The sequence below is a fragment of the Schistocerca gregaria genome, chromosome 2, assembly GCF_023897955.1.
Source record: "Schistocerca gregaria isolate iqSchGreg1 chromosome 2, iqSchGreg1.2, whole genome shotgun sequence".
Lineage (NCBI taxonomy): Eukaryota > Metazoa > Arthropoda > Insecta > Orthoptera > Acrididae > Schistocerca > Schistocerca gregaria.
In genome coordinates this window covers 516,090,026-516,234,204 of record NC_064921.1, presented here as the reverse complement: position 1 = coordinate 516,234,204, position 144,179 = coordinate 516,090,026, and positions in this window count along the sequence as shown.

Here is a 144,179-nt window from a genome sequence, read left to right as displayed (position 1 = left end):
AGGTGCTGAAATCTTTATGACTAGAAAGAGACGTAGCATACTGTGTTACTATGAGCAGTACAGTGATTCTTCTGAATGTTGAAAACAAGACCAGGTCAATCACCAATGTATTGGTTTCCAAACCAATTTCACCAGGTGACCAAGAGTAATTTTAGAAAATATATTGGATAATTGATTAAATACGTGAAACTCTCACAATGTTAATCACTGAAACATTACAGCAGTGAAGAGAAAGGGTAGAAACACGTCAAAGAGGTTTCTAGAGTTTTTATATATGGCTCAAATGTTTGTATTGAGTTTCCTATACCAAAATCGAAAAAGAAGAATGTTTCCTTGTGAAAAATCAGGAGACATGTTAGTAAAATGGTACTTGCTTGACACACTGATGGTTTTCCCTTAATTGTTAACATCAGTGTGTAGTTAGATATTATACATATCCCACTTTTCGGAATTTTTTCCCATTGCGTGATTCCGTTTAATGTACTTTCGAGATCCACACGTGTAATTTCTTCGTCTGTTACACCCAAATTTCAGTCAGTTCTTCTCTTCAGCCAATTCCTCTGTAAAATAGAATTTTCCATTTAATTGAAAGTTGGGATGAAGACTACTTTATACTATACTGGTATGAGTTTGGTTCATCTTTCTCTTCTTCCAACGTGACAACCTATTCTATCCATAAGGGACCTACAATTCAACTCAGTAATTTTGAAAGCAACAATAACACCTTAGATAACAATGTAGAAAGAAAACCTGGAGTCGTCATACGAGCAAAGCAAAAGTTGCAGCTTACTACAGCTTGATTGTTACCAACGCTTTTGATGCTCTCCACATCACTGTAGTTCCTGTTTTGTTTGTAACTAAGACAAACTTGGCGTTTGGCAACATTACCCACGTATACGAATGTTTTTGCCAGTCTTCCTTACTTTTTACTACGGAAGCAATAGCAACGTAAAGTCTTGACGCTGACATGCGTTTACGTTACATTTTTCCCCATTCTGTTTTAGCTTTCCTTGATGAACTCTTCGAAGGAAGAATGCAGCACTAAGATTTAGATTTTTCTCCTGACTAGTTTGCGTTTTTTTGGGGACAGTAAAAATGGGATGGATCTCTCATAAAAACTGAAGAGTTTATACAATCTTATTACAATTTTCGATAATGTGAGAATTTATTATAAACAGTTGAAACTAATTACGGATATGGGTTGAACATTTTGAGAAATGTTTGACACGAAATAAAGAGCATTATTTAATAAACGAATACGTTGAAATTGCTTAAAACATAAAAAACCGGAAAATGAAACAAGCTTTTGTGGCTTTACTAGTAGTATAGAAACATAGGAGAATGTGTTCTTTACCCATATCTGAGAAAGAATCGATGACAGGTTCAGTATACCAGTTGTTAACATTCATCGTTTTCTATTTATTTCTTAATTTATTCAAATCACTATTACTGAGAAAAGGTTAAGGCCACCCTCCGTCTCTTCCTGTCATGAGTGGCCTCTTCGTTGTTTCATATTAAATAATTAACCCATTAAGCATTCCTTAGTCTCTCTGTTGCAAAGTTTAGTCTTTACCCCCCCCCCCCCCCCCCCCCCAACTTTCCTACTTTAATTTCAGCGCAAAGCTATTAATTGCTATATATCGCACGAAGTGTCGATTTGTGTCTTCTTCTTCTTATGGTTCTCTTCTCATTACACCTTCAGGTACTTGTTCATTTAGTATTTTACGTATCTGCTTCATTTTTACACATCCTTCTGTAACGAATGTCGAAGTTTCTAATACAAATTTCCCATGTTCATTTGAACCGGATGTAGATATTAAAAAAAAATTATTCTGTCCTACAACATTATTTTAAACAGTGGATCTTTTTCCTTGTAGGACCCTCTCTTACCCCTGCCAGACTATTTAGGGCATCTTGTGATGATATGAAATCTCGCTTCCTGGGGAGGAAATCATTTCCGATCTTAAACTTTTCCGTAAACAATTAAGATTTTTAACAGAAAGGAATTCTACTTTCTGCCTCAATTTATTGCACCTTTCTTGCCTTTATTTATCCTTGAACCATATCTGGTTCTTAGGAAGATCAACCACGTTACTGTCGGAGAACCACTTTCGGCCTAGCAAGTAAGAAAGAGATGGTGTTAATGTTTTAATTGTAAACAACAAGAGTACCCATGTTAAGTTCTTTTAGTTACTCTTTCTTGTTAAAGGTAACAGTGCCGACATCGTAATAAAAACAAAAAGCCGACTGAAACCGAAAAGGAATAGCAATGAAATTCTAAACGCAGTTTGGAACATACCCAGTGATGACTCATACCATTATGACCACTGCGAATTGAATGCTGCCTGGTGGCGTCAGGGCACGTGACGCTGCAAGGAAAGTACACGTAAGTATATAAACGGAACGGGGATGAGGGGGAAACATTCTAGCGAAGATAGGACCGCAGAGATAAGCTAGTTTGGCAAAGGACAGACTGTTATAGTCCGGCACATCCAAATAAACATCTTAGATATATCCAAGATCATCAGCTATTCGTATGTTACTGCCGTAAGCTTCTATGAAAAGTAGTTGAAGTACAGTGAAACCACGAGTAGACTACAAGGTGTTGGGCATGCACGTCTCGTCACAGAACATGGAAGTCGGGGCTTGACAACTCTGTAAAGCGGGATAGCGGTGATACGCTGGTGCAGACACAAGTGTTTCTGAGCGCAGCATTCAGCGCACATTTTTTAACATGGGCCCTGCAGCCCTGCTCCACTGTTGACCCAAGCACATTGTTGTTTGGTTTGTGTATGCCCATCCTTTTGACTGGAGGTCTTGGGGACCACGGCCGTTCACTATTGTAAAACAATGAACGTCTATAGCCGTAGTTGTGCTCTTGTTTACTGTGTAGCTACCAGTGCGCCATCTTCAGGCCTTAGCTGATGCTGAATGGGTTATCACGATCCATATGCCCGTTGCATCAGTGGCCAACACAACTGGTTTACGCAGACTATCAGTAACTGTGATGTCAGCACTCCACCAATAACTCCTTGAGCTTGAACTAAGGCCTGAAGACGGCACATTGAAACACGGGAACTGGTAGTATACAATAAATAAAATCATAAGGTCGGCTGTAGATATTTCATTTTCTTACAACATTGTTATTTACGACTGCAAAGGGGACAGGTTAATTGAGATTGGACAACGGATCAACGGAAACACGTCGCTTGGACGGGTGAATCAAGTTTCTTGTTACAGTGGATGGATGGTCGTTCCCAGTTACTCTCTCATCCAGGCTGAAGGCTGCTCAGAAAATGGACCTCACCACGGACAAAGGCCAATGGAGGCAGTAATATGTTATGGTCGACATTCACCTGGCCTTTCATGGGACTGGTGGCAGCAATAGAAGTACCATGACAGTTGTGGACTAACTGAACATTATTGCGTATTATCTGTATCACTCCATGTTTGATGTCTTTCCTGACGAAGATAGCACCCCTCAGCAGGATAACAGGTTGTGTTTCAAGGCTACAGCAGTTTCAGGTGCATGACAACGAACTCACCAAACTCCCCTCCTGACCTGAACTCAATGAAACATTACACAGGGTGGTCACAAATAGTCTGAGAAACTTGTAAGGGTGTTGTAGAATTGGTTGTGCTGAGAAACAATTGTTAAGAAAAAAATTCGATACATTGCATCATCCACCTCAGAGTTAATTAGCTATCAGGGTGTTGCGCGGGCAAAATGAAGCTGCCAGCTAGATACATTTAGTGTCAGTTGTTCTCATAGCGTAGATGATAGCGCGAGTGAACGCTCAACCTTTGGCTCGAGCTCGCTCGTTACTGCCGTCTCAAGTCCTATTTTTGTCTCGCTTCCTTCCTTTCTTTGTTCGGTTTTAGGAAATCGAATGAACACAACGGCCGTTTGAATCTGCGCGCGAATAGCCCTGATCGATAAACTTCAATGCTAATTAACTCGGAAACTGCACAACGTAAAGAATTTTTTTCTTGATATTTATTCCTCCGCATAACTGACCCTGCAACATCCGTGCGACATCGTGCGTTACCCCGGTCCTCACTATCCACCGTCCCCTAATTTACGGGAATTGCGTGAAATGTTTGAAGACATTTGGTGTCGAAGGTGAAGAAACATGCTGTCAAGCTGTTGATCACAGAGTTTCGGCTCGTCATTTTATATCGAAAGGATAAAGTAGACGCCAGTTGTGGCTGCGTACTTACTGCCGCAAAGAAATGAATAGTATCCAGTGCCGTTATTACAAACAATCAAGGTGAAGGTAAGCATCAATAGTGTATCAGACAGGTTAATTGGATGCTTTTATGGACACCTGCCTCAGGAACTTGGTAACAGAGCGCTTCAGACACAAATCGGGGAACATTGAGAGTATTTCTCCTGATCATGCTATTGTAATAGATGTGTCAATTTGCAGCTGCAGAATTGGAGAGTCATGCGGTTAAAACTAACGTCACAGATACGGATTTCTGTGAGATTATTCTGAATGAAATTCCTCGGACAGTTAGTGAACGGGCTCGTCAGAACGAAGTCTTAGACCTGCTGGTAGATAGCAGACCTGAACGTTTCGAATCAGTTAATGTAGAGGTGGAAGCCAGTGAACTATATGGGTGCCGTAGCGCCAGTGAGTACAGCTGTTACAGGTAATGTGAAGAAAGGTTGGAAAACATTTAAGTAGCAAGAATGAGAGGAAGCAAACCGCGTAATATCTTAGCAGTGCACTTAAAATATTGCGGTTTGAGGACGAGTTTCATAGAATCTTTGTTCCAGGATGCCACATTATTGAGAAGATCTTTGTTCTCCAAAAGGGTATAGTGCTTGGCCATAAAACATGCTTCGTAATTCTGCAATTGACTGTCGGCAACAATTTGTCTATAGTTACGTGCATCTATCCCACGACCATCTTTGAAAACGACGATTTACACTACTCAGATAACCCGTTAGCAATCATTACTTCCTCGACCTACGATAAACTGCTGATACAAGGAGAGAAAGGTCTCTCGAGTAATTTCTGTAGTCCCTCACAGGTTCCTCATCATCAGATCCAGAGAGATATCTTTCCACTGTCGTGCACGTTTGGCTGATTTTATGTTTGTTGGTCACTTATCTCAGAATCTGCCATTTCGGCCTTCGTGTGGTGATTGAAAGAAGCAACTGTATTACGGTCACACGCTATTCAACGATTTAGACAGACTGACGTCAGCATTTCATGTAGTTTTGGTGTCAGTAAAGTCACTGAGCGAGTTAATAGATGTTTTCTACCCGTTAGTGACCTAAGACCCAATATTCTTATGGATTTTGTCGAATCGATTGGTAAAATTTTACTTTCGAATTCAGTGTACTACTCCCCCATTACATCGGAAACTTCGTTTGCGGACTCGTCACCAGAACTTTTTTGCTTCTTTTATCGGACAGTTTCACGCATTTCAGTTTTTGCTGTTAATCATGAGACACCCCAAATTTTCAGTAACATACGCTGTGTGGATGAAAGTCTTATGACTGCCACCCCTAGTTAATACAAGGACGCCGGCGAAAAAGCGGTTTGGACTACCTGTGGCTGATATCACAGTGTTAAATCTTTGACGAAATAATTCTGCTGCCGTTGAGGCAGTGTCTTCGTAATCGCATAAACATGATTAGCTGTTGTCCACTTTTAAGGCAAAGGGGTCATTCATCAAGTGCTCTGCTTCGTACCAAAAATGTTGAAGACGGATCTGCTCGCAAACCCACCAGATTTTCATCGAATGATAATGGAGCTGTCCTCCTTTTGTGAAAACAAGCATAATCATACTGAAACAGAAAGGACGAGATTCCACATTTGAATTGCACTGCACGAAAGGGCTCGCATGCTTTGTCTGAAATATTTTCACGAATATCTGCACTCATTTCCTAATTAACAATCACATTACATTACACAAAGAGCATTCTGTAGTGTACCGGTTGATGCTGGATCACTTAGTCTATTCTGTTTCGACTCCCTGACACCCAAATTTTTCCCTTTCGACAGAAAAAATACTTGAAAACTCATACGAAGATTCTGGCACTTTAACGTACGAAATTCCAACGCAAACATCACTACATCCTTTCCTTATGGGCTATTACAGGTACAGGCGTAGGGTTAGGTATTTCACTAGAGAGGTAAGACTCAAAATTTGTGAATAGTGGGAAGGATAAAGGAATTCGGTCACGCAAAATTCACTGACGTCAATGGGAAGTGTTGCACCATGAGTACCTTGACCGAACGCTACCAAACTCATACACCAGTATTTCCATGCCTGCAGGACAAATTAATTAAGATTTCATACTTACATCACCTTATTTTCAGCATTTTCGGTACACAAAAATCCATTTCTACAAATGAAGAATAGTGTAAGTAAAAATGATGGATCTCGGGTGTGGCTTAAGTTGCTGCAAGTATTCGGATGGAGATTGCAACGCAGGACGCCCAGAGGAAGTGCAAGAGGAGGCTATCACCATCTTTTGGACATTGAGAAAAGTTTAGTCATTGCCATCAGTGACATGGGAGCATCATACCGACAGATCGCACAGACAGCTGACATTAGAGCGGTGAGTGCACAAAGAGTAGCGACGAGATGGGCTCAGGATAAGAATGTGGAGAGCAGAGTAGGCGCGGGTCTTTCCAGAAGGACTATACCACGAGCAGGTTTTAGGATTATTCTACTCTCTCTCTGAGGAATAGACAAATGACATTACCAGAGTATTAGCATAGACAGCTGGAAATATATTATTACTAGGAGTTGGCTTGATATTTCGAGTTACCTCGAGTTTTTTTTTTTTTTTTTTTAGTTATGAGTCTCGCTGCTTCTGCTCGTAGCGGTCAGTACGATGCTAACGTATTCGTAGACGAGTTGGAGTAAGGTCACAGACTGCAGCTACTCTCTAGGCCCACATTTACCCAATTGCCGGAATGAAAGTGTGGAGAGCTTTGTTTGTTGTTGTTGTGGTCTTCAGTACTGAGACTGGTTTGATGCAGCTCTCCATGCTACTCTATCCTGTGCAAGCTTCTTCATCTCCCAGTACTTACTGCAACCTACATCCTTCTGAATCTACTTACTGTATTCATTTCTTGGTCTCCCTCTACGATTTTTACCCTCCACGCTGCCCTCGAATGCTAAATTTGTGATCCCGTGATGCCTCAGAACATGTCCTACCAACCGGTCTCTTCTTCTTGTCAAGTTGTGCCACAAACTTCTCTTCTCCCCAAGTCTATTCAGTACCTCCTCATTAGTTATGTGATCTACCCATCTAATCTTTAGCATTCATCTGTAGCATCACATTTCGAAAGCTTCTATTCTCTTCTTGTCCAAACTATTTATCGTCCGTGTTTCACTTCCATACATGGCTACACTCCAGACAAATACTTTCAGAAACGATTTCCTGACAAATCTAGCTTTAGGAGATCACAATAGGAGTGTTGAAGGGTGGCTGAATGCTGTTACTATGTAGCATAGACAATAAATCCTTTTGTTATACACACACAGTTCAAATATAATATATCACTTTACCACTGTACCAGCTGACAAGACTTACGTGCTTTAGACACTTCTCGAAAGGAGCTTTGTTGGTAGATACACTATAAACGGTGACAACAACCGATACGGAATGACTGTAATGGTGGAGTCGTACCACATTTGCCGACATCTCCAAGTTGACTGCTAGGTGAAGGTGGTGACCCCCACCGAGCATCATTTCTGTGTTGTCGGCAAGGAAATAAATCATGTGATGGCAGTGTCGAGTGGCACCACTGGGCCATACAGAGGGCGCCGCGCCGCTGTCCCTGCACTGCCTGTGCTTTCCCTAAATCACTCCAGGCAAATGCCGGGATGGTTCCTCTGAAAGGGCACGGCCGACTTCCTTCCCCATCCTTCCCTAATCCGATGAGACCGACGACCACGCTGTCTGGTCTCCTTCCCCAAACCAATCAACCAACCAACCAACCTGTACTGCCTGAGGCGGAAGAACGAGCGCTGCAGTCGGAGTCTTCGGTCCGAGTCGGACGGCACAAATTAGGATTTCGGGTTCGACTCATGGTCTGCAATAATCTGTAACTGTCGCCACATATTCAGTATACTGCAGATTCAGCATATCTAAACAGTTTATACTGATATAATGGTCATTGCATCTGAATTGGTTTTATCCCCATCAGTCCATTCAATTTCTTTCAGTGCATTTCTGTCTCTCGATTGTTCATGCAACAGTCCTGATGATAAGTGGGCGTGCTGCATATTTCGCCAAAGCCGTCTCCACTTCTGAAAAAGCGGGAAAGACAGTGGAGTGTAAAACTTAAGGACGAAAGCAACTTTCGCATGATTTGTCATTGCCATGTAACATAGCTCGATGAAAATTGTACCACACATTGAAAGAACTGTTTAGTACAGCACAGTACAGTACAGAAGGTAACTGCAAGTAGCATGCACTCAGAAAACAGAAATGTCAGTGTTGTTAGAAGACAATAATTATACTCTAGTCACCGTGATTTATGATGGTCCATGAGACATTATAAAAGGTGGGACACGATTGTTAATAGGGTATGTGAACACAAAGGATAACAATGCGTGCTCTGCAATGTGCTTCCTTGATGGCCATAATGTTGATAAGGACCTCTTTTTGTAGGACGTTCCAATCCTCGAAATGTTCAAATGTGTGTAAATTGCTATGGGACCAAACAGCTGAGGTCATCGGTCCCTAGATTTTCCCACTACTTAAACTGACTTACGTTAAGAACAACACACACACTCATGCCCAAGGGAGGACTCGAACTTCCGGCGAGAGGGGCGCCGTGACATGGCGCCTCAAACCACGGGGCCACTCTGCGCGACTACCAGTCCCCAGCCACAGCTGCTGACAACTGGTCGATGTTCCTCGGTGCATAAGGCCCTGCCGTAGTGGATCTCCAAACGCATCCGAAACGTGCTCGATGGGATTTAAGTCCGAGGTAGGCCAGTCCATTAGCCGAATATCCTGTCGTTCCAATAGCTACTTCACCGTTGCAGTTCGAAGCGGTAACGCACTGTGACCCAAAAAACCCGAAGTCAGAGCTAAAAGCACCTCTGAAGAGTTGCAGCATGGGAGAGGAGTATAGCGTTAGTGTGTGCATTACGTTCACTCATCAGGTGACAGATGGGAACGCTTAATGCACCCAGGAACACTGCCGAAAATATTTTTTTTTTTTGTGGTCCAGTTGTCATGGTGCGGAAAGGCACAATGTTGGATGGGCGTACAGATCTCCAAATCCTTGAACACCGTGCTCTCACAGTTATTGTGAGATCGTACTCCTTCTGCATGTGGATCTCCTCAGTGGTTCATTCGGCCCTGGCTTCAACTTTATGGATGGGGGTGCGCTGCCGCATCCAACTCCGCATATGGAGGAGCTATTGGAACGAGAAGATTTTAGAGAAATACACAGGTCTGCTCGTTCGCTCCACTTGGAACCCATGGAGCACACATAGGATGCATTGGGGAAACGTACTGCAGCATGTCCTCATATGGGAAAGACCATCGAGCAGTTGTCAGTCGAGCTGATGGAGGGTGTAACTCCCTAGCCCAAGAACTCTTATCAGTGTTGTGGGCCGTATGGGAGCACGTTGTAGATAGAGCACGCATTGTTGTCGACTACAGTCGAACACCATATTCAAGAACCTCGTCCCACTTTAGTAACGCCCAGAGAACCATCATAAATCGCAGTTATCACATTATCTTTGAATAAAAGTGTTATTTACATTCCTCTCTTCACGTATTTCTTTCAGTTACGGTCTGTAGTATACTGCTGCAGTTCTTTGAAGCTTCATCGAGCTCTGTTACTAGATAGTGACATCTTGCTAAAGTTACTTTGGACCGTACGTTTTGCACACCAGTGCACCTGCCGGAGTTCGCTGCAGAGCGGTGGCAGAGTCCGGGCAGTCACAGACAGAGCGCGGTGCCTCGCCCGCCGCGGCCGCCCTCGATACGCCCACGCGCTTGTGCGTAGGCGTGGGTGTGTCGTGCGCGGTGCGTGGCGCACGCATGATGCAGGTCTACGCACCGGCTGCGGGCAGCCGCGATCCGCCGCGCACACCACCCTGCCTGCCCCACATCCGCGCCCCAGCCGCCCGAATCCATTAGCGTTATCGTGTTGGCGCGCTAATCAGGGCGACACTATTATTTTCGTCCTTTTTTTCCGCAGCGCTCCCATTCTGCCGTTAATTAAACAGTTGCCCGCGCTACGCCTAACTGTTCAGCGGTCGGCGCCCAAGAGGCGTTACGCTCGGCCTGCGAACTCTAAATGGATTTCCAGCGGCGTGCGGGAGTCTGTTACGTGAGCGAGGCGGGGCTCGTCCACCGGTCTGTCAGCTCAGAAGTAGTTATCGCGGGAAATCGCCTACAAAATCCATCCGAAAATTCGGCCGGATTTGTGCCCACTAACCTTACACTTCTCACTGGTTCTAGCTTCCCAGTTTGACACTGAAGGTATTTTACAGGTCCGAAGGGAACTTGGAGAAATTTTTCGACTAACAGTGTTATCATCAGATGTGTTCTCCAAACAATAATTAAACTACACCATGGGCATAAAATTTGTTCACTGACAATAGATCTGAAATCAGCTGGACTTTGATGACATCTAGCCTCGTTATCAAGATCGCTAGCCCCCCACTTTTGTCTCGGTATATGTTCCTCGCTTTCGCACTTTCAAGAATTACGTATTCCACATCGGAAAGGAACCATGTCGTCAGCTTCGAGAACAGGCTCCAGTCACAGTCAGGTAAATTAGCGCTAGTAAGTTATCCATTTTTATATTTGATCATAAACTTTCACGCAAGTAAAACAGGAAAACTGCACCGTGTGCCATTAATGCAATGACCTTTCCTATTTCATTTCCTTTTAACACTGGCACGTTAGACGACCACATGAGCACGATGTGTCTTACCGACGCGCAAGCGGAACAGTGGGTACCCTCCCTGCATAATCTAAATAACGTGTCTTACCGCCGCTACAGCACTGTGCATTATTGCGTAACAAACAGCACGAGAGTCAAATTTCTGACAGTCACCAAGTGAACTGACAGCGAATATTGACTGCATTTTTACGAAAGGCACTAATAACTTAAGAAAAATTTAGTCTTTCTGTGCATAATCACAGTCCAATGTGGTAGAACGATGGATGACTTGGTGGAGGCTCTCGTTGTACAAGTCTGCAATTTGGCTGTTTGGCTAACGTTCCCACCTCAAAATAAACTTGTCCGTTCTGGAAGTAACTGCTGCGCATCTGTTTCTTCATCCTAGGAAATAGGAAGAAATCACTGGGTCTCATGTCAGTAGAAAACGAGGGATGAGGTGAAATTTGGTAGTCCAGGGGAGCAGTATGTGCGATTGCGTCTTGTGTAGAATGAGATGGAGATCGTTATATGCTGGTGATAAAATTGTTTCTCTTAAAAGAAAGTGTTGAAGTCAGAAAATGGCTAAGTAAAGAATATTTGTACTTACAAGGGAAGTAGAGTGAAAGGATGCTACATACTGATACTTGGTGTCTGTGCTGTAGACTGTATGTTATGTTTATGCTGTTACTTCAGACATGTCGTACGTATCATGCATATGTTTTCTTGAACTGATTAGAAAGATAATTGATAGGTGCAATTGTTGGAGCTTCGCTATTTGTTTAAATTATTATATTATTGGTTATCTATACATAAAGGCGTCTTTGTTTTAAATTAAATTTTTTGTATGGGTTTCAATAGAATACGGAGCAGAGGATAACCAGGAAAGAAACTTATCAATGCTAAGAGCAAATTTAATTTAATTTAGTTGATTATGTCTGAATATTTCCCTAAGTACAAAAGTATTCTGGATTTAAAGAACCCAAAAGCCAAACAGCTAACAATTTTATGTTGCAGGATCAAGATTTTGTTGTTTAAATTATTGTGTTAACAACATTTTCATTGTCTATTACTTTTTATATTTCATAAGTTGATCCTTTTGTTAACAAGGATCGATTAAAGCAGATCAAACGAATATACTGAATTTGGATTAAAACAGATTGAAACGGAATATAGATACATACTGTCGGTGGAATTTATTCGGATATGAATGGAAGAGGTTGTGTATGCACTGTTACAACAATATAACCAATAAAAATCTGGCAAATGTTGTATTAAATTATCATTTTTTTACCTTTTGTGTTCTTTCAATGCGTAATACATTAATAATTAGCAATAAGTCTAACTTTAGCAAAAATTCAATATATTAAATTAATTATGCACTTATTATCTATAACTTTTTCTCTTGCTCATGCACAAGTCCTTATTCTGTTGCATTCTATCAACAAAATTAAAATTAAAGGGAAATATGTTTATTTACATATAATCATTTAACATAATAATTTGTAACAAATACCCAAGCTCCGGAAATTGCACTTTCCAGTTACCTTTGTACTCAATGTCAGCAAGTAAATCTCTAAAATGTGTAAAATCCTTGAAGTGAAAGCGTAAACATAATGTACCGCCAAGAGCACATGCAAGAAGTAGCAGTATGCAGCATCCTTTCGATTCTACTTCTCTCGTACGAACACTTTACTTTTATGATTTGAGATTTTCAACTTTAACAGTGCCTTATATGAAAAAATAGTCATTTGCTAGCAATAAAATTCGTTTTTCAGATAAGGCACTGTTAAGTGTGCATTTGGAGGGTCTCGTTGGTTACTTTTGGCGAACGGCTCATTTGGTGAAGGCAACTGGTATCACATGCTGGTTAAAGGCTGAGCTCACCATTTGTAGTACCATACTCAGAGTCGACTGCAATCCTCTGTTTCGGATGACAGTGGCAGGTCTAAACCAGAGTCTTGGACGACTCTGACGGTATTGGATGCGAAACTGTCGACTTCCGCTAGAGAACAGAGAATTGTAGGTTTCCTCTGAGTCGGTCAGGAGTGCACTACACGCAGGAAGCGACCACTGGGGTAGCGGAGTATGTGTGACGTGCATATGGGAGATTCGTAGGTTAGAGAAACCCCGCCCCCCCCTCCACCCTGTTGGAATTTAACACTAATTGCCTGCCAAAATCAGTCAAAATGTTCTCTGAGAGTGCTCTTCCTCGCAGACTGTATATAAAAAAGGCTGATATGATATTAATAAGCTTCAGAAGCGTCCAACAAAGGGCTCAGAATTCGTATCGCTCATTACTGTGCGCAGATATTATTAGGAATAGAAGGTTGGTTGAAACCGGAAGTGAATCGCAACGAAATTCTAAGTTCAGACTGGAATATTTATCGTATGACTAGGTCAGTCGCGTATGGTGCCGGCGTATGAACTTGAAAATCCTGTGTGTTTGTCACCGATTCCAAATGTGAATTAATCTGTATAAGTTAAACATCAAAGGTCGGTCAAAAAAGGCAATCGAATGCTTTTACAGACCTCCTAGGTCAGGAGATGTAGTGGCAGAGCGACCCAGACAGAACTTGGAGAATATCGTTAGAAATATTCCTGATCATGACGTTGTTCAAATGGTTCAAATGGCTCTGAGCACTATGGGACTTAAATTCTGAGGTCATCAGTCCCCTAGAACTTTGAACTACTTAAACCTAACTAACCTAAGGAGATCACACACATCCAGGATTCGAACCTGCGACCGGAGCGGTCGCTCGGTTCCAGACTGTAGCGTCTAAAACCGCTCGGCCACTTCGGCCGGCATGACGTCGTAAATAAGGATGACTTCATGTGACATCGTAGGCTTTCCCGGCGTAATAGGTCTTGAAAGTCTCTTCGGGTTTGCCATCGGATCCTAAAATCAACTCGGCTCGATATTTCGGCGATCCAACTGGATGTCATCTTCAGGAGGTTGCTGCTTCTGCTGATGAGTCCCGCTGAGAAATGACAGCAGGCTGCCAATCGACGTCCTACATAGGCCACCGTACCGTACACGACACATGCGCCGCCCATCACAGTTGCTGCCCTCCAAGACTGGGCAGGTGGCGCCGATTTAGTAGAACGCTGGCGTCAACGATATATTGCACTCAGGGACGATATTGGAATAGTCGGTCTGTCCAAACCGAAGAACGTTCTGTTTTGATGCGGGGTAATACAGGATTCAACGTCCTGCTAAGAGGAAACCCATAGTCTCTCTTAACTGAATTATCCGCCAACCTAATTTCAATTGCTTCTTTGTAGACACTGTTCCAAAAACCGGAAATGTTGGCAACTATCACAATTTTGTCAAATTTCACACCGTGTCCGTCATTTAAGCAGCGTTATGCTACTGCCGATTTTTCCGGCTATTGTAGCCTCGTATGACAGCGATGTTCCACACACCTTTCATGAAGTGTGCGAATCGAACGGTTGATGTAAGCCTTCCTACATTGGCACGGAATTATGTGTACACCGGGTTTCCTAAGCCCCAAATCATCTTTCACAGAGCCGAGTAGTGCCCTAATCATTGAAGGTGGACGGAACACACTCTTAAAATTCCTTAAAAGTCTTCCTATCTTAAGCAATATGCCCCCAGCATAAGGAATAAAGGCCACCAATCTATTTTCCTCTTCATGAATCACCAGTGATGGTCCAAACTCCATAGCCTGGCGAATCTGCTTCTCAGGGTAACCAGTTTCTTTAACACAAGAACTTGTGCATTTGAAGGCTGTTTTTAAGGAAAATGGTAAACTATGCCAAGATACTGCCTACAATGTTTCAAGAACGGGCTTTAGATGGTGACACGAGGTGTGCTCATATAGAGATCGTGAGGACGAGATTAGATTAATTACAGGACACACAGAGACATTTAAACAACCATTCCTCCGACGGTTCATATGTGAATGAAACGGGAAGAAACCATAACAACCACTGGAATTGGATGTACGCTCTGCCATGCGCTTCACAGTGGTTTGCAGAGTACAGATGTAGATGTAATTTCCGGAGTGCTCCGAGGAAATGTGAAACATCTGTTACTGCTTACATTGTATGTAAATGACCTAGTAGAAAGCGACGAAAGCTCTTTGAGACTGTTCGCAGATGATGTGGTTGTCTAAGAAAGTAGCAAATGGGAAATTTGTGGTAAGTTTTATACGACCAAAGTGATGATGTCGTCGGTCTCTAGTCTTGCACACTACTAAATTTAGCTTAAACTAATTTGTGTTAAGAACAACACTCACCACCATGCCCGACGGAGGACTCGAACCTCCGACGGGGGGAGCCGCGCGAACCATGGCAAGGCGCCCTAGACCGCACGGCTACTCCAGTAGACAGTACAGATTTGCAGAATGACCTGCAGAAGGTTGATGAATTGTGCAAGCTATGGCAGTTGACCCCGAGAGTAAATAAATGTAACATATTGCACATATACAGTAAAAGAAATCCACTACTGCCCACCTACGCTATGGCGACAAATTGCTAGAAACAGAATCTACCGTAAATTATCTAGGAGCAATTATCCACAACCTTAAGTGGAAAGATCATATAAAACAAACTGTAGGGAAGCAGACGTCGGACTGAGATTCAGAGGAAGAAACTTACGGTAATGTAACTCACTCACGAAGGAAGTCCGCTTATTCAAACGATTTTTCAGTACTGTTCATCAATCAGGGACACTTACCACATAGTACTGGTAGAAGAGTTAGAGAATATCCAACGAAGAACTGCACATTTCGTCACGGACTCGTTTAGCCAGCGAGAGAGCGTTACAGAAATGTTTTTTCTTAAAAAAAAAAAGCTCCATTCGCACACGTTACAAGAGTGAGCACTTTCCGGGAAACATTGGACAATGTATTACTTCCCTCCACATATACCCTAAGAAAATGCAGAGGCTTACCGGCAGTCATTCTCCTACGATCCATTCGCGAATGGAACAGGAAGGGCTTAAGATCAGTTAGTCGTACCAAAGTACCCTCCACCACACACAGTTAGATGGTATGTGCAGTATGATGGACGCTTAGATGGGTAACAAAATAACTTGGGTGGTGGTTGAGCACGGTCGTCGACAAACCACTAAATTCTGACTGGACTGAATAGTGTATTAGCCCACGATGCGCTGAAAGATTGTGACACGTACGTGCCTGGGGCGTCTAACACCACAAAGGAATATGATGTGTCCTACTGTCGTGGAAAGGCGATAGTAGACGTTATGGTGCAATGTTTTCGACGTAGCTCACAGGGGGATACCATAGTAAGTCAGAGTGACACACTTTGCAACTGTTGCACCAAGGTAGCCCAAGGAGCTACTTTCAGTATTGCTGGTGGGTAATAAGCCAAAATTATAGTCTACGCTAGCTTAGTAGCCCTGTGACGCATCGTACACTATTTTCTTCAATGTAACGTTGAGAAATGAGCGCAGCAGTACATAGTTTGCGTCAAGAGAACAACCAAGTATAAGACGCTTCCGTAGTCGCTTCATTGCATCTAGTTCACTTCTGATGCCTGGACGCTACCTTCTTCTTAGTCTCTGCAAATTGTCACGTGTGACACACTCTGTGTGATTAAATTCATTTCCACAGTTAATCAGCTTATTGCGAACGACTGGAGGCATTCTCGTTTCGCTGCACAGCTTTTATGAGGCGCAGCAACGTCAATTCCACAATCTGTCAAGGAAGGTGACGTAAAGCTGTCTTCAACGAGAAAAGTTGTTAGGATATTGCAGTATTCCAATAGACGTGTTGCTAATGACATACCCTATACTTCCTGCAACTGGTGAACTGACGTGTGCAAACCATGAGAAGTTACGACCCTGATAGAGATTTTTTTGTTTTATCAGTTGTGTTCAGTACTCAGTTCAGCTAGGTTTACGTTTCACATAACGTTATTAGTTTGTGATCGAGCAGTTAGAGCCATCACAGTTAAGTATCCTTGAGTGAAGCGCTTAGCAGCCTTTACCTTGAGTAGTGCAGTAAACGTAAACGATGAGCCATTACATTCTGTCCACCTATTAATAGCCTGTTGATCCACCTTCGGGACGCAATACAGAGGAGATTCTGCTTGCCATGGATTCTAACAAATCCTTAGTAAAAGGTCTCTGTCATCAGATGTCTACTCACCGGTCATGTAATTTTCGTAAATTACGGGCCGTTTGTGGACGCGGACCTGCCGTCCGATAGCGTGTCCGACGTTTTCTATCGTTTCTACAAGGTGTACAACTTTGCTTCTGCCGCTTTTGCAGAACATTTCAAGCTTTAATGAAACAAACTGGTTTCACACTGTATCATTCAAAGTATTTTTCATCGCTGGCCACTACTTACTCCCATCTTTCGGGCAGTGTACGAATCCCGCCTCGAAAAAATTATTCATCTTTTGAAGTTATCCACGAATCGATCCAATTTGTGACTTATTCATGAGATGAGAAGTGTTGGTCAGCCAGGCCATGCACCATTGATCTAAACAGGTGATAGAGGGAGAATGTCTGCAGAATACGGCGGGTGGAGTAGGACTTTCCATTTTAACGTTTCCAAGAACGTTTTGACATCTTTTGCAACGTGGGGTCGAGCATTGTTGTGCTGGAAAATCACTTTATCGTGCATCTCGCTCTATTGCGGCCGTTTGTCTTTTAATGCTCTGCTTAAACGCATTAATTGCGTTCGATAACGAGCACCTGTGATTGTTTCACTTCGTTTTAACACCTCATAGTACACGACGCCGAGTTGGTCCCACCAAACGCTGAGCATGATCTTGGAGACGTGAATATTCGGTTTGGCCGTCGATGTGGAAGCATGGCCGGGATATCCCCATGATTTTTTGCGTTTAGGGTTTTCGTAATGAACCCATTTTTCGTCCCCGGTCACAATGCGGTGCAGAAGTGCCTCCCGTCTTTGCCTCTGAAGCAACTGTTCACAAGCACACAAACACCGTTCAACTTCTCTTGGTTTCAGATCACTCGGGACCCAAGTTCCTTGTTTCTGAATTATGCCCATAACCTTGAGACGTTTTTAAATGGCTTGCTGTATCACTCCCACTAATCGTGCCAGTTCTTCTAGAGTCTGACGCATGTCTCCAATTCTCCATCTTCGAAAACATTCTCGCTTCCACCACTATGCCGGTCTACGACGTTAAAGACACCGTTCGTGAAGCGCCGAAACCACTCGCGACACGTTCTTTCACTACTAACGTCCTTACCATACATACTTGAAAGCATTCGATGAGACTCAGCCGCTGTTTTCTACATGTTGAAACAAAACAGTAACACCTCTCTCAAATGACGATAATGAAGCTCGTAAACTGACATTTTCAATCAAGAACAGGTTTATAGTTCAAATGGCTCTCAGCACGATGACATCTGAGGTCATCAGTCTCCTAGGCTTAGAACTACTTAAAAATAACTAACCTAAGCACATCACACACACACACACATCCATGCCCGAGGCAGGATTCGTACCTGCGACCGTAGCAGCAGCGCGGTTCCGGACTAAAGCGCCTAGAACCGTTCGACCACAGCTGCCGGCTAACAACTTTATGACGCAGACACAAATAGACTAATGTTTGAATGAGTTTATGTTGACCGAGGTCCAAGCTATCTGCCTGATGTCTGCGATCAGTTTCTTTCGACCACTACTTACCGTTGTCTCCACCTATCGGCAAACGTCGGAAGCAGAGCTGTAGTACACCTTGTAGGTGAATATGGTGAACAAGACATCGACGATATTTCTTTAATATGCTCCTCAAAGTATTGTATCAAGATTCAGTCCACGTGACTTGCAATAGTCCTGTTGGGAGCCGCCATCACAGCCGGGGAAGATTTCTAGCGAAGGTGATTCGCAATAGTGATCATGTAGTCCACATCTGCCATGGTGCTTTCAATAGCTGCCACTGGAGCTGTGGAAGCGTAAGTGAATTTAGCCCCTAGGCGTATTGCTGCCCCAACCGACCTGTGCCAGTGGCGTGGTGCTTGTTTCGAGCAGCCGTTCGCCTGGATAACGGTGTATCTGGACGTGATAATTGCGTCGTGTAACAGGAAATGTTGTTCGTCCGACAAGGAGACAGGTTCCATTGATGCACGACCCACTCTCTATGATCCCGTGCCCACTGCATCGGAAATCGGAACTGACGATGTCGTTGAGTATACACGGGCAATCTGCTGTGGAGCACGATGTACTGCGCTGAGCAGTGTTCTCTGTAACACATGTGCATGCGACAGCACTCTTCTCTGTCTCCACATCTGCCACGGTTGGCCGCCTGTCCTGGTTTACAGAGCAGGACAACCCTCAGAATTCCATGTTCTGCCATGAGGCGTGGACGTCCAACACCTTATTGCATACTCGTCGTTTCGCCATCCTTCAGCCTCTTTCCGTAGAGCCTCACGACAGTAGCGAGCAAACAGTCGACTGGTTTCACCGTTTCCAAGATGTTGTTTCCCAGTCCCTTGTCAAAGTTTAACTCTGTGTTACCATACATCGACACCACTCCCACAGGCGTCTCACTGGTGTAAACAGAAAAGCGTGTTTCCGAAAGACCCCGATAGCGTTCGCGCGGAACCCGATGGATCTAGTGTTGCGCGCCCGCTGAGCCACGCCTTCAGCGACTCCGAGTATGAGCGCCCTCTGCCACCGCGATACAGGATGGCCGGCGGCAATTGCACGGCCCAGTCTCAGTCAGAGCTCCCACAGTCTTCAGCCGTAGTCAGCCTTCGACAGTTAAGTCATGCATTATTAGTGAGCTCTTCACACTGCGTGACGCTTTTTAATTTCCTTCTTGCAATAGCTGGACTTACTTGCTATTTGCACTTACGTAAAGTTTCTTCAAACGCGCAGAGGAAGCTAGAAGTTAAGTAAAATTTCTGTTTACTGTAATTACGTGTTCGTTAATCATTTCCTGTCGTGTCTAACTTCCCTATGAAGACAGCTACTGCACCCACCTCCCCTTACCATTGTGTGCGAAGTATTACACAACACATTAGTCAGTGGACGTTCCATTTAGGACCCGTATCGTCGCTAGAAGCATTCCGCTTTTGTCTAATCCTCGCTTACAAACCTTCATTACGGCGTCATGTGGCCGCTACAACACAAGGTGGCATTTAATTTTCCGATAATGTTTTGGCACTTCAGTGCTAGCAAATGGTTCAAATCGCTCTGAGCGCTATGGGGCTTAACTTCTAAGGTCATCAGTCCCCTAGCACTTAGAACTACTTAAACCTAACTAATCTAAGTACATCACACACGTCCATGCCCGAAGCAGGATTCGAACCTGCGGCCGTAGAGGTCACGCAGTTCCAGACTCTAGCGCCTAGAACCACTCGGCCACCCCGGCCGGCTGAAACAAGGTTTCTTACAGATTGCTACGGATGTTAACTGGGATGCAAGGATGTGAACGGAACAGGGATGTCACCCTTCGTTGTAAAACATTTAAGACTTGCCATACGCATGAACTCCAAAGAGGAAGCTCATTCTAACGACCGTTTCTGGGAAAGACCAGAAATAAAAGTACAATTGTGCTACAAATAAAAACTTATGTCAGCATACTCACAAATAACAGTTGAATAAAGACTAGTTAGATGTGAGCCGACATTGGTACTTTGACTTCATTCGAAGTCAATAATCCAGGTCCTCTTTGTACGCTGTGAGTTAGTCGCGAGATAGCAAAACAGTCTCCGTGGGTCAGCATCATTTGTGCACGAGAAGCGTTAAGTTTCCTACCGGATTTATGTTTCAACTTGAAGCTTTTTCTGTCGCAATAAACACTCATATCTTTAAAGACTTTCATTCCAAAACAGTGAGCTGCTAATTGAAATCTCCTAAGGCCAGCATCTTCCTAATGCTGATGTACGGCTAAAAGAAAATGTGGTGTCGCTAAACGGTATCCGAATTGGAACGGTTGACCGTATGTGAAACTCTAGCAGGTCGTATAAAAGAATATTCCCAACTGGCAACAATTTGCCTCACTACCTTCTCACTGGAATTTAGGTCAAAGTTAGCGAACTATAGAATGGGCGGGATCACAAACACCTGACACAGCTATTTGGTCAAGGAATGAAAAGCTAAAAACAGGATTTATCGGTCAATTACAGTGACGAAATCTTCTCCGTCTACCTCTCGGCTCGAAAAACCATTTCATAAGCTTCTACTCATCATCTTAAGGTAACATTGACTTGAGAATAAGGTGGCGAATGGGACAAACGAAATGTTGTTACGAGACAATGGTGTCAGTTGTACGTAAACGCTTGAATGTTCTATGTCTTCGTACAGAGTGAATGTACAGTTAACGTTGTTGTCGAAGCACAAGGTGGCAGATTTGACACGATATGCGAGGAGTGTTACTGTTTAGAAGCATTTAGCATCGTCAGCCACATGATGATTTCCTGTGTGTGCATTCTAAAGTAAACCAATGAGATTCAAGATCGATCCCCATGACGCATGCAGGTTCCTTAGCCTTTTAGTACAGAGTAACCTGGATGGCACGTGAACGAAGAAACAAAGAAAGAAAGAAAGAAAGAAAGAAGGAGAGCTAGTATTTGGGAAAGATGGGAAAGGAAACGGACCGTGTTCGTGCTGCCTCGCGGAATTCTGGAAATTCAGTTAAGCAATTGAGGGAAACTACAGAACACGTGACTCTGTCCGGCCGAACGAAATCCCCCCGAAGGAGAGTCCAGCGTCTTACCACTGCACCATATTGCTCGCTTACTAAGAAAAAGAATGTTTGCCTTCACGGACATCGTATTAGAGGAGGAGGATTGCCTGCACAATTCAGCTAATTACGAGCACGCGGACGAACTCTTTTTTTTCTTTCTTTCTCCTTGAGTTTAAAGTGTGCTGTCACAACTATGCAGTACTAAGGAGTGTTCCGAGCTCCTTTCAATTTAATTATGTGATTGCCACTTTTTTTGGGCTACCTCAACCTATCTTCTACAGCTGCTAATGAAGTCTGAGCCTCGATGAATTTTGACATCATATATATAAATAATAGCCAAAGATGTCACTCTTCAGTTTTTACCCTCTACTGTCAAGGAAGTTATTGCCTGATGTCCTAACACATCTTCCATGATTCTGACCCTTCTTCTTGTCAATGTTTTCCATATATTCCTTTTTTCGCCGATTCTGCTGAGAACCTCCTCATTCCTCGTAGTTTTCAACATTTTTTTGTAGCACCACATCTCAAATGTGTCCGTTCTCTTCCGTTCTGTTTTCTCCACAGTCCATGTTTCACTACTATACAATGCTGTGCTCCAAACGTATATTTTCATAAAATTTTTCCTCAAGTTAAGGCCTATATTTGACACTACCGGACTTCTCTTAGCCAGTAATGTCCATTTTTTCAATGCTAGTCAGATTCTGATATCCTCCTTGCTCCGTACATCAAGGGTTATTTTGCTCCATAGGTAACAGAATCCCTAAACTTCGTGTATATAGTGATCCATAATTCTTAAGTTAAGTTGCTCGCTGTTCTCATTTATGCTACTTCTCACTACTTTCGTCTTTCTTCGATTTACTCTCAATCCATATTCTGTACTCATTAGACTGTTCATTCCATTCAACATATCATGTTACTCTTCTGCACTTGTACTAAGGACAGCAATGTCAACAGCGAACCTTATCATTGATATTCTTTCACTATGAATTTTAAACCCACTCTTGAATGTTCCTTTTTATTTCCGCCACTGATTCTGTGATGTGTAGATCGACAGTAGGGGCGAAAGAGCACATCACGGACTTACACCCTTCTTAAGCAGACCACTATGTTCTTGGTCTTCCACTCCTATTGTTCTCTCTTGGTTCTTGCACACATTGTATATTACCGATCTCACCCTATAGCTTACACTGAGCTACCACGCAACAAATTTCTAACGTATAACGCCGTACGTATACTGGTTTCCACAAAGCAGCCAAAACGTGTCAGCAGATTGGAGTCAACACCCGCGAAACCCATGAAATAGTCATTAACGTTTCTGATCGGCTCTAGGCGGTGATTATGAAAAGAAAATACAACATGAAGCGTTATTCTAGAAGAAAGTAATAAGAAAAACAAGTAAGAGATATATGGACAGGGAGGAAAAACATGTATTGAGATGTAAGGTACTAATTCACTAAAAACTCCGTCCAAACAGTCCTCGGAAGGCCCAACGTTACCAACCGACCGCCGTGTTATCCTCAGCCGACAGGCGTCAGTAGATGCTGGTATGAAGGTGCATGTTGTCAGTACTTCGCTCACCTGGCCGTTATCAGTTTGCGTGACCGGAGCCGCTACTTCTCAACCAAGAAGATCCTCAATTAGTCTCACAAGGACTGAGTGCATCCCGTTTGCCAACAGCTCTTGGCAAACCCAGACGGTCACCCATCAAAGTGATAGTCAAGCCCGACACCGCATAACTCTGGCGATCTGACGGGTGATAGTGTTACCACTGTGGCAAGGCCTTTGGAAATAAGCAACTTACTTAACGTAAAAAAATGAAAATACATTAACTATTTTTTAAAAGTTGAAATGCATATCATAATTACTAAGTGTAAACGTTTACTAGACTGTGATGACGTTGAGCCATTGCCAATACCTGTGGGTAGGATTGGAGGATAGAATCAAAGAATTACTAATTTGTACACTGACGAGCCAAAGAGGCTGGCACACCTGCCTAATACTGTGTAGGGTCCCCGCGAGCACTCAGAAGTGCCGCATCACGAAGTGGCATGGAGTAGTGCTGGAGGGAACTGACAACAAGAATCCTGCAGGGCAGTCCATAGATCCGTAAGAGGGGGTGGAGATCTCCTCTGAACAGCCCGCTGCAAGGCATCCGAGCTTTGCTCAATAATGTTTATGTCTGGGGAGTTTGGTGGATAGCGGAAGTGTTTAAACTTGGAAGAGTGTTCCTGGAGCCACTCTGTAGAGATTTTGGACCTGTGAGCTGTCGCATTGTCCTGCTGGAATTGCCCAAGTCCGTCGGAATGCACAGTGGACATGAACGAATGCAGGTGATCAGATGTGTCACCGGTCAGAGTCGTATCACTCCAACTGCGCACGCCCCACATCATTACAGAGCCTCCACCAGCTGGAACAGCCCCCTGCTGACATGCACGGTCCGTGGATTCATGAGCTTACCTCCATATCCGTACATGCCCATCCGCTCAATACAATCTGAAACGAGACCCGTCTGACCAGGCAACATGTTTCCAGTCACCAACAGTCCAATGTCTGTGTGGACTGGCCCAGGAGAGACGTAAAGATTGTGTCGCGCTGTCATCAGGTGTACACGAGTGGGCCTTCGGTTCAGAAAACCCATATCGACGATGTTTCGTTAAGTGGTTCGCAGGCTGACACCTGTTAATGGCCAAGCGTGATAATCTGCAGCAATTTACGGAAGGATTGCACTTCTGTCACGTTCAACGGTTCTCTTCAGTCGTCGTTGGTCACATTCTTGCATGATTTTCTTCCGGTCGCAGCAATGTCGGAGATTTGATCTTTAGCCGAATTCCTTATGTTCACCGTACACTCGTGAAATGATACTACGGGAAAATCCCCACTTCGTTGCCACCTCGAAGATGCTGAGTCCCATCGATGGTGCGCCGACTATAACACAACGTTCTAACTCACTTAAATCTTGATAACCTGCCATTGTAGCAACAGTAACCGATCTAACAACTGCGCCAGACAATTGTTGTCGACCGGACCGCCGTTTTCTGCCTGTGTACGCAACTCTGTGTTCGAATACGCAAGCATATACGAGTTTCTTTGGCGCTTCAATGTATAAGCTTTGTGGTGTTCCCAGGCGACCTAGATGACACACGTAGTTTCAGTGATCATAGTGTTTCTGCATTTTTTTCTGCCTCTTTGTTAACAGATTACAAAAGAAACTATGTACACGTAGAGATAGCATGGAACCTTGAATCGTTAGTTCAAAAATGCCGTGATACAACATCACTATTCTATTCTCGTGGTGCGCAGAAGGAATCGGATATGTCAAGAACAAAAGGAAAGAAACAATATTTTGACATTTACCTTGAAACATTATTTCACCCATTTCACCATCCAAGTGCCATTAAGCTACGAACGTTCTCCTAATCCAAAATGTCGAAAAACTACATAAGCAGACGTTGAGGAATTCGTGAACATCAACATTTTCAGAGTCGTCTAGCAGTAAGGAAATTTCTCGGAGAAAGGATCACGGTCCAGTATACAGCGCTGAAAGCTACCGATATAATTAATGTCGGTCAGGAAAGTATGTTTCTTACTTTAAAACACAAAACAGTTATCTTGTAACCTTTAGGAACTTCTAAACGATTCAGAGCACGTGCCTGACGACGGAACAAGTGACAAGAATACATTCGTAGGCAGCGTTTCGAGGGAGGGAAGCGACAGTTTGGACAACAAAGTTTGTTCTGCAAGTTATTACAACTCGAGCAACGTACACTGAAACTTCAAGAAACAGCAGCTACCACGTTACTCTCACATCGCGTGTTTTATGGGTGAACCGAAGTATAGTGGTTGTACAGCACTAGCACTTGAAAGACGCCAAGCGAGGGGGAATTAATCTTACAAGGAAGTCTGACGACGAATGACCCTGACAGGCGCTTGAGACAATCATGGATTTTGGAGAGTGGGGGTATTGATGGAACTGTTTCTCTGCGACGATTCCAATACTGCATATCCTTTCACAAGTATGAATGTGAATGTTATGATAACTGTATGATGCTGTATTTCGTTTAACCAAACGTAGGGTGGAAAACATTCACGATTCCGCTATTATCTATAACAACCGTGAGTCACGCCTTTGGACTGACGACAGGAGATAACACACTCACATTAAGCGCAACGAAAAATGGAAACGTTACCCTAAAATAAAGTAATATGATATTGTACATGAAACTGTTAACCACATGCCAGACAGTTCCTAAGCGTAGTAAATCGCACCCTGCAGGACATAAATGAGCAAAAGCAAATCTTTTTATAGCCTGTTACATAGTTTGCCTAATAACCTGTGGACATTGTGAATTGTGAAAGCTATGATCTGTAATTACGCAGTCTGAGCTGCAGAAAATCACGGAACAGCTGTACCAGCGGCAGCTTACCTTGTTTGCTGCAAATCTTGTACAGAACAAGAAATTCTAATAGTGGACACATGTGCAATTAACCCTGAATCAATTGCTGCACAATTGAAAGAAGTAAAAGGCCCCATGAAAGTACATAAGAATTCTAACGTGGATGCAAGTAGACGTGGATGAAATTGGTAATACCAGGCAAAGTTGTAAATTAATGAACTCAAAAATCTTAATGCAGTGGATAAACAGTGTAATTCAACAGTAGATTTGTTATTCAACTTCATCATGGTGGCGATGAGTAAACGTGAAATCGGAGCATGTCACACGTTTACCAAACACGTATTAGAATCACAAAATAAGGATTACATACTCCTTGATAACTTTGTCGTGAGTAGAAAAATCTGCTTGTAAGTCGGCTGAATTTACAGATGAGGGATGCAGATCATGACATATTCTCAAACGAAAGAAAATGTGACCAACGACCCGACCTTCTGCATGAGAAATCTGCACATCCAAAAAAAGATGACTTTACCTAATGCATCTTATATCATGGCTCCCAATTAGGTGAAACACATTGCAATGCTTATGGATTGCTACGGACTCATTCCCATACCGACGTTTGCTGGTCGAATACGTTCGTATTCACACTGGACAAATATCTGCAAAACCGCTTGCTGTAGCCTGCAGCCCCGAGCGACGGTCAAGAAAGAAGGATTTTTTTATCCCGCTGAGTGTGGCGGAACAGAACCTATTTGTGCAACTTAGCGTTCTCATTGTCTGAAGCGGTCAAAGCTCGCCATTCACCGTAAGAGAGGCTTGCAGTTTCTCTTTTTCGCTAGGCTACATCGCTCTAGCAAAAGAAGCATGGAGGTATACATACCTCCACAATGAAGAGACAGTCACCTTTATACCGTCTGGATGACGAACTCCAGTTGTTGGAAGGCGTTGGCCAGAGATGCTCGTACTTAGTTTCTTGCCTAACTACAATATCTCTGCCACATGAGAACGCAAATAATACTTTTTGATTCTGCTCCCACATCAGCCTGTTCATGGAATGTTGATATTCAGTTCAAAGCCAAAAATAAGTAAAGAGTCATTTATCATGTACGGACCAGTGGAAGCCTTTTTGCTTAACTACCTCCAAAACCTTCAGTAAACTAAATAATGACAATTTGGCTGTCATACTTTTAGTTACTGACGAATATACGTACGCTCCCTATTGTACAAATTATGTTACAGATAAATATAAACGATAATATTAAAACGTTATAGAACGTAATTTCGGTTCCAGATAGTATATTATGATGTCTGTAGGAAAGCAGATGATGTGTTAAGGTTGATCTTGTTCTCTCACATTCTGGTATCTTCAATGTTTTAGCATGCAACAGAGCTTATCCAAATGGCAGTACGTCCGTTCACTGTTTCATAACTATTTAAGTGAAGAAATAGGTGTACAAAATTATTGTCATATGGTACTTTTTATTATAGAGAAGGCGAAGAAGTTTAGCCATTCTTCGAGGCTGTAAGAGGAGATAATTGAGACAGTATTAATTCTGACCGGCGTGGACTCTGTCAAAATGACTGCTCGCGAGGTACGTAAAAACTAAGAGGGTAATTCTGATCCTTTTCAAGAGCCTGCAGTCTTTAATTTTCCGATTCCTAGGTCAAAACATAAAACGAATAATAGTTTTATCGAGATCAACTCATCGGAGAAACCCTCTGCCTCCTGCACACGATCAAAAGCGAGACAGTTTTTTTTATGTAGTAAAACTAACCATATAACCATGAAATATGACACTAGGAAATAACCTGTTCGTGTCTCTCTTGGTAATGTGAATCTCTTTTGTGACTGCGACTAACGATTCCACCGAGAATCGTTCTCAAACTTCGGGCATATATGATTTTCAAAATTATTAAATTATTTTTCTCTCACTAACTAGTCGACAATTTTTCTATCCCCGTGAGAAAACACAAGTCATACAGAAGAAAATTTTACACTGGTCACTGTTGACACGACATAAATATATACATATTTATCGCCGGCCGGAGTGGCCGTGCGGTTCTAGGCGCTACAGTCTGGAGCCAATCGACCGCTACGGTCGCAGGTTCGAATACTGCCTCGGGCATCGATGTGTGTGATGTCCTTAGGTTAATTAGGTTTAATTAGTTCTAAGTTCTAGGCGACTGATGGCCTCAGAAGTTAAGTCGCATAGTGCTCAGAGGCATTATACATATTTGTCATATTTATTATATATATATTTCAAAGCAAAATACTATTGTTGTTTGTTTGTTCCATCCTATATGCAACTAAGGGCATGACACCGAGCAGACTACAGTAATAAGGAAATATTTTCCAATATTCTGAGACACTGAAACCAGACCAGAATAATCTGGAAGAAAGACAATTCTGAAATATCTTCCCGATGGCAGCAAAACAGCGAGTCAGGTAAAGGACATCAATACTCATTCGTAGCGCTTGTTAAAGTTAAATGTGGGAGTAGAATTAATTTTTTACCAGACTCACTGTGCGCTGCGAGTAGAATTTCATTTCTTTTCTAGTAGTTTCAGAATTTATTATTTTTGTAGTAATGTTTCATTAGGTAAATGTTTCACAAGATGGCGGAAACAGTCTTACGGTAGCGCGCAAACACGCTTAGCGTGACGCAATTGTTTCGCCAAGAAATATTTTTCAATAGGTGAGATAAATAACAGCTGAGCGTCATCTGTGAACAGTTCACTTAGTGAACGTAAGACGAACAAGAGGGGGAAGGTTATGGTGAAAACTAAGTTTTAAATAACAACCATGGAAAGTTCAGAGGAAGAGATCACTTGAGATATACCTGTGATTAATGTTGAAAATGTTCATAGTAATGTTGTCGCGCCACCATGTGACGCAGCGTCAAAGCCGGTGAGCAATACTGGTTTCGAAGTAGCAGACTTTACACGTGACCCTTTTGTACAACCGTATCGAAGTATAAAAGCTTTCCTCAGTCAAGAACTTGTTGAAAACAATCCAAAACTTGATAAAAGATTTGACAATAACAATCAAAGACCTCACACAAAACATTTCAGCAATATTAGAGGCTTTGAGTAATGATGTTAGTAATCTTACTCAGATGCAGAACACTTTGAAAACAGACGTTACGCACGTCACTGAAGTGATACGAGGCGACTTATAAGAAATAACTAATGACATTTCAGTACTGAAAACTACAGTCAAAGACATGCCAGAACAAATTAAAAATTTAAGATAGGAGGCCAAAAATATATTCATTTTGTAGCGCACGTCTTTCTGAAGAGTTTTTTTGATATACATAACATGTATGTTCGAGGACATGTAAGGCATGATATTAAATCTTAAGTCTACCAAAGTGCAGTGCCACGCCTCTTCTCACAGCATTCTCCATCGCACATCACCGTATTTCGCTTTGTGGAATTCAAGTGTGTATACTATTCAGAGCAGTGGAAATTAAAATGTCCTGTGGTGCCTCGCCTGCTCCCAGTCAGCCGGTTTGACATCCTAGCCCCCCCCCCCCCCCCCTCTTTTTAAATGAGAAATCTCACATTTAATACTGGGTGGGCTAATTGTAACCAGGAGAATAAGAACTCTTCAGAACATTTGCACTCTTTATTATCTATAAGCTAATAACTTACTTTTTTTGCATGACTTAAATTAAATATAGGGAACATAAAAGTAGTAATGACAAGAAACAAGCAAGACGACACACATTTCTTCAGTCCTTAGAACCCAGCATTTTTCTCTCTCTGATCTTACTACAGCTTTAAACGGCATGCTCCCCTTTCTGCGAAAGCATCTGTGAACTCATCAGAGTTCCTACATCAATAATCAAAATGTCATTGTCTAATACTGAAAATCTGTTAATACGAATAATATGTAAGACATGTGGTTTCTCGATTTGATTATGTCTACTGTATCACTCTCTACTAGATGAAACAAAATAGGCCTTTCTAATATTGCAGCAGTTATAACACACGCCAAATAAGCGAGACTGGTTTTTGGCACAAGTGGTCATTTGTATGTACAATTTTTCATAAATAACACGACAAATAATAATTCACGAAGTACCAATATGAAATGCCTATTAGGCCTCTACATGAAAAAAGTTTTATGTTAGGAAATAGTTTCAAATTTCATTCATATGCCCAAACAGTTTCTCAAGCATGAAATCTAAAAGTAGTAGTAGCAGTACGAAACTTTTACATAAATTTAAATCGTCATATTCTTCTATATAATATGTGTGATTTCCCCGTTTCTTATCGCTTCTCATTCTAACAACCGAACTTGTCATCACTTCCTGACATCAACACTTAGTCCCCAGTTAAACTCACTAACTCTCTCAGAATCACTGGTTTAGTTATACCGCGTTTATTCTGTGATTAGGCATTATTACATGTTCGTACAACGCATTTTCCACTCTATCGAGAATAGAATTAAACGGCTGCTAACAGAAGACAGTATAACTGGGTTTTAGTAGTGTAGTGGTCCAACAAAACTTTTCTGTCAAAATTTCATTTTATTGGATGTACCGAGAAGATAATATGTAATCTTCGTTACCTTTTATTCCCGTTAGTCGTTTATTCCCACTCTGGTTGTCGATTTTGTTACAACCTTATGCATCTTGAGCAAGACTCTAGAAAGTTAATGGCCTGAGCAGACGTTGATGGAGCCTCGTAAGGCGCTAAAAGCATGGGGTATTTTTGTGGTTCTTAGTTCGTAGAACGGCATGTTGGGAGTTGAAAGCAACTGACGGCGAGCCCATCCCTTAGTAAATCTTGCCAGACAGGTCCACAGCCATAGAGGGCAGAGAAGGCAGCCCCCAGTCAAGACAGGTCTCTAGCAGAACAATGCTGAGATACTTGCTGCAGCGCCAGTGGAAGGATGGGCTAGAGGCAAGAGACTGAGTGGTTACATCTACACAGTGGAGTTGTAAACCAGGCATTGTGTGCAGAGACACGCTTAATAAAAATTCACAAGTTTTCGTGTTCGCTGATACTGCAAATAGGCCTGTGACCCACTTCCATTGGCTGCCTCAGTTGTATAAGAAACTCTGGCATCTGAAAAACGTTTAGAGATAGAATCTTTATTACACCTCATAGCTAGGACTAGCAAGCTCCAAGGCATAGGTGATTTAGAAACAGACCTTTAAGATTGTATCTGTTCGCTTGTTGTTGCGGGAAGTGACATGACTTCGGAGAAAATTACCTTCCCTCTCCATGAAAACTTTAAAAAGCCAGTAACTGGCAGTTTCTTTTTTTTCAGAGGCACAGGTTTCTTAAGTCTTGTTCTGGTTCAACATGAGCTTGTGCTACCATCTAGGAGGGGAGATTTAGCGCCTCTAAAAACCTGTGATCGGCTGAAGATGGAGTGATGGTGGTGTCATTCGTGCACTGTACGGGAAAACGGAAATTTCTTATCTGCAGAGGAGCGAAGCACTGGGGTTCTGGGCGGTGGTCTGGAAGCATCTTTTGGTCCAAGCTCTGACATGTGTGGTTGGTGCTTGGGACCTCTCTTGAGACTGACTTCACTTGCAAGTAGTTAGACTGGAGAACCTTACTGTACCGACAGTCTGACTTCAAATGTCCCGGATTACTCATTTGGCGAGGGCACACTTATTCGTTTTTGGTTTACCAGTCTCATCATTTGGTGCCCTTGTGCGCTCTATCGTATAAGTGAGCCAAATTGGTCCTTGGTATGACCAGCAAATGGGTGTGTCACACATTGAAATCTACTGTGATTTCAGGGCTCTGGTGGAGAGTGAATTGCGATCCGTCTGCCTCATCACTATACCGTGAGATTTTTGCATTTCTTTCCAGGCCGCGGTAGATTCACTGGTGCCGCCTCCACGTCTCGCCACCGCTGCGCACTTCTCGTCTTCTCGTCAGCTGCAATTTACATCGCCACACGAAGCAAACAGGATAACGTACTGCTGCTCCGGCCTTGTCAGGTAGTACAGATCTCAATCGCCACTTGCTCTCAGCTGCACCTATATTGAGAAACTTCTGTAGATTATCGATCAAAGTCTGCTCAGCCTCAAATCATTTCAGATTGCGTTATCCACATTTTTAGGGCCAGAGTTCTTGATTCACTTCTGCCACCCAGGATCCTTGTCCATGGTGGTCTTAAACCACCTGTTTGTTGTTTACGGTATTCAATCATAACTTGTTGAGAATAATTTATGTCTGTCTTTGTTTTGGGAAAATAAATGTTGTTAGTAAACTAAATTTTGCATACATTCTCAAACTTTTAGAAAGTCACCACACGGGTTAACTTTCATTGTGGCGTACCATGTCAAATAACTATCAGTACCTTTCAAAATCATGTGAACAATCGATAGGCCAACGTGCGCTGGATGCTAGCCGCTTCGTGAAGCAAGGTTTTTTTTCGTAAAGAATATGAATTTGAAGCCCGCTGAAATTGCCGCCCGGAACACATATCCAGGTTGCCCCCTCCCTAGATCCGAGTCGGCTGTACCGTAAAACTGAACACCGCAATGTGTCTTAAATCCAAAGTCGCCGCAAAGCAAGTCTACAGCCAGGACCAAAGCTACAGCGATTGATAAAAACATTCTCGCATCACACCCCGTGTCCTAATGCATGAAACAATTGAAAGAAGTTTCATTTTACGGTTTAGGTACCGACGCATCGAACGGCAAGGCTGCAAAGCTGTTTCCTTTTGTTGTTTAATGCATTACTGAAACTGTCAAAACCCAACAGAAGCTGTTAAAGTCTGATTCGCTGAATAAAGAATTATAGGAGACAACTGCAAAGTTTTGTCTAGATACAGATACTTAAAGACAATTGCAAATTCCATAAATAAATTAATTGCTTTTAGTGCAGACCGTGCCAATACCAACTACGGAGGGCATCATTGATGCGGCCAGTGGAGTGTGTTTCACCAGTTTAAAGAGAAATAGGAAGAAATGCAGAAGGAACTAGATGCCCTGCTCAAATTCTCCACGAATGTATGAACCACTGCTGGAGTTATAACTATGGACACTGACATAATCGTCATGAAAATATTTTATTATTTTTCAATATTCACGGTAACGACACAGATGCTAAAGAGTTCTGCTTATACCTTGCTGTCAATCATCACACTCTTCTATCTCACTCAAAAACAAGACGCCTGTCGTTAATGTTCGCAGTTGAGAGGATTCTTAAGCTTTGGATCCCATGAAACAATTTTTGACACCGAAGAGAGGCCTCCTAAAATAATTTCAGATTTTGTCAGGAATCCGATCTGTGAAATTTACTTCATGTTTGTTCTATCAAACTTGGCTTTGTTTGAGAAAAATATAACAAGCAGGGTTCAGAATAAAGTATCGCTAATTGAAACAAGAAATATATTAATCGACACTCAAAGATGTCTGACTGAAAGGAAGACTGCCAGTTTTATTGGTGTGCAAATCGAAATGAATCTGTACAAATTAAAGAATGAAAACCCTAACCAAGAAATCAATAATTTGATTTCCAAATCTGAGGATGAGACAATGGCTTTTTGTATAATAGCATTTGATTACTTAAAGAAATGGACTATTTATTTTAATGAATATAAAGTATTTTATTGGATGACGCTGACTGAAATCCCAGATTAGGTGATGATTGGAAGCGCTGCTATATACCTGACTAAAATTGGTGTGGAGATTACAGGCGACATTTGTTTTCAGGAATACATGTATCTGAAGATCTTTTTAGAAGCTAAGCGTGACTCATAAGAAAGGAAGTCTAAACACTCCGTGGAAGGAAGGTGGATTTACATTCGTAAGCGAACCGAAAATCCTGAACGCAAGTGACAACTGCAAAAATTATGCTAGTACTTATTTTCTATTCCCACACACAACACCACTGTGGAAAGAGTATTTTCGCCGGTATCTGCCAGTGGACTGATGAAATAATCGACTTCCGCCAGGGACTTGTCTGTTTAACTACAAGCTGGCTTGCATGGAGTTTTACTGATGAAATAATCGACTTCCGCCAGGGACTTGTCTGTTTAACTACAAGCTGGCTTGCATGGAGTTTTATAAACATCTAAAAGAGGAAAAAGACTTGCTGGAAAAGGTGAACTCTTCCGAAAAATATGGTGTACCAACTAAATCTACCGCAACAAGTTGCATGTAATTGTGTTCTGAATAAAAAGTAATTATGTTAAATAAATTTTTAGTTCATTTCTGCACCCCCATCTCAGTGTTCCGACTATGTGTCAGTTTGACACGGAAACCCTATACAGAAGGCGTACCTTCCGGACAATCTGCGTGTACATACGATTCGCGTTTCGGTATGCTGGAAGCACGAGTCAGTCTCATGCAATCCGTTTTGCTTACGGCCTGAACAGTAGTGAGAAGGAGCAACATCTCAAACAATTGTACTGTGTATAAAAAATTGTAATTTTTTTAAAATAAATGTGTATGCGGCTGGTGTGATTATCTTAAACAAGTAAAGATTCAAATGGCTCTGAGCACTATGGGACTTAACATCGCAGGTCAGCAGTCCCCTAGAACTTAGAACTACTTAAACCTAACTAACCTAAGGACATCACACACATCCATGCCCGAGGCAGGATTCGAACCTGCGACCGTAGTAGTCGTGCGATTTCGGAGTGAAATGCCTAGAACCGCTCGGCCATCACGGCAGGCTTAAACAAGTAAGGATAGTGCGCAAGATCGAGGGCAGTGTAAAGGGAGATCGTTATAAAGCTAAAATAAAAAGTGTCTATACACTGACTACATTCGAGTAGTGCAAGTACATTGAAGAGGAATCTGTGATTGATAAAGTTTTGTTACCGTTGTGGAGAAAATGCTGATCTGCATTCCTACAGTGGACAGTAAAAGTATCTAAAGGCAGCATGGCGCATGCAGAGAAACATTAATCTCTATTTCTTACCGGGATCTAGTTGTTAGGAAAGGACTCTCGAATTCTTGAAGAACTTTGCTTCTCTTCTCTGGGTGTAGTGGAGCCGGAGCACGTAAAAGAAATCAGTTGTCAACCCGCACTCGTAGGGCACGTACTGTAGTAGTAATAAAGTATCCCGCACCGCTTAACTGTGGTGGATAAGAAAAGTTGGAGGGCTGTGGTGCCGCGCTGATAGTTGTGCGTATGCACTCATGCACGCGCCATCATTCTTTCCGCCCAACGGACGTAGGGACAGCGTGAATTTAAAAATAGGATGCGAACTTCACAAAGACGCTTATGCAAGTGCACAGTGAGGGAATTTGTATGTTGTTGTTGTCTTCAGTCCTGAGACTGGTTTGATGCAGCTCTCCATGCTACTCTATCCTGTGCAAGCTGCTTCATCTCCCAGTACCTACTGCAACCTACATCCTTCTGAATCTGCTTAGTGTACTGATCTCTCGGTCTCCCTCTACGATTTTTACCCTCCACGGTGCCCTCCAATGCTAAATTTGTGATCCCTTGATGCCTCAGAACATGTCCTACCAACCGATCCCTTCTTCTAGCCAAGTTGTGCCACAAACTTCTCTTCTCCCCAATCCTATTCAATACCTCCTCATTAGTTACGTGATCTATCCACCTTATCTTCAGTATTCTTCTGTAGCACCACATTTCGAAAGCTTCTATTCTCTTCTTGTCCAAACTAGTTATCGTCCATGTTTCACTTCCATACATGGCTACACTCCAAACAAATACTTTCAGAAACGACTTCCTGATACATAAATCTATATTCGATGTTAACAAATTTCTCTTCTTCAGAAACGCTTTCCTTGCCATTGCCAGTCTACATTTTATATCCTCTCTACTTCGACCATCATCAGTTATTTTACTCCCCAAATAGCAAAACTCCTTTACTACTTTAAGTGTCTCATTTCCTAATCTAATTCCCTCAGCATCACCCGATTTAATTTGACTACATTCCATTATCCTCGTTTTGCTTTTGTTAATGTTCATCTTATATCCTCCTTTCAAGACACTGTCCATTCCGTTCAACTGCTCTTCCAAGTCCTTTGCCGTCTCTGACAGAATTACAATGTCATCGGCGAACCTCAAAGTTTTTACTTTGTCTCCATGAATTTTAATACCTACTCCAAATTTTTCTTTTGTTTCCTTTACTGCTTGCTCAATATACAGATTGAATAACATCGGGGAGAGGCTACAACCCTGTCTCACTCCTTTCCCAACCACTACTTCCCTTTCATGCCCCTCGACTCTTATTACTGCCATCTGGTTTCTGTACAAATTATAAATAGCCTTTCGCTCCCTGTATTTTACCCCTGCCACCTTTAGAATTTGAAAAAGAGTATTCCAGTCAACATTGTCAAAAGCTTTCTCTAAGTCTACAAATGCTAGAAACGTAGGTTTGCCTTTTCTTAATCTTTCTTCTAAGATAAGTCGTAAGGTCAGTATTGCCTCACGTGTTCCAACATTTCGACGGAATCCAAACTGATCCTCCCCGAGGTCTGCATCTACCAGTTTTTCCATTCGTCTGTAAAGAATTCGCGTTAGTATTTTGCAGCCGTGGCTTATTAAACTGATAGTTCGGTAATTTTCACATCTGTCAGCACCTGCTTTCTTTGGGATTGGAATTATTATATTCTTCTTGAAGTCTGAGGGTATTTCGCCTGTCTCATACATCTTGCTCACCAGCTGGTAGAGTTTTGTCAGGACTGGTTCTCCCAAGGCCGTCAGTAGTTCTAATGGAATGTTGTCTACTCCGGGGGCCTTGTTTCGACTCAGGTCTTTCAGTGCTCTGTCAAACTCTTCACGCAGTATCGTATCTCCCATTTCGTCTTCATCTACATCCTCTTCCATTTCCATAATATTGTCCTCAAGTACATCGCCCTTGTATAAACCTTCTATATACTCCTTCCACCTTTCTGCCTTCCCTTCTTTGCTTAGAACTGGGTTGCCATCTGAGCTCTTGATATTCATACACATGGTTCTCTTCTCTCCAAAGGTCTCTTTAATTTTCCTGTAGGCAGTATCTATCTTACCCCTAGTGAGATAAGCTTCTACATCCTTACATTTGTCCTCTAGCCATCCCTGTTTAGCCATTTTGCACTTCCTGTCGATCTCATTTTTGAGACGTTTGTATTCCTTTTTGCCTGCTTCATTTACTGCATTTTTATATTTTCTCCTTTCATCAATTAAATTCAATATTTCTTCTGTTACCCAAGGATTTCTAGCAGCCCTCGTCTTTGTACCTACTTTATCCTCTGCTGCCTTCACTACTTCATCCCTCAGAGCTACCCATTCTTCTTCTACTGTATTTCTTTCCCCTATTCCTGTCAATTGTTCCCTTATCCTCTCCCTGAAACTCTGTACAACCTCTGGTTCTTTCAGTTTATCCAGGTCCCATCTCCTTAATTTCCCACATTTTTGCAGTTTCTTCAGTTTTAATCTACAGGTCATAACCAATAGATTGTGGTCAGAGTCCACATCTGCCCCTGGAAATGTCTTACAACTTAAAACCTGGTTCCTAAATCTCTGTCTTACCATTATATAATCTATCTGATACCTTTTAGTATAGAAAGGAATAAATTTATCCTCACTATCACCCCAGACCTCAGATTACCGAGACTGAAATGAAGATGTAATAAAGGAGAGCATAGTGTTTTTCTGTATATCTGTACGTAGTATAAGGTTTTATCTAATTTCTGTTAAAATATTTCTCATTTGAGAAAGAGGTGGCGATTCCTCAAAAGCTTGGGGCACCATGGGCAAAAAAAAAAAAAAAAAAAAAAAAAAAAAAAAAAAAAAAAAAAAAAAAAAAAAACCTACGCTTCGAAGGCCTTTCACGGCTGGATCAAAGGGCAGTCCAATTAGCAACGCATTCCTAATTCGTCCTACGAGCTTAACATCCAATAAGTCACCGGAAGAATATATATACAGGGCGACGATTATTGAACTGTATGAAATAAAATCTCATAACTTTTGAACGGTTTGTGTTAGAACGTTCAAACTGCACGGTTTCCCGCAGGGCATGATGGGAATTTTGAAGTGTATATGGTTTGGTTTAGTGACGAAGCCCACTTTCATTTATATAGGTTCGTTAATAGGCAAAACTGGCGCATCTGGGGGACTGAGAACCCACATTTTGCGATACAGAGGTCTCTTGACCCTCAACAGATGACTGTGTGGTGCGCTGTGTCCAGCACAATATCGATGTGGTATTCCTTGATGGTACGCCGACTACCCAGTGGTACGTGAAGGTTTTGAAGGACGATTTCAGCGCCATTGTCCCAAGTGACCCTGATTTAGACATAATGTTGCTCATGAAAGGCGGAGCTCGACCCCATCGAAGCAGGAGAATGATTGATGTCCCGGATGAGGACTTTGGGGACCGCATTTTGGCTCTGGGGGACACAGAGTCCACTGGCAGGGGCTTCGATTGGGCGCCACATTCTCCAGATAAGAAGACATGCGACTCCTTTTTGTGGTTCTGTATTAAAGACAATGTATGCAGCAACAGTTCCAGAACCATTTCTGAGCTGAAAACAGCTATTGAGGAGGTCACCGACAGCACAGTTGTCACGACACTTCAGCGTGTTACGCAGACTTTCGCTGTTCGTCTGCGCCGCAGCATCACTAATGATGGTAGGCTTATCGAACATGTCATAACCTAATTCCGAATATCTGTAGTGACGTTTACATGTTGAATAAACTGTGTGCACGCTGTAGTTTGTAACTAATTCACGTTTTTTTTAATTTCATGTAGTCCAACAACTGTCACCCTGTACCTATGTAAAAATCCTGAATTTATTTCTTGTTTCTTTATCAAATAAGAGAAAACGTAACTCTTTCACTGAAAAAAGTTTGTTTTATTGCATTATTAGAATATCAATACACAAAATATGTACAAAGAGAGAAATCACCTTGTATGGAGCTAATGTGATAAGAGATACACTATGTGATCAAAAGTATCCGGACAAACCTAAAACATACGGTTTTAATAATGGATGCATTGTGCTGTCACCTACTGCCAGATACCTCGGTAGTCATCAGACATCGTGAGAGAGCAGACTGGGGCGCCCCACGGAACTCACGGACTTCGAATGCGATCATGTATCTGAGTGTCACTTGGGTCACACGTCTGTAAGCGAGATTTTCAAGCTACTAAACATCCCTAGGTACACTGTTTCCAATGTGATAGTGAAGTGGAAACATGAAGGAACACTTACAGCACAAAAACGTACGGGCCAACCTCGTCTGTGGACTTACAGACACCGCCGACAGTTGAATAGAGTCGTAATGCGTAATAGGCAGACATCTAGTCAGACCATCACACAGAAATTCCAAACTGCATCAGGATCCAGTGCAAGTATTATGACAGTTAGGCGGCAGGTGCGAAAACTTGGATTTCATGGTCGAGCGGCCGCTCATAAACCCCACATTACGCCGTTAAATGACAAATGACGCCTCGCTTGATGTAAGGAGCGTAAACATTGGACGATTGAACAGTGGGAAAACGTTGTGTTGAGTGACGAATCACAGTACACAATGTGGCGATCTGATGGCAGGGAATGGCTATGGCGAATGTCCGGTGAACGTTATCTGCCAGCGTGTGTAATGCCATCAGTAAAATTCGGATGCAGCAGTGTAATGGCGTGGTCGTGTTTTTTAAAAAAAAGGTTCAAATGGCTCTGAGCACTATGGGACTCAACTGCTGTGGTCATCAGTCCCCTAGAACTTAGAACTACTTAAACCTAACTACCCTAAGGACATCACACACATCCATGCCCGAGGCAGGATTCGAACCTGCGACCGTAGCAGTCGCACGGTTCCGGACTGCGCGCCTAGAACCGCGAGACCACCGCCACCGACCGTGTTTTTCATAGTGGTGGCTTGCACGCCGTGTTGTTTTGGGTGGCACTATCACAGAACAGGCCTACATTGATGTTTTAAGAACCTTCTTGCTTCCCACTGTTGAAGAGCAATTCGGGGATGTCGATTCCATCTTTCAACACGATCGAGCACCTGTTCATAATGCACGGCTTGTGGCGGAGCGGTTACACGACAAATACAGCCCTGTAATGGACTGGCCTGCACTGATTCCTGACCTGATTCCTATAGAACACCTTTTAGATGTTTTTGAAAGACGACCTTTTTCCTGCCAGGCCTCACCGACCGACATCGATACGTCTCCTCAGTGCAGCACTCCGTGAAGAATGGACTGCCATTCCACAAGAAACCTTCCAGCACCTGGTTGAACGTATGCGTGCGAGAGTGGAAGCTGCCATCAAAGCTAAGGGTGGGCCAACACTATGCAAATTTCCACTCCATTCCAGCATTGGAGGACACCACGAAGATTTAAGTCATTTTCAGCCAGGTGTCCGGATACTTTTGATCGCATAACGTAGGTTATGCGATGTAATTAGATAAGTTAGAATGATTTTTTGTATGCAAAGACGATATTGTGTGTGTCACTATAGCTGAAAGAGATAAAAGAAAGACCATTTCATAATACTGTAAGAACTGATATGTTAAAGAGCCACGTACGAGGTCATCGAACATCAAAGCAGCATGGAGAATACCGTTACGAATACTAAGATTTTAAAATACCTGAGAGCACTCTCGCACAAGTGAAAGACAGTATGTAACAAGCATTTTGTGAAGTGAACCATTGGGTACAATCGTCTGAGTGTGAAGTGCACAGACTTCGCTCAAGTGGGCGGTAAAACGTTACAATAAATAATTTCGGTGCCATATACAATATTATGATTTCTGTAGAAAAACAGTGGATATGTGAAGTTTTATCTTGTTGTGTCACATTCTGATATCTTTAATTTTTTGGTGTTCAATAGAGTTTGTGCAGATGGGAGTGTCCCCGTTCATTAATTGATAAAAACTATTCAAGTGAAGAAATCAATGTACAAAATTATTATTGTCCTATGGTACATTTTATTGCGCAGAAGGTGAAGGAGTTTAGCCGTTCTTAGAGGCTGTAAAAGGAGATAACTGAAAACGAATTAATTCGTGACCGGCTTGGATTTTGTTGAAATGTTTGCTTGCGCGCTATGTAAAAATTAAGACTGTAAAAATTGTCATCCTTTTCAAAAACCGGCAGTCTTTAAGTTTCCAATTTCAAGGTCAAAATATGAAAGATATAATAGTTTTCTCCAGGTCAGCTAACCAGAGAAGCCCTCTGCCGCCTGGACATCGATCTAAAGCAGGACAGTTTTTTCCTGGATAGTAAAACTAACTATAATAATGAAATATAGGAAATAACCTGTTCGTACCTCTCTTGCAAATGTAAATCCCTTTTGTGTCCTACGACTAACGATTCCATCGAGAATCATACCCATATTGCAGGCATATCTGATTTTCGAAATTATTACATTATTTTCCTCTCACTAGGCAGTCAACATTTTCTATCCCCACTGATAAACGCAAGTCACGGAGAAGGAGATTTTACAATATTCGCACGCTGCGATACCACCTTCAAGAGTGTCGTTGGCTAGCCTCTTGGAGCGCTGCTGTCGCAGTGGTAGTAGAGAGCCGGTATACAGAGAGAGTGGCCATAGGGGAAGTCGCCCGTGATTGGTCGATTAGCTTTGGCGCCATTTTTCTGCCAAACGTCTCTCGCGCTTCCTATGTTCGCCGTGCTTTTGAGTTGAATTGAGGTTCAGAGGACTTTTGGAAACTATTAAAAGGTATTTGAATTACTGAGAGACTTGTTATGCGTTATGCACCCATGTTCGATTTAGTTGTATATAGTTGTATTTAGTTGTATATAGTTTTTAGTACATAATCAGCGTTTGCGATCTTAAATAATGAAGCGAATTGTGATGAAGTCGGTAGGCCTACATGTTTGAAGTAAACACGTTAGTAATTGTACAGTATTGTTCTGCTGCATTTGGTTGTTCCAACAGAGGAGAAGGTGGATTTCGCATGTTAGCATTTCCACGCAATGAAGAAAGACGAAAGCAATGGGCAGTCGCAGTCACCAGGGTTGACATAAATCCGATACAAAACAAATGCTATACACTATTTTTTTTTTAATTTACGTTACTTTCATTGCAATATGTCTAGTAAACGAGTTTTAAAGGAGAAAAATGCAAGTAACGAATAATTTTTACAGCCACTGTATCAAATTTTCCTGTGCTGTGTGTAGTAGGCTACTATGAGTATATTATAGCTGTAAAGAAAGGCATTTAACGAATGATTTCACCATATTGTCTCGTGCTTTTGATTCGGTGAGTGAGTATTCCACTAGTCCACTACTGGCCACTCAAAAGTCCCGCCCGCAGTTTGGCAGTAAAATGGCCGCCGTATCGTCCGTTTGGCCACTCTCTCCCTATACAGGCTTTCTAAGTGGTAGGATCGAGATCACTGGGAAGAGGTAACGCGTGACTGAGTGTCTGTGATCAAACAAATGATTTACGCCGGTCGCGGGGCACTTCAGCGATACATGAAAGGCACCCGTTCCAAAATGATCGTCTTCCATATGATTAATCACCGGTCACACACACAACCTGTACCTACCAACACTGAAATCATTTCTTCGTAAGAAAAACCAACGCGCTACAAATTCAGAACTCCTTTCTTTAGGAATATGATGTTCTGGGAGAGAAACATTCAGAAGCGGCGACCAGAATACAATGAAATTACCAAATAGTAACAAATCCAAATATAAGGATCATAACGCCTTGCGTGTGAAAGCGAGATTTGGTATACAAGTGTCTTCAAATAGCCTATTCATTCAGCGTGAGTTCATTTGACGATCAGCCAAGCGACCTGTAAAGGAAGCGCTGGCAACGCGGACGAGAGGAGATTATGGTAATGAAGGAGAATTCACATTAAGCTAACGCCGGTGAACGATCGGGGCAGACCTGAGTGTCTGTCAATACCTGCGCTGATCGCTTCTGCCGGAAGCGGCGTTCGCAGGCGCCGCCTGTTGCTCGGGCTGTCACTTTTTATTAATCGCTGGGCTGGCCCACTTCAGGGCCCTCATCCACTTAGGCGATCAATACCTGCTTAGCGACCGGCGTATTCTCCAGCCACTATCCGTCCCATCTAAGCCCACAGTCTTTAAACGATAAAAGTGGAAATTTTCTTTCTCCTCTTTTATAAATATTAATGACTCAATGCAAACATAACTTAAAGACATCGATCGATCCACAAGAGGAGAACAATAATCTGTAAATGTGTATGTAGTGTCTGATAAAGGGTCAACTAGTGGTATTCCTATGTCTTGTCGTGCTTATAACATACACGTAATGTTAGGAAACACTCGCATTTCTGTTGAAAGCAGAGAACGTATGAAGGTTCATACGTGAAGGCAAATGCAGGTTGTAAAATGCGTCCCATACCACGTAAGTAGTCCAACATTTAAATATCAGTTCATCAGTGGCAAGGTGTTGTGACAAAATCATAGAAACTTCAGTTCAGTTGGTAATTATTTCGACTGAAACCATAATCATTGATAAGGGAAAGAAACCAATTGTGAGTACATGGAACAAGTGGTGTACTGGGCCACCAAGTAAGAAATAAATAAACACCAAAAGGTTCACGTTTCATTAGAAAATTCTGGAAACATATGTACAGGATGATTCAGCTTCCCCTACTGGTGGGTTTCATGCAACCTGCAAAGCCTTCAAAAACAAGGTGCATGATTTTCATATTCTCTCACTCACTAAGTGCAAACTACTAGTCCTACAGAAAAAAGGAACAGGACTTTTTGTGAAATTTAATGGAGTTAAATTTACTACTGGGATATGTTTTCGTTGGAGGCCACAATTTGCGAATTATTGAAGAAAAACACATTTGAAGGTAACTCCTGTACATTTTTTGAATAATTAAAAAACTACAGCCTCTAGCGAAAATGTATCCCAGTACAAAATTTAACTACAGGAGACTTCCTACAAAAAGGTGCTGTTAATTTTATTCTGCAGCGCTAATAGTTTGCTCATAGTGAATGAGAGAGTATGAAAATCTTCCACGCGATATTTGAATGTGTTGCAGTTGCATAAAACCCATCGGTAGGGGCAACTGAATCACCCTCTGTAAACGATAGTGTGATGTATTCAACAAACTTACTATTCGGATAGCTTAATGAAAACCTGATTCTGTACCTTCTGCATCGATAGCTAATCGCCTCTTTAACAACGAACGTTAAGTTTGAAAAAAAGTAAAGACGCAATAAGATCTGAAAATACTGAAGCAATGTTACGCGAAACTGCATGATATAGGCTGTAGCGTCACTACATATTTCGAAGTCGTTGCACGAGAACGGTCATCGGAAAGAAGTTTCGAATGAGCTTACTTCAACAGTCGTCCATAGCAAAACAATGTGGAAGCGATCTCCAGAACCGATAGCAGCTGAAGACCGCCCTCAAACGCAGACTAGAACAAACAATTTCTTAAGTTCTCCCGCCGGATCGAACATTCCACTTGTAAGTAGGATGTTTAGGTTTTTTTGGTAACGTAGCACTCTGTATGAAAATCACTGGCTGTGCTGTGTGCAGTCTGTGGCTGGTTTGCACTGTTGTCTGCCACTGTAGTGTTGGCTAGCGGCAGCTGGATGCTAACAGCGCGTAGCGTTGCGCAGTTGGAGGTGAGCCGCCAGCAGTGGTGGACGTGGGGAGAGAGATGGCGGAGTTTTGAAATTTGTAAGACTGGATGTCATGAACTGCTATATATATTATGACTATTCAGATAAATACATTGTTTGTTCTCTATCAAAATCTTTCATTTGCTAACTATGCCTATCAGTAGTTAGTGCCTTCAGTAGTTTGAATCTTTTATTTAGCTGCCAGTAGTGGCGCTCGCTGTATTGCAGTAGTTCGAGTAACATAGATTTTTGGTGAGGTAAGTGATATGTGAAAGGCATAGGTTAATGTTAGTCAGGGCCATTCTTTTGTAGGGATTATTGAAAGTTAGACTGCGTTGCGCTAAAAAATATTGTGTGTCAATTTAAGCACGGTCCTGTATAATTGTTCAAAGGGGACGTTTCATATGGCGACCCTTAGCCGAGGATACCTCACTGGAATCTTCTGAATTTTTTTTTGTAGTTTGTGTAGTTAGTGTAGCCTTTGTTTATTGCTAGTTCGTAATTGTAGAGAGAATTTCCTCTGTAGTTGTAGTTTTTCATTGTTGTACAGTAAAACAGTTGTGGCATGCATGTAGGTTTGCACCAAGTATTTCGCAGCTGCGCTTGCAATTAACTAGATATTTTTTTAGTGCTACGTTAATGTGTTCTCTTATTTTTGCTCATCAAATTGTGCTTTTCTGTGTTATCGTGTGAAATATTGTGAATATAATGGCGTGTGAAAAACGTAATACTAGGCTCCAAAGTAACCTGACAAATGACAGTGAAGACGAAAGCAGTGTGTTAGCGCCACCATGTAATGAATTAACTAATGTTCAAAGTAGTCATTTGGTAATTGTGCATAGGGAAATGGAGCGGGCTGCAAATAATGGTGTAGGCAGTGAAACAATTAGTGAACAGGGAAGCGTTATCGATCGATCGGTCGGCAACAGCTCGCCTCAGGATTCCGAAATGACAGGACACAATCTTGCAAATACTGTAGATTCAGGTTTTGCGTCCTCACCGTTTTCTCAAATAAGTCAAGACACATTTTCTATTTTTCAAACTGCGATTTTTGCCGGTTCAAATGCATTGCCGAATAGCACTCAGGAATATGTTTCAGACACCAGTGCATTGTTATTACAATTAATGCAACAAATGGGTCAAAAGCTTCATAGGTTAGACACAATGGAACAAAATCTTCAAAAGTTAGACACAATGCTTGAACAAAATCAGAAACAAATGGGGCAAAATCTTCCAAAGTCAGACACAATGGAACAAAATCTTCGGAAGTTAGACACCACGCTTGAACAAACACGTAAAGATTTAACTACTGAGCTACATAACATTGAATCGAAATGTCAAAAAGTCTGTAATGACGTAAAAACACAAATTTGTGAGCATTTTCAACCTATTTTTTCGCGGCATGAAAATGCATTACAGAATCACGAAGCAGCCATAAAAAAACTGCAAACTATTGCTCATGAAAATCATGAGACCTTGCAAGCTAAAATTGACTCACTTGCATCTACCGATTCGGTTACGCAACTTGCAAAAACTCAGGAAAACTTAAAGGACACAGTAGATACGATTTCAACACAAATGGACACTCTGAAACTTGGTTCAGAAAAACACACAGAGGAAATAATTTCACTATCGGATAAAATAGCCGAACTTTCAGATCAGTTCACTAACTTGTCTACAAAGGTAGATGATGATCTGAATGACACAAAACCTGTAGCCTTCACTGACACTAAAGAGTATGAACAAATTAGAAAATTCAAACGGAATGAAAATCAAATCAACACACAGTACAAAAGAGAAATGCGGGAAGTACAAGATCAGTTGGCTCAAGTAATACAAGAATTACATATTTCAGAGAGCACTCGCGCTCCAATATGGGAAGAGGGACATAGAAATACAGAACAACCACAAAATAATAACACAGGACACTTCGGACATTATGAAAGAAATTGGCAAGGAGCATTGAATTTTGAGATGGAACCGCCGAAACGATGTAACAATGACTGATATGCGACTCGCCGACACGATGATTTTGACTATAAGCTGTTCATTATTACACGTAAATTCAAAACATTTAAGAATTCTGGCAATGACATTCATCCACAAACATGGCTTCATCAATTCTCTCATTGTTTTCCTCCCAACTGGTCACTGCAGCACAGATTAAAATTTATGTGTGGCTACTGGGAGAATGAACCAGCTGTAAGAATGCGATCGGTCATTCACGATTGCCACAGTGAAGGAGAATTTCACCATGCCTTCCTCTCAGCATATTGGTCTCAAGCTACACAACACCGAGTAAAACATAGCATCATGATGATGAAACATTTCGAACAATCTGAATTTTCCAGTCTTGTGAAATATTTTGAAGACATGTTGCACAAGAATCAATATCTGTCAAACCCATACAGCCCTTCAGAACTCATCCGCATTTACTTAATAAAATTGCCAGAACATTTAAGGAATATTATTTTGGCAGGGCGTTTCAAAGATGACATTGAAGCTTTTCAGGGATTCTTACAAGAATTAGAAATTGACAGAGACAGTCGCGGGATGCGAAAACAGGCAAACAATCACTACAGGTCACATCCGTCGCAGTTCCGCGATGAAAGAACCAATAACTGGACACGACAAGGCTATTCTCACAACACAAATCGTGACCAAAACAGACAACACCCATATGACAACCACTGGCAGAGTAATAGTTACAGAGAAAGATCGCATTTCCGTAGTAATGAATATTACACTAACAATCATAGAAACAGACAATATGGCAACCAGAACTATTATTATCACGGGAGACAGAATAATTTCAGACGCAACAGTTCAGCGCGCAGTTACGATTCACGAAGAAATTCCCCACCACGTGACCGACAAGAAAGAAACTACAGGAACTACCGACATGACGACAGACGATATAATCATAACGACAGACCAGAATTTCATCAGAACTGGCGGGATTCAAACAGAGCTGGGCCCTCTCGGCAAGGTGAATTTGTAGAAGTTAGGTCTCCTAATCCCAATAACGGCGCGCGCCAACAAAGAGACGGACAATGACTCTCACCGCAGGCAGCCGCGTGCGTCGGCAGGCTCAGAGAAAAATATCATAGACGCTAACCTTGAGAAAAATGCCAGTATTATTTACCGACGTATACCACATGATAATTGCGTTGAAGTTGAAACTCTGCGTACTAGGAAGAGTAAAGTTTTACACCACATCTCACATGTAAAACCGTTTATTGGAAGATAATCTGCTTTTTAACTTTGTCTTTGCCATATAACTTTTCACTTTACATTACTAGTATGCTTTGTGAGACTTAAGAACTTGTTAACATGCAACAATGTTTGAAGTTAAATATCCAGTCTAGAACCTAGGGAACATTTTTAATCAGAAATTGTTTTGACAACTTCCATTTTTTTATTGCTTTATATTAGTTTTAATATTGCTGCTTGCTTTGACAACTTCCATTTTTTTTTCATTGCTGTTTGTATTAATTGTTTTGTGCTGCTGCATCGCCTCGTCCCTTAGTTTAGCATCTGACCGCAGTAGATATAAGTTAGCTTAAGATGGGGTAGGCTATAAAAGAGAACGAGTTGTGATGAATTGGAAGAAATGCGTTGAGAAGCTATAAGAAAATGATTTGGCCAAAAAAGTAGTGTGCAGTGGAGGAAAGCTATTTTTTAAAGAGGATGTGAACAAAATACAGAAAGCATGCTTGGATAGGATATTTTTGGTGGACACAAATGTTGACATAAGACAAAAGATCTACAGAATGACGTTTTGGGTTGGACTGCAGTACCAAATGTCACACTGAAAGCAAACCCTGTCCTGTATTTTGAGTTATTACGCTATGTGAATCTGTGTTTGTCCTGTCTTTATGCGCTTAGGTAATAAGATTTCTGTTGTAGAATTTTTCTGATAATATGTTATTTTCTTTGTAAAGATGTTTAGACATTATTTATTCTGTTCTGTTTTAATGCTCATGTGTGAAGTTGATGTTTCAATAATTATTCTGATCTTTTATGTCTTTACTTATGTCATAATTCCTGTAACACTGATGTATATGTTTATTTCTATTCTTTTGTAAAGCCCATTTTACTACAAATGTTATCTGTATTGTTATGTTCTTTAATGATGTATTTTGGCCCTTTGTAATTGTTTTCTTATGTTGTAAATTTATAATTGTATAGACACCAGTGTCATTTCACTGCACACGTTTCTGTTGGTCATAGTATATGGACAATATGTGAGAAGTAGGGAATGTTAGTGTTTGCACATGTGTTGATAATTCAGAAAGGGACTGGTTAACAGCACTGCTGGTTCTAATGTCAATTCCAAAAACTTTGTGCGTGCACAAGTGGTGGTTGATGGACTTGCTATATTCTCCACAAGACTCTTCGATGGTGATTCTGCACCTGCGCAGTCGCAACAGATGGCTGCTGGCTATCTCTACAAGGACTGAAGTGGGTCTACACCTTTGATGACTCACCAATACCATTATTTCTACAAGGACTGCAGTGGGTCTGCACCTCTGGTGGCCCACCGACACCGTAATCTCTACCAGGACTACAATGGATCTACTCTGTGTTGACCTACCTACCAATATTCTTCAAAACTTCGACTGACTCTACCTGTGGGTTTTCTCTGTTGTGGCCCATTACCTGTCTGCATGTCAAGAGTCAGCACTGTCTTTCCGTTGGAAGGACAACACTAATTCTTCAAGACTGCATGGAAGTCCACTACTTCCGTGTGCATTTTCTTTTACTACTCAGACTTAGAGAAAAACACTGCAATTTTACTTTGATGAACGATCAGAACTGTCTTTATGGACTGTGAGAAAATTTTAGCTTTTGACCAACATTGTACCGATAAGTGTGTGCATTTCATTTCTTTGTTATTGTAATTATGAAAAAAAATTACAAATTTGTACTGGCCAGTGCCCAAAACAATTTGTAATTTTTTTGTGGGGAGCATGGGGGCTATGTAAGTAGGCTGTTTAAGTTTTTTATTGGTAACGCCGCCGCCACGTAGCGCTCTGTATGAAAATCACTGGCTGTGCCGTGTGCAGTCTGTGGCTGGTTTGCACTGTTGTCTGCTATTGTAGTTTTGGGCAGCGGCAGCTGGATGCTAACAGCGCGTAGCGTTGCGCAGTTGGGGGTGAGCCGCCAGCAGTGGTGGACGTGGGGAGAGAGATGGCGGAGTTTTGAAATTTGTAAGACTGGATGTCATGAACTGCTATATATATTATGACTATTCAGATAAATACATTGTTTGTTCTCTATCAAAATCTTTCATTTGCTAACTATGCCTATCAGTAGTTAGTGCCTTCAGTAGTTTGAATCTTTTATTTAGCTGGCAGTATTGGAGATTCGCTGACTGTGCTCTAGCTTTATCTTACCATTTGAGGCTTAAGGTTTCATGTCTGATGCATGAGCGTTTACTCCTCAGAGTAAATCGTTTTGAAACTCTTGTAACCCACTCACCTCGAAAATGGCTGAAACGTCGTCACCCACGATATCGGCACAAGAGTTAATAATATCCCACTCCCGAGAAATGGTGGAATAAGGTACATATACACTCCTGGAAATTGAAATAAGAACACCGTGAATTCATTGTCCCAGGAAGGGGAAACTTTATTAACACATTCCTGGGGTCAGGTACATCACATGATCACACTGACAGAACCACAGGCACATAGACACAGGCAACAGAGCATGCACAATGTCGGCACTAGTACAGTGTATATCCACTTTTCGCAGCAATGCAGGCTGCTATTCTCCCATGGAGACGATCGTAGAGATGCTGGATGTAGTCCTGTGGAACGGCTTGCCATGCCTTTCCACCTGGCGCCTCAGTTGGACCAGCGTTCGTGCTGGACGTGCAGACCGCGTGAGACGACGCTTCATCCAGTCCCAAACATGCTCAATGGGGGACAGATCCGGAGATCTTGCTGGCCAGGGTAGTTGACTTACACCTTCTAGAGCACGTTGGGTGGCACAGGATACATGCGGACGTGCATTGTCCTGTTGGAACAGCAAGTTCCCTTGCCGGTCTAGGAATGGTAGAACGATGGGTTCGATGACGGTTTGGATGTACCGTGCACTATTCAGTGTCCCCTCGACGATCACCAGAGGTGTACGGCCAGTGTAGGAGATCGCTCCCCGCACCATGATGCCAAGTGTTGGCCCTGTGTGCCTCGGTCGTATGCAGTCCTGATTGTGGCGCTCACCTGCACGGCGCCAAACACGCATACGACCATCATTGGCACCAAGGCAGAAGCGACTCTCATCGCTGAAGACGACACGTCTCCATTCGTCCCTCCATTCACGCCTGTCGCGACACCACTGGAGGCGGGCTGCACAATGTTGGGGCGTGAGCGGAAGACGGCCTAACGGTGTGCGGGACCGTAGCCCAGCTTCATGGAGACGGTTGCGAATGGTCCTCGCCGATACCCCAGGAGCAACAGTGTCCCTAATTTGCTGGGAAGTGGCGGTGCGGTCCCCTACGGCACTGCGTAGGATCCTACGGTCTTGAGGTGCATCCGTGGGTCGCTGCGGTCCGGTCCCAGGTCGACAGGCACGTGCACCTTCCTCCGACCACTGGCGCCAACATCGATGTACTGTGGAGACCTCACGCCCCACGTGTTGAGCAATTCGGCGGTACGTCCACCCGGCCTCCCGCATGCCCACTATACGCCCTCGCTCAAATCCGTCAATTGCACATACGGTTCACGTCCACGCTGTCGCGGCATGCTACCAGTGTTAAAGACTGCGATGGAGCTCCGTATGCCACGGCAAACTGGCTGACACTGACGGCGGCGGTGCACAAATGCTGCGCAGCTATCGCCATTCGACGGCCAACACCGCGGTTCCTGGTGTGTCCGCTGTGCCGTGCGTGTGATCATTGCTTGTACAGCCCTCTCGCAGTGTCCGGAGCAAATATGGTGGGTCTGACACACCGGTGTCAATGTGGTCTTTTTTCCATTTCCAGGAGTGTACTTCACTAATCAGTTCATCACTACCACTGCTTATTACGTGATAAAGATAACTACAAAATTCATGTTCCAGGATTCACCATAAGGTACACATAGACTGATAAAGCTTTGTGTGGTTCTAGCCGTCACATCCTCCTAGAGCGCGCAGTCTAGCCTTTACTCACCAGATGTCCCTTCTCAGCTAATACAAGGTTGTGAATGTTGAGTAATCGATAACTTGGTAGAGAACACCTTTCTAATATCCTTGCGATTCAGAAGAGGGACTATGCGGAAGAATGAATATTTTTAAAGCTGATATTGTGACAAGCAACTTTCACTTTATTGGAATGCTGAGTACAGACATTAATTTCAAAGACAGATTACCGTTGCGTCAAGAGTCAAAATGATTCCGCCAATGTTGTCCTGTTGTGGTGTCCGAAAGCTGTCAATTTTTTATCTGTGAACTTAAGTGGTTGGTTTCGAATCTGTTATAACATGAGTTTGCTTACACATTTACACATCTTTCGAAATATTGCTGTTCAGAACCCCGGCCGGCCACTTCGTTAAGACTTCTGTTCTCGAAATCAATTTAGTGGTGAGATGATCCTTTGAAAAAAATCGTGAATTATTGTCTTTTGAGCTAATGCTCCGTGTCTACAGTCTGTGGTTAGTAATAACGGTATGAAGTGTGGCGGAGGCTATATAGAATTTCACTTTCACTTTTTCTCCACCCTGCTCCACTCACAGGTGGTGCGCCGAACAACATTCAGTGATCCTTCCTTCACTCATGTACCATTGTGCACCACTGAAATTCTGTAAACTGCCAAATATGTGACAAATACTGCAGCTCTTTCCGTAACCCTCTGTATCTGTTCCATAAATCGTATAACTGCTAAGCATTTCGGGCTGCCGGACCCCGTGTAACTCTTCATCTTCTGCTTTTCTTGTCAGCACATATACCTTAACTGTTGTTACTCGTGTTGTTGTGTTGTTAGTGGTCTTATCCTCCCAAGTTCTCAGAAATTTTGACTAGATAATTTAATCACTAAAATAACATAACATACCCTTTCAACCCGTGTTATTAATCCCACTTCCCTTCCCTTTTTGGGCACTTCCTCTTTTGTGTCAGGCAATGTACATATCTACACACGTACTCCTCAAGCGGAGAGCAACTTGTGTCACTACAAGGCATTCCCGTCCCTATTCCACTCCCAAACGGACCGAAGTAAAACGACTATCTACATGCTTCCATACGAGCCCTAATTCCTCTTCATTGTCTTCGCATACCTTAAGTGAAATGTACATTGGCTTCGGAAGAATCGTTCTGCTGTAAGACGCAAATGTCGGGTCGCGCATAAAACGTCATTTTACATTCAGGGATTCCCATTTCAGTTCACGAAACATTTCCGGAATTCTCACGTGTTCATCGGGCCTATGGTAACAAATCTAACAGCCCGCCTCGGCATAGCTTCAACATTTTCCCTTAATCCCACCTGGTGGGAATTGCAAAGACTCAGGTAGCACTGAAGAGTAGTTCGCATTACTGCTCTATACGTCTCCTTAATAGATGAGCTACACTTCCCTACAATTGTTCCAATAAACGTAAATCAACAAAATGCCTGTCTTACTACCGACCTGATGTGTTCTGTCCATTTCATTTCCCTTAGCAACTAGCACCTGTTTATATTACATCTATATCTATATCCATACTCCGCAAGTCAACTGACGGCCTGTGACGGAGGGTACCTTGAGTACCTCTATTCCAGTCTAGTATCGTTCGTGGAAAGAAAGATTGTCGACATGCCTCTGTGTGGGTCCTAATCTCTCTGAATTTTATACTCATGGTGTCTTCGCGAGATATACGTAGAAGGGAGCAATATACTGCTTGACTCCTCGGTGAAGGTATGTTTTCGAAACTTGAACAAAAGCCTGTACCGAGCTACTGAGCCTCTCTCTTGCAGAGTCTTCCACTGGAGTTTATCTATCATCTCCGTGACGCTTTCACAATTACAAAATGATCCTGCAACGAAGCGCGCTGCTCTCCGTTGGATCTTGTCTATCTCTTCTATCAACCCTATCTGGTACGGATCCCACACCGGTGAGCAATATCCAAGCAGTGGGCGAATAAGTGTACTGTAACCTACTTCCTTTGTTTTCGGACTGCGTTTCCTTAGGGTTCTTCCAATGAATCTGTCTGGCATCTTCTTTACCGACGATTAATTTTATATGGTCATTCCATTTTAAATCACTCCTAATGCTTACTCCCAGATAATTTATGGAATTAACTGCTTCCAGTTGCTGACCTGCTATATTGTACTATATGAAAAAGGATCTTTCTTTCTGTGTATTCGCAGCACATTACACTTGTCTACATTGAAATTCAGTTGCCATTCCCTGCACCATGCGTCAATTCATTGCAGATCCTCCTGCATTTCAGTACAATTTTTCATTGTTACAAACTCCCGATATACTACAGCATCATTCGCAAAAAGCCTCAGTGAACTTCCGATGTTATCGACAACATCATTTATATATATAGTGAATAACAACGGTCGTACGACACTCCCCTGCGGCACACCTGAAATCACTCTTACTTTGGATGACATCTTCCCAGTCAGAATGACATAATGACATGCTGCGTTCTGTTATCTAGGAACTATTCAATCCAATTTGACAATTGGTCTGATAGTCCATATGCTCTTACTTTGTTCATTAAACGACTGTGGGGAACTGTATCAAACGCCTTGCGGAAGTCAAAAACACGTGTCTATGGCCTTCTGAGTCCTGTGGACGAATAGTAGGAACTGAGATTCACACGATCGCCTTTTTCGAAACTCATTCTGATTCCTACAGAGTAGATTCCTAGTCTCCATAAAAGTCATTATACTCGAACTTAATACGTGTTCCTAAATTCTACAACTGATAGACATTAGGGATACAGGTCTACAGTTCTGCACATCTGTTCGACGATCCTTCTTGAAAACGGGGATGATCTGTGCCTTTTTCCAATCTTTTGGAACGCTACACTCTTCTAGAGACAAACGGTACACCGCTGCAAGAAGGGAGGGAAGTTCCTTCGCCTACTCTGTGTAAAATCGAACTAGTATCCCATCAGCTCCAGCGACCTTTCCTTTTTTGAGCGATTTTAATTGTTTCTCTATCCCTCTGTCATCTATTTTGATATCTACCATTTTCTAATCTGTGCGACAGTCTAGAGAACGAACTACAGTGCAGTCTTCCTCTGTGAAACAGCTTTGGAAAAATACACTTAGTATTTCGGCCTTTAGTCTGTCATCCTCTGTTTCAGTACCATTTTGGTCATAGAGTGTGTGGATATTTTGTTTTGATCCACCTACCGATTTGACATAAGGCCAAAATTTCTTAGGATTTTCTGCCAGTCATGGACGTGGCTGTCTCAAGCAGCATCCTGTTAATGCTGTCTTTTATCGTTAGATTTTTTTATATTTACAGCAGGGTGCCACTAATAACACCAACCAGAACCATAAGTTTTGTTTAAGCCATCTTGTATCTGCCTACAGTCGCTCAAGGTGATACCTTTCCGTATACCACAGCGCCACCAGCTAACAGTCGTTGTTTCCTGCTCACACTGTCCGTCAGGTCGTCTATGTTTATAGAGAACAAGAGCGCCCTGTCTCATTTCCCTGGGGCCCCCCTGACGGTGCCCTTGTCTCTGGTGAGCACTCGTCGTCGAGGACAATGTGCCGGGTTCCACTGGTCAAAAAGTCTGCGCGCTCTCAGATTTTTGAGAACCTGTTCGGTACACACACGCATTCGTTTACAATCTAGAGAGGGGCACTGTGTCAAACGTTTCCTTGTAATCTAGGAACGTGGACTCTGTCTGTGGCCCTTCATCTTTGTTTCGCAGGATATCGTTTGAGAAAAGGGCAAACTGCCTTCCGCACGAGAGATGCTTTCAAAATCCGGAGTGATCTCTGGACAAAAGATTTTCTATTTCCAGGAAATTTATAATGTTCGCACTTAGAATATTCTCAAAAAATCTGCAGCACATGAATGTTAAGGATTTGATCTGTCATTTTTCGGCCTGTTCTTTTACGTTCTTAAATCCTTGAGTCACTTCTGCTTTTTTCTAGTCATCTAAGACTTTTTGCTGGGCTAGAGACTCGCAATAAATTCAAACTTAGTGCGCGGTCAACACCAGAAAGTACTCTCTGTAGAACCGAATTGGGATCACATCCGGACCTGGCGCCAGCTGGCCGTGGTGGCCGAGCGGTTCTAGGCGCTACAGTCTGGAACCGGGAGACTACTACGGTCGCAGGTTCGAATCCTGCCTCGGGCATGGATGAGTTTGATGTCTTTAGGTTAGTTAGCTTTAAGTAGTTTAAAGTTCTAGGGGACTGATGATCTCAGAAGTTAAGTCCCATAGTGGAAGCAGTCGCGCGGTTCCGGACTGAAGCGCCTCGAACCGCTCGGTCATCGCCGCGGGCTGCCATCTACACGAAGAGGACATAAGCGCTGTATCGCCTGGCTGCGGCCCAGTTGCAGACGAGCCCTTTTACGAACGTCACAGCAGTGACTTATTTAATGCATTGTTTCACTGTCTTGGAATTATATATGCTGAAGAGACTTCTTATTTGCCTGTTGCCCATTGCTTGCGACACTTCTGTGTTTCACAAAGTTAGGTATTGTCAGTTATCACACTCAACCGTGAATTTACTTTCAAAACTTTTTCTTAAGAATTTACTTTATTTAAAAGCGATTCGCCAAGAACATTAACACATTTAATCACACTACGTGAGCGTGGAAGTAGTTGCCAATGGGTAACTGATGAAAACCAATCAAATTTCTTTCAACAAAGGGAAATTTTATTCCTAAAAAAACTTTTTTCTTTCTTTTTAGAAACAGATTTAAAAATATAATCAGAAAGCACCCTCTAAATATCAAGTTAAAATTTATTCAGAGGCAGAAAGAACAAATTTTTGACAGTGTGAGCTTTTGGGCTGAGAACCTTGCCGCTCCCTTTTGACACAGCAGTAGTCACGACCGCTCACAACAACCTCTGAAAGAGTACACTGGTGCAAATCTGCAACACACCAGATTACTTTAAACTAAAAATTTTAACAACTCACGCAAGTACATAACTATGCACCCTGTAGGAGGGATGGAAAAGGTACAGAACACTAACATTAAAAGATTAACTTGCCACCAAAGGTGCAAGTTGATGTAAAAAAAACAAAACAAAAAAAAAACAAAAAAACGGGTTGCAACTTTATATACTAAAATAATCATTTAAATAAAAACCCATGAAATGCAGTCTTACATAAAACATACAAGGTTAGTCAAACATGCTCTACATTACACATATACCTCCTCTCAAGATGATAGGCAAGATAAAAATATATTACAGGAATTCGGCCGTTACACTTCAAGCAATAAATTGGTTAACACCGAATCCGACAAACATGACAGAGGCAGCTATTAACGTATGGAAGATTGACAGGGAGATTACTGAACAACCCCTACTCCACAAGGGAAAAACGGACCATCCAATTCATAAATAACCACCTTCCCATGGGTGGACAAACGGAGAAGAATGGTGGGACGACACAAAAACAAAGCAGCTGGTGACCTCACCGAGAAAACAAGTAGAATTTAACAAGTAAATGAAACAACATATCTCCAATCCCTTAACTTCTAATAAACTGCGATTTCTGACGAAGACCTGGCGCAGCACCCCCAACGCTCTCCCGAACCGTCCGCTGCCAGCCGCTTCAACGGAAGTAGTATCTCCCGTCTAACGGCGTCGCAGCTCGCACTGGCCAGACCGATGTCGTGGGTTGACTCCTGTTGCTCTCGTGTCGGCCGCGAAGCAACTATCCCTCGCTATACGGCGCGGCCCATTGGACTCACGTGGCGATCTCACATGCGCCGACGCTCAAGGCGGGCAAATCATCTTGTGTCTCAGTGAGCGGCTGACCAACCGACCGATCCAACGGCCAATGACCGTTGCCCGAGCAACTCGAGCAGACTGGCGCAGACTCAGATGCAGGAACTCAGCCCCGATCGGACGACCGCTAGCTGAGTTCTGTTACTGGCGGAGTGGCAAGACTCTCATTTTGCCGGCTTTAAAGTTTGATCCAAACGACAATTATACCAGCACTCCGAACGACAGGCAGACCCTAACTGCCTCATAAATGCGAACGAGAGACAGGCCAGCAACTGGTGACGAGTGACTGACCCAGACTCACTCCGACTGACCAACTGCCACTGGCGAGCTTATAGCGCCCCTTAAATGCACGTAAACAGGCAACCTTTCCCCTTTTCCAACAGACTGAGACACCAAAGCCGCGACTGCCACAGCGGCACCACCGCCAGAAACGGAGGGCGACCGCTTCACACAACGCGCTGCGGCGCGTTCTTCAAAACAGCAATTTTTTCCTCGGCTCACATACTGTAATAAAACATCATTAATACTATTTCCTTGAATTGATGTCTACCGACCCGAAAAAGTAGGTTTTGTAGGCACCCCATATTAGACGAATTGGCAGAACACCTCTCTCTCTGTACATCATCTCCACCTACTCACTCTGTAATCTCTTCCTCATACTATTACAAAAGTATATAGCCTACGTCCATCCGAATGTTCATTACAGTGATGTCTAGAAATTTAAAGTAACCCAGTCAATAGATTTTTGAGATGTATGATTTCAACGTTTCCACTTACATATACATGTGTGTGTGTGTGTGTGTGTGTGTGTGCACGTGTAGCGGTATATACAGGGTGATTCAAAAAGAATACCACAACTTTAGGAATTTAAAACTCTGCAACGACAAAAGGCAGAGCTAAGCAGTATCTGTCGCCGAATTAAGGGAGCTATAAAGTTTCATTTAGTTGTACATTTGTTCGCTTGAGGCGCTGTTGACTAGGCGTCAGCGTCAGTTGATGCTATGATGGCGACCGCTCAACAGAAAGCTTTTTGTGTTATTGAGTACGGCAGAAGTGAATGGACCGAGGACATTGCCTACGCTTCGCCTGTCCGTCCTCTTCTGGAGTATTGTTGCGTGGTATGGGATCCGCCTAAGATAGAACTCTCAGAGAACGTCTAAAAGTGCAACACACCTTGGGATCTGCATCAGATAGGATTGACAGAGGACATCGAAAAGTTGAAAGAAGGTCACCTCGTTTTGTACCATAGCGAAGCAGGCGATGGAGTGCCACGAATACGATACGTGAAATCATTAAAACAAAGTTGTTTCCCGCAACGGCGAAAATTACTCGAAATTTTAGCTACCAGTCTCTCGTTTGAGTCCATACATATTACGAAAATGGATGTATTTATGATTGTATTTAAGTATGTGTTTATGTATTTAAGTGCCAAACCTCCTGCTGAATCACTGGACCGATTTCAACGAAATCTGGCACACGTATTACTTACTGTTTGGATAGAATCACTGTGGGGGGTACAAACCAGAAATCTGCTGTTGGAGTGGGAGCGATAACGAGGAGAGTGAAGGGGGAGGAAGAGCTGGACAGCGAGAACTGGAAGGAGGAGATGTGAGGGAGGAGGAGATGGAGAAAGAAAGTAGGAGGAGGAAGTAGACGGAGGAGAGTGGAGGAGATGGTCAGAGTAAAGAAAGAGGAAGAGGTTAGCTGAGACAGGTGAGGGAGGGATAGGCAGAGGTTGGGAGGAGGAGGAGATTGGCAGAAAGAAGGGAAAGAAATGTGTAAGGGAAGGGGAAAGGAGGAAATGGACAGACAGATGCAAAAAGAAAAGAAAGAGATGAACAGCGAGAGGGGGGAGGAGGAGACGTAGTTAGAGGGGGAGAGGAGGAGATTGACAAGGAGACGAAGGACAGAGGAAGGGAAGGAGGGGGAGGAAGACAAAACAGAGGTAGGAGGGGATGGACAGGAGGAGGTAGACAGAGAGGGGGAAGGAGGGGATGAAATGAGAGAGGGGGAGGGAAGACTGGAGTAACCATATATCCAGGCAACGCCCACTTACATAGGCATAAATGATCATCATAATAAAATAAGAGAAATCGGAGCTCCCAAAAAAATATGTAAGTGCTCATGTTTCTCACACGCCTTTCGAGAGCGGAATGGTAGAGAAGGAGCTTCAAGGTGGTACGATGAATCCTCTGCCAGACACTTAAATGTGAAATGCAGAATGGTTGTGTCGATGTATACAGGGTGATTCACCTAACGTTGCCGCTGGATGTATTTCTTGAACCACATCAAATACTGACGAACCGATTCCACAGACCGAACGTGAGGAGAGGGGCTAGCGTAATTGGTTAATACAAACCATACAAAAATGCACGGAAGTAAGTTTTTTAACACAAACCTACGCTTTTTTTAAATTGAACCACGTTAGTTTTGTTAGCACATCTGAACATATAAGCAAATACGTAATCAGTGCCATTTGTTGCATTGTAAAATGTTAATTACATCCGGAGATACTGTAACCTGAAGTTGACGCTTGAGTACCACTCCTCCGCTGTTCGATCGTGTGTATCGGAGAGCACCGAATAACGTAGGGATCCAAAGGGAACGGTGATGGACCTTAGGTACAGAAGAGACTGGAACAGCACATTACGTCCACATGTTAACACCTTTTCATTGGTCTTTTTCACTGACGCACATGTACATTACCATGAGGGGTGAAGTACACGTACACACATGGTTTCCGTTTTCAATTACTGAGTGGAATAGAGTGTGCCCCGACATGTCAGGCCAATAGATGTTCAATGTGGTGGCCATCATGTACCGTGTGTACCGTGATGTGCCAACAACCCCAGAGGATATGAAACAACGTATTGTGGCAGCCTGCGGCTACACTACACCAGATGTACTGCTTCGTGTACGACATTCTTTAAGCAAGAGATTGCAATCGTGTGCAGCAAATGATGGCGACCACATTGAACATCTATTGGCCTGACATGTTGGGACACACACTATTCCACTCAGTAATTGTACGGGTACCTCACCCCTCATGGTAATGAATATGTGCATCAGTGAAAAAGACCAATAAAAAGGTGTTAACATGTGGACGTAATGTGCTGTTCCAGTCTCTTCTGTACCTAAGGTCCATCACCGTTCTCTTTGGATCCCTACGTAATTCTGTACTCTCCGATACTCACGATCGAACAGCGGAGGTGTGGTAGTCAAGCGTCAACGTTAGGTTACAGTATCTCCGGATGTAACTAACATTTTACAATGCAACAAACGGCACTGATTACGTATTTGCTTATATGTTCAGATGTGCTAACAAAACTAACGTGGTTCCATTTAAAAAAAGCGTAGGTTTGTGTTAAAAAACTTACTTCCGTGCATTTTTGTATGGTTTGTATTAACCAATTACACTAGCCCCTCTCCTCACGTTCGGTCTGTGGAATCGATTCGTCAGTATCTGATGTGGTTTACGAAATATATCCAGCGGTAATGTTAGGTGATTCACCCTGTATACAGAAAAGCCTAGGAATTAGAAGAGGAAGAAGAACAAAGGCGTTTCGCATATTTGATTCTCTACTGCCTTAACTGTTTGATCTCTCAAAGGCTCCTGTTCGTCTTCTATTGTCTTTATTTCCCCTTCCTCGGTGAATCATTGATCAATGCTAAGCACGAAATTCTCAAGAACCCCTAATTCTTAGATTTCATTCAGGTCCCATCTCCTTAATTTCGAACCTTTCTGCAGTTTCATTAGTTATAATCTATAGTTCATAACTAATACATTATGGTCAGGTATCACATCTGCCTCTGGAAATGTCTTAAGATTACCTTTCAAAAATTTTGCATTTTAGTAGTTCCCTTGGGCGTCACTATAAGAGTGACGAGGTATGCTGTTTGAGACATTTCGGCGGTCCCGGGGAAGGGGATGGGAGCGGACCAGTAACTTAGGCGGCCGCGGGATGCGTTTCCGGAGGCGGCGTCCGGGCCAGGTGCAGCCAGCGCCGCACAGCCGCGGAGATCGATGCGGCCAGCCAGCAGCCAGCGAGGAGTGCGCCCCGCGCTCTACCCTGCCCTGCGCACGACGGAGCCGACCGCAGCCAGGCCGCCGTCGCCGCAACAGGTGCCGACGGCGCAGCAGTCGCACACGGTTTTTGTGTAGAGCATCTCGCGGTCTCGTAAATCACTCTACAGTGGGCAGATTCAAAGTGTGTGCCTGACTGGGATCTTCACCTTGCGCAGGCAAGTTCGCGGCCAGCTGAGCTACCCGAGCACGAATCACGAACCGCCCTCACAGCTTTACTTCCGCCAGAACCACATCTCCTACCTTCCAAAACTCGGGTTCCAGTCCGGCACACAGTTTTGATCCGGCAGGAGGTTGCATACTAACGCACATATCAATGCAGAGTGAACACTAATTTTGGAAGAACTGCATGGTCATTTTGAAGGAATGGTACCACAGAGCTCCCGAAAGCAGTTCTAATATACGAGGTGATTTAGCTGTCCATACATATTGGTTTCATGAAACCTGCAACGCCTTCAGTAACCAAATGCGTGATTTTGACACTCTTTCGCTCGTTATGTGCAACCCTTAGTCCTTAAAAGAAAAAAAAAAAAAAATTACCTTCAAAAGAGTTTTTCTTCAAAAACTCGAAAACCACTACCACCATTGTAAACGTATCCCAGTACAAAATTTAAGCACTCCGTCTTCAGGCCACGAGTGGCCCACCGGTACCATCCGACCGCCGTGTCATCCTCAGTGGAGGATGCGGATAGGAGGGGCTTGGGGTCAGCGCACCACTCTCCCGCTCGTTATGATGGTATTCTTGACCGAAGACGCTACTGTTCGGTCGAGTAGCTCCTGAATTGGCATCACGAGGGCTGAGTGCACCCCGAAAAATGGCAATGGCGCATGGCGGACTGGATGGTCACCCATCCAAGTGCCGGCCATGCCCGACAGCGCTTAACTTCCGTGATCTCACGGGGACCGGTGTAACCACTGCGGCAAGGCCGTTGCCTAGTACGAAATTTAACTACACTAAATTTCGTAGAAGAAATGTCCTGTTCATTTTTTCCGTAGGATTAACAGTTTACGCATAGCGAGCGAGATAATGTGAAAATCTCGCGCGTGGTGTTTGAAGACGTTGCAGGCTGCAGAAAAGCAGTTGAAGCAAAAAGTAGAAATTTAGTAGTGCCGAGTACTATGTACGCTGCTAATCCACTTGATTAGTGGTCCTGATGATGATCTTTATCTCCAATGGCGTTCAGCCGGCCGCTGAGGTCGAGCGATTCTAGGCGCTTTAGTCCGGAACCACGCAGCTGCTACGGTCGCAGGTTCGAGTCCTGCCTCTGGCTTGGATGTGTGTGATGTCCTAAGGTTAGTTAGGTTTAAGTAGTGCTAAGTCTGGGGGACTGATGACCTCAGATGTTAAGTCCCATAGTGCTGAGAGCCATTTGAACCATTTTGATATGTTAAACAACCTGTTTGCGTTCCTCCCTTACCTCGTGATACTGATGAACTAAAAATCATAATATCAGCTGCTGTAGCTACAGTGACAGAAGTCACCTTACGCTCAGTTTGGGATAAATTCGTCTATCGGCTAGATGTCGTCTGTGGAGGACATATTGAACATTTATGATTTATTTTTATAAACTTCAGTCTTTTCTGAGTAATTTAGTATGCAATTAGTCGGTGTTAAGCCCTTCTTCCTAATAAATAATTCTATTTAAAATCGGGTCATTCTTTTTGGGACACCCTGTAGATGCATGTCTGCAGGTTGATAGCTAAATTGATCCTTGTATAGTACCCATGGTTTCTCTTTTAGGTTTCATTCATTCCCGTAGCACAATAACAACACTTATTTCAACAGAGAATACGTTAGACCACGGCGTTTAGTTTGAGTTATTGTAAAATTTATTTTGTATTCATGTGTTCAGTTAATATAGTGCTTAAGGTCAAATTTCTCTGTGCACGTTATTTGTAGAAATAAATACTGATATGGTTTCACCTCCGGTATTTTGTTAAAACCTAGCTGATAACGTTCCCTTATTTAACAGATCATAGTGAATAAACTGAATGTACACAGAAATGGACCCGTTATTCTTGTACGACAGGAACTACAGCAAAGCAAATATTATTTCCACTGCGTACATGAGTAGCGATGAAGCGGATACATGTAAGCGTGGTTTCCTCTTTTGTTTTTCAGCGCCCGTTCCAATGTTGTGGCGCACCGATGCAGCCTCTCGTGATAGCACGTTGCATACGAGGAGCTGTCATCACGGCCGTGGCGGACTGGTGAGTTGGAACACGGTGTGAAAGGATCGCGATGCGGCGCCGCCGACAGCTACGTTGTACACATGGACGCTGCTGGGATACACAGGATATTGGAAACGCAGCCACAGATCGTCATATCACAGTTCCATAGTAATAAGTAGTCACGCTGCGCCACTGTTTTAATGTTGTTCTTTGTACCATACATTAGCTAATGTACAGAAATATGTTTTGCACATGTTTTTGAAGATATGTTTTAACTATGTACTGTGACTTTTTCATCGTAGGATATCCTTATGGTGCTACGTAGTACCGAAGCGGCTAGTCATTACCGAAAATGAAAGTGATATCAAATATTTTTTTGCAAAAAGCAACGGAAATGTTCAATTTGTTGTATTCGTCCGATCGGCACGATTTTTTCGTTAATGTGTTGGTAAACATGACCGATCTGTACAGTCTCTAGCAGCGTAGAGTATTTAGCTTTTGTGAGCTGTCAAAAACGTACAGTCTTAGCAGCGTAGAATATTTAGCTTTTGTTAGCTGTTGAAAACGTTTCGTGTGTTTTTGCAATATCGAGGATTATTTATTTTGTGTCAAATCAGATCAGACAAAATGAAATAAATTTTGTTATAAAAACAGAATTAAGTGCTTCAGACTATTAGAAATCTTAAACATTGCTTTTGATAAATCTGTCACGAGTAAAACAAGGATTTCGAATGGTGTACGCTTTTACGTGAATGCAACGATGACGTTGATAATGACGAGACTCAAATGGTTCAAATGGCTCTGAGCACTATGGGAAAGCATCTGAGGTCATCAGTCCCCTAGAACTTGAACTACTTAATCCTAACTTACCTAAAGACATCACACACATCCACGCCCGAGGCAGGAGTCGAACCTGTGACCGTAGCAGTCGCGCGGTTCCGGACTGAAGCGCCTAGAATCGCTCGGCCACGGCGGTCGGCGATGACGAGGCACCAGCACAGCGGCAACCCATGAAATCGTGAAAAAAGTGAAAGAAATTTTTATGTACGATCGCCGAATCACATTCAGCGGAGTTTTCGATGATGTTGCCATATCAACTGACTCATCTCATGAAATTTTTGGCACGTTTGGGACATTAAATGTGTGGCAGCAAAAAGTGTTTCAAAATTTCTGCATTTCGAGCAAACCAGCTGTTAATGTAGAAGTAGCTAGATGAAGTCAAAATTGATTCGTAACTACCGTAATGTGTCATAGCAAGTGATGAAAGATGAGTTTACGGATATTACGTCGAAAATAAGGCTGAATCATCCCAGCGTCAGCATTCTGGATCACCAAACCCAAAGAAAGCCGAGAAGTGGGGCCAAATGTGAAGCTCCTATTCATTGCGTTTTTGGATTTTAATACCGTAGTACACCACGTGGCAGAAGTGTATAATATATACGAGGGTCTATTTTGAGGGTGACAACATTAATAGGCACGAGTAAACAAAATTATGGCTAAATAAAAGTTTTTCTGTTACTATTCAAACATACGTCGTATTTAATCACAAATAACTAATTTCGGTCAATTAAACTCCTTGAAGTCACGGATCACCACCGTATCAACTGACAGAAAGCTTCTTTAACCCATAGTATTTGGGAAAAAGTGAAACATCAAGACCGAGAGCTGTGATCACAATGAAATTTATTCCTCCGATTAGGGACACGATACTACACAAATGATTAGCGTTGCCGCCTTGTAAATGAACTGAGACTATGAAAATTCAGTACGCAGTAGCGCCACTAAGTGCTGCAATCAGAGCTGCTAGACGTCGTGTTGTGGAATAAAAGAGCGCCTAAACATGCCGCAGGGGAATACTCTGCCACGCGGTTTGTAGGCGCGTCCACAAAGCATCAACTATGACTGCAGGAGGACCTGAACGAACAAGTTGCCAACAGACCATATCCCAGACGTCACGTTTGATGGGTGACATGTCAGACAACGGGTAGGCCTGGGACGCATTGGTGCCCGTCGTCCTTCGAAGAATTGTTGCACATTGATAGCCACTTGTGGCCGGGCTTTGTCCAGCAGAAATATGTCATGTGGGACAGCCCGCAGGAGGGGCAGCGCCTTCGGCTGTTCAGTTTGACCTCAAAACGTAGGAAGCGAGATCGTATGTTACAGGAAATTGCCCCCCCCCCCCCCCCCCCCAAACCATCACACTTGCCATTTGTCCACTATGTCGCTCATCAATACAATCTGCCAGATTGCGTTCACCAGGCGGCGTCGAACGCATATGCGGACAAGTTGAAGCGGGATTCGTCCGGAAACACGACATTTTGCCACTCGACACTCCAGTGTTGGTGTTCTCGTGTTCACTGCAGTCTGCGGCGTTGGTGTATTCTGCTCCGTGCAAGCCAAAGCAATTGAATGCGTGACACCAATGCAGCTCGCAGAAAACGGCGTCGAACCTTTGATGAAAACATGGTCAGACCCGTTTCAGTGCTTCAACGTCGCGCCAACACTGTAGACGAACCTGTTCAGTCAGTTACGGCCAATCAGACAAAATGGCTGTCATCTCGCACTGGGTGACATTGTGAAGTAATTTCGTTGGTGTCGTAAAGCCATTCTATCCTCTCCACAGGCACACTGTTGTTACCGCCGGGACTGATGACCATAGATGTTAAGTCGCATAGTGCTCAGAGCCACCTTGTTACTGTCTTTGATGACCTGCACACTGGCACTGGGACATAGTAGACGCCCGAAATGGACCCACACATATTCTATCAGGCATCTTGCTGGCAACGTAAGTATCTCAACATGACGCAGACATTTCTTAGAGACATATGTTATGCCTAGAGCTTCGTTCTGTTAAGAAATGGCGTCACGTTACTGTCGCCCGAGAAGTAACACACAAGAACGCACGATATTCGTGACATATCGTTGTGTCAACATACTTCCCTCTATCTGTATCAGTTATGACCTGAAAACAAACCAAATAACCCCCCGTTCCACAACCCCACTGCTGCCTCTCCAAAACATTCCAAGAATGAGACATTGCCCACGTTGAAGAAGGATGGAAGATTGGGTTTAACACCTCTTTTACATCGATGTTATTAGACACGGAGCGAAAGCTCGAATTGTGTCAAGCGTGGGGAAGGTAATCGACCGTGCCTGGAGCGATTTAAGGAAATCACGGAAAACCTAAATCTGGATGGCCGGACGTGGGTTGATCCGTCGCCCTCCACCATACTCGTCGACGATTGTCATCTGGGATAGTGCAGAATCGCGATTCATTGCTGTACGCAATGTGGCGCCATTGATCAATAGTCTGTATTTGTCGGTCACAGCGCCTCTTCAAACCACAGCCGTTTATATTATGGTGTAAGCAGCAGCATATGTGTGGGACAGTAGTTCCCCTAGTATGGCTGTTACTGACCTCCAACCAATGGCACGGAATGATATAGAATAATACAGAGAGTCTATTACTTGTCCTCGGATGGAAGGCACGACGTGAGAGATTACTATGTGCTTCGAGCCCAGCAAGACTATTCTCGCTTGTGGAGGTCATATGTGATCTACCGGAACCTTGACGACGAATATACCTGTCCTCATGTTTGCATGCAGTCCCAACTGGGCATTCGTCATATCTGAATTTCCCAAAATCCTGAATGGTGCACCCGGCTCAGCTTGAGACTCACAATGAGGCTCCTTTCAAAGTCTGTTAGCCGCTAATAACGCCGTCTCGAACGAGTACGTTTCAACTTAGTGTTGTTCAGTGATATCTCAACGTGAACGCACTACAAGTCCTGATAACGGAACTAAACACAAACAACACTAATGCACTCGGGTTCCGTTCTATTTGTCACAGACAGTTGCAACTCTGATCATTTGCATATTCAGTGATAGCGAGTACGTGTACGAAATTACATTGACATCTGACCATGTCATCAGCTAGCTTCAGTATTTTGTCAAGCAGTGTAATAGGCATGTATGTGCTTCTGGAATGTCTTTTGGATAACCTATTGTAGTTAGGCATTTTTTTTTATTATATGATGAAATTAACAAAATTTGCATTGTGATCCCACATCAGCCGGCCATACATTGATCAACCAGAACATTATGACCACCTACCTAATGGCCGGTATGTCCACCTTTGTCGTCGTGGAATGGAAGCATTGAGGCCTTGGTAAGTAGCTGGAGGGAGATTCCACCAAACGTGCAGACGCAGGTCACCTAAATCCCGTAAATTCTGGTGAAAAAGGGGGGGGGGGAGGGGCAGGCGATGAGTTCTGAAGCTTGAAGTTCTTCTGTCACGTTCAATCGTACCCCAGATGTGTATGATCGAATTTATGTCTGCCGAGTTCGGGTCCTAGCACATCAATTTGAACTCGCCACTGTGTTCTTCGAACCATACCATCGTGCTCCTGGCCTAGTGTGACGCAGGATTATCTTGTTGAAAAATTCCACTGCCGTCGGGTAGCATAATCGTCATTAAGGAGTGTACGTGGTCTGCAACCAGTCTAAACTACCCCTTGGCCGTCATGGTTCCTTGCACAGTTGCACAGGCTCAACTGGACCCATGGATACCCAAGTGAATGTTCCCCAGAGCATAACTGAACCTCCACCAGCTTGTCTCTGTCCCTCAGTGCATGTGTCAATGAGCTGTTCCCTTGGAAGACGGCGGATTCACCCCCTACGGTCGACATGATATAGAACGCATCGGGATTCGTAAGACCATAAAACGCTCTGCCACTGCGCCAACATTTAGGGCCTAAGATCAAGTGCGCATTTTAGTCGCAGTTGCCGATGTCGTGGTGTTAACATTGGTACATGGGTAGATCATCGGCTGCGGAGGCTCCTCATTACGAGTGTTCGGTACACTGTGCCTTCAGACACACTATACTCTGCCAGCATTAAAGTCTGATGTTAGTTCCGCCACAAACCACCACATTTCCTATTTTACCAGTCTGCCCAGCCTGTGACGTACGACATCTGTAATGAGGCGTGGCCACCACCTTGGTTTCGCCACATGTTGAAGACATTCACCACAGCACTCCTCGAACACCAAGCAAGTCGTGCAAAAAAAATGGCCCTGAGCGCTGTGGGACTTAACATCTCAGGTCAACAGTCCCCTAGAACTTAGAACTACTTAAACCTAACTAACCTAAGGACACCACACACATCCATGCCCGAGGCAGGATTCGAACGTGCGACCGTAGCCGTCGCGTGGTTCCAGACTGAAGCGCCTAGAACCGCTCGGCCACCAGCAAGTCGTGCAGTTTCCGAAATGCTCGTGCCGAGCCTCCGGGCCATCACAGCCTTCCCTCAGTCAAACAGATAAATTGCGCGTCTTCCCGATTATACACACGGGTAACACGATCACTGATACTTCAGGCACTGTGCATGTCTGACTAGCAGACATTCCTCGCCAGGTGCTATCGCCTGGACGGATTTATGTCGATAGTTGGACGGTGGTCATATCTTCTGGCTGAGCACTGTATGTTATGAAGCTCTTGAGTTGTATGCAAACCTATAGCACATGTACGCTTCGAGGGACTGTTTGACTGCTGACTATTATACTAATCGAGTCTACACCTTATCTTAAACATTTTAATGTTGGGAAAACCATGTGGTTCGGTCTATTTTACCAGTTATATACCAAGGATATAGATATGGTAAGATATGTGTCAATGTGCAAACTAGGATTTGTTAACTACACGTCTTCGGACACCTTAACTTGTAATGAGTTTCACTGTAATGTAAACAAACATCAGTTGAATCAGTCCATAGATTATGGTATTACACTGACCAGATAGAGTGCTCAATACCACTAGGCTCATGAAACTGCAGTCGAAAGTACATGGGTGTGTTTGTGCTGAATCGAAAATGGAAAGGTCGTCGGAACAAGAGATTCAGTGTGTAGAAATGCGGAATCAACCTTCTGTCAGATTAAAAGCAGAGGTGTCATCTTTGACAATGCACGAGGAAATTCACGGTCAAGTGCTAAGTGCGGAAGAGCACATTGAAGGCCACAATGAGAGGATGGAACTGTCTGATGACGTGATACAGGATGAGGTGGCAGTGAATTTGCAAGATATAGTAGTGCAGTAAAACTTAACTAAGCCTTGAAAGACTTACGGCCAAATAAGCCGGAAGGTATAGGTAACGGTTTTTCGGAATTTGTGGAATCATTGGGACCAGTGACAACCAAACGACTAGTCAAGTTTGTAAGTAGGCTGTTTACATTTTCTTATTGGTAACGCCACGTAGCGCTCTGTATAAAAAAATCACTGGCTGTGCTGTGCGCAGTCTTTGGCTAGTTTGCATTGTTGTCTGCCATTGTAGTGTCGGGCAGCGGCAGCTGGATACTAACAGCGCGTAGCGTTGCGCAGTTGGAGGTGAGTCGCCAGCAGTGGTGGACGTGGGGAGAGAGATGGCGGAGTTTTGAAATTTGTAAGAATTGGTGTCATGAACTGATACATATATTATGACTATTGAGGTAAATACATTGTTTGTTCTCCATCAAAATCTTTCATTTGCTAACTATGCCTATCAGTAGTTAGTGCCTTCAGTAGTTTGAATCTTTTATTTAGCTGCCAGTAGTGGCGCTCGCTGTATTGCAGTAGTTCGAGTAACGAAGATTTTTGGTGAGGTAAGTGATTTGTGAAAGGTATACGTTAATGTTAGTCAGGGCCATTCTTTCGTAGGGATTTTTGAAAGTCAGATTGCGTTGCGCTAAAAATATTGTGTGTCAGTTTAAGCACAGTCTTGTATAAATTTTTCTAAGGGGACGTTTCAAGTTGATTTGTAGAATTTATCAGACGGAAGATATACCATCTGATTCCCGGAAGAATATAGTCCACACAATCTTGAAGACAGCAAAGAGCAGATAAATGTACGGGAGACTGGAGAAGAAAGGATGAATCTGTTACATGACGATCAATTAGACTCTAGGATGGGTTAAGCAACCATAAAGGTAGCTGTGATGTGCATAAAGTCGGACCAGTTTAGTTGGTTTTATCGGTCTGAAAAAAGTGTTCAGTAACGTAAAATATTGCAAAATGCTTGAAAATACCAGAAAACCAAGTATACGCTTTAGGGAAATATCGGTAATGTACAGTACTTTCACGGACCAATGGCTAACAATAAGAGTGGAAGATTTAGGAAGAAGTACTATCATTAAGACGGATGTGCGAAAAGGGTGAAATCCTTCTCCCCTAGCGTTCAACGTATGTATTGAAGGAACAATGAAGCAAATAAAATACACAGGAGCGCAATTAAATTCGGTGTGAAAGGGTATCATGAAATGATATCATGATAAGATTCGGAAGTGACATTGTTATCCTAAGTGAAGAAGAATTACAACACTTGTTGAGTGGAATGAATAGGCTAGAGCACACAACATAGATTGAGAATAAACCGGAGAAAGACGAAGGTAATGGGCGTAGAATATTTGAAATCAGAGATGAATTTTACTTCAGATCTGCGTTCGAAGAAGGCAAAAAAAATGTAGTAATTCTGCTACCTTGGAAGGAACATTACGTTCGTTGGACCAGGCAAGGCGGATATAAGAAGCAGACAGTATACTTCACTTAAAGAAATCCACTAGTTTCGAATATCAGCCTTAATTTGAGGAAGAAACATCTGAGAATGCGCGCTTAGGTCACAATACTGTATGAAAGTGAATCATGGACTGTGATGACAACGTAAAAGAACAAAATTAGGTGAAGTGATAGGATAAGAAACCAGGAGAGTCTCCGCGGAATCGGCGATGGAAAGGATGTGTGTAACAATAAGAAGGGATACGATGATAACACATGTATTAATAAATAAGAAATAACTTCCTTGGTATTAGACGGATCTTCTTACTCTTATTTTCCCTTATCTTATTACCGCATCTTCAAGGCGTCGGTATGTTAATCAGAATTTGGCATGTTACTTGTAAAGGTGGCCGAATGCCCTTTTTGTAGCCACCCGTTCTACGCTAGGCGGGAAATTGTGTACTCCATCTGTTGTGCCTAGTGTTATCCAAATGAATGTGTGAAAAAAATTTCGAAATGTTTGCAAATCACATAACTCATGCAGGACATGGGTACCAGCCAAGTTTTCGCCTAGTCGGATGTGGAAAACCGCCTAAATAGAACATATTTGCTGGCTGGCACAATAGGTGTCGTAGTTAACCCTCCGTGAGTATTAGATCCGCGTCCGGCACGCTTGGGCGAATCCTAGAAATGGCGTGTTAAGGCAGGTGGCTATTCTGGGGGACAGGAACAAGTGGGATCTTTAGAGGGTAAAAACTGTAGCGAAGATAGCGATTGAAACACGTACAACAAATAACTGAAGACGTTGGCTGTAAGTATTATTCTGAAATGAAGACGAAGACGCAGAAGAGCAACTTTCTGCGGACCACATCATACCAGTCACAAGTATGGTGACACGAAATATAAATCACTAAAATGTTTCATGGTAGGAAGCAGAGCTCCATGGAGGCAAGGAGGTGATCCCCTGGTATTTAGTCTGATAATGTCAGTCTATATGATACGAAGAGTTCCCACAGAACGCACTTGTAAAAGTGACCCAGGTCTTCTGTAAGAAAGTCCGTTTACGGTAACAATAGTGCCAGTCATGACAGTTCGTTGTTTCACTGAAGGGACCGAGTCTTTAAATATTGGGTGGTTATAATTAAAGTGCAGCTGCTGGCGGAGGTACAGTGTCGGCTGTAATTGTGGTACGACAGCCGCACTTTGTAGATGTGCTGATTCGTTAATGCGGAAACGATTTACGCTGGAAAACAATTATTTCCAATTTTGCCATCAGTTGCAAATATTGCTCTTCACAGCATCTCGCAGACATCTCCTTTTTTCATATTGAACAATTTTGTAAGCGTTTGTTAACAATAACATCAAAATTATGCTTTTCTCACTTGTTTCGTCTTTTCTGTCCACATCCCATTCTTAATCCATTCTAAAAGGAAACATTTATAAGCGTGATTATTGTATTTACAGCATCAGACTTGCACCTGGTGTCCAAAATTTGAACTAGTTTTTTCCAAGGTAAATCCTTTCCATATTAATGAATGATGTTCAGGGCGATGTTCTTGAGGACAATATTATGGAAATAGAAGAGGATGTAGATGAAGATGAAAAAGGAGATATGATACTGCGTGAAGAGTTTGACAGAGCACTTAAGGACCTAAGTCGAAACAAGGCACCAGGAGTAGACAACATTCAACTAGAACTACTGACAGCCTTGGGAGAGCCAGTCCTGACAAAACTCTACCATCTGGTTAGCAAGATGTACTGGAGGGCAGCGTGGAGGGTAAAAATCGTAGAGGGAGACCAAGAAATGAATACACTAAGCAGATTCAGAAGAATGCAGGCTACAGTACGTACTGGGAGATGAAGAAGCTTGCACAGGATAGAGTAGCATGGAGAGCTGCGTCAAACCAGTCTCAGGACTGAAGACCACAGACTAGACCGGTGAAATTCCCTCAGACTTCAAGAAGAATATAATAATTCCAATCCCAAAGAAAGCAGGGGTTGACAGATGTGAAAATTACCGAACTATCAATTTAATAAATTACAGTTGCAAAATACTAACGCGAATTATTTACAGACGAATGGAAAAACTGGTAGAAGCCGTCCTCGCGGAAGATCAGTTTGGATTCCGTAGAAATATTGGAACACGTGAGGCAATACTGACCCTACGACTGATGTTAGAAGAAAGATTAAGGAAAGGCAAACCTACGTTTCTAGCATTTGTAGACCTAGAGAAAGCTTTTGACGATGTTGACTGGAATAATCTCTTTCAAATTCTGAAGGTGGCAGGAGTAAAATACAGGGAGCGAAAAGCTATTTACAATTTGTACAGAAACCAGATGGCAGTTATAAGAGGGACATGAAAGGGAAGCAGTCGTTGGGAAGGGAGTGAGACAGGGTTGTAGCCTCTCCCCGTTGCTATTCAATCTGTATATTGAGCAAGCAGTAAAGGAAACAAAAGAAAAGTTCGGAGTACATATTAAAATCCATGGAGAAGAAATAAAAACATTGTAATTCTGTCAGTGAGAGCAAAGGACTTGGAAGAGCAGTTGAACGGAATGGGCAGTGTCTTTAAAGGAGGGCATAAGATGAACATCAACAGAAGCAAAACAAGGATAATGGAATGTAGTCGAATTAAGTCGGGTGATGCTGAGGGAATTAGATTAGGAAATGAGACACTTAAAGTAGTAAAGGAGTTTGGTTATTTGGGGAGCAAAATAACTGATGATGGTCGACGCAGAGGATATAAAATGTAGACTGGCAATGGCAAGGAAAGCGTTTCTGAAGAAGGGAAATTTATTAACATCGAGTATAGATTTAAGTGTCAGGAAGTCGTTTCTGAAAGTATTTTTATGGAGTGTAGCCATGTATGGATGTGAAACATGGACGATCAATAGTTTAGACAGGAAGAGAATAGAAGCTTTCGAAATGTGGTGCTACAGAAGAATGCTAAAGATTAGATTGGTAGATCACATAACTAATGAGAAGGTATTGAATAGAATTGGGGAGTAGAGGGGTTTGTGGCACAACTTGACCAGAAGAAGGGATCGGTTGGTAGGACATGTTCTGAGGCATCAAGGGATCTCCAATATAGTACTGGAGGGCAGCGTGGAGGGTAAAAATCGTAGAGGGACAGCAAGAGATGAATACACTAAGCAGATTCAGAAGGATGTAGGCTGCAGTAGGTACTGGGAGATGAAGAAGCTTGCACAGGATGCAGTAGCATGGAGAGTTGCGTCAAACCAGTCTCAGGACTGAAGACCACAACAACAACAACAACGATAATTACAGCCCACACTAGACCTGTATGCGTAGCTGCATTTTAATTATTGCCACCCAATAGAAGCTCACTTAAACTGGTTTTGTGAAGCAGCCAACAAGTGATGTCCGCATCATGTAGTCAGTGCCCAACGCAGTCAATCTCTACTGAAACTTACACTCTCAAAGGATTAGCGAAAGCTTCTAATGTAGATGGTAAAGAACACTGATATTCTTCCTCTATTCATTTTGCTTTTGTCGCGTAGTGTCGGTGTGGTTATTTGCGGACTTTGCATGGTTTTCTTGAGGTGTGGCTGGATACCCTTCGTGTCGCCACCATGTTGCCATAGGGACGGAATATCTGTACACCCACTATCTGCTTGTAATGTTATTTATATGAAAATGAGCGAATTTTTTTTTAAAAGTTGAGAATCGTTAACCAAGGCAGGACTTGCGTAGCAGCCCGATATTCATGTTGTTGGATACGGATAACGGCTTAGAAAGCGCATCCATGCTCACTGGCACACCCACCATCTCCAGTAATCCGCCGCACCTTCCCTTCCCGGAAGCGGCGCTTTAACTCACACGGCTATCCTGTTAACGTCTGCCGTTTATGATGCTTAAAACAGTCGTAACTTCGATAGACACCCGCCAGCAGGTAGACCGCGGTTCTGCTTCTACCTAAGGGCCACAGCTAACAAGCTATATTCGTTTGTCGCTTCTTTCTTTGATAACATTTCTCCAGATCGTTACATTTTGTAATGTTCTTATTAATATCATAAAATACTCAATTTGTAATTTTTTTCTAAACTGAAGTTTTTGTTAACCGGTAGAGTGTCAGAACCGACCAGTCGAGTAGCTTAGGCCGTAGCGTGCGAGTTTGTGAAAGAGCTTGACCGGCGGCTTCATTTCTGCTGCTGTTGCACATTAGTGAGGCCAAGAGTGATTTTAGGTTGTTTTCCACGCATCTTTAAGAAAATTCTAGACTGGCCTACAGAAAATGATACACAGACAGTTAAGGTACGATTATACACAGAACAGCTAGCAACAGCAAACAGACTATTCATCAAAGACAATAGATGCATGTACGCTTTGAAAAGGCCTTGATACACGGGAAGATTCCACTGGATTAGGTCCTGGTGAGATTAGAAAAATAGATATTGGATTGTAAGATGTACCCACGAATATAGACTCGGATCACAACTTAGGATAAGGAGTAGGCTGAAGTTTAAGACTCCTCAGGAAGAATCGATTTGTGAAGAAGTGATGTGTTGAAGTACTAACGAATAATGAAATGATTCTGATGTTTACGTGTGTAGAGACCATGATGATCAATGCCATAGGAGGCAGTGCAGACGAACGAGAATGGACTTCTTTAGAAACGCCAATCACCGAGGTTGGACAAACAAACTAAGTACAAGGAAGGTAACTGAGAAGAAACCTTGGGTTATAAAATAAATACATCAATTGATCAACGAAAGAAGGAAGTTGAGAATGTTCAGGAAAGACAGGAGAACACTGGTATAAATCACTTAGGAATGAAAGAAATAGAAACCGCAGTGAAGCCTAGGCGAAATGGCTGCAGAAAAAATGCGAAGAAATAAAAAAAGGTATGGTTATCCGAAAGACTGATTCAGTACAGAGAAAAGTCAAAACAACCTTCTGTGGAATGAAAAGCAATGGCGTCAGTACTATGAATGCAGTGAAAACTCCTCTCTTAAACGCGGAGGGGAGATCATCTAGCTGGAAGGAGTAAACTGAAGACCTCTACAAGGGTAACTACTTGTCGGATGATGTTGTACAAGTCGATCTGGATGCCTTCGGCGATTCAGTAATAGACTCAAAGTTCAACAGAGCATTGGAAGACTTACGATCAAATAAGGCATAACGGATGGATAAAGATCCGTTGGCCACAAAACGACAATTCAGGTCGGTAACTAGAATGATTAGGTATATCATCAGACTTTCAGAAAAATGTCATCCATAAAATTACGAAGATGGCAATGGATGGTAAGTGCGAGAACGAAAACACACGGCTCAAGCACCAAAATTGCTGACAAGAACAACATACAGGAGAGTGGAAAAGAAAACTGCATCTGTGTTACATGACAATGAATATGGTTTTTGGATAGGTAAAGGAACTAGGCAGCTCTGACGTTGCGCTTGATAATCGAAGGAAGGTAATTGAAGAAAGACTTAAGAAAAATCAAGACACAATTTTAGTACTTTCCGTCATAAAACACGCCTTCGACAAAGTAAAATGGTACGAGATGTTAAAAATTCTGGAGAAACTAGAAGTAAGCTATGGGGATTGACGGGTAATATGCAGCGCTGAGTCACGTTAATGTGGTCATCTGTCAAAAGCCTAAATAACCACCTTTCGAAGCGTGGACCGCTGCGCGAGGTGCAGGAAGGGAGTCAGTGAGGTTGTGAAAGGTACTGACAGGGATGTGGGACTAGAGACGTTTCTCGGTTGAGGATCCATGGCACGAACAGCACGACTGGGGTGGTCCCACTCATTTTCGATTGGGTTTAAATACGAAGAGTTTGGTGGCCAGGAGAGTACGGTAAACTCCTCGAACCACGCACTTGCACCCTGAGTGTTTGACACATTGCATTGTCCTGCCGGTAGATACCATCGTGCCGAGGACAAACAGACTGCACCTAGGGGTGGACACGACCCCCAAAAATAGGTGCCTACTTGTGTTGATCCATGGTGCCTTCCGGGGTGACGAGGCCACCCAGGGAGTGCTCTCACACTTGGAGCCTTCCGGCGATTATTGCAGGTTCTGCTTTCAGACGTCTCACGCTGTACACGGCAAAGGCCATCTATCTTATGGAGCATAAAACGTGATTCATGTGAAAAGGTCACTTGTCGCCTCTCAGAGGACGACTAGTAACCGTACTGGCGTGCAACTTCCAGCCCTCATCGCTGATGAATAGCAGCCACCCCGGGTTCATGTACCAGTCGCCTGCTGTGGAGGCCCACACGCGCCAACATTCACTGAATCGTTGAGGAGACACTGTTGGTAGCCCCTTGGCTCATCTGGGCGGCCAGTTGCTCAACAGTTGAGCGTCGGTTCTCCGCTACACAGCCCAGCGGCCTTCGTCCAACCTTTCATCTACAGCCCACGGTGCGCCACAGTTGCCTCGGAGAGTATTTTGGATAGCGCCATTTTGCCATGAACAGTAGACTTCAATCACAGTGGCATGCGAACACTTCATGAACTTAGCCGTTTCAGAAATGCTTCCACCCTTGGCCTGTAAGCCAATGCTAATGCCCTTTTGTACGACAGATATATCACTTTATTTCTACGCTACAACGAGTGAACTGTTTTCTGTGTCCCACTGACACGCTTTCACTGCCGGTGCTTCCACCTGTCGCCTGTGAGTGGTTTTCGCACGTTGACGTAGAACATGGGCGGTAATGACATTAACATGACTGAACCGTGTACAGTATGCACAAGGAACAAGAAATATCAATAAGAATGGAAGGTTAAAACAGGTGTACTCCGATTTAAAAGTATGTACAACGAGGCTAAAAGCTTTTTCCCTAGTATTTGGCCTATATATCAAAGGAACAATGAAAGAAAGAAATAAATTCAGGAGTGCGATTAAAATTGAAACGGTATGTACGATACGATTCGTGGATGAGCAAGCGGCTTGTTCTGCAGAACGTTCAGAGGTGAATGAGCGAGAGAGTGATCTAAGCTACTGAACATGGAAGAAGTCAGGGAAGACTATAACATGAGAGATATGAACGAGAGTGTGGTAATGCCATAAAATTTTGATCCGATTCTGCAAGTGATGTTCAACTGAGCCATCTTATAATCGGAAAGCCACCTGGAGAGAAGTAAGAAATGGGTGATCAAAAAGTCAGTATAAATTTGAAAACTTTATAAACCACGGATTAATGTAGATAGAGAGGTAAAAATTGACGCACATGCTTGGAATGAAATGGGATTTTATCAGAAAAAAACACCCCACATTTCTAGACGCGTGAAAGATCTCTTGCGCGCGTCGTTTGGTGATGGTCGTGTGCTCAGCCGACACTTCTGTCATGCTTGGCCTCCCAGGTCCCCAGACCTCAGTCCGTGCGATTATTGGCTCTGGGGTTACCTGAAGTCGCAAGTGTATCGCGATCGACCGACATCTCTAGGGATGCTGAAAGACAACATCCGACGCCAATGCCTCACCCTAACTACCGACATGCTTTACAGTGCTGTTCACAATATTATTCCTCGACTACAGATATTGTTGAGGAATGATGGTTGACGTATTGAGAATTTCCTATAAAGAATATCATCTTTGCTTTGTCTTACTTTGTTATGCTAATTATTGCTATTCTGATCAGAAGAAGCGCCATCTGTCGGACATTTTTTGAACATTTGCATTTTTTTTGTAATAAAACCCCATGTCGTTCCAAGCATGTGTGTCAGTTTGTACCTCTCTATCTACATTATTCTGGGATTTATTCAGTTTTCAAATTTATACTGACTTTTTGATCATCCGGTATATATACTACTGGCCATTAAAATTTCTACACCACGAAGATGACGTCCTACAGACGCGAAATTTAACTGACAGGAATAAGATGCTGTGATATTTTAATGATTAGCTTTTCAGAGCATTCACACAAGGTTGGCGCCAGTGGTGACACCTACAACGTGAGGACACGAGGAAAGTTTCCAACCGATTTCTCATACACAAACAGCAGCTGACCGGCGTTGTCTGGTGAAAAGTTGTTGTGATGCCTCGTGTAAGGAGGAGAAATGCGTACCATTACGTTTCCGACTTTGATAAAGGTCGGATTGTAGCCTATCGCAATTGCGATTTATCGTATCGCGACATTGCTGCACGCCTTGGTCGAGATCCAATGACTGTTAGCAGAATATGGAATCGATGGGTTCAGGAACGCCGTGCTGTATCCCAACGGCCTCGTATCGCTAGCGGTCGAGATGATGACACGTCTCGGTCACCTCTTGTTCGCGAAGATGAATCCTTTAGTAGAAGCACTTCTTTTCGGTGTGTAAATTCCAAGTTTTTAGGGATAATGGAAGTGCATTACACCCAAAGCCTGAGCTGAAAAATTCGACCACTCATTGCTCACTCCATGGCCACTGAAAAACCGAATAATTCGCGTTTGGCCGCCCATAGGGAAATAGCGGAAAGGTCGGGGAAGAAGGCCAGTGTTCACTCTGTCTGCTTGCCGGGGGGTCTCATCCGAGATGTGGAGGAGGCCCTACCGGCGGCGATAGAGAGCACTGGGTGCACCCGACTGCAAATTGTTGCTCATGTCGGCACCAATGACTATTCCGTCTGGGTTCAGAGGCCATCCTCAGTTCGTACAGGCTGTTGGCGGAGTTGGTGAAGGCGGAAAGCCTCGCTCGCGGGGTGGAATCAGAGCTAACTATTTGTAGTATCGTTCCCAGAACCGATCGCGGTCCTCTGGTTTGGAGCCGAGTGAAAGGCTTAAACCAGAGGCTCAGACGATTCTGCGGAGAGCTGGGGTGCAAATTTCTCGACCTCCGCTATCAGGTGGAGAAATGTAGGGTCCCCCTGAATAGGTCAGGCGTGCACTACACGCCGGAAGCGGGTACGAGGGTAGCGGAGTACGTGTGGAGTGCACATGGGGTTTTTTTTAGGTTAGAGAATTCCCTCCCTAGGCCCTACAAGACGCCTCCTGAGACGCGGCAAGGCAGGCAAAATGCAACAGGGAATAACAATATTAATGTGCTAATAGTAAACTGCAGGAGCGTCTACAGAAAGGTCCCAGAACTGCTCTCACTAATAAACGGTCACAACGTCCATATAGTACTAGGGACAGAAAGTTGGCTGAAACCACATGTAAACAGTAATGAAATCCTAAACTCAGATTGGAATGTATACCGCAGAGACAGGCTGGACAGTGAAGGGGGAGGCGTGTTTATAGCGATAAGAAGTGCAATAGTATCGAAGGAAATTGACGGAGATTCGAATTGTGAAATGATTTGGGTGAAGGTCACGGTTAAAGCAGGCTCAGACATGGTAATTGGATGTATCTATAGGCCCCCGGGCTCAGCAGCTGTTGTGGCTCAGCACCTGAAGAATAATTTGGAAAATATTTCGAGTAGATTTCCCCACCATGTTATAGTTCTGGGTGGAGATTTTAATTTGTCGGATATAGACTGGGAGACTCAAACGTTCATAACGGGTGGCAGGGACAAAGAATCCAGAGAAATATTTTTAAGTGCTTTACCTGAAAACTACCTTGAGCCGTTAAACATAGAACCGACTCGTGGCGATAACATATTAGACCTTCTGGTGACAAACAGACCCGAACTATTTGAATTAGTTAATGCAGAACAAGGAATCAGCGATCATAAAGCGTTTACTGCATCGATGATTTCAGCCGTAAATAGAAATATTAAAAACGGTAGGAAGATTTTTCTGTTTAGCAAAAGTGACAAAAAGCAGATTACAGAGTACCTGACGGCTCAACACAAAAGTTTTGTCTCAAGTACAGATAGTGTTGAGGATCAGTGAACAAAGTTCAAAACCATCGTACAATATGCGTTAGATGAGTATGTGCCAAGCAAGATCGTAAGAGATGGGAAAGAGCCACCGTGGTACAACAACCGAGTTAGAAAACTGCTGTGGAAGCAAAGGGAACTTCACAGCAAACATAAACATAGTAAAAGCCTTGCCGACAAACAAAAATTACGCGAAGCGAAATGTAGTGCGAGGAGGGCTATGCGAGAGGCTTTCAATGAATTCGAAAGTAAAGTTCTATGTACTGACTTGGCAGAAAATCCTAAGAAATTTTGGTCCTATGTCAAAGCGGTAGGTGGATCAAAACAAAATGTCCAGACACTCTGTGACCAAAATGGTACTGAAACAGAGGATGACAGACTAAAGGCCGAAATACTAAATGTCTTCTTCCAAAGCTGTTTCACAGAGGAAGACTGCAGTGTGCTTCCTTCTCTAGATTGTCGCACAGTTGACAAAATGGTAGATATCGAAATAGACGACAGAGGGATAGAGAAACAATTAAAATCGCTCAAAAGAGGAAAGGCCGCTGGTCCTGATGGGATACCAGTTCGATTTTACACAGAGTACGCGAAGGAACTTGCTCCCCTTCTTGCAGCGGTGTACCGTAGGTCTCTAGAAGAGCGTAGCGTTCCAAAGGATTGGAAAAGGGCACAGGTCATCCCCGTTTCGAAGAAGGGACGTCGAACAGATGTGCAGAACTATAGACCTATATCTCTAACGTCGATCAGTTGTAGAATTTATGAACACGTATTATGTGGGAGTATAATGTCTTTTCTGGAGACCAGAAATCTACTCTGTAGGAATCAGCATGGGTTTCGAAAAAGACGGTCGTGTGAAACCCAGCTCGCGCTATTCGTCCACGAGACTCAGAGGGCCTTAGACACGGGTTCACAGGTAGATGCCGTGTTTCTTGACTTCCGCAAGGCGTTTGACACAGTTCCCCACAGTCGTTTAATGAACAAAGTAAGAGCATACGGACTATCAGATCAATTGTGTGATTGGATTGAAGAGTTCCTAGATAACAGAACGCAGCATGTCATTCTCAATGGAGAGAAGTCTTCCGAAGTAAGAGTGATTTCAGGCGTGCCGCAGGGGAGTGTCATAGGACCGTTGCTATTCACAATATACATAAATGACCTGGTGGATGAGACCGGAAGTTCACTGAGGCTTTTTGCAGATGATGCTGTGGTGTATCGAGAGGTTGCAACAATGGAAAATTGTACTGAAATGCAGGTAGATCTGCAGCGAATTGACGCATGGTGCACGGAATGGCAATTGAATCTCAATGTAGACAAGTGTAATGTGATGCGAATACATAGAAAGATAGGTCCCTTATCATTTAGCTACAAAATAGCAGGTCAGCAACTGGAAGCAGTTAATTCCATAAATTATCTGGGAGTATGCATTAGGAGTGATTTAAAATGGAATGAACATATAAAGTTGATCGTCGGTAAAGCAGATGCCAGACTGAGATTCATTGGAAGAATCCTAAGGAAATGCAATCCGACAACAGAGGAAGTAGGTTACACTACGCTTGTGCGCCCACTGCTTGAATACTGCTCAGCAGTGTGGGATCCGCACCAGATAGGATTGATAGAAGAGATAGAGAAGATCCAACGGAGAGCAGCGCGCTTCGTTACAGGATCATTTAGTAATCGCGAAAGCGTTACGGAGATGATAGATAAACTCCAGTGGAAGACTCTGCAGGAGAGACGCTCAGTAGCTCGGTACGGGCTTTTGTTAAAGTTTCGAGAACATACCTTCACCGAAGAATCAAGCAGTATATTGCTCCCTCCTACGTATATCTCGCGAAGAGACCATGAGGATAAAATCAGAGAGATTAGAGCCCACACATAAGCATACCGACAATCCTTCTTTCCACGTACAATACGAGACTGGAATAGAAGGGAGAACCGATAGAGGTACTCAGGGTACCCTCCGCCACACACTGTCAGGTGGCTTGCGCAGTATGGATGTAGATGTAGCATTACAGTGCATGGCATATGAGGAATTTCAGGACACATTCTTCGCTAGCTATAGATCTAATGCAGAGCGAGATCATACGGGATATTACGATTATTTGGAATCTGCAAGGGTCTAATTTTCGAAGTCAAGTGAAGCGATGGACTATTCCGTATGTGTCTACCTCCAGAGTCCATAGATGAATGGTCAGCGCCACTGATTGCCATTAGAGGACCCAGCTTCGATTCCCGGTGCTGTCAGGGATTTCACCTGGGTTCGGGGACTAGTACAGGGTACATTCGGCCTCGTGGGTCAAACTCAAGAACCTCTGAACCTATTAGTAGCGGTTCAAAAGTCAAGAAACCCAACGAAGACCGGGAGGGCGGTGTGCTGACCACATGCCCCTCCACACAGCACCCGACGACGCCATTGGCAGAGGAAGACACGGCAGTCGGTCTGCTCCGACTGACACGTCAAGGGGCAGACGGCGAAACTCTTAACTTATACCGTATCTACTAGAATAACTCTTATTTTCACTCATTATTTCTCGCAATGTTTGTGTTTGTAATAAAATCAAGTTGCGTAGCATTCGAATTCCACATCATGTTGTACATCTCCCTATAAACACTGTGTGAAGGGACTAAAACTACCTCTTTCGATAGAACTGTGTACAGACGGAAAAAATATGATCGGATTTAACATTCCGTTGACGATGAGGACTCTGGAGACTGGTTATAATCGCTGAAGCGCCAAAATACGAGTAGTAAATCAGACGTGTCCTTTCCAGTGGAAATATACTGGTATCGGACTCCTGAGATTCAAGTAAGTGATGGAAAAGCTACAGCTGGATAGTCAAATAGACATTCCTAAGGAGAGTCTAGTGTCTCATCCAGTCCCCCATTTCTCAGTGCACTATGCCTAGGCAATGCAATGATCTGTATATGGCCGTAAAGAAAGCGCCCCTGGGCGAAAATAGTCTACTGGCCTCAAATAGTAGCCTTAGTCTGAGAAGAAAATTTTTGAGAACCTATGTTGGGAACACGGAATAGCAAGGATTTGAATGGATTGTGCAAAAATCGGAAAAGGAGATAATCGAAGCGTTCGAGTTTGGTGCCATAGAAAGGCGTTGAAAACTGGGTAGAAAAGAAGAAATTTTCTGCAGGAGAGGAGTATATGGAAAACTGTGACAAGAAGAATTGGCAAGTTTATAGTGTATGTGTTAACACAACAGTGATTAAATGCCATGCTACTAGGAGCTGTAGAGGGTAAAAACTGTAGGGAAAGACATACCGAAATACACCCAACAACTAACTGAGAACGATGGTTGCAAGTGTTACTATGAAATAAAAGACATTGGTACAAGAGAGGAATTTGTGGCGGATTGGATCAGATCAGTCACGAAGCTGATGATGCAGAAAACAAATATAGATTGTATTTAAAACTGCGTTTAGCGTATACTCGACTATACTCGCCATGTATACCTTTTTCTGGTTGTCTGAATTGCCCAAATATTTTACTCCAGCTGTTGTTTAGTGCAATCGTGGTTAACGGTGACATCAAAAATTAATTCTCATTGTCACAATGTAGTAATATTTCATATTATACAAAGAGCTGCTTTATACCCGGAACCGTAGAGCGTGCCGGTAAGCGATACGCACGCAGTTAATAAGGGCTGTCGCTCAAATAAAACATGGTGTCATCGTCCAGTACAGCTCAACAACGTTACAACAGACGCTGATTCGCGTCGCATCGTCAGAGCTTCCGGCAGCAGACACCAGGAGCGCCACTTACTTGACGCAAGGAGCGAGGCTTGGTAGATAGCGTTTTGTTTGTGCTGTCGCCGATACGCTGTCGTGTGCCTGTCCCTTTCTAAACCCCCCTATTGTTTGTTACAGATAGAGCATAGGTAGAACTCAAAGCTTCCTTTATCTATATTATACGTCTGTAGCCATTGCTACTGGGTGGGTTAAGACTTCGAGCTCTTTTTAGTTTACAGATCGTACGTAACGCACGATATTTTCCGCCTCTTTATTGTTATAATCATTATTGAAATACCGGTAGAGTTTGACTTCCTCCAAGGTTCAACTAACTAGAGGTTTGGCTTCTGATATCGTTCAGGAATTTTTCTTGCTCGGACGACGATAGAGAAGGCACTTGAGGCGGAAATCTCTATTGCTCCCATTAACGGTCATTTTGACCATTATGCTCTTTGTAGTACTGTCGTCTATTGGCATCTTGCAAGGGCAGTCTCTCGGTTCGAACAGGCATCCGAGCTTCCAGTTCTATTCAAACTTTTGAATTATTACTGTAATTACGATGGTGAAGTTTGCCACCTATCGGATTTTAAAAATGTACGTAAGGTTTCACAAGAAAATGCATGAAACAGTATGCAGAAACACAATAGTCATATTTGGTGAGAGTAATGTCTGGAGCATCCTAAGAATCACATTCTTGAGCTGCAAAATCAAATGTCACTTGAATCACATTCTTGAATTCAGCAACATGTGCGAGAGTATTGCACCCAGCCTCTTGCTAGGAATATTGAAGCACCGCTTGATTTCTCAGTTTAGTGTGAAAGTCACTGCAGAGAGCCGCTATAGATTCTTTTATTCTTCTTCCATATATTTTGAACATTGTAGTAAGAAATAAACATCCAAAAGCTGTAAGTATTTTGTTGTTTTTGCAAGAAAGATCACGCATTCAGTGCCTTTCCCCGAAAATGAATCATTTACTACTGTTATCTCTTGGTGAGTACTTAGGAATCACAAAGCAGTACACATTTCTGGTTATTTACGACATCATCATTAACAACATTCACGAAAAATGATTTTAAATGATCTTTTGACGTTTTTCCACTTAGCCTCAGAATGTATGTTTGGTGGAAGACTGTCTTCAATAGTCTATTTAACTTTAGGGCCGAAAGTTTTTTCCTGAAGACAATTGTACATTTTTTTTTTTGTTAGGTGTTATTTCATTTACAATCCAGCATCTATTGTACAACACTGAGGTGTAGTGAGCGCAGACTGGACCAAGGCAACTGCTGATTTTCCCCTTTTCTAGACTGCGTCACACACGAAGTTTGTTCATAATTAAATCCACTTTGTTCACTTATCCAGATACAGTGTAGCTGTATCTGGAAACTTGCAGTGTTCTCCTTTACTTCGTCTACAAAACGGGCCCCAGACTGGCGAACATCTTGGTCTTCCTATGCATGTCTGGCTCTCATGAAAGCAGTGATGTGTCTACGGCATATTCTGTATTCTTCCTTGAGATGTGCTGTGAATGATGAAGAACATTTAAACTTATTGTGACCAATTTGCCTTGCTTTTTGCATTTCCCGAAATTTGAGGTGCCAGGAATGGACACATTTTCCATCATTTCTTGCTATATGAAGTTGGGATAGAATGTGTTGTTTTTTGTCCATTTCTATAACTGTCTTGTTTCTTCGAAATGGGTGCTAATTACGTCATTTTTCTCCACATAATGAAATATTACTAAGATTTTCGATGCGCTTTTTGTAATAGCATGTCTTTCCTGTAATGAGCTGTAGGTTACAGTTTTACGTGGAGGTATATGATAAACATCATAAATACGTTTAAAACGTTCTTCTTCGAATTTTATTTAGGTATTAACACTATTGAATCTTTTCTGGTAAAGGTTCGTAGTCACCACAACTGTTAGTTTCACTTAATGGAATACTGTTTGCGCCACTGCCAATAGCTCTACATCTTGAACACTACCAAGTGCGTTATCGTCTATAAAGTCATTTTTCATCCACTATCATATGCAATGTAACTTCAGTTGAGCAGTCAAATGAATAATCTTGTTTCCGAACAATCAGATCCACCAGAAACATTGCGAAAGAATCGTCATCCAGTCCTATGCCGTCTTCCATTAGATAACGCCTTCTTAAATTGGATACCACAATATTTAAAACATTCCACACCTTAATGTCTTCTTTCATTTTCGCTGTATAGGTGCGACAGCACTGACACACCTATACTAAACACATCAGCTACTTTCTGACGTAGGTGGTCGACTCGCTTGTTACCCCGCCCTCCACCCTCTCCTCTCAGCTGGCACGCGCTACTGTGTACAAACGAAGAGCAACACAAGCACACGCCGCCATAGGCGTGGTTAGAAATGTGAGATGGATCTGTGTATAAATGTTTAAATACTAATTCCTGTTCGACTCGAGAGACATCCCTTGTTAGGACCATAAGACGAAGTACTCCATACGTCTAAGGACGGGCGCGGGGGCAGCACTTGACCCCGTGCCGCATCTCCCGCTGCCCGCCGGTTAAATCTCTGCGGGCGCCCATGCTTAGGATTAGTTTATGTTGGAGCTGTAATCAACATTAAGAGCGTCGAAGTGAGGAGCGACTACAGTTACACGTGATTCTTAGCTTTTGTAAGACGTTCATGGCGGGGCTTCGCTAACAACGTCGAGTTGAGTGTCGGAGAAATGTACTTGTTTCGCCTGTGGAATTGAAAAGCAGTCATAAATTTGTCATGCAAGCTTGTCCGTTTGGTTGGTATTGCAGTTACCAATAAGCGAAATGACGGATGGTTGGTTCACAGTGCTTTACTGTTGAAAATCACACTGCATAACCATAAATACACAATAAACTAGACCTCTGTCCTCAGGTTAGTCTTTTATCGCCGGCCGCGGTGGTCTCGCGGTTCTAGGCGCGCAGTCCGGAACCGTGCAACTGCTACGGTCGCAGGTTCGAATCCTGCCTCGGGCATGGATGCGTGTGATGTCCTTAGGTTAGTTAGGTTTAAGTAGTTCTAAGTTCTAGGGGACTGATGACCACAGCAGTTGAGTCCCATAGTGCTCAGAGCCATTTTGAGTCTTTTATCGGTGTTTCCTTATAGGGGTTGTAATTACGACTGTTGCGATAATCGTAAGATAGATGATTAGTTAATTGAGGAGATTATCAGAAATGAAGTGTGCAGATGCTGAGATTTCAGAAAAATAGTGGATGACTACTACAACAATTGTATATTTCTAACTGCGTAAGAAGCGTAGATGCAAAACTTATTCTAACTACAAGGGCGTGCTGAAAAGTAGGCTAATACCTCCGAACTTTTATTGTGTTCCCAATATCGGTTGAGAAATTACATGTCTTCCATGTTACTCGAGCGACATTCCCGTTTCGATTACGCAAATTGCAAATTTTGCCGCTAAAGGGCTCCGAATGGTAACGTGTAACTTGGCGGTGTGTGAAGTATCTCGGTGCATGAGATACAGCATGATGTAACCGAGTTTTGAGCCGAAGAAGAAGTGCCTCCAATTGAAATCCGTAAGATAAGCAGTGTACGGTGATGACTGTACCGAGATGTGGCTTGTTCGTGCTCGTATCGAAGGAAACAGTGGTGATTTCTTTTAGTACTCATGTGGATGACTTCACAAAAATGGTTCAAATGAGTCTAAGCACTATGGGACTTAACATCTGAGGTCATCAGTCCCCTAGGCTTAGAACTACTTAAACCTAAGTAACATAAGGATATCACACACATGCGTGCCCGAGGCAGGATTCAAACCTGCGACCGTAGCAGCAGCGCGGTTCCGGACTGAAGCGCCTAGAACCGCTCGGCCAGATGACTTCACACTTTTCACTATTTAGTGCTAACCGACATTTTTCACACCACACAGATATCTGGCCTAAATTATTTTTCAGTTGGTTCTGATCATCTGATGACTTGACGATACAGTACATGCTAGCAAATTCCGCAAACTATCTAAGAAGGCTACTCACGTTGTGTACTAAATCATTTAGATGCCTTAGAAACAAGAGAGGGTCTATAAAACTTCTTTGGGAAATGCGAGATACCGCTTCCCTTTTAGTCGATGACTTTCCATGAATTACTACTGTAAGTAGGCTGTTTACGTTTTCTTGTTGGTAACGCCGCTTAGCGCTCGGTATGAAAAATCACTGGCTGTGCTGTGCGCAGTGTGTGTTTAGTTTGCATTGTTGTCTGCCATTGTAGTGTTGGGCAACGGCAGCTGGATGCTAACAGCGCGTAGCGTTGCGCATTGGTGGACGTGGGCAGAGTTTTGTAATTTGTAAGACTGGATGTCATGAACTACCATATATATTTTGACTATTAAGGTAAATACACTGTTTGTTCTCTATTAAAATCTTTCATTTGCTAACTATACCTATCAGTAGTTAGTGCCTTCCGCAGTTTGAATCTTTTATTTAGCTCGCAGTAGTGGCGTTAGCTGTATTGCAGTAGTTCGAGTAACGAAGATTTTTGTGAGGTCAGTTATTTGTGAAAGGTATAGGTTAATGTTAGTCAGGGCCATCCTTTTGTAGGGATTATTGAAAGTCAGATTGCGTTGCGCTAAAAACAATTGTCTGTCAGTTTAAGCGCAGTCGTGTACAATTTTTCTAAGGGGACGTACTACGAACTGCTATCTTTCTGAAAGGAAATCAGGAACCCAGTCCCACACCTGAGACAATAGTCAATAGGCTCGCTATTTGATTAGAAGTCGCTTGCGAGAAACAGTGTAAAAAGCCTTCTGGTAATCTAGGAATATGGAATCATTTTGAAATCGCCAGTCGATAACACTTATTACTTACTGTGAATAAACAATTAATTATGTTTTACAAGAAAGTTGTCTCTGAATCTGTGCTGTCAGTAAACAGTTTTCTTCGAGATAATTCATACTAGTCGAACACACTAAAGGGCGATTCAAAAGTTCCTTTACCTTTATTCACAAAATGGTAATTATAGCGTCATTACATACCACACGGGGTACATACATCAATACATTTCAGCTTGGCGACCCTGCAAATCTACGCATAGCTCTCGTCTCCCTTGTTTGACACGAAACACGGTCGCCTACACGTCTTGTGTTATTGCTCCTGTATCAGCTGTATAGGCTATTGATCTTTACTTGGTACCGCTTTGCCTTTCTGGAATCCCAGACAAAGAAGTCCAAGGACATCAGGTCAGGAGAACGGGCAGCCCGTAATCTAGATAATGCGCCGCTAATCCACCTACCAGAAAACGTTTTCTTCAAGTAATCCCGAACGATGATTGCAAAGTGCGCAGGTGTGACATCTTGTTGGAAAGCGACAGAATCTTTTATCCGATCCTGTTCCAGTTGTGGCTCAAGATTCTACCGAAGCATGTCTACATAAATTGTTCCTGTAATTGTCTTTTCGACAAAGAGGAAAGGTACGTATACCCTTGTCGCAGTCACTTCCACCCACAAATTCACTTCAGGTGTGTCGCGTTCCTGACCATGAACTGCATTTGGCTGTACTTTCACCCAAATACGACAGCTATGCCTATTCACCCAACCACGAGTGTGAAATGTGGATTCGTCACAGAATAGAGTGTTTTCCATTAGATTGCATGCAGCAGGGCTGCAGACATGGCAACAAGACCAGGAGTGTCTTCTTGGTCATGGTGGTGCAGAGTCTGGATGTGGTATGCACGAACAGTCAACGTGAATCTTAGTATCCACTACACAGTCGTTTTCGGGGCATTTAGCTCCCTTCTGAGCCGCCGTGTTGAGGTGGTTGGACAGCAGCTGATAGCTTTCTGCAAAGCGTATATGGTCTCTGGTGATGTTAGTGGCCTCCCAGAACGCACTCTATCAACAACACTTCCTGCTCTTTTGAACTTATTCACTAAATGGCTATATGGACCTGGCTTCCTAAACGTTCTCAGAAAGTTTTGTTGGCTTTTTTGGTGGGTCATCTCTCTCAGTAGAACCGAAACAATGGCTATTCTTTTTGCAGCTATGAGCATTCTTCAGGAGTATCAGCAAAAAATAAGAGACAAAGGTTAGCGATTTCAAGGCACTGTCAAGGGACTTTTGAATCATCCTGCATATCTACCAAACACCTACAGTAGATTTATGTTAGTGATATGGATCTGTAATTCAGCATATTACTCGTCTTTCCTTTCTTGCGGAATGGTGTAATTTGTGCAACTTTCCAGTCTTTAGGTAGGAATCTTTTGTCGAGCAAGAGGTTTTATACGATTGCTAAGTACGGAGCTATTGTGTCCGAATACTCTGAAAGGAACGTAATTGCTTTAAAGTGGGGACTGGAGGACTTGCCTTTGTTAAGTGATTTAAACTACACCGCGGATATCTAGTTCAAGATAGCTCATGTTGGTAGCTGTTCTTGTGTCTAGCTCTGCCCCACATGCTTCGTCTTCTTTGGTGAAGAAATTTCGGGAAACCGTGTTTAGTAACTTTGGTTTAGTGGCAGTCATTACTAACATTACCATTGTTATGGTGCAGTAGAGGTATTGATTGTTTCTTGTCACTAGTGTGCTTTACAAACGACCAGAATATCTTTGGATTTTCTGACATATTTCGTGACAGAGTTCAGCTATGGAAACTATTAAAAGTACCTTCACCGTAGTCGGCGCTAAGTTTCGAGCTCCAGTGTAATACCGCCGATGTCGAACACTTTGGGTTCTTTGCATGTTTTTTTCGTTGCTTGTGCAACGGTATTTTGACCTGATTTATGTACAATGGGGAATCAGTATCATCTCTTATTAATTGATTTTCTATACATCTCTTAACTGCCGTCAATACTATTTCTTTGAGTATATGTCACATGTCGTATCCGCTTACATAGTTAGCTTGAAAGGAATGGATACTGTCTCTTAGGAAGGCAACAAGCGAATTATTAACGAAAAGAATTTCATTTTCAGTGTAATACTGTTTAGTGGAAAGCATTCTCAGAGTGTTAACCACGATGCAGTAAAAAAATAATATGCTGCGTGTTCTCCGCGACCTGCATCAGTTTCGAGGAATATGTCAAAACTTTGGCAATACAAAGTAGAAGAGATTGAAGAAAATATTACGCAAAAGGTGAAGGAAATAGATGAAGATGAAATGGAAAATATGATACAGGTATGAAGAATTTGACAGCAAACGGAAATATCTAGGTTAAAGCAAACAATTTAATAAGTCGTAGTTGCAAAATACTAACATGAATTAGTTACAGAAGATAGGAGACTGACATAAATTCACCTTCGCAAAGGTCAGTTTAAGTTCCAGAGAAATGTAAGAACACACAAGGCAATATTGACCCTAAGATTTAGGTTAGCAGCTAAGTTATGCAAGGGGAACCTGCGTTTATAGCTTATGTTGATTTAGATATACTAGCTTTTGACTAAGTCGAGTGGAATACACTATTTGAAATTCTGAGGATAGCAGGGGTACAGAACGCTGAAAAAAGGTTATTTACAAGCTGTACAGAAGCTTAACTGCAGTTGCTAACAGGACATAAAAGGAAAAATAGTAGTTGAGAAGGTAGTGATGTTATTCAATAAAAGTAAACCATAGAGAAATTTGGAGGGGTAACTGAAATTCAGGGATAAGAAATAGAAACTTGGAGGGCCACCGATGACACTATAATTATGCGACAGAAGGCAAAGGACTTGGAAGATCCGTTGAACGGCGTAGCTACTGTCTTCAAAAGAAGCTATAAAATGAACCTACATGAAAATATAAAAAAAATCAAAGATAACGGACTGTAGTCGAATTAAATAAGGGACGTGAACTGGGAAATAAGACACTAAAGGAGTGGGTGAGTTATGAGATTTGAGCAGCAAAATTACTAATGGGTAAAGCAGTGGGAATATAAAATGCAGACTGGCCATAGCACGAATAGCATTTCTGAAAAAGAGAAATTTGTTAACATGGAATGTAAATTTAAGTTTTAGACATCTTTTCTGGTGGTAGTTATCTGTAGTGTAGCGTTGTAGGGAACTGGAAGGTGGCCGATAAGCATTTCAAGCAAGCAGACAGAAGAAGACTTTGAAATGTGGTGTTACAGAAGAGCGCAGAAGATTAAATAAGTGGTTCCGACACCTGCTGAACAGGCAGTGAGTCGAATCAGGGAGAAAAGAAATTTGTGGAACAACTTGACTGGAACACAGGCTCGGTTGACTGGGCACATCTTAAGCCATCAAGAAATAGTACGGTAATGGAGAGAGGTGTGGAGGAAATATTCCAGAAGGATACCGAGGCTTAACTGTAATAGGCAGGTTTAAGTGTATATAGGATGCAATAGTTACCCACAAACAAAGGGTTTTGCACAGGATAGACTGTCTCAGTGAGACACGAGGGTCATTAGGAAAGTAACGAACAATCGGTCACGAAATGGAAACGACAGCGAAAATCTGATGAAGTTTTGGTACAGGTGTGTTGGGCAGTGCCTCTAGTATGCCCGTCGATCACATTACATTGTTCTTTTTAGTTCTGAGCGCACAGGAAGCACGTGAAGATACCTAGAACAATAGTGTCTCCCATCAAGTACGAGGGCCTAGTGAGAAATTTAGCCTGAAGCTATGCAGCCAACATTACTTAACTGTCGTGCATTTTCTTATTCAAGACAATTCTCAGCCGCATTCTGCAGGAGCAATAAAGATGCTCCTGCATCGTTTTCAGTTGGAAATGTTTGATTACAGCCCGTAACTGTCTTCCTCTGCGTTTCATCTCTGCTCACATGAACCGCTGGATATGAAGACATTATTTTGGCAGAGACAACGAGCTGTAGGCCAGCATAGAGAATTGGCGGAAAGCACTGGTGGCTGCCTTCTATAGGGAGGGTACTGGAAAGCTGGTACAACGCTACGACAAACGTCTAAGTCGAATCGGCGACTAGGAAGTTGTAGCTAACTGTTGCCAATAAAACACTTTAGATTTTCACTGTGGTTTCCATTTTGCGATCTATCGCTCCTTACTTTCCGAATAGCCCTTGTGCATGAAATCAGACGTCAGACTGAAGACAACAAGAGCAACATTTTTGCAGCACCCTGCAGATGCAGGTGCGCACGTGTCGTTCTTATTCCTCAGGTGTCGGCTCCGCCAGGTGGCGAGTGAGGAAGTGCTGCCCATCTCGGGCGCTGCCCGTACGTTACCGCAGCCCGCTTAGCATGCGAGCGCAGGGGAAGTGCGGGTCAGAGCGGGTGCAGGACGCGGCGAGACTGCCTGAGGCCCGTGGCGGGGTCCGCGCCCTCACAGCCGCACCGAGTAACGGTGTAAAGGTCTGCGGCGCGGCGCGCAGTAGCTGCGAGTTCGCTAACCCCAAACAGCCAGACGGCCGGCCAGCCTCAATGGACGGAGTACCGGCCGCGCCTGCGCATGCGCACAGCGAGCAACGTCCAGTGACGTGGTCATGGTCCAAGGACAGCCCGCTGCTTGCTGCCCCGCCTGCCGGCTTAGCCCTTGTTTGCGCCGCTGTGGGCAATGCCACAAAAACAGCACCTGTAGCTGAGCTGTGCTCTGCGCCAGCTGTCTCCGAAGTAGGCCATATTAAGAAGAGGTAATATTTTAGCTAACATCACTTTCAACCTTAACTTCTTTACTCCTGAGATAAGAGGAAGTCGCAGGAAATTTTTCTTTTCATATTTTCCAGCAAACTAATTAAGAAGTATGACACAAATGCAAATGAAATATGATTTTGATGATTCACTGGAGATCCACGTATGTTGAACTCAAGTCTCAAGTATCGTAAAATAGTAATAGTCTTCGCTTTATACTGTCTTTCCCCTTACTATAAAAAATAAAAAATGATTCAGGAATGTATATATTTTATCTGAAACAGTAAACTGTTGCATACAGAAAATAGGACTCTTAATATTTTGTGATATATGATCTCTGCAATACAGCTTCATAAATGCAAGGAAATGATAATTACACAATAATTTCTGGCAGGCAATAGTTTGTTACTGCTAGTAAATAAATCTTTGCGGTACGCATTACAATAAGCTTCAAAAGAATTCTTTTTCGCAGAATGCAAACACATTCCACATCTTAAACATATTTCTTTTATCTTGAAATTCACCGGGCGGTGTGGCCGAGCGGTTTTGGGCGCTTCAGTCCCGCACCGCGTGGCTGCTAGGGTCGCAGGTTCGAATCCTGCCTCGGGCATGGATGTGTGTGATGTCCTTAGGTTGTTTAGGTTTAAATAGTACTAAGTTCTATGGGACTGATGACCTCAGTTGTTAAGTTCGATAGTGCTCAGAGCCATTTGATCTTGAAATTCCTGCATTTTGAGGCATTCCTTGCCTCAACACATTTTGGTAACTACCCAGCATTTTAAAACCTAACTTCCGAAACCAGTTGCAACACAGCTCTTCTTGGTTTTTTATTCAAACATACTACCTCATCTACGTCTCCACTGGCAAAGGAAGTCACTGTATAAGAACGTCCTCTTCTCCTGGCTGCTGGCATGATATTTAACGTTCTTACTGTTTACCAGTCAGTTTTATCAAGCTCATCAAAGCAGCCTTGGGTCAAAAACGAAAATTCGTCGTCTTCCCAACGACATAATTCAGCGTTTGTGTCATTTAAAAGGGTCTGTAATTGCTCGTCAGTTACTATTTTATAGCTTACTCCAGAGTGTTAAAATAAGTTATTTCAGTATAACGTTGTCAAAATCCAAACCGAAATTACCAAATGTGCATTATGACCTGAGGTACGAGAAAATGGATTGTTTCTTAGAAATGACCATAATTTAAGCAAATCTGAAGAAATTCTCACCATCTAGACTAGTTAGCGAACGTTAGGAAAATACACAGATTCTCTGTGTAATATTTTGGTAGAATAATTAGCTACAAACCTTCTAAATTTGAGGAATTAACCATTTTCTACGTAGTGCCAGCTGTAAACTAACACTCGTATCGTAGTGAAGGTGCTGCAACCTCGTTTTAAAACCAAGAACTAGAAGGTCTATAAACAGAAAATTAGGCACATTTAGGGACAAAGAAAAATAATAAATGTCCTGTAATGTGGACCGAGGGAACCAGTGTAAATGTTATTTATCTATGCCTTTTCTTTTAAAAAAACATGTAGTTTCATCTTAAGGTGTTTTTTGTGAATGTTACATGCTGTGGTTTAATTAGGTCAGAGCTTCTCCCTATTTTTCAACTCAGTGCCGCCTTGCTACCGTGAAATGGTGGGCAGCGATCCTTCGTTTCCCCATTTCCCCTCCTCCACTCGCTCATCCACCACCATTGCTCTGTCAAAAGCCATCTCGTCGATTCCTCCCGTAACTATGTCTTTGCTCAAAGGAACTGATTTAATCTTGGGACATGTGTCAGACATATGCTTTAAATGCGTGTAAATGTAGCTAAGAGTTTCATCATAAGTATCTGATTTTCCACATTTTTCTGTTAATATTAATGATCTATAATTAGCCACTAGCGTAGCTTTTCCCAAACTTTGGTTTCAAGACTTGAAAAATCGAATATTTGTTTATTACAATTTCCTGATGTGATCGCTTACAAGGGAGCGCCGGTTACTCGTCATCGTCGATTTCATGCAGATTTATGGCACATGCAGGACCTGACCAGAAATGAAAATGACAGAAGTAGTAGGACCAGATAATTAAGCGTTTAGAAAGAATGTGTAAATGGGCTGTTTAGGTTTTTTTTAAAAATTGGTAACGCCACATAGCGCTCTGTATGAAAAATCACTGGCTGTGCTGTGTGCAGTGAGTGGCTGGTTGGCATTGTAATAGTCGCCATTGTAGTGTTGGGCGGCTGGATGTTAACAGCGCGTAGCGTTGAGCAGTTGGAGGTGAGCCACCAGCAGTGGTGGATGTGGGGAGAGAGATGGCGGAGTTTTGAAATTTGTAAGACTGGATGTCATGAACTGCTATATACATAATGACTTTTGAACACTATTGAGGTAAATACATTGTTTGTTCTGTATTAAAATCTTTCATTTGCTAACTATGCCTATCAGTGGTTAGTGCCTTCCGTAGTTTGAGTCTTTTATTTAACTGGCAGTAGTTGCGCTCGCTGTATTGCAGTAGTTCGAGTAACCAAGATTTTTGTGAGGTAAGCGATTTGTGAAACGTATAGGTTAATGTTAGTCAGGGCCATCCTTTTGTAGGGATTTTTGAAAGTCAGATTGCGTTGCGCTAAAAAATTGTGTGTCAGTTTAAGCACAGTCTTGTATAATTTTTCTAAGGGGACGTTTCAAATGTCAGTTTTCCGCACGTCGGCTGACCCATGAGTCACATCATCACATTTCGCGAGTATCATCTGGCGCATTGGAACAGGTTCCACGTATGGGGTAGAGCCCACTATCCGAAGGTCGTGGGCTCGAGTCCATACGTGGAACCTTTTTTTTTATATTCTGGTCTTAAGTCACGTGCACTACAAACAAACGGAAACACCGTTCAATATGGTCTATTAATATTTTATTAAAAGACGTGAAAAGGAAGAGCAAAGAAACAATTGGGATTTCAAATTAATTTTCAGGAAAGAATGGGAACCTTGTTTATAAAACTAGAAACTTTTAAAATTTTGCTGTTGATAATTTACAAGTGCTGGGGTGAAGTTCACTATAAAAAAGAGGAAATATTAATTTTCTCGACAGCTTGCATATGTTACAGACGTCCTGTTTTTACAGTTGGATAGTTATTTTAAGACTTCCATAGAGAAACAAACTTGATTGATATTTGCCGACCGTTGTGGCTCAGCGGTTCAGAAGTTAAGTGTTATTTAAACCAACCAACCTGAGGACATCACACACATCCATGCCCGAGGCAGTATTCGAACCTGCGACCCTAGCAGCCACGCGGTGCGGTACTGAAGCGCCCAAAACCGCTCGGCCACACCGCCCGGTGAATTTCAAGATAAGAGAAATATGTTTAAGATGTGGAATGTGTTTGCATTCCGCTCAGACCCATTTTAACTATTTTTTCTCTCTTTCATCGTACAGTATGGCAGCAGCACACGCGCTATGCATAATGTTGCCAAATATTTGCTAGAATTATTGATGAAGTACAATGTAACGTATGCTTATGGAATTTCCTCGCGATGCGATTTACTTTTCTTTCGCGATAAGAGCAACTTTGAGGCTTTTTGAACCTGACGATAAGCATTCTTAAACATTTATTTGCAATACCAAAGTTTTCTTTGCCTTCCCCTTTCGTGCGTTTTACGAAAATGTTAATAAATACAATGTACTGAGCATTTTTTCGGTCTGTTTCTAGTGTAAATAGCGTAAAAATTGAAAATAAAAATGATGTTTCTGCATAGTGATTCGATCGCACGACCTTCGTATTACCGTTCTGTACTTTTTCTCCTGGTCAACCTCTGCCTCGAAACTACGCTAACATAATAGGCTCATGCCTCGCCCGACCCAAGCCACAAACGCTATTTTGTTCTGAAATCATGGCCACCTGGAGCTCCCCTTCTGTCATTTTTATTTCTGTTCAAGACGTGCACATACCATAAATTTGGGCGAAGTCGGTGATGACAAGTAGGACAACATGTTAGTCTGGAAGAGATTACAGCTTCCATGTCGTGTCTCAAATAACGCATTACAGTGGTCATTTGTAGTGGGGGTTTGGGTCCATATTACAAGTATTCATTCGAATATCGGCGACACTTCTTTTCATGAGCTATGATGAGACGATATAATTCGTAAAAGCAGTGTTTACAATACTGAGCAAATGGCATAAATTGTTTCTGTGTTAAACAGGATACAGGCACAATTTACCATAAAAACACATAGGTATAGCAAACGTTATTCTGGTTACATCTTTAGAATAACTGATAATAGTAATATCACTTTAATAAATTGTATTCTACTCAGCTGTCATGTACTACTGTATCAGTATTTAGATAATTGTAGCCAACTACATTTTAGTCTTCTAGTAGTTAAAAGAATGATCAACAAACCGATAATAGAACGTCTACCCACGTTGCTCCGCTGCCACTCCCCTTCATTCCACTGTCACTTCCAAAAGTGGAATTAACCCCTAAGGGGTATAATAACCAAACTAAGAACCACTGGTTTAAACAGTCTGTATGTTGAGATTGTAACAGAAATTGTTCTCAGTTACACTACGTGATCTAAAGTATCCGGACACCTCGAAAAACATACGTTTTTCATATTAGGTGCATTGTGCTGCCACCTACTGTCAGGTACTCCATATCAGCGACCTCAGTAGTCATTAGACATCGTGAGGGAGCTGAATGGGGCGCTCCGCGGAACTCAAGGACGTCGAACGTTGTCAGCTTATTGGGTGTCACTTGTATCATACGTCTGTACGCGGGATTTCCACACTCCTAAACATCCCTAGGTCCACTGTCTCCGATGTGATAGTGAAGTGGAAACGTGAAGGGATACGAACAGCACAAAAGTGAACAGGCCGACCTCGTCTGTTGACTAACAGAGACCGCCGACAGGTGAAGAGCGTCGTAATGTGTAATGGGCAGACATCTGTCCAGACCATCACACAGGAATTCCAAACTGCATCAGGATCCACTGCAAGGACGATGACAGTTAGACGGGAGGTGAGAAAACTTCGATATCATGGTAGAGCGGCTGCTCATAAGCCAAAAATCATGACGGTATATGCCAAATTTAGGCCTCGCTTGGTGTAAGGTGCGTAAACATTGGACGACTGAACTCTGGTAAAACTTTGTGTGGAGTGACGAATCACTTTATATATTGTGGCGATCCGATGGCAGGGTGTGGAGTAGCGAACGCCCGGTGAACGTCATCTGCCAGCGTGTGTAGTGCCAACAGTAAAATTCTGAGGCGGTGGTGTTACGGTGTGGTCGTGTTTTTCATGGTGGGGGCTTACACCCCATGTTGTTTTGCGTGTCACTATTACAGCACAGGCCAACATTGATGTTTTAAGCACCTTCTTGATTCCCACTGTTGAAGAGCAATTCGGGGATGGCGATTGCGTCTTCCAACACGATCGATCACCCTGTAATCGACTGGCCTGCACTGAGTCCTGACCTGAATCCTACAGAACACGTTTGGGATGTATTTGAACACCGACTTCGTGCCAGGCGTCACCGACCGACATCGATACCTCTCCTCAGTGCAGCACTCCGTGAAGAATAGGCTGCAATTCCCCAAGAAATCTTCCAGTACCTGTTTAAACGTATACCTGCGAGAATGGAGACTGTCATCAAGGATAAGGATGGGACAAAATCAAACTGAGTTCCAGCATTATCGATGGAGGGTGACACGAACTTGTAAGTCATTTTCACCCAGGTGTCCAGATACTTTTGATCCATTGTTTATTTGCATCCCATAACTCGATGAAGTAGAGTTGTTGTATAATACACGGCTGGCCATCAAAACTGGAGCACCTGGAAAACAGTACGCAACATATATGAAACTGGCAAGAAGTGTATTGAGTGCAAAGATATGCAAATGTGTAGCATGTCAGCTTAGCAGAACGAAGTAGGTAAGTCTATGACCATCTACACCGCGCAAAAAACTCTATAATTTCGAAACTCTCTAATTGGCTCCCATTTAGAAGTACAAGTTTGAAATTTGATTCAAAGTTGCCTGCAGCTTTCCTCTGTAATAGTTCAAAAGCATGACGCCCTGCGACGTCACTCTCGGGCTGGGTGACGCTTCAAACAGCAAGGCATCGACACATGCGAGTAAAAGGCCACCTATCTCCATATTTCTTCCTTCCGACGTCCATTCACTCTGTAGTAGTAGATACACGTTAGGCAGTGTAAAGCAGCGTTGATGAAACCACTACCTAATACCTACCACAAAAAGGCCGCGTAACTCAAGTTGCAAATAAGCTCCTGTAAGTTCATTTTCACAAATTTCGGGTGGTAGAAGCATGCAGTTTAGAAAGTGTGTTGAGAAAGTGTATTAACGTCTTTTTTATTAATAAGGAAGCACATCAAGTCCGTGTTTATCCAACATATTTCACACGTAAAATCTGCCAGAATTTCTGCAACTCAGTCCCGATTAAATTTGCGATCTAACAGTCACTGACCAGCCACTATTAGCGAGTTGAACATTCGATCGTTTCAGTGGTCTTCCATGTCAGAAGTGCTCGCCAAAGTATTCCATCAAGAACACGGAATATGCCATGCGGAACTGTCTCTATGACCAAAAGATCACACTCTTATAAAATTTCCACTAATTAGTTCCGAAACATCACACTTTCCTCAAAATGTTCGTAACTTAAACCGCTTTAGTCACGAGACTTTCTATCTGAAATGATCTCACTAGCTCTTCATTTTACGTACTATTTTCACGGAGACATCTAGCATGATGTCACTCGGAAGCAGGTTAGCGAGCGATCTATCTACGCTCCTCTCCTCTCTGCCTATCTATCTGCACGCGGGAACCGCTTAATTCTGAATGGCTATTGATCTGAATGACCAATCATGATGCTTTAGGATCATTCTCTCGACAAAACTTGCCTTAGCCAACCAATAATCAGACAGTCATTTACGTCATTACAATTTCAATTTCTAATATATTGTTTAATAAAATAGAACGAAATGCAAAATATTCTTTAAATTAATATAGAAACTTATTCCGCTTCAGACTTTTATTCCAGCTGTTCTCTTACAAAGGGCAAGCACACATCGGCATACGTTATCAGCATCGTGGTTGCAACACAATTTTCCCACAGTTCAATTTTATAAGGTTTTACACAAAATGACATTAAGTTTTGACGTATGCCCCGCATACACTCTCTCATTCATTCCCACGTATTCACACAAAAAAATAATAAGCTGATCATACAATGTAAGCTTTCACGGCCGGTATTGTCTTCACTTAAAACTTCCGCTTTACCTCCGAGGATGTCTCCCGCAGTCGAAGACGAAACGTCAGGAGAGAGTTTTATACTTCGACCACGGCCTATCAGCTCGGAAGTTTTAAGTGAAGAAAATAATAAGCTAATAATAATTTTGAATGGTTTTTATACTATGCAACATAGAATAAGTAAAGTTTTTAAAAGAAAATTCCAATTAAGTGAATTCATATACTGTGAGCTTTGTTATGACTTCAGATGATAATAAAAGACATTTGGTTATTTTGCCTAACTGAGTTTTGAAACATAAGTGTCGGTTTTAGGACCTTTAAGTAATTTTCTCAATCTCCGTAACTATAATAGAAAAAAATGTGCAATTTTAACAGGATCCTTTCCTTAATAACAAAAGATTGTGTACTAAGTTTGAAGAAAATCGGATGATAATACCATGGTTTATTTAGATTCGTAGGGGGTATGAATTTGCGTACCGACTGAATGTTGCTTGAGACACGGCCGGTAGTGTCGGCTACGCAGTAAGTCACAACGAAGGAAAAACGTAGCCATCCTGAAGCCACCGTGCGACACGGGTGCGTGGCTTACTGCAACGAATGTTATCTCGTAATAACTAGCTGCGTCACAGTCGCTCACGTACAACAGTTTCGTAACTATACCTGCAATTGTGTCTTGTCATCTAAACCTGTCACGCGGAGTCGGTCGCTTCTGTCGCTTACGCAGAACTCGGTCCCACCGCTTTGCACATCTCAACGACCTCGTCGGTTTAGCGTCAGTAAGGGCAGGCGTATTGTTGAGTCGGCCCTTCAAGGAACCTTGGTCAGGAAAAGGGCTTGTTTGCAGAAATATGAGCATCCATCCACACGGACGTCTGGAACACCACGGGCTGCCGGAACAGTGACCAATGTTGCCTCTTCTCTTGACTGGACAGTAGAAAGAGAAACGCTGCGACATTTGTGGCCCCTAAGATAACGGTGGGCACAGAAGCGCTACCCTGTCGCGTTTTCAGACGAGTCCCTGTTCTGCTTTCAAAATCACAGTGCGTGCAACTTTGTAGCAAATAGTTTGGGGGTAGGGGGTGACATTGGGTACACAGAAAGGTAACCTCTCATTTACGTAACCGGTAGTCTGGATTGTGGCCGCTACATTTGTAAGTAGTTGAAACCGGTGGTTGTGCCATATCTTCAGGATCTCCATGACATTTAAAAGTTTCCTTTCGAAGACTGCCAGTCAGTAATCGTAGGGCCAGTCAGAAAAAATCACCGTGAGAACTGATGCAGTCGTCCCACCTGTGCTCCAAGTTGTGGATACCCGTTTAGTATTTCCGTGTCCTGCTGCTTGAAGAAGTCCTTAACTGAATGAGGTTTTTCACTCTGCAGCGGAGTGTGCGCTAATATGAAACTTCCTGCCAGATTAAAACTGAGTGCCGGGCCGGGACTCGAACTCGGGACCCTTACCTTTCGCGGGCAAGTGCTCTACCATCTTTTTTATTTTTTTTATTTTTTTACATCTCTTTTTGTTCGTTATAGTTCGTTGCACTTGTTCGTGGCGGACGTCCCATGACGCCCGTTGAAGTTCGTTATTGATCCATTCACTCAGTTTTTTTTTATTACAGAGGGTAGCTAACCCTCTGACCGAACACGCTGAGCTGCCGTGCCGGTGCCATCTGAGCTACCGAAGCACGACTCACGCCCGGTTCGCAGGAGAGCTTCTGTGAAGTTGGAAGGTAGGAGACGAGATACTAGTAGAAGTAAAGCTGTGAGTATTGCGCGTGAGTCTTGCATCGGTAGCTCAGATGGTAGAGCACTTGCCCGCGAAAGGCAAAGGTCCCGAGTTCGAGTCTCGGTCGCGCACACAGTTTTAATCTGCCAGGAAGTTTCAAGTCCGTAACTGCTTGCGGCGCATCCTCGTCCGACACAAATCGTCAACCCTTCAAGGTCTTTTTTAAAGGATGGGAGGCGTAATAGTCTCATGAGGAAAGAGCAGGACTATCGGGCAGGTGCTAGAGTTTCTGTAATGGGACGAGGCCGGCCTTCCAGATCGACCGCTGTCTTGTCTTGTATTGCGACCAGCACGGACTTTCGAGCACCATTTTTGACAGGCATGCTTCCTCCTACACATTCTCCATTTTCCGATGGATGTCTACCAGTGTTTGTCCATCTATAGCAAAGAAAAGAATAACAACACTATGTGTGGGGTCTATTCTGCAGGACATGTCCAGTAGAACAGACACTACACATACAGGGTGTTTCAAAAATGGCAGGTATATTTGAAACGCAATAAAAACTAAACGAGCAGCGATAGAAATACACCGTTTGTTGCAATATGCTTGGGACAACAGTACATTTTCAGGCGGACAGACTTTCGAAATTACAGTAGTTACAATTTTCAACAACAGATGGCGCTGCAAGTGATGTGAAAGATATAGAAGACAACGCAGTCTGTGGGTGCACCATTCTGTACGTCGTCTTTCTGCTGTAAGCGTGTGCTGTTCACAACGTGCAAGTGTGCTGTGGACAACATGGTTTATTCCTTAGAACAGAGGATTTTTCTGGTGTTGGAATTCCACCGCCTAGAACACAATATTGTTGCAACAAGATGAAGTTTTCAACGGAGGTTTAATGTAACCAAAGGACCGAAAAGCGATACAATAAAGGATCAGTTTGAAAAATTTCAACGGACTGGGAACGTGATGGATGAACGTGCTGGAAAGGTAGAGCGACCGCGTACGGCAACCACAGAGGGCAACGCGCAGCTAGTGCAGCAGGTGATCCAACAGCGGCCTCGGGTTTCCGTTCGCCATGTTGCAGCTGCGGTCCAAATGACGCCAACGTCCACGTATCGTCTCATGCGCCAGAGTTTACACCTCTATCCATACAAAATTCAAACGCGGCAACCCCTCAGCGCCGCTACCATTGCTGCACGAGATACCTTCGCTAACGATATAGTGCACAGGATTGATGACGGCGATATGCATGTGGGCAGCACTTGGCTTACTGGCGAAGCTTATTTTTACCTGGACGGCTTCGTCAATAAACAGAACTGGCGCATATGGGGAACCGAAAAGCCCCATGTTGCAGTCCCATGGTCCCTGCATTCTCAAAAAGTACTGGTCTGGGCCGCCATTTCTTCCAAAGGAATCATTGGCCCATTTTTCAGATCCGAAACGATTACTGCATCACGCTATCTGGACATTCTTCGTGAATTTGTGGCGGTACAAACTGCCTTAGACGACACTGCGAACACCTCGTGGTTTATGCAAGATGGTGCCCGGCCACATCGCACGGCCGACGTCTTTAATTTCCTGAATGAATATTTCGATGATCGTTGATTGCTTTGGGCTATCCGAAACATACAGGAGTCGGCGTGGATTGGCCTCCCTACTCGCCAGACATGAACCCCTGTGACTTCTTTCTGTGGGGACACTTGAAAGACCAGGTGTACCGCCAGAATCCAGAAACAACTGAACAGCTGAAGCAGTACATCTCATCTGCATGTGAAGCCATTCGGCCAGACACGTTGTCAAAGGTTTCGGGTAATTTCATTCAGAGACTACGCCATATTATTGCTACGCATGGTGGATATGTGGAAAATATCGTACTATAGAGTTTCCCAGACCGCAGCGCCATCTGTTGTTGACAATTGTAACTACTGTAATTTCGAAAGTTTGTCTGCCTCAAAATGTACTGTTGTCCCAAGCATATTGCAACAAACGGTGTATTTCTATCGCTGCTCGTTTAGTTTGCATTTCCGTTTCAAATATACCGGTCATTTTTGAAACACCCTGTATGTAGTACATCTGTAAGCTTCACTGCTGTGATATCTTCAATGCAGATCCACAATAGGATCCGAACCTCTTGTAGGAATACAGGACAGGCTGCGAGTAAATGAAGTAAATGGACAGTGTGTGACATGTTGAGAATTTGCCTTAGATAGAAAGCATTGTCGGTTAGCCAAAGTGGGTAAGGCAGCTGCACGAGTAATGCGGGAAATCTGGGTTCGGATCCCAGTCCAGCACAAATATTCAATCTTCTCCACTGTATTATTTCACTGCCCAATGGCGTCTGACGTCGGTACCTCCTTGAAATATGATTAAGAGCACTTTGGTCCCCTCAAACTTTTTCTTCGCCCTTATATTCAATAGCATCACACCTGCTGTCCTGACCTACGCTGGATATTTGCGGATGACTCTGTAGTGTATCGAGAGGTTGTAACAATGGAAAATTGTACTGAAATGCATGAGGATCTGCAACAAATTGATGCATGGTGCAGGGAATAGCAATTGAATCTCAATGTAGATAAGTGAAATGTGCTGCGAATACATAGGAAGAACGATCCTTTATCATTTAGCTACATATAGCAGGTCAGCAACTGGAAGCAGTTAATTCCATAAATTATCCGGGAGTAGGCATTAGGAGTGATTTAAAATGGAATGACCATATAAAATTAATCGTCGGTGAAGTAGATGCCAGACTGAGATTCTTTGGAAGAATACTAAGGAAATGCAGACTGAAAACAAAGGAAGTAGGTTACAGTACACTTGTTCGCCCACTGCTTGAATACAGCTCACCGGTGTGGTATCCGTACCAGATAGGGTTGATAGAAGAGAAAGAGAAGATCCAACGGAGAGCAGCGCGCTCCTTTACAGGATCATTTAGTAATCGCGAAAGCGTTACGGAGATGGTAGATAAATCCAGTGGAAGACTCTGCAAGAGAGACACTCAGTAGCTCGGAACGGACTGTCGTTGAAGTTTCGAGAACATAACTTCAGCGAGGAGCCAAGCACTATATTGCTCCTCTCTACGTATATCTCGCGAAGACACCATGAGGATAAAAGTAGAGAGATTAGAGCCCAGACAGCGGCATACCGACAATCTTTCTTTCTACGAACAATACGAGACTGGAATAGAAGGGAGAAACGATAGACGTACTCAATGTACCCTCTGTCACACACCGTCAGGTGGCTTGCGGAGTGTGGATGTAGATGTAGATAGAGAGGCTGTTCAGCTCTTGTCTTGGCCACTAAGTTCTTTATATCTCTCATCAACTGAAAACATTATCGCACATTGAAACATGGGTTGCCGAGCGAATGTCGCGCCACCACTTGCTAACCAATATGACAAACTGTTGCATGGAAGTTAAGCAGAGTGGAATGAAGCACCCGCATCTGCCATTCAAGTTCGGTTCAACTCGATGTCCGTCGGTCTTATAGCCAGAGACGACAGCTCTGTGTACTGAATTTCGCACCCTGAGTCATCCAAAATCAACTACAAACGACAACGTCTATCCTTCCTAACGTACTGTGTACACACAATAACTAAACTTTCGTTATTTATTTCCTGTGCTGCAATTTTAATGGACAGCGGTGTACATGGTTCAGGATAATAGAGTACAAAGACCGGTAACAGCACCACGCGATATGGTACATGTGAGTTTCATTGGCACCGCGTTCAGATCACAAAACAGACACTCGGTGTACTCGGTCCATGCCTCGCGCTGCACAGCCTGCCCACCCCTCTACCGGCTGCGCGCGGTCGGGGCGTCGTCGCTCATTGCTTGCATTAGCGCAGCCCGCGCCGGCGTGACGTCACGCCAGCGCTCATCATGAGAGACCGGCCGTGGGAGAGACGCCGCCCTCAGCTGGCCGCCTCTGCAACTCCTACACCAGCAGAGCCACACTCGGCGTCTCGAGGGCCCGAGCCGGAGACTCCGCAAAAAGGCACTTGTTTAGCGCCGCTGCTAAAAATAACTGCCGCACTGACCTTGACAGCTATGTCTGCGCAGTTTTCTTTTGCTACGTCGGACGACTAGCCGGGACATTACGCTGCATCATGGTGTGATGGAACCGACACCAGCGGAAAGCTAGTTGATGCGCGATATGTATACTGTCACATAATGAAGTCAGCTGCACATAATGAACACTCCGATAACAGTGGATATCGAAAATTTCATTTCTACGTCAGTTTTGAGTAAATGGCATATTTTGTGCCTTACTGTTTACTCTCGATGTGAATATAAACAGTAAATTTTATAATGTTATTTGTTACATTTAAGCCGGCCGGAGTGGCCGAGCGGTTCTAGCCGCTACAGTCTGTAACCACGCGACCGCTACTGTCGCAGGTTCGAATTCTGCCTCGGGCATGGATGTGTGTGATGTCCTTAGGTTAGTTAGGTTTAAGTAGTTCTAAGTTCTAGGGGACTGATGACCTCAGATGTTAAGTCCCATAGTGCTCAGAGCCATTTGAACCATCTGAGGTCATCAGTCCCCTAGATTTAGAACTACTTAAACCTAACTAACCTAAGGACATCACACACATCCATGCCTGAGGCAGGATTCGAACTCGCGACGGTACCAGCAGCGCGGTTCCAGAGTGAAGAGCGTAGAGCCGCTCTGTCACAGCGGCCGGCCGGAATTTTAACAAACATTGAATGTTTCAGATTTCTTCGTACAGGAAAATCTAGAGACAACAGTCGTACTCCGAAGACAAAAAAGCTGTCATATAAAACAAGCTAAGTACCAGACACGAAAATAATTTAATGAGAGCATGTCCACTTCTAAAATCTGTTAATCAGATTTGTTAACGGTGATCTGACCTTTCATTCAAAGTGGAATGTTACAACATCCTACCAAAACCGCTTGTGTGGTCAGTAGGTTGGCATCACTGGCTACTGACATAGAGGTACCGCTATTGATTGCCTGTGACTGCAAATCAGTATGCGAACTCAGGGCTTATAATGGGAGTCCGCTAATCGACATGACAACATCGTTCTGGATGTTTCAAAAAGTACGCAACGAATTTGTTACTTCCACAGAAATTGTTGTCAGACTATCCACTTAAGTCTGCGGTGATCGTCTTGAGACCTTTTTAAAACATTTCCTGATAGTATAATAAAGCCCCAGTAGCACCGTCAAGAAATACAAACAAAATCACCGAGGCATTTTATATGTATCTCTCGGCGACTTAACTCTGGCTGTATAACATTAAGGAGTATTTTAAATACACATGAATATGATCAACACAGAGCTAAATCGATCATAAACAGCCGCGCGAAGTGGCCGCGCCGTTTAAGGCGGCCCCTCCCGCCGGGGGCTTGAGTCCTCCCTCTGGCATGGGGGTGTGTGTTGTTACTATGCTAATGTTACTTATGCTAATAACAAGTTATGTAAGTAGTGTGTAAGTCTAGGGACCGATGATGGCAGCAGTTTTGTCCCTTAGGAATTGACACACGTTTGAACATTTAAACATTTGATCATAAACTGGCATAAAAGAAACAAATTATACACTTTCTGGATCACTGCTTTTATTCTGCATTAAAACGCGAATTTCTCTGACTAAAACGGCATAAGGTTTTGAATATTATGAGGGCATTCTGAAAAGTAATTAATAATCGATGTTAACAAATTTCTCTTTTTTAGAAACGCTTTCCTTGTCGTTGCTTGTCTGCATTTATATCGTCTTTACTTCAGCCAAAGGCAGTTAGTTTACTATCCAAGTAGTAAGACTCATCTACCACTTTCAGTGTCCTATTTCCTAATCTAATTCCCTCAAACTACTTCTCATTTAGTTCCACTACATTCCAATACCCTTTCTTTGCGTTTGTGGATGCTCGTATTACAATCTATTTTCAAGATACAATCGATGCCTCTAACCTGTCTTCAGAATCCTTTCCCATCTCCGACAGAAATAAACTATCATCAGCAAATCTCCAAGTTTTCATTTCTTGTCGCTGAACTTTAATTCCCTAATGAAATTTCATCTTGGTTATATATATTTTATGGAGGCTCTATGGAGGAGCAGGGAATTGAAATGGTACATTGTTGCGATATTTTCATACAAGTCGTTTAAATGTCATACATTACTGCAGGAGGTAGTGTCGGTGAAACCTAGAGAAAACTTCCTGCAAACATACAGGGTGATTTAGTAGCCCCTACCTATGGGTTTTATGCAACCCACAATGCCTTCAGAAACCAAGTGCGAGATTATAATATCCTTTCATTCACTGCACAGTATTAATCCTACAGAAAAAAATGAACAGAAACTTTTTGTAGGATATTTAATGTATTAAGTTTTGTACTGGGTTATGTTTTCGCTGTAGGCCGCGGTTTACGAGTTACTCAAGGAAAACGCATTTGAAGGTAACTTCTGCACCTTTTTCTTGAATTGCAGCATATAGCGAAAATGTATGCAGGTACAAAATTCAACTACAAAATGGTAGTTCATTTTTTCTAGTCTGCACGCAGTGAGGGAGAGGATGTGAAAAACTCGCTCGTGGTATTCGAAGGTATTACGGCTTGCATAAAACTCGTAGTTAGGGGCAGCTGAATCACTCTGTGTATCAAGGTTTTAACCTCACGTTGGCAGAAAAAAAAAAGGAGGCCTGCGTGTCAGAAGCCCACGTCGAGATCGCGGCGTAACACAATATAACGGTAAAATGTGCCTTCGGCCACCGTTGTCGCTATAAACAGAAGGTAATGGATCAATGTGGCTTGAGCAGATGTGCAGGATGGCTCCCAGACGTATGCACGAACCGTACCATCAAATTAATGAGTTTGAAAGAGGGCATATTACTGGCATGAGGGAATGTGATGCACCAGCCTCCGAGAAGATCGACACCTCATCTGAAAGGCACTGCAGCATAGATCTGCGTCCTCCTTGCGTCTGGTGCAACAGTAATGAAATGTCGTGTGAAGGGGGCCTCCGGTCGGGTAGACCGTGACAACAATGAAACAGTATAACACGTCATATACTATCAGGGGCGACAGTCCGTCACCCTTTACTGCGGCATGGGTTACGTGTTCATCGTCCACATCTCCGCTTTACGTTTGATGAATGTGCAGAAACAAGCTCAACGGCAGTGGTGTATGTAACGACATCACTGGGGACAGACATGCCAACAGACAGTGTTTTCGGACGAATCCAGGTTCTGTTAGTTTGAAAGTGATCGCCGCATTTTGGTTCGCCACCGATAATGGGAGCGGTATCACAGTGACTGCATTCGAACAAGACATCCAGCGCCACGATGAGACCTTATGGTATGGGGTGATATTGGATACAACCACAAATCACAGTTGGTGCTCGTCCAGGGAACTGTGACCAGTGTGACCAACGGAAATGGTATTCTGTGACCCTTTCTGCACAACATCCCAGACGCCATTTTTCAGCAAGACGATGCATGACTACATGTTACTGCATAGCCGGCCGCTGGTGGCCGAGCGGTTCTGGCGTTACAGTGTGGAACCGCTTGACCGCTACGGTCGTAGGTTCGAATCCTGCCTCGGGCATGGATGTGTGTGTTGTCATTAGGTTACTTAGATTTAAGTAGTTCTAAGTTCTAGGGGACTAATGACCTCAGCAGTTGAGTCCCATAGTGCTCAGAGCCATTTGAACCATTTTCTTGTTGTTGCATAAATACATGCCTTCTTGGTGTCAGAGGATCTCAGCCTTTTGCTTTGGCCTGACAGATCACCTGATTAGTCGCCAATCGAAAATGTGTGGGATACGATGAAATGACGGGTGCAGTGCAGTGACGCAATGCCAACGACCACAGATGAGCTTTGGAACCAGGTGGATGCAGAATGGATTGCTGTACCACAGGACGCAATTCGTGCATTATACGCGTCGATGCCATCTCGCATGGAACAAGTTATCAACGCCCGTGGCAGCCGGCCCGTGTGACCGAACAGTTCCAGGCGCTTCAACGTGGAACCACGCGACCGCAACGGTCGCAGTTTCGAATCCTGCCTCAGACATGGATGTGTGCGATATCCTTAGGTTAGTTAGGTGTAAGTAGTTCTAAGTTCTAGGAGACTGATGACCTCAGATGTTAAGTCCCATCGTGCTCAGAGCCCTGCCCTGCTAGGCAACAGGAGACATGCTGAACCGAGGCGACTGAAATGCTAATCATTTCTGCAAAACTTACTAATGTGCATGCCCTGTGAATATGAACGCCCGATCTCTAGTTGTTCAAGGTGTTCAGTTTTTTCTGAAAGTGAGTGTACTTTATGAAATATGGGCCATTACGGACTTTTATCTATTGACTCTAGAGGAGCTTCTCAGTGAAATCACCACTAATTATTACACATCTTTCAGTCTCCATTGAAGAATTACTGCTTTGTACAGACACAACCGGATGCACTCGGATTTCATGACGCAGAGGGTTACACAATCCTGTAAAGTGTGCACTTTTTCAGTGTAATAAACTAATATAATAATGATATTATAATAGGTGAAAGAGGAAATACAAATATTAATACATATACGTGTAGTGCTGATTTGTTTTCGGGAACCTGTGTTGCAATCTATCTATCTAGGCACAGAGAAACCAGAAGACTGTCCTTGCAGGATTGTCATGTGTAAGCTCTCTATAAACATTTATGTATAAATGAAAAAGCTGTATATTCTGTTTTCAAAAAACTTTCTATTTGTGTGACATTTAGTGTAGATGTCATATTCAACTGATGAACAGTACTGACTATCGTAATTTTTCAGGCTTTCCCGGCGAGGCGTTGACATGTTGAATAATTTGGTTTCCGCCGGTTATTCCCGTCTTTCCTGCACGATATTTCAACTGCATGACTCGCAATATTCAAGTGCTGTCTGATACTGATACTGATTCCAGTGAGGAATGAGCCCAGCGTTTATGTCTGTGTTGTGCTAGGCGCTCCAACATTCTGGAAAGGTACCAGTTGGTTACAATTAAAGTGCCGCTACTCGCTTTAATCATCGTGGCCATTACGTGCAAATCTGGTGCTGTACACTGTTTTTATACCGTTGTGACATCCTCGTTGTCATCTGACAAGCCATAAGTTGAGTGAACAGTATTGCTATCGAGGAGACAGACCTTAAGCTGTTAGTGAAACACTTGTACGTGGACGGCAGCAGTTCGAAGGAACCCGTCATTTTCTAGTGGAAGCTGTTGCTGAGGTTGCTGTTACTCTAACTGACCACACAGGACGTAGTGTTAGTGCTCGTGCAGTGTCACCAGAATTGTCCATCCTATGGTCGACACTGGTATCCATTGAAGACCCAGAAAGTGTAGCAAGCGCCAGATCTGCACCTGGTGACTAAAATTGTAACTAGTTTTTTTCCACCGTTAATCGGTTGCGCATTAGAATATCTATCAAGTTTCGCTATCATACGGTAATTAAAGCCCACACTGGACTTCAGTGAGTAGCTGCATTTCGATTATAACCATCCGGTATGTAGCTAGGATCGGTTCACGAGGTAAACTAACTCTTTTTCCTTGTGGGATTCAAATGCAGCAGAGCCGCACGCAATTTCTCTAGTCGCTTTCGTCCAGTTCGCGGCCATACTGTGGCCCCTGTAAGGACTTTTGCCCCGGAAATGTGTTGCCGTGAACATTGTCACCCAACGATGGCCGGCAGCTTTTCCGAACAAGTGTGTGCAATTACGTGTGGTCTGCAACATGCAGTTTATGTGGCCTCTGTAATGTACGGCGAGAGTTGTGTTCGTACTCAACAGTGGGACAGCGCGGCCGGTGCTTTGTGCTTTCAGGCGACGGCCACTTGGAGAGAGCGAGACTGGTTCGCCCACCAGTCAGTGCTGCAGTGTCCGCAGGTCCCGCCCCTCAGAGGAGAACATCGTGGTCATTAAGCGCCGACAAAGAAACGCCACGGCGGCACGGGCGACTGCGTAAATTAAGCTCTCGTCTGACACCGTACGACGTGTGGAGCTACATAAACCTCCGAAATAGCGTCGCGCGCACGCTTTTACAGGCTTGTTTGGGCTGCTGCAGGGGATTACGACATGCCTGCTAGGACGGGAGTGGTTTCCGAACACCTTCTCCCACTCTCGTCAGAAGACTCTTCGCTGTAACTGCGTCTTCTGTTTGCTTTTTATGTCGAATGTCTAGTGCTGCAAAATAAGTATAGAGGCTTGCAAAAGTTTCTAAGCAAACTAGCCAAAAAATTTGCAGACAAGGAGACAGAAAGCTATACCGTGCAAGGAAGAGAGTCCACAAGTCTTTTTACGGTTATTATTATTATTTTACTTTGCTGTGTTGTTTTTAACATCTTACCACCTGACTTCCTAAGGTGGACCTTGAATTCGCCACTCAGCCACTATATCCGGTGAGGGGTTTGTGCAGCAATGAGTACAGGTCCCTCCAGCACCCACCTTAGCAAATAGCGTTGCCAACTTCTGCAATCTTTCCGTAGCATTTCTAAGACCAGCTAAATGAAAATAAAATTTGGAAATGGAAGTATAAATAACGCTTTCATATTAAATAAACTAAAAAAAACGGGAGATAGGACACAAGTTAGTTGAGTTAATGCCGCCATCGTTGTGACCTCGGAATTGTTGCGTTGAGCCACTGACCGCCAGTAACAAATCTTGAAATTATGTCAATTGTAGCAGAGTCACTGTGCAGTGTTTCTGTGGTTGATACTACATCAATGTATGGTTAGTTTGTTATTAGTAGCCTAGTTACCACTGATGGTTGTTATTCTCGGTCTCGCCGCAGTGGTCACAACAGTTCCTGCCAGATAACCGAAGTCAAACGCTTTCGTGTTTGGCTAGCGCTTGGATGGGGACCGTCCCGACATGCCGTGCACTGTTGCCAAGCCGGCAGTACTCAGCCGTAGAGAGGCCAATTGAGGAACTACTTGACTCAAAAACAGAGGCTATGGTTATGAAAACTGACAAAGGTTGGGAGAGCGGTGTGCTGACCACATGCCCCTCCATATCCTCATACAGTGACGCCTATCGGCAGAGATGGCGTGGCGGTCGGTCGATACCGTTCGACATTATGAGGTCAGTTCGGACGGGGCAGTTAATATTATTCCAGGTGTATTTACGAGAGAGTGCTCAAACACAATGCCTCTGTACTTGTTATGTGAAAACTTTTAAAGGTTTTTCGATAAAACAAATGTTATTAACATTCTACGTCTTTTTTTCCTGTCGACATATACCGGATTCTTTGAGAAGAGAGTAAGACCATAGAATTTCTCAATGAATCCGGCTTGCCAGACGAGGTTACTAAGAAGCTAAGACAGACAGCATGACTTCCACCAAGACTTTGTCTTGTTTCTTTCATACTGCCGTATGACGAAGGTGTTATCTACATACTGAAAGAAACATATAGGTCTCCATTGTGCCATTTCCAAGGCTTGCTCCTCGAAATATTCCACATGCATATTGGCGTCAACTGGTGAAAGCGGACTCCCCATGGCTACTCCTTTCGCCTGCTCGTAGTAGGTAATGTCGAAAAGAAAGTATATCGACGTCCAGACGTGCCTAGAAAAGTTGGTCGTCTCTGTGTAACAGCCCTCCCGTCACTTATCTGGTTTTGGCGTGTGTTCACCCCAAACAATTGGCTAACAGATCAACAGAGAGTGCAAAACTGCCGCAATATCGGATAACGCAAAAAAGTAATATGGCCCTGTGACTTCTGATTAAACTTCGGTGACAGTGTTGCCATTAATTTATTCAGAATTGATCCCTTTTAATTAAAAACGGGTGCACATTGATGTTATATTCAGCTATTGAACACCAGATGCAAACGTTGAACCTAGAATCAAATTGAGAAAGTCATTTGGGATTTCAACTACTTGATTGAAAACAGATGCAGTCGGTTAGCACAAATTTATTTGAACTCCTGACCTTCAATCATCACATTACAAGACTCTCCTATCAGGCAGTGGTAATAAATTGCGTTTGCGTGGAGTAAAGCACGATAACTCAAAAGTAATTCCTATCGACTGATTCAGGCGTAATGCAAAGGGCGAGAAGAATTCTACAATACACGGCCCATCAAACCCTCGTGGAAACTTTGCCAATATGATCCAACAAATTAATCAGTGGCCGGAGCGGGCGCAATATCACCGAATACAGCATGGCGGAGCCACATCGTTGTGTGCACGTTGGCCGGCCTCGTGGTGCTGCAAGGCTGCGCTCGTCTATTCACTCCTAGCTATCTTGCTCACTGCATAGCTGAACCAAAACTTCCTATCTCCAAGTTCAATCGTTCCTTTGCTTAGTCCTAAACTGCAGAGATGCTCACTCTTTCTCAGGCAAGCCGAGTCATGAATGCCACGTCCGCAATCTAGACAAACTGGGAATGGGTGACCTCTACGGAGACTTCTCCCAGTCCGCTCTTCGCCTCAGTTTCCCCTCCAGCAAAACCACTTACGCCAATTGCAGCACAACTTGTGTTAATTATGTGTTGCTTCCCAGTTCCAACCAATGCCTGCTATGGGAAGTGAACAAATTCCCAAAAAATTTCACTTCCTCTCAACTTCTGTTATTTAGCTGCTCCCAGGCCACCCATCAAGGTTAGAATCTGCACAACACCAAGTTTTCTGGAATTCTGACTCCCAGGAGAGTACTTCAAATTCCTTGGCCCTACATTCCCATCAGAGGCCAGCTTATTTCATTCTGTCGCTCTTCACCTCGTTTGCTTCAGACTCTGCGAACCGTCAGTTCAGCGTGAACTTGCTATAAACACGAACACGCATATTTTGACCTCTGTTGACTGCTCCACTGCAGCTTTGCGTGGCGTTCTCGCATGTTTCACAGAAAACGGGACGACGGACATTTATCAATAGGCATACAAGTTCCCTGTCTGTTTCCCAGTACACCAGCATGGAGTTGAGGTCAACCGCCCACTCACTGTCACGGCGGCTGGAGGCTGCGGCCCATTACTGCTTTCTCAGAGCTTGAGCCGCCCTAAGCTGCCTATTGTCGCTTCCCTTAGCCGCTCCCCCGGCGGCCACGGTCAATTCTGAGTACTTCCCTGGGGTAAACTAGCCTCCAGTAAATCGACGCGTTTCCACAAAGTTTTCATGTCGTGTGAATTACTTTAAAACCATCACCCGACATTAATTATTCCAATACGTCCATACTATACCCTCTACAAGATGCATTGTGCCTTGTCAGTCATTTTTGTTCAGCCCTACTGTTCGCTCAACGTGAGTTAGGTGATCTTTGAAGACTTCATGTAAGGAGCATAGTTCTTGCCATTTTACATCTGCACCGAATTTCTCACAAATACGTTCTAAGGATTCTTGTAAATGTACTCTGGTAAAAAGAGAAACAACATTGAAACTGATAAGGGTGTCGATATTTTTAGCTTGAACTTCCCTCATAACGGCTAGGTAAATCCTTTACGTACTTAGCAAGTGAGTATGTCAGAGCGCCATTGTTACTGACAATGGGACGTAAAGCAACTCTATCCTTGTGAAACTTCCACAAATGACTACCACTTTCACTGCCGCTGTGGTAGGACACCTCGCACCTGGGAAGAAGTAAATTCAAATCATCAGTCGCCCATCCAGATTGGGGTTTCCTTGATCTCCTTCAAACATCTTGAAACAAATGACGGGATGGTTCCCTTGAAAAGTATATGGCCGATTTCCTTACCCGTCTTCCCCCTGCCAGAGTTTGCGCTCAATATGTAACGGCCTCATTGTCGACAGAATGCTAAACTTTAATCTTCCCTCTCATTTCTGCGTTGTTCCTCAGAAGACATCCAGCTGCAACGTTCGCACTCTGAGACCGTAAAGCCTTAAGTGCTGTGTGAGTTTATTCAAGAGGTTTATACTGAATATGACAGCTGCAGGATTATGATTTTAGACTCGTGTCTACACTTAGTTCGTTATCTTTCTTAGTCTTACAAATTACATTTGCCGAAGCAATAAGAGCGTAAAGAATCTCTAAGTATGTAAATTTGATCGTAGCTTGTATGGAGTGTTGCTGCTTATCATTACGTGTGAATACTGCAAGGTTGTTAGCCGAATAAGATGGAACAAGACACAGCAAACTTATAAACCTAGGGGAAATCGACGCATCTCTTCCTACTCCCTAAACAGAAATATAATCAAACAAGAGGAGCTAGTGTAATGGTAGTTACCTTCACTAAATAATAAGAGAATGATTGTTGAGTTCGGCCATTGTGCACCATGAAAACGCCGCCATAGTGAGAATAACAAGCTTAGGTGCGCACGAGGTTATATTTATTGTTAGTGAGCCAACTAACAATGGAAAAGTTGTACATTTAAAGGTTCTCATCATACGAGTCAAGACTAAGGTCGACACGTATTTATTTGCTCTAATGACGGACGGAAATCAAAGTAAAATTATCAGAGAACGAAGTTCTCTTAAACTGAGATCAAATACGAAATGACGCTAACACTATGACGAGGTAGCAAAAAGTGTGGAAGATAGGGCATGAAACCTAAATTAATGATTCAACAAGAAGCCATGAGTTATCACTAAATTAAGCAACACGAGTTGTGTGGCAGAGTAAGCAAGTAACGAGCTGCTCACGATTTGGATCACGCTACTGCAATTCCGAGATTTACATTTCCTCAACAACAGCTAACACGTACTGATCTGCACCATACGCGGGGCCGGAGAAAACTCTCAGCCCAGTGACCTGGAGCACAAGAGTCCAGAATCTTAGTTCACCTCCCTCAACTGCCCAACTATCGAAAATACCATATAGTAGACAACCCATAGCCACAGCCAATGTGATGGACGAGAATACCACCAATTTTCCGAAAAAAAGCAACAATTCAGAGACTTGCCCCTCTTGGCATACAAAACACACGTTAAAAAGTCGAGTTTGGTACCAGAATGTAGCAATGTCTCCTCAATTGGTCGGCTTGTTAGCAGCAAGCAGTCCCACTGCGTGACCAAAATTTTTGAGCAAAAGCAATCGTTTTTCTCACGTTGACCAGGCAGCACTGGAACATATCGAACTTCAATGAGAAGAAGCAAAAATATCAATTTCAATTTTTCTCTGAGGGCGGCAGTGATGGCAAGGCGACCTCTACCCTCAGCTGGGTCAGGCGCCAGCTTTGCTCACAAAAACCTGAAAGCAGGCGGCAGCCTCACTTCCGGGAAGCTTGCTCGTCTCCCTGGAGAGCTTCGACTCTACTAACAAGATTCACGGACTGCTTTCTGCCAGCAACAGAATCCTGAGACGACTCCGGGTCTGCACCCTCCCAGCGCGAAAAATACTGGGCCTCCCACCACAGCCCACAGGTCCAGTGCTCTCAATAAAATAAACACCAAATAGTGGTGGGAAATAAAAAAGTATCGCTCAGTGCTATGTGGCAATACTGTACAAGTGTATCTGTATAGATGGTTTCTTATCTGCGAGCCCATCGCGCTGGATTTTGTGTCTATAGCGTTACCTTGGAAATATTCGCGGAACAATTTTTAAGTCGTACCATAGTAGCCGCCATAGCACGGCGATCAAATGATACTTTGCGCCATAGGCCTGCAGTATAGTCGTCATTGTTTCCTATTGTGTTTGACCTCTGATGCTACTGTATAGCCCCTTACCTGACTCAAAAAGTGCTAGTCGTTCACTCTGGCAATACTCTCGGAGCAATGGACAATGGGACTGAACGTTTCCATAGCAGTCAAAAGACGGCGTAGGAGTTTGCTCTAATACTCACTTGTTTGCAACATGCAAAGAATATCTTCATTTAACATATCAAGAAATTTAAGCCATTTCAAATTCAGTTGCAGATAACATATCTGTGAACTCTAACTCAGCATCTTACGTCTGCTTTCGATTCCGAGTGCATAGACGCACTGAACGTAGCATCGTCTACTAGCTTCAGTTTATTGTTCTCGGCAGATTATTAAAATAATACAAGTTGGTTTTGGAAAGAACTCTGACGTAAAGATACGCAAATCACTTAATCAGCCAGGGATGTGGGTATTTAATGCTGAGATATCCAGAGAAAACGCCACACGTAACTCCGACCAAATCACACGGAATGTTATAAGGATCTTGGACACCTACCTCGCTATTCTTCATAGGGAACAACACCACTTCTGATTTTCATAGGCGGTCAAAAAACGGTTTTAATCCCTCGTCTAATTAAGACTCGTTCTTTTAACTGTAAAATGTTCCACACACTGGAAGAAATACCATATCCTCATTATTTGTCTTTTAAGAGATCTCTGACCCAAGAGGGTGTTATACAAACTGTTAAATCACTTTAACACACAAAACATATACTATTCACAGGTAGTTTAAGCACACGAATCTTCTCCCCCCCCCCCTCCCTCGCCCCCCCCCCCTCTCCCGTTCCCTACCACTTACCTAGACGACTGTGGCGTTAAGCTTACAAGGTTAAACAATAAAATAATATTTGCCAAAACCTGGAAAAACGGAACATAACCGTTGTTGTGGTTAGAAGAAAATGAAGAACTCTAACCCGATGTCGTGGTGCGATACCCGTTTTGTCTGAACAAGGAGGTGGGGCGATTTATTTTCACATCGCTGTAATGTTTGTGTCATAGCACGCCTTTGGTATGGGCAGGATGTTGGGAACTGTGTTGTTAGGGTCGCAAAAGTCGGCGAAATTACATTAGATACGGTGCACTAGCTCTTTTGTTCAACACCAAGACAGGGCATCTACCACTGTCATACTGGACAAGAAAGTAGAGAATAAACTGAAAGCTCACAATGAGGATGACCGGATGGGGGGATAAAACCCACGCCTTCCTACTAGAAAATGAAGTTCATATGAGATAAGAATTCTATTAGCAATACAGGAAAACTTGGAGATTTTTTTTCAACATGTGTTGACTGTGATGGAATGATTGATATACCTCTTCTGTAAGTACACGAACGCTCCTAGCACCCTCACCGAGCGAGATGATGTCTACGTAAGATACTGAACGGCATCCAAGTTCGTAACCTCGTAACCTAGTGGTTAATTAAGCGGTGCAATGTGTTATAATCGGAAGCACTCTTAGGCTAAGTGCTCAATCATTTGTTCAATCACTTTGGCGAACAGTCGATTCATCACAAACGCCTCCCATATGTGAATTCTTTTCTGCTGGTGTCCCTTCATTACTTTTCGTATACAGTGCATGTAAATAATTCAAAAGTGAATATTGGGTGGTGATTGGCGATTCACTAGTGTGACCAGGAACCAATTGCGAATTCGCATCAACCTTGTTCATATATAGGATAATAAATTATAATAAATATAATATATGACTAGAGTGGTCCAATCAAGGCCATAAAATAAATAATAATAATAATAATAATAATAATAATAATAATAATAATAATAAACATGTGAAACGAAACACATTCAAACCATGAACTGCCATGCTAGGTAATGTGAGAATCAGGCAATTGGTAACTGGTTCTACTTCATCACAGGAGCATCTTTTTTATATGTTTTTTTTTTCAAAATACAAACTGTCCTCTGCCAGATGAAAGTATTATGTCACTTCTTACGTTATTTTGTGTTCACGAAGCTTCCGTCAGTTTCTAGACGTCCATGACGATAACGATTCATTTCAAATACATAAATATAATAATAGTAACAACTTCGAGCAGGCTTTAAGGAATGTAGTGTTACATCCCATCCCAGCATTATATAGTCCAGTGTCTCAAGTTTCCGTTTTTCAACTTGCATGGGCTGAACTAAAGGAAGCAGTACATTCTCCTCGATTCTTCAAGCACAACTGCGTGACGGCTGTAGAAACCCGGGCCGGCTGCGGTGGTCTCACGGTTCTAGGCGCGCAGTCCGGAACCGTGCGACTGCTACGGTCGCAGGTTCGAATCCTGCCTCGGGCGTGGATGTGTGTGATGTTCTTAGGTTAGTTAGGTTTAAGTAGTTCTAAGTTCTAGGGGACTAGTGACCACACCAGTTGAGTCCCATAGTGCTCAGAGCCATTTGAACCATTTTTTTTTTTGTGTAAAAGATGCAATGCTTTAACGCACTGAAGCACCCAAGAAACTGGTATAAGCATCCGTATTCAAAAACTGAGACATGTAAACAGTCAGAATACGGCGCTACCGTCGGCAACGCCTACGACAACAAATGTCTGGCGCAGTTGTTAGATCGGTTGTTGCTGCTACAATGGCAGGTCATCAAGATCTACGTGAGTTTGAACGTGGTGTTATAGTCGGCACACGAGCAATGAGACACAGCATCTCTGAGGTAGTGATGAAATGGGGATGGGGATCTTCCCATACGACAACGTCACGGATGCACCACGAATATCAGGAATCCGGGTAAAAATCAAATCTCCGACATCGCAACGGCCCGAAAAAAATCCCGCAAGAACGGGACCGACGACGAATGAAGAGAATTGTTCAACGTGACGGAAGTGCAACCCCTCCGCAAACTGTTGCACATTTCATTGCTGGGCCATCAATAAGTGTCAGCGTGTGAACCATTAAACGAGACGTCATAGATATGGGCTGAGGGCTTACTCGTGTACACTTCCTTGACGACTGAACAACACAAAGCTCTACGCCTTGTCTTGGCCCGTCAACACCGACATTGGACTGCTGATGACTGGAAACGTGTTGCCCTGCCGGACAAGTCTCGTTTCAGATTATATCGAGCGGATGGATGTATACGGGTATGGAGAAAATCTCATGAATCCATGGATCCAGGCCGCGTAGAGTGTCGCGAGGTCTAGGGCGCTATGACACGGACTACGCTGCCCCTTCCGCCGAAGGTTCGAGTCCTTTCTCGGGCATGGGTGTTTGTATTGTTCTAAGCATAAGTTAGTTTAAATACTGCGCAGGTCTAGGGACGCACGGATGTACGCCAAGACCGTAGGATCCTACGCAGTGCCGTAGGGGACCGCACCGCCACTTACCAGCAAATTAGGGACACTGTTGCTCCTGGGGTATCGGCGAGGACCATTCGCAACCGTCTCCATGAAGCTGGGCTACGGTCCCGCACACCGTTAGGCCGTCTTCCGCTCACGCCCCAACATCGTGCAGCCCGCCTCCAGTGGTGTCGCGACAGGCGTGAATGGAGGGACGAATGGAGACGTGTCGTCTTCAGCGATGAGAGTCGCTTCTGCCTTGGTGCCAATGATGGTCGTATGCGTGTTTGGTGCCGTGCAGGTGAGCGCCACAATCAGGACTGCATACGACCGAGGCACACAGGGCCAACACCCGGCATCATGATGTGGGGAGCGATCTCCTACACTGGCCGTACACCTCTGGTGATCGTCGAGGGGACACTGAATAGTGCACGGTACATCCAAACAGTCATCGAACCCATCGTTCTACCATTCCTAGACCGACAAGGAAACGTGCTGTTACAACAGGACAATGCACGTCCGCATGTATCCCGAGCCACCCAACGTGCTCTAGAAGGTGTAAGTCAACTACCCTGGCCAGCAAGATCTCCAGATCTGTCCCCCATTGAGCATGTTTGGGACTGGATGAAGCGTCGTCTCACGCGGTCTGCACGTCCAGCACGAACGCTGGTCCAACTGAGGCGCCAGGTGGAAATGTCATGGCAAGCCGTTCCACAGGACTACATCCAGCATCTCTACGATCGTCTCCATGGGAGAATAGCAGCCTGCATTGCTGCGAAAGGTGGATGTACACAGTACTAGTGCCGACATTGTGCATGCTCCTTTGCCTGTGTCTATGTGCCTGTGGTGCTGTCAGTGTGATCATGTGATGTATCTGACCCCAGGAATGTGTCAATAAAGTTTCCCCTTCCTGGGACAATGAATTCACGGTGTTCTTATTTCAATTTCCAGGAGTGTAGAATGCCTTGCAGCGTGCTGTTAAGAAGACATCTTCACCCCCTCGTACTGTTACGGATTTATGGACTGTGCCTTCAGCACTACTTCAGACTTAAGTCGAGCCCATGCCATGTCGTGTTGTGGCACTTCTGCATGTTCCTCCTAGTGTTGTGTTCTTGACGTTTTCTATTAACTACTGTAATTGTCTCTGCAATATATTTGTTCAACTGATACGTTCGACGTCATAATGTTTATGGTGAATGTGATCGACTGAACACGGAACTAACTAACTCACTAGCAGTAGTATACAAGTCCCATTATAACCATCCTGTTTCGAAACTTCCTGGCAGATTAAAACTGTGTGCCCGACCGAGACTCGAACTCAGGACCTTTGCCTTTCGCGGGCAAGTGCTCTACCAACTGAGCTACCGAAGCACGACTCACGACCGGTACTCACAGCTTTACTTCTGCCAGTATCCGTCTCCTACCTTCCAAACTTTACAGAAGCTCTTCTGCGAAACATGCAGAACTAGCACTCCTGAAAGAAAGGATACTGTGGAGACATGGCTTAGCTACAGCCTGGGGGATGTTTCCAGAATGAGATTTTTACTCTGCAGCGGAGTGTGCGCTGATATGAAACTTCCTGGCAGTTTTAATCTGCCAGGAAGTTTCATATCAGCGCACACTCCGCTGCAGAGTGAAAATCTCATTCTGGAAACATCCTGTTTCGAGTTTGTCGAAACCTTTTCAGGTAGATGTTAGAATATTTAATTCAAAAAGAGTGTGATCCTCTACCTTACCCTTGTAAAAAGTGAGTGTTCCCTCTGTAAGGCCAGCGTGCCCCGCGGAGTGGCCGCGTGGTTTGAGGCGCCATGTCACGGATTGCGCGGACCCTCCCGCCGGAGGTTCGAGTCCTCTCCATGGCATGTGTGTGTGAGCTGTTCTTAGCATAAGTTAGTGTAAGTTAATCTGTGTATTGTGTAAGTCTAGGGACCAATGACCTCAGCAGTTTGATCCCCTAGGAATCCACCCACATTTCAACACTTTAATGCCAGCGTCATTTGAAGGTGGTAGTAATACACTCCTGGAAATTGAAATAAGAAGACCGTGAATTCATTGTCCCAGGAAGGGGAAACTTTATTGACACAATCCTGGGGTCAGATACATCACATGATCACACTGACACAACCACAGGCACATAGACACAGGCAACAGAGCATGCACAATGTTGGCACTAGTACAGTGTATATCCACCTTTCACAGCAATGCAGGCTGCTATTCTCCCATGGAGACGATCGTAGAGATGCTGGATGTAGTCCTGTGGAACGGCTTGCCATGCCATTTCCACCTGGCGCCTCAGTTGGACCAGTGTTCGTGCTGGACGTGCACACCGCGTGAGACGACGCTTCATCCAGTCCCAAACATGCTCAATGGGGGACAGATCTGGAGATCTTGCTGGCGACTCTCATCGCTGAAGACGACACGTCTCCATTCGTCCCTCCATTCACGCCTGTCGCGACACCACTGGAGGCGGGCTGCACGATGTTGGGGCGTGAGCGGAAGACGGCCTAACGGTGTGCGGGACCGTAGCCCAGCTTCATGGAGACCGTTGCGAATGGTCCTCGCCGATACCCCAGGAGCAACAGTGTCCCTAATTTGCTGGTAAGTGGCGGTGCGGTCCCCTACGGCACTGCGTAGGATCCTACGGTCTTGGCGTGCATCCGTGCGTCGCTGCGGTCCGGTCCCAGGTCGACGGGCACGTGCACCTTCCGCCGACCACTGGCGACAACATCGATGTACTGTGGAGATCTCACGCCCCACGTGTTGAGCAATTTGGCGGTACGTCCACCCGGCCTCCCGCATGCCCACTATACGCCCTCGCTCAAAGTCCGTCAACTGCACATACGGTTCACGTCCACGCTGTCGCGGCATGCTACCAGTGTTAAAGACTGCGATGGAGCTCCGTATGCCACGGCAAACTGGCTGACACTGACGGCGGCGGTGCACAAATGCTGCGCAGCTAGCGCTATTCGACGGCCAACACCGCGGTTCCTGGTGTGTCCGCTGTGCCGTGCGTGTGATCATTGCTTGTACAGCACTCTCGCAGTGTCCGGAGCAAGTGCGGTGGGTCTGACACACCGATGTCAATGTGTTCTTTTTTCCATTTCCACGAGTGTATTTTGTGCATATCTGCTTAGCACACTTCCGTTAATATTTTAAGCAAACATACATTACGTTACTCTTACAGCATGAAGCTCTTCATCGTAGCATCGTTGCGAAAAGCTGTTTTACATCAATTTACATGAACAAGGAAGACGCACGCGCAGGTAGAAGATGACCGGGTCATAAACACTGCGACGTTTCACATCTTTCATGTCGCGATTTTTACGTCTTTCACATCTTACTCGTGCCGTAATACGCTCGTAAGCAGACGAGAGCTGAGGCGTGGGTGGGTGTCTCCGTCCGAGTGGCCCCCGTCTCCAGAGCCAAGCCCACACACGACTGCGAAACGAGAGTCCGCCGACGTTAACGGCCGTGTCCCCACCTGCACCGGACCCGCCTGAGCTCGCCTAGGCAGCTGCTTAGAGCTTCTTATTAACACAAATAAGGAGGTGCCGGGGTTTCCTGCCGGTCGTTACCTGCGTTCATTATTCTAGTCCTAGCGTCGTTACCGGGTCGAGAAATCTGTAAAGAGCCGAAGAATACGGCCGCTGTTGCGCAGGTTTGCTCTGACACGCAGAAAATACCGCTATCCATAAAAAACGATACAAACCTTGTAAATGCCAACTGTCTCTGTAAGCTGCGTACGCATAAAACGTTGGGCAGTGGTTTATGCAGGTAAAAATTCGTGTTTTAAAGAGCTGGTGGAAAACATCTTGTTATTTGTTTACTTATTTATTTCCCAAACTAATTTCGGCGACAAATATCACCATCATCAGAGTTTTTTTTAGATCTAAAACATGCAGGAAACAGCATAATTATACAAACACAGTAACATTTTATCACATTTTTACGGTTCGTTTTTTGAAATATAGTTTTATAAGGATACTTTAATACACCATATTTATTGTATGCTATGGCATGTTTTTAAGAAGTATTGCCGCTGTTTGTGGCATATTTTATGTGCTTTTTCCTGTTCCCGTGTGAGCGGCTGTTACTAAACAAATACTGAAAGGTGAACTTAGTATGTCAGCATAATACACTTGGGGTTGCGGCAGCATTGTGGAATATAGTTTCAGAGTGTACTGGGCTGTTAGTTATTGGTGTACTAATGTTTGTTGGACGGCATGTAGCTGATTCTCTACACAGAAAAACAAAATCAGTTTATGATCAAGAACATTACGCCATCTCGATGTTCGCGTGTGTCACGAGAGATGTATCGCATGTTGCGAGAAGGCTACGAAAACTGTAGCAGGAGCTACGACGACTTTGTTCCTTATTTATGTCTCTGTGTGTGATGGGGAGGTGGTTCTTTCTCTTGTGTACGCTTTCTGTTCTGTGTCCTTGGGCAGTTCTCTCACAGCGGTAAAGAGTCTCTTGTTGCTAAGTGTTGTGTTTTCGTTTATTCCTTTTTTCCCTTCCACTATAGCCTTTTGTGTGTAGTAATTTTTTTCTATTGTCAGTTGTCGATATAGACTGTTGCTGTGTTTCAGAATGTGTAGATGGTTTTTGATGTTAGTGGGGTTGCGGTTTCTGTTCATTAGGTATTCTGCGAAAGTTGAATGTGTGCTGTCATTCTTTAGATCTCTTATGTGCTCCATCTACCTCTTTCGGAAATTTCTGCTTGTTTGTCTTATGTTTTTCTATGCAAACACGGAGCAAAGAGAAGAGTTCCAAGATAAAAGTTATTGTTAGCTGATTTCTCTTTAACTCCTCAATAAATTTCTAACCGAAAGAAAAAACGAAAAATTGTATTTTGTAACCAGTAAGGGAGCGTTACAGAGTAAATAAGACAAGTGTAACTTATGTTACACTAGCCAGGTGTAATTCAGTATGTCGCATATTTGTGACATCAGGAATCTGGGAAACTTCACTTCATCTAGTGAAAGAGTTTTGCCGTATTTACTATTGCGATGACGCGTTGACAGGATTAACATGAGATTTAAAAAAAAGTGTCGGTAGACCACTTGCCGACGAGAGGCAAAGAACCAGGGTTCGAGTCTGTGTTCGGCACTCAGTTTCATATCAGCGCACACTCCACTGCAGATTGAAAATCTTAATCTGGTGGGTATTTATTGCCCAACTTTGATTCTTTCACTCAGGTTTTATATATATATATATATATGTATATATATATATATATATATATATATATATATATATATATATATATATATATATATATATTACAGAGACCAGGCAACTCTCCGACTGAATACGCTGAGCCACCGTGCCGGCGTCAAATTTCAACAGCATATTATTTGCGCCGGTGAAAATGGAAAAAAAACGAAAATTTTACCAGTACTGGAAACTGTAAACTTCTTTACACAAATTTGGTTGGCTGCAAATGACAGACGAATCGCAATAGGAGAGCCATGGTTTGAGTTGCACTTCACGCCATGCGGACTGTTCAAAGCGCATGACTGCACAAGTTCGGCAGCCAATGTTCTGGCACTGTTTGTAAACCAAGGCCATCCATCACGGCAAGGTCGTACTATATCGCATGGGAAAATCGGTTTTTGGCTGCCCTGAGGCCAAAAATTGTATAAAAAGCAAAATAACATCGGTTTGTAGTGGTCTTGGAGCCAAAAGCCGCATAGAAATCAAAATGGCATCAGTTTTTAACCATTGTGAGACGGGCGTAAGACATGTTCGATATGTTGTCCACTGTTCCCTGCCACGAGTTGAAACTCATACACAGCGTGTTCCACAATAAATGGGAGTGTCTCGAGGGTCACGTTAAGAATGCGTTTCGCAATGCGTGCCTTCAATTCAGCTACGTTCGTAATTGGAGCACTGAACACTATATCTTACAGGTGTCACAAAGTTTAACCTTAGGTGATGTGGACGGTCAGGTTGTAGGGAAATGACGGTGGCAGCTGTAGCATTTCCGAAATGCCTCTGCAGTAGCTGCTAGCTGCTTCACTGGCTCTGCAATGTGCAAAGAAGCGTCATCTTGCACAAAAATGACCCTACCCACAAATCCACACTGTTGAAACGTTGGAATGACGTTGGAGCGCCGTCATTTACCGATGACTGTACATGTAACAGGACCGGCAGGACTCATCTCTTCGAAAGAGTACCTTACGATAACGGTGCCGTCGATGAGGACCATGCAGACACCTTTCCAGAATGAAGAGGTAACAGTTAATGGACGTGCGGATTTTCTGTTGCCTGTATTCTGCGATTCTGCGAATTCATGTGTCCTTGGAGATGGGAAAGGGGCCCTTCCGTCCACGGAATGTTCCATGGACATTCGTTGCCCACTTCCGTGCGAGCAAGACACTCCAGAGCGAACGCGTATCTTGCCGGCAGCAGAAAGCGACTCCTGAACATGGATGATTTGATATGGATAGGAATGGAGGATGTCTCGTGTATTTTATGCACCGTGCTAGTAGGCCTTTTCGAACTTTCGGAAAATTTCCTGTGTAATTCACGTTTGCACACCACAGCTCGATCCCTTATGCAGTGCTATGGCCTTATCTTCAACAGATATCGAGTTAACTACTTTCCTGCATCTGTCACACTGCTCTTTAAAAGAACTTACGTATTCCAATTTTGTAATGATTTATTCCAGACATTTAACAGACATCGGACCAGTGACTCTTTTCATACCACTGACTGTGCGAAACTTCTGCAGGTCTGCTGGCGTACATTCACCGTTCTTGTAAAGTAGATTTACCAGCAGCGTGCGATCCTTCGTGGAGACAGTCATTTTTGTCATCAGACTCAAATTGAGGAACAGCCCTATGCCGCGCGCCTGTAGGTGTTCATGATCTGACGATTACTGCGTCATCTGTCGATAAAATTTTCTATTCTTTTATTGTGTAATGTTTCTCCCTGCGTCAATAATATACCGATCAAATTTGACGTCATTCTGAGCAGCGGTTCTCTTTCTGCAGCGTTTTGCAACTGGAAAATTTCTGTCGCTAAAGTCGTCACTGAACGTAAGGGATGGACCTCAGTTTCTCCTGGCGTATACAATTTTCAAACAACTTAACGGGAATTCAGCAAGGTAATATTTACAGCGATCGCAGGATCGATGTTGACCACATGAAAAGTGTTGAGAGGAAGACCAACAGCTTCCTGAAGAAAAGTGGTTTGTCGCAGGACACTATCAAGAGTCTTAACACCTACAGCGCTGTTCCCCCTAGGTTATATGGCCTTCCGAAGGGGTTCCTTTCCGTCCTATAGTGAGCAAGATCTGCGCTCCGACATATCGAGTAGCCAAGCACCTTGCTTCTCTGTGAAGCCCACACGTTGGTCCTTGTGAACATCATATCAGGAACTCAGCTGACCCAGCTGATTTCTTACGCCATTTGGAGGGAATGTGGTTGAATGACACAGACATTTTAGTAAGTTTTGATGTGGTCTTTCCTCTTGATCCTCTGTCTGATTCGTTGCAGTTAATTGAGGTTTGGTTTGGTGTTGAATTAACTAATCTGTTTCGACATGTGTTGACATCCATTTACTTTGTATTCAGTCACCAGTATTTCGAGCGGACAGATGGAGTTGCGATGGGTAGTCCTTTGTCTCCGGTGACTGCAAATATGTTTATGGAAGACTTCGAGAAACGTGCATTGGAGTCGGCGCCTTTGAAACCCACCTGTTTCGACAGATATGTTGATGATACTTCTGTTGTATGGCCTCATGGTAGGAAGAATTCGAATGCCTTTTTAAAACATCTGAACTCGATCCACCCGAACATTCGTCTTACGGTGAAGTTGGAAGAGAATGGTTGCCTTCACTTTCTTGACGGATTGGGTAGGAGGAAGGTTGGTGGATCATTGGGACAAGCAGTTTACCAGAAACGTACTCACTGTGACTTGTATTTAAAGTCTTGTAGTTGTCACCATCCGACTCAGCGTGAAGGGGTACTTCGTACCTTGGTACACAGGGCACATGTCATTTCCGACACTGAGAGTTTGCCAGGTGAGCTGGCCCACCTCGAAACTACACTTCGGCAGAATGGTTATAGTGATAGACAGATTGAACGTGCGTTGCGCTATCGACCAACTGTGCATCGGGTGACTAATGATAATACCGAGGCGATACCTACGTCTACTGCTATTTTGCCTTACTCAGGAAGCTCTTCCAGCAAGAACGGTCGTCTTTTACTGAAATACGACGTGAAATGTATTATTCGACCTCCATCTAAAATCAGATTTTGGATTTTGTTAAGGATGACCATGGTTTGGCGGGTGTATATCGCATTTCTTGTAGCTGTGGCATTGGTCACACTATGAGGGCCGTGGAGGATCAATGTACTGAGCATAAACGGCACACACGATTACAGAGGCCAAGTAGATCTGTTGTTGCCGAACATTGTTTGGATGCTGTTCACGCTATGTTATATAACAATATCGAGATATTGGCATGCACGTCCAGCTATTGGGACAGTTTTATTGAGGAACCTGTTGAGATTAAATTAGCGAGCAACCCTGTAAACAGGGATGGAGGTTTTTGTTCAAACTGTGCTTGGAATCCTGCTCTCTCCCATGTCAAAAAACAGAGTCAATGTTAGCTCACCTGCTAGTTTCACTATCGATACCTCTCACTTTGGTCATCTTTGGTGGCACTAGTGTTCACTGTGTATGGGCTATCTTTCCTGTATTACTCCAAGAACCGAGGTTTTACATTTGCTTGTACTTCACCTGTTGGTTGCAGTTTGTGCCTTGAAAATGGCGGGTGTAGTCCCGTCTAAATAGCGGCGATCTCTGTAGATATTATCTGACTGAATTCCTGTAAGGGAGGGAAGTCGCGTGTGCCATTTGTTTGCGAATCATTGAAATTTTTGTTTGCGTGTTCGCTAACCTTTTCTATTTTTGTATCAAATTGCCTGAGGCAAATATGGGCAACAGCGCAGCACTGGCCTAAGCAGTTGTGGAAAACTGGCTAAAAGCAGCTCTAGTCGGAGTATCAGACAATCTGTCTTTTACGTCAGTGCACATTCTGTCCAGGTCCGGCTCACTTTACTGTTTCAGAAGCTAGTGTGTTGTGCGTTAAACTATAACAGCAGGTCCACAAATACATCTACCTAAGAAAGTAAAAGCAAATTCAATTCGAGTAAAACTTGTTATCATATTTCAACAGTAACTTTACACATCTTACTTACGGTGTAACTGCATATTACAGCTAACAAAAATTTTATGTGAGCGTTGTCTCTGGATTCTGTCGTAATTTCTGTGTTTGTTGTCTGTCAAAGTTGGTTACACGATATTCTCATGAGAACAGCAGAGAAACATTGATAAATGTTAACTTTTACGATGCTACTATCCATTTCAGCAAAAGTTACACAATTTCGTTTTAAAGCGGAGACGCGAGACGACTTCGTAATTACACACGACAACTTCTCGCATTTGTTTTACGAGCTTCCTCCAAGAAGAAAGCAAGTTCTGATGTGTTATCCACAGGATCGCTTCCACTCTTTGAAACCGACATTTGTCGTTACTGTCTTCTAATGATCTACTTGCGGTTATGGTCGCCACCGCTAGTGGGTAGTTACGACTCTGCAGTCTTTAATGTTGTTAGGACCCACTTAAATAAAATTCTTCTGAATGCATGGCCGCGTCTTACGTTATAAAATAACTGCCCTACCAGCTCTTATTGCGTGCAGGCTATTGCAGGCAGCCGGCGTCAGAGTGAATGTTCAGAATTTTATTTGAATTGCATTCCAAAGAAAGAAATTCTCAGGGACTTGGCTGTTATTGTAGATCATAATAGGTCACGAGAAAAAAATTGCATCGTGTAATAAAAGCGACTGATGACTGCCACGGCTTTTGCGGTCGGAACCCATTTCAATTAAAGTCTTTTTGCTGTGTAGCTGCACCATAATGATAGGTGCCTGTTGCTGGCTCTTTCGCATTCTCATCAACTCTACTGCCTCTTTGAATGTCTATAATATTTGTTTTATAACTGTCTCTGAGAGATAAACTTTGCCAGTTTCAGTCTACACTTCACAACATAGTTAAAAGATCACTTTTTCGTAACGCCGTAATAGTCTCACACTGCAAGTTTTAAATGTGGCTCAAAGATGCCTACAACCTTCCTCTGCAACGGTGCAAAAGCATGTTGCCGTGCGAGGTCACCAACGAGCCCGGCGAGGCACCATACAGCAAAGTGTCGACACGTGCGAAAGAAAGGTCACTGCTCAGAAGTGAATGCGAAGTTTAAGGTTGGTTAATGATGTCTCATTGGCACAAATCTCTTCAAAACTCTGCCCGATTCCACTGTGCTCGTGTGGCTCGGCTGGCAGGTCGTCATATCCTCTGACAGCCACGTTTCACCGCTTCTTTTTGCTCTCAGACAGAGGTTAGCCGCAACGCTCAGAGTTTAAACTACGCTGCCGTCTTATGGGTGGTAAGGGAAAAAATTTCAGACACACCGCCGTTGAGAATCGACACGGGATTTCTCAGGACGTGGCATAAAGAGAGTCAACGAAACCACCCCTTCCCTTTGTGGCGGTGATTCCCAGACCTTTCGTGGTGAAAAGCGACACTTCGTAAAGCCATGAGAAGTAGCGCTACGTTCTTTACGACCTTCGACAATGCTACCGACCTTTGACAATGCTGAAACCCGCCGCCCCCGACTATTAAACCCTTCTCTAAGGACATAGAAAGCCTGCAACCTCACGGAGTATGATCGCTCCCCTTTGGAGTGCAGAGTGACCACAAATATTCCCCTGGCGTACAGGATGGGACCATTACGCACCGTTTAAAACCATTCGCCGAAATCCTAATGTAATCCGAAGCAGCAAAAAGGGCTTATTCTTTTAGGCCACAGGAGGATGGGATATTGACACGTGAGTGAATAAAACGCAAACGGTCCCTCTATGACCTCTCAGAAACACACGCTCCTGCCTAAAGCCCCCTTTAGCAGAGCGGATAGCAACGAGCCGTGCGGGAAGAGAGTCAGTGGTGTTCCGTAAGGTATGGTCAGAGAAGTGGGGCCGTGCAGTGGTCAACTGCGCTAGGTTTCTCAGCTGAGTATCCATGGCGAGAACAGCCTGATCGAGGAAGTCCCACAGATTCTCTATTGTGTTTAAATTCGGTGAGTATGGTGGCCAGGGCAGTACGGTAAACTCATTCAGATGCTCTTCGAAGTACGTAGATACACAGTGGAATGTGTGACATGATGCATTGTTTTGGTTGTAGATAATATCGTGCGGAGGAAAAACAAACTGCATGGTCCCAAAAAATAGACCCATACTTGCATTGATCCATTGCGCTTGATTCTAGGATGGAGAGATCGCTTAGGGAATGTCATCTGACCGGGATCACTCAGACGATTATGATGTTTCTTTCCGATCGTTTCACGCCGTACACGCCAGCAGCCGTCTGTCCATTGGAGGATAACACGTGATTCATCTGAAAAGACCAGCTGTCTCCACTCGTTACACGTCCAGTTGCGGCACTGGCGTGCAAATTACAGCCCTCGTAGCTTATGAACAGCAGTCAGCATGGGTGCATGGAACAGGCGCCTGCTGTAGAGGCCCATATGCAGCAATGTTCGCTGAATGGTCGTTGAGGGGATACCGTTGGGATCCCTTTGGTTCATACAGGTGTTCCTATTGGTCAGCAATTGCACGTCTACTCGCCCGTACAATCTACGCGTCCGTTGTGCACCTTTGTCATCTCTACATGAAATTTATTCGCAGTTGCGAACACAAAAAACCGTCAGCTGTATAGGGGAATGACGGCAATGAAAACTTGTGCCGGACTTGGACATGCTTTAAGTTTTACGCGAGCGGCGGCCTTAACCACCTTCGCTATCCCAGCACGACACGGGCAGGCCCAAACTTCCATATGTCGTCGTTCCAGGGTCACATAACTTACTCGTACAGACATTATGTAATCCCCATACAGGGCAGTACAGTTTAACTTAAAGTCGCTACCCTGTGTCGGCGGGTAAATACGACACTGCAGTGCTTGTGTTGTTAAGAAGACTGATGCATATCGTAAGAAAAAGGGACCCTACTGTCTGGGAACATAACGTCACCACTGGGGAACGAACACTGTACCATGGGATGGACCTAACTAGTCATAATCGTCACATAATGCTTGGTAGTAATGTGACCTTGCAGACTAGTCATGGGCCCCTATGAGATACCACTTTATGTCTGGTCAAATCATCTCCAAACCCCTACCATGTTTCACTCTTGCTTCACTTGGAAAGAAGTTGGAAACAGTGTGAAGAATCAGTCGTCCGACAAAATGCCTTCCATTCCTCGTAGTTCAGCTTCGGGCTACGTTTCCTTGACAGGGCGTTTGCTTCACTGATTAGTAGCTCTACAATTTCGCCTCGCTCTGCTATTCCCTCCATATGGGGTTCCCTTCGTATTATTTTGGTGTTGACAGTTCGCGAGTGCGACATTCAGTTCCGCAGTGACTTATGCAGCAGGCATCTTCTTATTTTTCGTCGCAATCCTATTGAATGACGTCTGTCACGATCACTCAACACACAGTTTCGTACACGTTGTGACTCAGCAGATGATACTTTACCGGTTTTCCTGTATGCGGTATAAATCTTCGACCTAGATCTTCAAACACCAAAGCTTTCACTCCCTTGGTTACGGAAGCACCCAGCATATGAGGTACATGGATCTGCCCACGTTAGAATTCACTCATATCCGACATAATGCTATCACTGTTGCACAGAAGGCTGTTCTGACCATGACTGACCCTTTTAACATATTGAGGACATTGCACAGATGTCGTTCGTGGCCAAATACGGCAGCACAACTTTCAGGTTTGTCTGGTATCTGCATTTATGTTCGAGAATGTATTCCTCGCGTTGTTTCTATATCTTTGTGCAACCCCTGTACATAAAGATTGTTAGGGGTAAGTGCAGATATTCTTATTGTCAACTGACGACAGTGTACTGACCAAAATTACATTAGTATTTACATCATTTATAGACTAACAACTGTGGCTATTACGAGTAGTATGGTTTTAGATTGGTTATTACATCGAAGTAAGTCTGGCAATAGCAAGTCTTTAAGGCTTATTTTCTCTTGCGCAGCAGGTCGGGTGTTGAAGTGTGGACGCAAAAAGGCTAGTGTGTACTGTATATTGGCAGGCGTAGTCCGCTGGAGAGAGAGAGAGAAATTACTGAAGTGAATGCGTATTAAGGTACCAATGATCACAATATCTTTAGACCCAAACACCCTATGTATGTAACCCAATGGCAGTGATTTGCAACTTCACAAATTAGAGTGGAAACGCAGTTAGAGACATACTGCACTGCCAGGACACTGAAGAAACCAACGAAGCTCAGCAAATGAATAACTTTAGCTAAAGTTCGTTTTATGAAAACCCGTAAGTCACTCATTGTGAAACGCTGAACATCTGAAATCTTCTGTTTCAAGACGACTGTCTTCAGATTAATTGTCTTCGATGCACCGCTGGCGGTGCGGTGGACGAAATCACCGACAGACAGTTCTTCATGCGCAGCCGGTTTCGATCTGTCACCAGCCTTCAAACCATGACACGTCTCCTCCAATACTGCACACCGAGTGCATCTCCTCCAGCAGGCGACTGTAAACAACGTGGTGCACCAAGGCAGCTCGTCCGACGATTGTATACACAGGTCAATGGCATTTGAAGATTCCAAGGCACTCAACGAGGAATACAGTGACCACCAGGCTGCCGAACAGCGGTCCTAAGCTGGGCAGGCAGGGGCACCCCGCCCTTCACCGAGACGCTATAATATGTGGTGATAAGTAAGAACGTCTGATGTATGGTAGAGGAAATATTGCTATCGGTAAGACACCAATAAACGTCTCGAATAAAATCTTTTATTATAGTAGAATAACTCATGAGATACACACGAGGCATCTAGGTATTCAGACGCCTCATGAGATTTAAGTGTTACCTATTTACATGTATATCACGAACAGGTTTTTCCCACAGTTAGTGAAATAAAAATTACACTGTGTTGACTTGAAAGCAAAGAGAAATCCATACGCTCAATAAGAGAGGATCCTTTTTGTGTGGAGATTACACTTCATTCGGTTCTGTTACAAATAATCCGATAAGACAATGGACGCATTTGAGCGCTCACTGAAGATTACGTGAAGCACAAACCCTGAATAAAAATAATGGACTGTCCGAAGTGGAATATAGGGCTACAGCTTCATATTCATTTTCGGATCGCATGGTTGTAATCCGGTCACAGTAATGTCACATGAACTTCTACAAAGCAATTAAAAAAGAAACTCCAGTAGTAAACGTGGTACGCCTGTTCGCGAAACATTGTGCCTTCAGAAAGCATTAAAATGTCTGTTGTAGAAGTACTACCATTAGCCGTTATTATCGAAAACATTGTTTAGGCTTATGGTTTGATCGCCTCAGTAGCGTCTTCTTTATGCCTCTGTATGGTTACAAAAATACTTTAAACAATAAAGTATAAAGTAGGTGTAATAATACAATAACACTGTTACGTCACATAGATACACCTTCATAATTATGAACTGAAAATAATATGTTCATAGACGTGAAGCATGAGTACATTAGGTCAGTCAAGACAACTACGGAACACAATGGTATTATTGTTCCACAGCTGTCTTAGCTGACCTAATGTACTCAGTTTATATCTACAAGCTACTGTGATTCATATTATTTTTAGTTCAGAATTATTTACTTACGCCTATTTTTTATTGAAGTTATTTTATACTTTATTGTCTTAAGTGTTTCTTGTAACCATACCTGTGTTGCTGGAACTTGTAGCATCGATAAAGTTTTCAAAAACAGCGGCTGATGGTATATATTGCTGCAACATTTCGACCGGTCGCTGTTCCTCGCTCCATACATTTCTTATGATGGATTTACGATTACTTTTAAAGCATTCTGCGGTGAAAAGCGTTAACATAATGAATGAGCAAGCCAATGTGAAAATGACGACCTGACTGAAGGCTCTGTGGACTGAGAAGAAGGACCACCATGACAGTGTACAGTCTACATCTACATCTTCATCTATACTCCGCAAGCCACCTGACGGTGTGTGGTGGAGTGTACCTTGAGTACCTATATCTGTTCTCCCTTCTAATCTAGTCTCTTATTGTTCGCGGAAAGAAGAAATGTTAGTTTCATAAATGTACTCGCAGTTTGGCAACTGCAAAATGTTAAATAATGAGTTATTTCTCCTCTTCCGAGCAAGCGTGACGAGGAGAGAGCTTATCTCCCAATCTCTATTCTGTGAGAGGACGCCAGGCTCCTCTTCACTGGGTCTCCGATACGAATGCCGGAACTGTTTTTAGACTCCCGCTCGCTCACGCTATCTGCCTACTCTACTACACCTTCCAATCGAGCCATGGTCATGGATCATTATAATCCATCCGTGCTCGTTTAGGTACACCATATCATCTCTCATCAGAACGGCTACCAGAGTGCACGCAAGAATTGAAAGCTTTTTACAAAACGGAAGCTTATTCTGTTTGCGATATCATTACGAAAAGAACACGATTTTGTACTGCCATCGAGTCCTTCATTTAGGTCATTTCCATTGTCAGTTGTTGGTATGGACAATTAAGTTGAAATTATCGATTGGTATTCCAAGATTTCTGTTTACTTTCCTTCACATTTCTGCATCCGCCCATGTACTTTTCTCTACTTTCCTCTTCTCCGTTGCCAATGTTTTGTACAATGAAACCCGCTTCCCCCCGCTTGAGTGTGTGATAATGGGCCACAGTGCTTAGAGCAGACGCTGCAGAATGGGTTCGTTCGCGACTCATGCGCAACGCAGGCGGCGGCTTTTGCAGCGGCTGTGAGGTACTTGGCGGATTGCTCCCAGGAGTGCGATTTGGGGCCGCTAACAGCAGCCGCTGAAGGAAGTTGTGGTACGTGCCGTCGTGGCTGAGCTTCTCGCGGAGACGGGGGCTTTAAGGCAAGTTTACTCCTCAGGAATAGCGACGCGAAGCTCTTCCTTAATCTGTGTGGTCGTACGCATTTGTGGGGTCTTTACAATGCTGTAAAGATCCCCGTACACAGAAGAAGGATGCAGTTGCTGGGAAGGGTATTATTTTGTATTCACAAAAATTGTGAGAAACGTAGTGTACTTCTCTACACTAACGGTGGTGAAAACTGCAACAGTAACAAGAAAACATTTGACTGAAATGAATTTCACTCCTGAGATTAAGTTCATAGATGACAATAGAATATTGCGATTCCACCACCGCCTGTCCATCTCCTATTCCCTGTCTGTCTTCTCCATCTTCCTGCACCTTCTCTCTATATGTCTCCTCCTCTTCTCTCTTTAAATCTCCTCCTCCCTCCTGTCTGTAAATCTACTCCTCCCTCTCTCTCTGCTTACCCATATCTATCTGCAAGTGTACGCCCTAGAAGGCATTCTGATACTACCCCACAACAATCCAGTCATGCAGGCAGCCTAGATGTCAGGCATTACCAATTTTCACCTCCAATCACGCCATATGAGAGATATGTGGTTCTTAACTCCACTGTACTTCTTTCCAGACTATAAGTAGTAGGTATACCAAATTTAGCTTAAATCGATTGGGTAGTATAGCAGATGTAGAACATAGATACACAAACATATACCTACAGGGTGAGTCTTATTAATGCTTAAAAACCTCTAATGCGACATAGTTGACAATGAGGCAAGTTACTTAATGTAAGACACATGGGATTGCAGATGTTCTATTTACAAAATAAAAGGGACAAAACGAAAGGAACACAAAATTAGAACAACTTTTACTTAGTTACAGTGAGGTCATTAATTTTTTAAATTCTACATTTGCAACACATCGCAATTACAAGTGGTATTCGAAATTTGCCCTGTTTGATCGGATGAAAGTGTTGCATCACTTAATCATCCCTTCACGCCCAAGCCCATTTGCTGCACGAGTGCTGACATATGTTATCTGGCGATGGCACATGTTCAACGTTTTGCGTCCATTTTCGAGATATTTACCGACATTTTCCACCACATATATCGTATATTAAATTATTTGTCTCAGTGTCATCAACATCGTTGTGGGGGTTTTTAAACATCAATAACAATCACCCTGCATACTACCTGAGTACGCAGCATTGCCCTGGTATATATTCACTGATCGTGTATTTGTCCATCTTCTCCTTCTCCCTCTCTTTGTTCATCTCCTCCCCCACTTTATCTCCCCTCCTCCTCTCTGTCCATGTGTTCCTTTCCCCTTGTCCATCTGCTCCTTCTCCTTCAGTTCATCTCCACCCTCTTCCAACTTCATCTCCACCTCACCCCACTTTGTTCCTCTCCCCATCTGCCTGTTCATCTCCTCCTCCATCCTTTCTCTGCCTCCTCCTCTCCCCAGTCTGTGTCCATCTCCCAGTCTCTGTCCATCTCCTCCTGTTCTTTTTCTCCATCCATTTCCTCTGTACTGTCTCTCTCTTTATTCCTCCTCAACATCTCTATCTTCATCTCCTCCTCTCCTGTCTCTCTTCCTATCTCTTTCACCCCCTGTCTCAGTTCATCCCCTCCTCCTTCCATTCTCTGTCCACCCCTTCCCCTCTTCTCTCTCTGTCCATTTTCCCCCTCGCCTCTTTCTGTACAGTTCCCCACTCGCCCTCTCTCTGTCGATCACCCTCCCCCTGTCTGTGTCCTTTTGCTCCTTCTCCCTCTCTGTCTGACCATCTCTTCCTTCCATGTTCTCGCTCCACGCGCTCACCTCAATGGAGGCTCATCATTCCTACCCCAACAGTATTTCTCTCCATATCATACCTAAATGTATACCAAATTTGGTGAAATCGTTACAGGGGCTTAGAATGGTATTTCTACTTGTGCTTTTCCCACTTAGACAATGTCAAATACACTGACAGAAAAACAACCGCAGCAGGAAGATGGAATTTTGCCACATAAACGACAGTTGGTAGGGGTGTTCCCGTATCTGAAAGATGATGTCTATTCAAATTGCTTGCCAGTCGCATAAGAGTGGCTCTAGTAGCGCCACTATGAGGATAGAAATTACGTCTGCTTTAAATACAGGCAGCAACAGTCGTGAGCTTTAGTTAGTTTTAATACTGGACGTGGTGAGTTGATGTTAGTAACGAATGCCTTTAAGACTTCACAAACGTTATTATCAACACCTCACTAAATTTGAACGAGGTCATGTAGTAGGGTTACAACAAGCTGGGTGTTCCTTCTGCAATATTGCAGAAAGACTTGGCAAGAATGTAGTCACTGTATGTGATTGCTGGTAGCGGTGGTCACGAGAATGTATGGTCCCGGGAAGAACGGGCTACCGAGAAGACAGATCATCATGTCCGGTATACGGCTCTGACGCATCGTAGTGCATCTCCTGAGCCAATTTGAGCAGCAGTTACCACCTTAGTGACACAATGAACTATTATAAATCTGTTACTTCAAGGGCAGTTCTAAACCATCCGCCCTCCACTAAGCCTAAATCACCACCATTTGCGACTTCAGTGGTGTCAAGTGAGAGATCATTGGAGAGCAGGGTGGAAGTCTGTTGTGTTTCCTGATGAATGCTGGTTTTGCCTCAGGGCCAGTGACGACCGTGTGCTGGTTAGGAGGAGGCCAGGTGAGAGCCGGCAAACGACCTGTTTGAGGCTAGACACGCTGGACCTGCACCTTGAGTTACAGTCAGGGCGTTTTTGCATGGCAGCAGGAGCACTGTCTTTGGTATCCCACGCACCCAGACTACAAATCTGCATCTCATTCTTGTGATTCGACCTTTGCGTTGCCGTTCATGAGCAGCACTTCAAGGGGTGCTTTCAGACAGGATAGCGCTCGCCGTAATATCACTGGTGTAACCCAACATGCTCTACAGATTGGCGAAATGTTGTCTTGGTCACCAGCTCTGTCTCCAATCGAGCACTTTCTCCTTCTGCCTCCAGCTATTTGTCCATCCTCTCCTGCCCCCTTTCTCTGTCCTCCCCATCCTCTATCCTTCTCAACCTTCTCAATCCACTCGCAAAATAGGTTGATAAAGCAGGTTCCTACTACTCCCACAGCTGTCCTGTCGTTCAGGCAAGATACACATCAGGGGCTTCCTAACTATCGTTTTTTCCTCCTGATGCACAGGCTGTCGTCATACAAGGCAGTTCACAATGGCTGGTTGAAACTACTTCACCACAACACACCGCTAGTGCAGAGAAGTCTACATGTCATGGGCTGCAAAACTGTTTCTTGCCCCTGACTTGTAGGCTGCCCTGCAATTCAGGTTGATAAGTCAGGACAGAACTATTCACACACAACAGGACTGTCATGCTGGGCAGCCTACAAGGCAGAGAATGAAAAACAAATTTTTGCCAGTATTTATGCTGCTATTGCACCTGGGAGGTTATGAACCCCATGGTGTAGGGACTCATGGAGTTTGCTGTCAGTGTGCCAAAACAGGCTGAAATCGTTCTTGGTATTTGGGAGGAGATCCTGGTGAGTTTCAGTCTGCTTTACATACAGGGTGGTCAGAAACAGTCCGAAAAGCTTGAAAGTGTGTTGCAGGGAGACTTTTGCATAGATAATTGTTCAGTGAAGAAAAGATACGTTGCACAGTTTCTAAGTTATTTGACATTTAAGTGAGCCTATCAGGTCGCCTTGCGCACCATGTCAAGCAGCCTGCCAGATGTGGTATCCCAAGGCAAGTTGTTCATTTGGCTTCCTCAAACCAAAAAAGAGAGAAATAGAAAGATTTCAAAAGTGTTGTGGGATCGAGTCTCATGTGCTCCCACTTACACAGTGAGAACTGACATTATTGATATCAGGTTGTGTAGCATACTTTTGTCTACCGTTCATCTGATCACCTTTACAAATTGTACTGACACAATCAGTTACTGTCAGAACAGTTTGTTTAGTTGCAAATGTACGCAGAAGGAGGTGCAATGGGACAATGATGGAGGTAGGCATGTCACAAACTTCCACAGCAGTGAACATAGTGGTACAATGGTTTATCATCTGTACTCCTCCGACGAATTCTCCGATATGCATTTAGCATATGGTGCTGTGGGTCGGAATGTACTGGTGGACCACACAAAATGGGATGAAAGTTTTCTGAAGTGTGTTATTCTATGCACGAATACGTTTGTAGCGGTTGTTACACGATTAGGGGAGAACAGAAGATTTGTTGAGAACAACGTTTATGCTGGACAACAACTCTTACTTGTGGACTGTTCAGTTTGAAGGAAAAGTTTTTAAAATGGCTGTTACAAGTCCATCTACCAGACTGAGGGCCAATAGTAATTGGTTAAGAATAAGTAAAGTTAATCCAATGTTCTTAAATTATTCCTGAAAATTAAACATGTGTACTTGGATGGATGAGCGTTCTGGTCTGCAGAGCGCTGTTGGCAAGTGAAGTGGACTCAGTCCTTGTGATGACAGTTGAGGAGCTACTTGACTGAGAAGTAGCGGCTCCAACCATAGGAACTGACAATGGCTGGGAGAGCAGTGTGCCGATTACACATCCCTCCATATCCGCGACCAGTGTAGCCCATCAGGTGAAGATCACACGGTGGTCGGTTGGTACCGTTGGTCCTTCTGAGGCCTGTTCAGATGGAGAGAGAAAATGTATCTGTTTGTCACTACAGGATTTGCAGTACTGGGTGTGCTGAATGTTGTAAATCTATCTCTGTACTACCTACAGAAAGTGTTCAAAAATGGTTCAAACGGTTCTGAGCGCTATGGGACTTAACATGTGTAAGGTGTCAGGCAAATCCAACACCTTCCATGAAAACCCTGACATGATAAGCAAATCCATTAGTATGCCACATAGCTCCGAATAAATCGTGACATTAAATTAACCGAAGTAATACGAGTAACAAGTGAGCAAATGGAATACCACAGACTAAAACAAGAATGCCTAAATGCATGTCATACCTTCCCACCGTGAGACCGACGCAGTTCCGAGGGGAGAAACGAGAACAGAAGCCGAGAGCAGAACCGTGTTAAGCTAGAAGGCCCTACGATAGGGGACGGACTGGACACCCACGTCGCCAGCTAACTATTAGGACGACACCACCCACAGGTTTTAGCGTGAGACTTTTTCGTGTGTCTGTTACATTAGGACCACCCTCCAGCCCATGTTAAAAATAGAGCCCTCCAGAAGAACAGTATAGATCTTACGATAACGCTAAAAGGACCACACCAGCTGCAGGTTTTAGCGTGAGAGTTTTTCGCGTCTCTGTTACGTTGCAAACTTTAAAAACATTGCCCCACCACGAAAAGTATAACGTTTCTCATTGTATAGACAGAATTTTTGTAGACCGAGCTTAAGGTTAACATTGAGACCCTGACTGGACAGATCAAAAAACAGCCAGATAGTTTTTTAGACCAACTTCGGTAAATTGTAGTAAGGAGAAGTTAGGGGAGAGATAGTTCCGAGACGGCGAGCTGGATGGCTGCTGCGCCGGTCGCCGCGCCCCTGACGAACACCCACAAGGTAATGAACGCATGCGATGCCGCTTAACAGCGCATAAGGCTTCACTCAGAACTGCAGAAGTCTCATCTGTTACACCCCCTTTTTTGCGTAATAGTAGTGTCGAGGTAAATTAAAGTTCATCGTGTTCACATTTGTCACTTGAAGTAAAGATCTGAAACGCGATGATTTCTCTGTTATATAGTTATTGAGAAGCCACATCAACCACTGTAATTACGACAAGTTAGATAAGTAACTAAAGATAATTGAGGGCACTGTAGACCATTTTAATAGTTTTCTCTTTTGTGAAACTTAATTTAAACCTAGATTGTAGATGTGATATGGCACAGGTCATCCTTCGATCCATTGTAGAACTTGGAAACCCATTTAGGGAATATTCGTTCACATTTTTGTTGAACGCAGTTGGTTTTTACCATCCTGTATTAATACACTTCCTTTTATCAATAGTGCAATTTATAAACAATATTTTGTGAGTAGAATAAAATTTCCAATGGTAAACTTAACTGCTTCTTCGACGTTATTTAACCAGCTAACTAAAAATAGGAAAGCCTTGAACCCCATCCACTAAATTTAGTTAGTATTAAGATTCTTTTACAGGGAGTGCAGTGGAGCTGACGCTGAGATCATTAAGTGTTTGGTTATATCATCGCTAGTCTCACTGAACTCTTCAGAATTCTACATGTTATGTGTGGTGTGGCGTCTCCTTACGAGC